Source organism: Apodemus sylvaticus, chromosome 8, assembly GCF_947179515.1.
Source record: "Apodemus sylvaticus chromosome 8, mApoSyl1.1, whole genome shotgun sequence".
In the NCBI taxonomy this organism is placed as follows: Eukaryota; Metazoa; Chordata; class Mammalia; order Rodentia; family Muridae; genus Apodemus; species Apodemus sylvaticus.
This window is the reverse complement of record NC_067479.1, coordinates 8,386,458-8,530,636: the sequence shown is the minus strand read 5'-3', so window position 1 is coordinate 8,530,636 and position 144,179 is coordinate 8,386,458. Positions and strand designations below refer to the sequence as shown.

Below are 144,179 nucleotides of genomic sequence, written 5' to 3'. Positions count from 1 at the left end.
AAAAATTCCACAGAAGAGGGTTTGAGTGGTGTCACAGTGATTAAGGCTACTTGTTACTCTTGCAGGCAAGCCATGTTTGGATTCCAGAATCTGCACGGTGGCTCAAAACACCTGTAGTTCCAGTTCCAGTGAATCTCAAACTTCATTCTGACTTCCAAAGGCATGGGTGTGCTGCACATACATAAATCCAAGGAAAGGCTCATGCACAGAGAGTAAAATAAATAAATAAATCTACTTTTCAAAATCATAAATGTTCACAGAAGATACCACAGGAGATCTTAGAATTTCTCTCCACTAAATTGTTAAAGATAGCCATATTTAGGAAAAGGATAGAAACAATAACCAGAGAGAAATAACTTTTTTCAAGCTTCAAGTTAAAGTGGTAATTTTTAAAAGTTGCTGTTGTTGAAAAGGTAGAGCAAAAGTTTGAAGAACCATGTGAAAATGAGGAAGCCAGGTGCATAGGGAATATACTTAATTACAGCAAACTTCCCTACCAGACAGCTGTGCAAATACATCTTTCTCCCCAAATGTCAGACACTATATGTATATTTCTACTCACTTTCAGATGACATAATGTATTAGAAATGGCATGGTAAATAAAAAAGGACCACACAAACACAGCATATTAGTGTAATTACTCACATTCATCAGACTTGACTGAGACAGAATTTAATAAATACAGAAAAGAATATGTGAAGGAAGTTATGTGAAAATTAGATCAAACTAAGAAATATTTGACTCTAGAAGGATTTTAAGACCATGGACTAGGTTGCTTGAATCAGTTAATATACTTCAACAGCCAACTCTAGCTAAGATTCTAAATGTCTAAAATATGTCAGCTGCACCCAACATGTCTAACCCTGAAGGAGGAACAATATGTCCCAACCAGTATGCCCAGAGCTCCCAGGGACTAATCCACCAACCAAAGAGTACCCATGGTTCCAGCTACATATGTAGCAAAAGATGACCATTTCAGACATCATTGAGAGGAGAGACCATGGGTGCTCTGAAGGTTTGGGTCCCCAGAATAGGGGAACGCAAATCAGGAAATTGGAGGAGGGGATAGTGAGCAGGGGAAGGGGAGATGGGATATTCTCGGAGGGGTAATGCAGAATGGGGATTACGATTTGAAATGTAAATAAGGAAAATATCTAATAATAAATAAAAAATTACTAAAAATAATAAAATAAATACTTAAAAGAAAGAAAGAAAGAAAAACTTCCATGAAGATGTGGCAAATCTGCTTACCTAACAGCATCAGAGAAAGGTGAAGGAAATCTCATGGTCATTCTATCTCATTGCATTTTTTATTCTTGTGTTTTCTCATCAATCTTTGAAAACAGCATTTGCATTATCAACAGCTTACAATTTGTCCATTGGATTTCTATGTCCTCTTCTCCCTCTCTGCAGTCCAGAGCTTACTGTCTATTCTAGTCAAGAATGGCTCTTTCTCACCTATCCAAAGCACTATCTACTCCAGGGGAAAGCCACATTCTCCATATTCAGTTTTCTGGTAGATATTGTTCAAAACTGGCCACAACCCAATTTTCTCTCAGCCCACACTTCAGACTACACTTCTGATTATGTCTTCCTCTAGAGCTGCTCCTAAGAAGTTAGCATTTTAACACTGACTGCTCTCCCAACTCCAAGAAGACATTTCTATATTTGTTGACTTCTCTTCATCTGAAGCCTATAGTCTTGGTTACCTAGAATGTGGGCTTTTTAGGGTACAATCTGTAGAGTCTTCAACTAAGAAGATCTTGAAGCAGTGCTACCAGGTTGACAAGGAGTAGCAGAGGAGAACGAGCACAAAGAAAGGCCACCCTTGTTTCTTGACACTATTGCTTTTGTCCAATATTTTGTTTTATGAATCGATAGAATTAAAATAAATGTCTTACTTTTGAATATAATTAATAATGCTTCTTGAAAACAAATACCTTATATATGTATGATACAAATACATATCCAAGAATAAAGCCTACATTTCATATAAACATTCTACACTGCCATTCATCTTATAGAAAAATAGTCTGATTATTATTACACACAATCTGTTATATTTTTAGGGAATGACTCTGAAAAAAGGAATGGTATTTTGCTAGTATTTTGCTTGTGGAATATTTTTAATTTAGTTTTTTTCCCAATCAATGCAGATAATTTCAAAGTATTTTTAACGCACTAAGAAAACTCAGATAATCTGTATAATTTAGGCATATGGCTATGCCTTAGGCAATAAAAGAACCTTCGGAGGAAAGGTTGAAGTCCTGCTATGATCCCTGTGAGCATATGCACAATCTTCCTAGCCAGTCTCCAACTAGGATCACTGCCTGGGCTCTGTTCTTTTCTGCGGCTCCTGTGAATCCGTAGAACACTAAGAATGAAGGACTCCGGAAAATATTCCATAAATTATGATTCATATCAGCTCATATTTACTCTTCAAATACACCAATAGTAGTCCTAGGATATTTAATAAGAGAAATCAATATCAACATGAGGGGCATACAGAGATGCACACTGACGTAGGACGCGATGCCAATCCCCTACCAAAATCCACAGTACGTAGGGAGCTTCTCAGGTTTCCTCACTAAATATGCTTAGCCCATTCTAAATCTCCATTTAACAACACAGTCCTCTGTGAGATCAGACTTCTCCCACAGTTACCTCATGCCTGTCTAAGAGCTGCAGCTAGCAGACCACCCAGAATCACAAGAGAAAATCCTAGTGTAACACATTACCTACAAAAAGACCAAAATTCAAACTGTGAGGTAAATATTCTGCTGGAAGCATACTGCTTTCACAGAAACCATGTAGCAAACTAAAAAACACTAACCTAAACACTAACCTAAATATTCAAAAATTAAAACCCAACTACAATCTGCATGTTAATGAAAACAAACCCAAGCCCTGTGAAGCAAGTTTGAAAATACAAATAACACTACCTAATTCAATACATATTATAGGCAATATACATTCATTTTTATGACTCTTACTGGCATTTCCCAGAGTATCAAATAGCATAATAACTTTGTAGTACATTAAATATGTATTATATGAAAAATATAGAATATGAATTACATAGTATTTAGGATATTATATGTAGATATTAGTTGTGCATATGGAGTATAAAGTGCTTCCCCAAGTATTTATATGTGATCAATCAAATTAACTATTCAATTTATTTTGTACATGTGTGTGTATATGTGTCTGTGTGTGTGCACGCATGTGTATGTTGGAAATCAAACAAGATGCCTCATGTTTACTGGGAAAGTGCTCTCCTATTAATCTACCCCATCTATCTTTATATTACTCTAATTCTCTCCCCCTTGATACTTCTCACTAAATCTAAATTTTACACATGGTTGTGAGTAGTTTTAAATTTAAAAGGGCCTTTATGGTTTACAATTATTTACTTTCAAGACTTTTTCTTAGTGTTGTAAATCTATAGTATGTGTGCTTCTGCAAAGGCATGAAATACATTGATTCCAAATATTATTTTTTCTTTGAAACACTTTTCTTATTTCTTACCCTTTCATTCTGCAGTCATAGGCCTCAAGTGTACTCTCCATATCTTGTCATAAGGATGTTCCAATGAGTATTCTTGGGAAAGGATCTAATCTAAGACAGTGGAAATTACCATGTTTGTGTGTAATTTCGTTTTGTTGCGAATAAGTATGGATTATGAGCATGCCAGGAATCCACTCCTGTGTTTATACTGTACTATGTGGCACAAACATAGAAATTTTGCATACATAGTTATGGGCCCAAGTCAATTTGGTTTTAGTTAATCAGTAGGGAAATTATATTGTAAATGTATAGTTTGCGAGAAATAATTTTCCTAGTAAAGAACACATAATTTATTATCAAATACCAAATGGATAGTCCTGAAAACATATGCAGTAAGGAACTTTATACAGATTGAATAGGTTGAAAATAAATATTTAGAAGCACATGAATACACAGGTGTATGTATAATTAATCTAACTACTAAGAAATGAAGTTGAATATTCTAATATTCTTGCTAACATTCAAAATTTTATAAGACCAGAATAAATTATGAAAATGGGTAATTGATGTCCCCTGGTTCTTTAATTCCTACCTTAGAGACTTCAGTTTGAATGTATGATAATGCCCTAACCATCTTGAATTTCTTCTATGCACTGTAAATATTCTTCTTTATTTTACCACAAGGTCTGCTGTATTTTAATGTTGTTTTTAAACATATTTTAATTTTAGACATATTTTCATCATCATTAGTATTTGATATTTTGATATGTTTTCATTACCTCCTGACTAATAACACTTCCAAGCTGACATGTTGGAATAAATTGATACTTTTTAATGTGATAAAATAATTTCATATTTTTCTTCAAAATTTGGACACTATTATTTAGGAAATGTAGCTTGCCATTTAACTGTAAGCTTGAATCTTGAGTCTCATCTGTCTTAAAACATGTACCAAAGACAAGCAGTGTGCCCGTGAACAGAAGTAGAAATGAACAGGCAAAGACATTTGACCTTCTATCTCTCACCTTCATACCTAACTGTGTCTACAGACTTCAGTCTTTTAAACCATCACAAGTGACACAGAAAATAGAGCCTGTCTTAGTCAGAGTTTCTATTCCTGCAAAAATATCATGACTAAGAAGCAAGTTGGGGAAGAAAGGGTTTATGCAACTTACACTTCCACACTGCTGTTCATCAACAAAGGAAGTTGGGACTGGAACTCACACAGATCAAGAAGCAGGAGCTGATGCAAAGGCCATGGAGGGATGATCTTTACTCTTTTGCTTTCCCTGACTTGCTCAGCTTGCTCTCTTATAGGACCCAGGAGTACCAGCCCAGGTACTGGCATCACCCACAGTGGGTGCTCCCCCCTTGATCACCAACTGAGAAAATGCCCCACAGCTGGATCTCATGGAGGCACTTCCCCTGAAGCTCCTTTCTCTGTGATAACTCCAGCTTGTGTCAAGCTTACACAAAACCAGCCAGTACAGAGCCTCACATCTATATCAATAGATAATCCTGAATGATGAGAATTCTTCCTGGTGTAGAAAGAAGCCTATGCAACTCCTAACCCACAGCAGCTTAAGGACTGCGGTGAGTTTGAGCCTAGCCTAGACTACATAGTAAGACCTTGTTTCAGAATAAAACAAATTCAAGGCACCAGGACAGTGAGATGGTTTGTTGACTTGAAACTCTTTGTTTCGCAAGGGTGAACATCTTAGTTTGATTCTGCAGAACACACTGTAAGAAGCAAACTAATCCCTGAAAATTGTCGTCAGATACACCCACAAGTGCAGTAACTATGCATGCCTGTGCTCACACGATCTTTGTGTCCTATAATTTAATATAATTCTAAAATTTAAGAAACCCTTCAAAAAAACACATGAAACATCCACCTCTATAAACATGTTGTTTAAGCAGAGGATGCCATCTCATAAAAAATAAGCTCACAGCTTTCTAATTTGGTGAATATTGGAGGATTAAGTGATGTGGAAATAGGCAAATGTTTATACAGTTCCGAGTTACAAGGAAAAGACATAGATATTTTAATATATTAATAATGAGGTAAGAGGAGGAGTCCAGGTCCGCTTAGAATACTAGACTACAGAAAGCCAGTGTTCTGTGTCTTCACTAGTACCAGCTGCAGTTCCTGCAGGAGGACCAAGGCACCACAGTCAGAGAGGGAAATATCTTTATCGTGGGGATTTAGGTTACTTGGCAATGGAGCTGGGGCTAAAGTAGCTAAGAATAATTTAGAAGTCCAGGGAGGCTAGGCGCCATTTACAATCTACAGAGCAGGCCTCTTTGGCCAAACTACATGAAAGACAGAAATAGACAAGAGTCAGCTGGGGATAACATGAACCCAAGCCTGAGAGGTCCAGTTCTATTAACAATATCCAGTTAGAACAGAAATAAGAAACATAAATGGAATGGCAGAGACACAATGTCTGATGACTTCAGTTCCTGCCACCTCTGGCTTATGTCACTCCCCTGCATCTGTACATACAAATCCTATGGACCAAAGTTAGAAAGGATCTCATATGAAGACTAAATACTCTTATCCAAAGGAAATTGACAACCTTCCGACTCAACTGAGAAAATTAAATAGGAACCCTCTCCCCCCATGTTTCTTCCCAACTCACATCTTGAGGCTCAAAGAATTCTGGGTCTACTGAGACAAAGTGAAGAAGTTGCTGGGTTTCTCCCCTCATTTGCATGACAGTGAGACGTAGATATTTCACCATGTATTGAGTCGGTAGAAGCACACTCAGGAATGGTGTACACTAGTGTGAACCACATCTTTGGCTTTATTTAGCATAAATTAGCTATTCATATCACACCAATGTCTTTTTTCGGGATGTCAGTTAACATAATACTTGGGATTTCCAGATGTTTCATCCTATATTGGCATGTTTGCCAACTGTATGTAAAACATCTGGCTGGCTGTCTATATTTCACACTTTCCCAGTGTATGTTTGATGTGATACAAATACAGCTAAATGCTTTGAAACATCACAATATAATTCAGTGCAGCTGTAAGTCACTTAATGCCACTTTGAATCCCCCGGCCATCCATTTGTCTTGTGACTCTAGTTGGTGGAGCATGACCATCCACCCATGACAACTCAATTCAGTGTAATGTTAGAAGGCTCTCCCTTGCACCAGCTGACACTTTGTAAAAGTGAGCTGTGTGTTCCCCCCACACACCATCCACTCAAACTTGCAAGTACAGGTATAAATTACAAACACCCTAGGGGGACATTCATCATGGCAGTTGTAATCTATAGGGTCAGCTCCCAGTACAGGTCAAGGAATGTAAGTGAGCCACAGAAATAAATGCAATATATAACTAGGTGAAGCAGAGGCCTTGCTTAGGCGCTGTCATTGCTGTGCATTTCCAGCATCTTTGTGCAGGGAATCAATGTAGGATGAGATAGTTTTGGGAAATGCGAAGAATATCGCATAGGCGTTTGATGTGAAGAATGCAAGAGGATAAGTTTGTTTGGCCATAAAAAATCATCATGAAGACTCCATGTCACACACATCGTAAACTGTTGTCTCAAATAATGACATTTTTTTTCAAAGAGAGTGACTCTTGCTTACACTATTGCAAATTGGTTGAATGTGCACATAGAGCAGAATTTCTACTTCATTTTTATACCTTGTTTGCCCAGAGCTCAGTTTATGTTGAACAAAATGCATGTATCCCTGAGAGGTCTTATTTTATAGAGGTTGAAATAGAACCTAGTCTTCAGTAGAGAAATTTTGAATTTCATGGTAGTTTTAGGCACTTTTAGACATAGAACTACATACATGCTTTTGAGAAATTGATTCCAATATAAAATGCAATCAAACATGGGCTCATCTGTAAGACATTTCAACATTTTAGTGTTCATTTTCCACTGGATATTAGTTATTATCTCATTAGAACAAAGTCTTTACTAACTTCATATCTTAATTTTTTAAAGAAATAGAATAAAGATAAAAACTATTACAAGAAGATAATTAAATGATCATTAAGTAATATTTTTACTTCTAGATTGTTGAGATCATAAAGCATAAAATCTTATCTGATTGATTTTTAAGCCATTATTTTTGTGGCCTGCTTCTAATACAAATCAATATTTTGGCTCAGCCAAATGTATCAAGCATAAGAGCTATTTGGGTAGCAATAAGTGTTGAAGTTAACATCCAAAAGTGGTCAAGAAAATTCAAACTGACGCTTTCATGACCTCATAAGGAGAAGAGCAGCCATTGTTTCTCTGTGAATATACAAGGACCCTGCATCCTTGATTAATGGTGTGTGGTCATGGAAATGTCCTTGGCAAGGTCAAAATTTTTAGTTTACATTTTAAATCAGATTAACCATTTTCCATGTTCCTTATTTTCCATGTTTCATTTCTGGGTTATAACTGCTTTTTACAAGCCAAAACCAAATTGAAATAGGATGTGTTGGAAATGTTTGATACATGTCCTTGGATTCTATAAAATATGTTTCTTTGTATCTTTTTATATTTGCAAATTTATTCTTCTTTGGGAGATGTTAAAGGTCTGATTCACATAGCATCTAGTCCAAAGCTCACATGTCAAGTTATATTCTGAACTACTATGGTCCAGAAGATAAAGACTTTTCAAAGCAATGTTCATTAAAGCAGAAACAAAAGTGTACTGCCTCCCAACCTCTTTTATATCCAAAATAATAATGGAAATAAACTACATTCAGAAATCTAAGCTTGTATCTAAATGCATGCTCATAGCACCTCTATTTAAAACTGGAATACTATCACACATGTTAAAAGACTGAGTATTTTATAGAAAATCTACCAGGAAGCTTGATGTATGCTGACTTAAACAAACCACTCTACTAATTTGTTTTTAACCTCTCTTGGCATCTGATCAATTGAAAAAAATTAAAGGTAGACAGTACGCAGTTTTTTTTTTAATTTATTGATATATTTATTTACATTTCAAATGATTTCCCCTTTTCTGGACCCCCACTCCCCAAAAGTCCCATCAGTCCCCTTCCCTCCCCCTGTTTTCCCACCCAACCCTTCCCACTTCCCTGTTCTGATTTTGCTCTATACTGCTTCACTGAGTCTTTTCAGAACAAGGGGCCACTCCTCCGTTCTTCTTGTACCTCATTTGATATGTGGATTATGTTTTGGGCATTCCAGTTTTCTAGGTTAATATCCACTTATTAGTGAGTTCATACCATGATTCATCTTTTGAGTCTGGGTTACCTCACTTAGTATGATATTCTCCAGCTCCATCCATTTGCCTAAGAATTTCATGAATTCATTGTTTCTAATGGCTGAATAGTACTCCATTGTGTAGATATACCACATTTTTTGCATCCACTCTTCTGTTGAGGGATACCTGGGTTCTTTCCAACTTATGGCAATTATAAATAGGGCTGCCATGAACATAGTGGAACATGTATCCTTATTACATGCTGGGGAATCTTTTGGGTATATGCCCAGGAGTGGTATAGCAGGATCTTCTGGAAGTGAGGTGCCCAGTTTTCTGAGGAACCGCCAGACTGATTTCCAGAGTGGTTGTACCAATTTGCAACCCCACCAGCAGTGGAGGAGTGTTCCTCTTTCTCCACATCCTCTCCAACACCTGCTGTCTCCTGAATTTTTAATCTTAGCCATTCTGACTGGTGTAAGGTGAAATCCCAGGGTTGTTTTGATTTGCATTTCCCTAATGACTAATGAATTTGAGCATTTTTTAAGGTGTTTCTCTGCCATCCGAAGTTCTTCAGGTGAGAATTCTTTAGATCTTCACCAATCCTACATCAGATAGAGGGCTAATATCCAATATATATAAAGAACTCAAGAAGTTAGACTCCAGAAAACCAAACAACCCTATTAAAAAATGGGGGACAGTACGCAGTTTTAAAGTATGAAATAACACAAGCTGGTAAGATGGCTCAGCAGGTAAGGACACTTGGGCTTGATGAAGCTGCATGGAGGAAGAAGAGAGCCAATTCCTCCAAGTTGTTCTCTGATATCCAGACTTGTCCTGTGATCCCTGCCTTTCTAATGCATGGATACATACATACATACATAACATACACATAAACATACAATTACAAAGTTAAAAATATAATAAATAATGAAATGTTTTGAATTCTGAAATATCAATGAAAAGTCAAAGAGAGATGGTCTGTTTTAGAGTAAATTTTTAAAGAAGTCTGTCAGAAAAAATACAACATATTTGTCTTGGAGAGAGAAAAACTGCCTTTTTATTTTTAAATAAGAGTTTTCTGTTTCAGAGCAGTAGTACTTGGCTCTGCTAATGTAGATCTGTTTGATTACAAATCCAAAGAAAATGTTCTGAGAACAGTAAGCTGTTTGCTCTGGTTTTAGAACTTGATGTAAGCATCACCAGCTTGGTGGACAGTCTCACAAAGATTTCGTGTTAGCAAATAACACCAGGAAATGATCCCACTGAGAAAAATCAAACAACGTTGTATTCACGGCAAAGGTGGCTGGAGTCAATGAAGTGATTTTTAAAGGCAAACACTGTTACTGGGTTTTTTTGGGGGGGTGGGGTGGGGTTCCTTCAGATTCTAATTGCTTGAAATTAGAGGAAGTCACTGTTCTTGCAGTTGCAGTGACCAACCCTAATCAGTCATGAAACTTTGCATGCCACCTTACAACATACTTTAATTTAGAACACCTACATCATTTTGTGATGATTTATTTCAAACACATGTGTTTGCATTTGCCTCTGGTATCAAAATACTCTGACTTTATTGCTTCCGTCTCAAGGCAATGAATACCACTAGCTCAAAATAGTCCTTATATATTATATTCAAGAAAATGATTCTCATGACTGGGAAGTTTTAGACCAAGTGGATTTACTAGCACTCTTTGTATGGAGAAGTCATAGAACAACGGAGAGAAAGAGGGTAATAGTTACATAGGTTTGAGAAGCAAATAACAGGAAAACAGAACTGGCTCAAGTCAACATTGTGCGCATTCCAGGTAGGTGAATGTACAGTGCAAGCATGTGATATAGCTCCATCAGGGAACTTTGGCAATGCCATCTGTGTGTCCTCTCTATTCAAAAATAGGATTCTTCTTTGTAAGTTATTCTCTTTCCCATTATAGGAGATACTATCGTGTAGCTGGAAAAGGCAGATGAAAACAGCTTTAATTAAAATATTGCATACATTATAGCCTCCAAGCAATCCCAGTGACCTTTTAATATCTGAATGATTGTTTTCAAAACTATTCTTTTTAACTGCACATGAAATATAAAGTAATCTACAAATCAATCATTGTACAGATAGGTAGACTAGCTAAACATGTGGGTATTTTGTTGACTGAATCTTCAATGAGAAGAAATAAGTCAGAGAATATGTAGCTTAAAGCAAGTATCGTTGGGCAAGTTAATGGCATAATTAGATAATTCTGAAAGAGCTTTAATGTGGTGCTTGATAATAAATCAGTTAAAATGAAACTGTTGTAGAGAAAATGCACCACGTATTTACACCGTGCATGTTTTTTTAAAGCATGAATATATTCAAGCACCCAGTTCAGTATGACTGTAAATTAGTAAAATTGGCATTTCCCTGCATGAATTGCCTAAGAAACTCTTCTTTTGGGGAATTTATTTCAGCATCAGGAACATTGTTAGAGATAAAATCAAGGACAGATGTTGTCAGCTGAGAGGATTTATTTTATAGCTAGAAATATATAATGAATTTGTTGAGAATCACAGAAGTAAAATTATTGTAATTCTATTACCATTTTACTTGTTATTTGTTGCTAACTTTCAACGTTGCTGTCTTGTTCTTTGAATAAAGGCGCCATTTAGTCTTCTAATTTGCTAATTTTCACCTTGAGGTCATATTTAATTTTACAGATTTTCATCTGTGCTCATGACCCCCTGGTGCTCACAACTCCATCTACTCCTTTACCAAATTTTCTAAAATCCTAATTTGCTAATTTTGGGAGATTTAAGGTGGGTCCCAGATATCCATGACAAAACTTTATAGCACAAGTTGAAAATAAAATAACAAAAGTAAAATAAATCAGATGTTTGGGTGAATGTAGCAGAGTTCTGTAAGCCCTTCAGTCTTTGAAGAACATCAGAGATAAATTTGATTTTTAACTTTTGAGAAACAGAGAGAGAGAGATAAGGTCCCTGACATCTATGGTTTACAACATTTATTTAAAGAAAAGCAAACCAATTACTGAGGAATAACATTGCTGCAACTGCTCCCTAATCCAAGGGGAATCACTATAAAAATGTTCTTGACTAATGTCAGAGAGGAAACAGCATCTTTTAGAAACAGAATAACATGGAAGGGAACAACCTGACAGCTAGAATGATTTTAGAAAATAGCATTCATATAAAAATTATCCACAATCCAGTTGGGTCATTTAATATTACAACAGGTTTTGGAACTTTAGAAAATTATAACGTATTTCTTTTTTACTTAATCATTAACTGACTTACTCCCCAGTGACATTTTTCTTTATCCAAAAGGCAGAAAGAGTGCTTCTTCTGTCTTGACCGTGCATGGTGGGGCTGTGAAGGATATAATTTAGTTACTTCATAATAACACATATTATGAAAATATAATGTATTATTAGATAGATATGAAAAAATGATAAACCCATTAAGATTTAAGATGGCATCACCAGAAGTTAAGGAAAGGGGATAACAGAGAGCAGACCAAAAGTATTCAAAACACAGGGATAACATGTTTGTGAAGACATGAATTTATTTGAGAGAAATACAGTGTAGCTGTAGTACAATTGCAGTAGCAAGAGTGAAGTCAAACAGAAGACTGAACCCCAGCTTTGATGTCATAAGCTGAAGTTGATTGCATCCAACAACTGACTGACTCCCCTGATTTATGTTACATAGCAGACAACATGAGTTGAATTCTTGCAGCATTAGCTCAGAAGTCAGGAAAACATCAATAAAGTACTGATAGAGGGAAAGGCAGGACTGAAGATGTGAAGTGTGTTTGAGACAGAAACTAAAATGGCTAAAACTCTATTTGTAGAGACAGAACAAGAAGTTAATAAATGAAGAGGAATTTGTTAAAACAAACCTGAGTTGTTAAAATCACATTTTATTTACTTAGAAGATAATCATTGTATTTTATTTTCTATTCAAATATTATATGTAGAAACTAAAATGTTTTCCCCAAATGATACTTTGAAATTTTAAAGGGGTATTAAATTATATCATCCTGTTTCATACTGTTGATGTTACATGAACTCATCTAAGTACTGCATCTTCTCACAGTGACTTGGATCTGTGTAGAAATTTAAGACTCATTAAAATAACTACTCTCCAAGAAATCCAAAGGACAAGGTTACATTCAAAAGAAACCATCAATCCCTTTCCTAACAGACTGCCATACATGATGGCAAGGAACACTGAAGGATGAATAGAATAATTTTTCTAACAGCTGCTCACCATCCCTCCCTTTAAAGACTGATTTCAGAGATCGCAAAATGCAGATTTTAAGAAGTGAAAAATAAAATCTTTTGCACTAAATAACTGATACTAATTGGAAACACCAGGTAGCACTAAAGACATATTGATATGGGGCCAGGCTATTCTGCTAGTTACTAAGCTATAACTTGGACTGTGAGAATATCTATTGAAGATCAATGACTACGAATCTTTTTTGCGTGACACTATCCAATAGTCTCAGATATTTTTATCAGCTATATTGATAACTCAGGACCAAACCAGAGAAAAATAGAAAATCCAGACCTCATCAATTTCTTGGATGATGAGCTTGGTTTTAAAACTCAGAAAAAATATTATAGTGCTAAACCAGCTTTCTGTATCTACATTTTATTAATAACATTAATATCACAGATAATGCATGACATCATTTGCCTTTATTATTTTACTTAGCAACAAATTTAGACAGTGGTATATTAGCAATTCATTTCAAAGCCTGATTTATATTATTTAAGGTGAATTCTATAGATATACATCAATACAATTTTATATTAGTCTATGAGGATATAGTTGATTTTTCTATATTCTAATTTTAATATTTCTGTTTGATTAGGATATTTATATGTTTATTTTATTCATTTTCTCCACTGATGGGAAATTTTTCCGGTTTTTCCATTTTCAAATACTAATATACAAAGCCGACAACAGTAGTTGTCTTGTGTTTTAAAATTTTAAACATGTACTCCTTTTTTATTAATTTTCTTAGTCAACAGCTTAAGGACATCTCCCAGTTTGACCTATTTCACCCTTATGAACTGTAATGTTTAAATGGTACTCTACAATGATATAATGACATTTATCTCAGCTTTCACTAACTTAATATCTACTTCAATTTTGTGGTTCTTCATGGTAGGAGTCGGGGCTAAAAGTTGTCCCTTCATCAAATTTAGTAACACATATGTTTGGAAACATGTCTTTAGTTTTGCTACTTAAATATTTATTTATAAATTTTAAGAATATATATATATATATTTCTTTTTTGTAGTTGTTTTATTTATTTACATTCCAAATGTTGTCCCCTCTCTAAGAGTTCTTCACCCAATCCCCTCTCTCCATTTTGCCTCTGAGAGGGTGCTCCCCCTTTACTACACCCCCTCATGGCCAGCTCTCACCCACCCACCCATCCTGTACACATACACACACACACACACACACACACACTTACACACACACACACACACACACATACACACACACACACCTGCCCGCATCCTCCTTCCCTGGAGCATCAAGTCTCTACAGGTTTAGGCACATCCTCCCCCATTGAGGCCAGACAAGGCAGTTTTCCGCTACATATGTGCTAGAGACCATGGACCAGACCATGTATGCTTTTTTTTTTTAATATTCTTTGTTTACATTCCAAATGCTTTCCCCTTTCCTGGTTCCCCCCTCCCCATAAGTCCCATAAGCCCTCTTCCCCCCGCCCATTCCTCAATCAACCCCCTCCCACTTCTCTGTCCGGGTAATCCCCTACATTGCTGTATCAAGCCTTTCCAGGACCAGGGCCCTCTCCTTCCTTCTTCATGGGAATCATTTGATATACTAATTGTGTCTTGAGTATTCAGAGCTTCTGGGCTAATATCCACTTATCAGTGACTGCATTCCATGTGTGTTCTTTTGTGACTGGGCTACCTCACTTAGGATGCCATGTATGTTTTTTGATTGGAGGCATAGTCTCTGTGAGCAATCCGGGCTCTGGGTTAGTTGATATTGTTGTTCTTTTTTTATTATTATTTGATATATAGCACTTATTTACATTTCAAATTATTTCCCCTTTTCTGGCTCCCCACTCCCCGAAAGTCCCATAAGCCCTCTTCCCTCTCTTTGTTGCCCCATCCACCCCTTCCCACTTCCCTCAGGGAAATGCAAATCAAAACAACCCTGAGATTTCACCTTATACCAGGCAGAATGGCTAAAATTAAAAATTCAGGAGACAGCAGGTGTTGGCGAGAATGTGAAGAAAGAGGAACACTACTCCTCTGCTGGTGGGGTTGCAAATTGGTACAACCACTCTGGAAATCAGTCTGGCGGTTCCTCATAAAACTGGGCACGTCACTTCCGGAGGACCCTGCTATAGGACTCCTGGGCATATACCCAGAAGGTTCCCCAGCATATAATAAGGATACATGCTCCACTATGTTCATAGCAGCCCTATTTATAAGAGCCAGAAGCTGGAAAGAACCCAGGTGTCCCTCAATGGAGGAATGGATACAAAAAATGTAGTATACACAATGAAGTACTATTCAGCCATTAGAAACAATGAATTTATGAAATTCTTAATGGATGGAGCTCAAGAACATCATACCAAGTGAGGTAACCCAGTCTCAAAAGATCAATCATGGTATGCACTCACTGATAAGTGGATATTAGCCTAGAAACTTGGAATTCCCAAGACATAATCCACATATCAAATGATGTCCAAGAAGAACTGAGGAGTAGCCCCTGGTTCTGGAAAGGCCTAGTGCAGCAGCGTAGGTCAATACTGTTTTCTTCCTATGAGGATACCATCCCCTTCAGCTCCTTGAATCCTTCCTCTGACTCTTCTATAGGGGTGCCTAGCCTCAGTCCAATGATTGGCTGTAAGTGTCTGCATTTGCCTCAGTCAGCTGCTGGCAGAGCTTCTCAGGGGACAGCCATGTTAGGTTCTTGTCTGTAAGCAGAACATGGCATCAGGAATAATGTCAGGTTTTGGTGACCACCCAAGGGATGAATCCCAAGTTTGACTGGTCACTTGATGGCCTTTCCTTCAATCTCTGATTTATTTTTGTCTCTGTATTTCTTTTGGACAGGAACAATTCTGGATCAAAAATATTGAAGGTAGTTTGGTGTCCCCAGCCCCTCTACTCAGGGCCCTATCTATCTAATGGAGGTAGATAATTCAAAATACATTAATTCTAAATAACTATATTCATTTGTATTAAATATGTATACTTCAGATGATTTATTTTATATATCAATTTTATTTTTATTTATTTATAAAACCCACATATGTATCTTATTACATCATTTTAATAATATGTATATATGCCCAATGAGGTAATTATCTCTTTTACAAAAAATATAGTTTTAAGGTATAGATGTTTTGTTTGCTCTTTAAATATCCATGCAATTACTCTTCTGTGTAATATTCCCACATATATTAACTAATATTGCCCAAGAATAATTTAATACTGAAAACATAATACAAGGTTCATTTTTAATTGAAAAATATTTTTCATGAAGTATATTCTTATTACGATTTCCCATTACCAAACTCCTTCCCGATTCTCCCCTCTTCCCCACTCACCCAAATCTTCACCCATGATTTCATGCTCTCATTAAAATACAGACAGGCATCTAAAAAATAATGGGATAAAATAAAAAAATTAGAATAGGACAAAACAAGAAGAAAAAAGATCTAAAGAAAAATCACAAAAATACATACAGCTGTGGAAGCACAGGCACACAGAGAGAAATTCCTTAAAACAGAAAGCCGGAAGGCATAATAATATATTTTCAAAGAACCATAAAGTCAAAAAATCAAATGGTTTTCACAACTAATTTTTACTAAAGGACTTCCGAGATGCCAGTTAGTTCCCATTGTATTGGTGTCTACAGCTGGGCATGGAGCTTGATCTTAAGAATGGTTTGTTATGAAACTACATTGGGAGAAACTAATTGTTCACCTGCAAGCAGTGATCAAATGGACATAGCATGTGGGATAGGGATGGAGGTTTCTGGGTTTGGGATGGGGGCTTTTGTCAACTTTCCACTCAATGCACACACCCCACCTGCCACAGGCTTGCTCAGGCCCTGTGTATGCTGTCACAGTTCCTGTGCGTTTATATATACATTGGCCCAGTGGGTTTTAGATGCCCTTCTTTTCTTGGTGTCCTCAGTCCCTCTGGCTCTTATAAATTTTCCATCTTTTCCTCCAAAGATTCCCTGGGCCCTCAGGGTATGGAATTGATGGAGAAGTACTATTTAGTACTGAGTTTTCTAAGGTTTCCTGCTTGCACACTGGCCAGTTATGGGTATTTCTCTGTGTTCTCATCTATTTTCTTCTGTATGCTTCTCTGATAATGACTGAACTAGACATCGGTCTGTGAGACAGCAGAGTATTATCAGTAGTCATTTTGTTGTTATGTTCTTTTAAGAGAACATAACACAGCTTCATGTATTTGTGTTGTTTTTGTCTACGTCAGTGACTTATCTAGTCTTATCTATTGGCAACTGGATTGGTTTTATCTCAAGGGATGGGCATTACATTTAATCAAATATTGGTTGATCACTTCCAGAATGTTTGTGCCACAACTGCACTAGCACATCTTGCAAGCAAGTCAGTATTTGTAGGTTTTCATTTGTAAGTTTTCAAACTCACCATTGAAAGGATTGTAATTGGACTGGTGTTTTCCTTTCTCATTTGGTAGCAGGCAGAGTACCTTTGAGTATCATGAACACTATTCAGTAGGTGTTAAAGAGTCAGGTAGGCTTGACTTCTCCACGTTCAATGAGCTATTTAGGTATTGTCTTCAGCAATAGGATCTTACCATCAGTTTGTGGAGAGCAGCAAATAGCCTTGGTAATAGTCTAGGTTTGAAGTGGGGAGGGTCCAAGAGGTAAATTTGGCCAAAGTCGAAATTGTATATAACCCAATCCCAGAACTAGAAGGTTTGTTTTATTCTTTGATGATGTGAGATGTCTAGTTGGGCATCTCTCTCCCTTGTCATTTAGTGGTTCCAATCAGATCACCTTCATATATATATATATATAACTTAAAACCCTTCTCTGGTTTTAGGTTTTCATATGACCTACAAATGATCCTATGTTGTAGCTGTTTCTCCCTGTATTCCCTGTCCCACACTCATAAACATCTACTTATTCTATTTTACATGTGTATGGAGATCTAGCCATCTCCCATAGTCTATCTGAATACTTATAACATCTGCCAACTTGACAGCTTTAGAATGCCTCTAAGTGACCTATGTACTCAAGTAATATTTCAATGTGATATGAGCACTTGATTATGATAATAATTAAAAATAGGAGTTGTGGAGATAATTCAATAGGACCATTCACAGACAAGTAATATTATGTTCAAAAAGAAATAAAGTAATAAATGAAGAATTAATTGAACATAAAAAACAAAATAGAGGAGTTTTCTTGAGAATTATAAAAGATATGAAGGTCCAAAAATAGAGTTGGCAGAAAGAATTTTCTGAAGAAGCCTGATATCAATGCTAAGAAGAAACGTTTATAAGCTTCCAGACTAAAGGGCAACACTACTTTCAGGAGAAATATAATTAGTTGGGCCGGCCTCAAGGTTTTATCTGTGAACTGCAAGTTAGAAGATAATAAGATGCAGATTACAAAGACATAAACTGTAAGGCACCCTCAGACAAGATAATAAAGGTGGGAGTTATCAGTTAGAAAGAGCCTCCTCTTCCCTGTGGGATGGTACTGTAAATAGCATAATACTACCACTTGAAAAATATCAAATTTCTGTATCCATTCCTCTACTGAGGGACATCTGGGTTGTTGCCAGCTTCTGACTATTATAAATAAGGCTACTATGAACACAGTGGAGCATGTGCCCTTGTTATATCTTGGAGCATCTTCTGGTTATATGCCCAGGAGTGGTATAGCTGGGTCCTCAGGGAGTACTATGTCCAGTTTTCTGAGGAACTGCCAGACTGATTTCCAGAGTGGTTGTACCAGTTTGCAACCCCACCAGCAATGGAGGAGTGTTCCTCTTTCTCCACATCTTTGTATCTGCTGTCACCTGAGTTTTTGATCTTAGCCATTCTGCCTGGTGTGAGGTAGAATCTCAGGGTCGTTTTGATTTGCATTTCCCTGATAACTAAGGATGTTGAACACTTTTTTAAGTGTTTCTTAGCCATTCAGTATTCCTCCGCTGAAAATTCTGTTTAACTCTGTATTCCATTTTAATAGGGTTATTTTGTTCTCTGGAGTCTAACTTCTTGAATTTTCTGTACATTTTGGATATTAGCCTTCAATAGGGTTGTTAAAGATCTTTTCCCAATATGTTGTTAGCCGTTTTGTCCCATTGACAGTGTCCTTTGCCTTACAGAAGCTTTGCAATTTTATGAAGTCCCATTTGTCTATTGTTGATCTTAGAGCAAAAGCCATTCATATTCTGTTCAGGAAATTTTTTCCTGTGCCCATGTGTTTGAGGCTATTCCCCACTTTCTCTTCTATTAGATTCAGTGTGTCTGGTTTTACATGGATGTATTTGATCCACTTTTACTTGAGCTTTGTACAGGGAGATAAGAATGGATCAATTTGTATTCTTCTGTATATTTACACAATGCAGTACTAAATCAGCTACTAAAAACAATGACTTCATGAAGTTAGCAGGCAAATGGAAGGAACTTGAAAATATCATCCTGAGTGAGGTAACCCAATCACAAAAGAACACACATGGTATGTACCCACTGATAAGTGCATATTAGCCCCAAAGCTCAGAATACCCAAGATACAAATCACAGACCACATAAAACTCCAGAAGAAGGAAGACAAAAGTGTGGATGACTTAGTGCTTCTTAGAAGGGGCAACAAAATTCTCACAGGAGGAAATATGGAGATAAAGTGTGGAGCAGAGATGTAAGGAAAGGAAAACCAGAGGCTGTCACACCTGGGGATCGATCCCATAAACAGTCATCAAACCTGAAATCCTACTGAGGATGCCAAAAAGTACTTGCTGACAGGAGCCTTGTATGGCTGTCTCCTGAGAGGCTCTGCCAGAGTCTGACAAATACAGAGGAGGATGCTCACAGCCAACCATTGGACTAAGTATGAGGTGCCCAATGGAGGAGTTGGAGGAGGGACTGAAGGGACTGAAGGGGTTTGCAGCCCAATGTGGGGAGTAAGAGTGTCAACTGGCCAGATCCCCCCAGAGCTCCCGAGGACTTGACCACCAATCAAAGGGTATACATGAAGGGACCCATGGCTCAGGCTGTGTATGTAGCAGAGGATGCCTTGCCTGGCATCAGTAGGAGGAGAGGCCCTTGGTCCTGTGAAGGTTCGATTCCCCAATGTAGGGGAATGTTGTGACAATGGTGTGGGAGTGGGTGGGTAGAAGGGGGAGCATCCTCATAGAAGCAGGGGGAGGGAGGATAGGATGGAGGTTTCTGGAGAGGAAAACGGGAAAGGGTATATATAACATTTGAAATATAAATACATAAAATATCCAAACTTTTAAAAACATATCAGATAATGTATGGGTGGTTTTCATAGGCAAAAATAAATAAATAAATAAATAAATAAATAAATAAATAAATAATAAAAAAATTAAAAAAAAAACCTGAATAGATCTGCAAAAAGACTGAAGAACAACACTAAAAGTTCACATTTTTAAAAAAGAACACAATGGAACCCACTGATGATCTTTGCATACAGACCGTCTAATGGGTGCCTCAGAATAACCATGATTAACGTGTCTGAGTGTAAAGACTGGAGAAAATTCACAATCAACACAATAAGGAAGTGCAGAGAAATGTGTCTGTATATAAAATTTTGAATTGCACAACTATACATATGGTATCAGAAGATAAGAATTCAGTCACTCATAAATCTTGTGGAAAAATTTTAAAAAAAGAATTCCTGAAAATGAAGAGAATACAAGGTGCTTCAAAGCTTAGATCTTAAATTCAACACGGTTGTCATTCTTGGCAGCTTATCACCTTCATTCCCAACTATCTGCATCATTATAGTCATAATCCTCACTAAATGTATTGCAAATCTATTCACTGTAACAAGAATTATAGAATGGGAGAACATTGGCGGTCAGTTATACAATCCACTCGGTAAGTCTCAGTTAGCCCAGGGTAAGATGTCATGGGACTCCATCATCCAATGCCCAAACACACTGATGTCTGCAATATGTGTATATATGACGATGTATAAGAAAAAATTATATGGATTGCAACATTAAATGCTGAAATTATGTATATGTGCAGTACAGAAAAGATGTTTCTGAAACAGAAATCCTTGTCGTGGCTCAAATTTTTGGTAATTGTGGTCAGTCTATCCACTGACTGGTGAACTTGTAGGAGAAATCCTTCTAAATATTCTTAGTAATTTTTCTTTTTATGTATTCCTTACAAATGCCTTTTTAAAAAAACACATAATGCACATGTTCCTACAATTACTTTGTTTCAAACTATAGTAGTTTGAGTTTACATTATAAACGTGTCTCTATAACATTGATCTTATAAGTCTCAATTCCTATTAGAACAATGTTCCTTTTCCTCCTCTCCTAGGCCAATTATTGCCTTTGTTCTGCGCTCTATTTAAATTATCTTGAGTACCTTAAATAAGGCTTAAACATGGAATCACACAGAGGGGGTTGGAGATTGTTGTGGTAGTCATTTGTTGTGCTTTTGTTTTATTTATTCTTACTAGTTGGCATACTTTGATTAGTATAATATCTTTGATTTTATGGGAAGTTATATGAACTCTGACAAAATTTCATTTCAATGGAAAACTTAATGGTTTATATTTTATTATATACTAGAGTGTACAACTTACTCCTTCATCATAATACTTCTCCTGTGATCAGGAATGTCAATCTGCTTCTTGAGATCCATTATCTAGTCATGTAAAGTGTCCAGAAGGAAGACTGTGAAATCATATGGTTTAAATATCTTTAAATATTATTTGGTTTAAATATCTTTACAATTTTTAAAGAATATCCATATCATTTTATGCAGTGATTGCAACACTTTACAATTTTACCAATATAGTACAAGAGTTCAACTTTATCACAGGCCCCATCAACACTTAGTATTTTTTTTTACTATGATAGAAGCTATACTGTAGCATGTGCAGTAATGTTTCCTCAAAGTTTTGATTTTTATTTCTTTTATGCTAGTGATATAGTGCATCTGCTTCATTGCTGAGTTGTGCCTTGTTTTTTAGAGAGAAAAATCTAGTGACCTCTCTTTTATCAGCCGCTTGATAATTGGCTATTGGATTGCTTCTTTATATCATTTACATTCTTTTTTATTAATCTCAGATATATAATCCACAAATTTCTTCCTCAAGTATAACATGACCTTTCATGCTATTGATACACAATATTTTCTAAGTCATATAAAATTCAGGGCTCTGTTAGCTCCCTCTGCTTTAAATTACTGCCAAGAAATCATATCTTGAAGATTTTTTTGCTACATATTTCTTTTGGGATTATTATACTTTGAGTTCTTAGATGTAGGGACATAATCCATTATAAGATTTTTTGTTAATATTTAAGATGGACCACCTTTCTTTTTACATATGGATATTCTGCTTTTTATACCCTTTATTGAAGATATTATGTTTACACTATTGGGTGATTTTGACATAATTATTAAATATGAATTGATCTTATTCTCTCAAAAGTTTATATCTAAGTCCTTAACGAAGACCTTGATGATTAGTTTGTACTTGTGCACATTTCACACTATTTTGGAATTTTTATAGCAATTGCATTATGTTTGTATTTTCTCTCAATTGATAATAATGAATATTTTAGCAATATAATCTTTCCCAATTGGCAAGCATAGGATGCTTTCCCACTATCTCAGTCTTTTCACTGTCTACATTAATTATCACTAAGTTATTATTTGTTTGTTTGTTTGTTTTTATTCTTGTCACTTATGATATTGTTAGAGGAAGTATGTTTTAAATTTCATTTCTCAGATTTTTCTCTCTTAGTATGCAGGAACTTAACCAAAAACACATCCTGCTTTTTCTGTATCAATATATCATTTCTAAGAAGTTTTCTTTTGATTTTGAATATATGGATTCTGCAGAGGGATCATTTTGCTTGTTTTCCAACTTGTATGCCTTCTCCATCTTCTCATACCTAATTTTCTCTGCCTTCTTAACAGTGGATAGTGTGAACCATTTGTTTTTGTTCTGTATTTCATTTATATTGTTATGTGTGTTAATTATACTAATAATCTCATTAGGCAAAACATTGGATTAATGAAGTCTATTTTGGTCAATAAATCTAGTTTTATATTCAATATGGTAGATGATGCAAAGGAAAGCATTTTGGCTGGATCTTAAGTGTTCCTTTCCAAGCCATATACCAAAGATTTGGTCACCAGCCTCTGGAGTCATTAAAGGAAATGGAAAGATCATTTGGGGTAACAGAATGAAGTAGTGTTATCAGAATTGTGCCTTTGAGAAGGATACTGGAACACTAGTCTCCTTCTTTCCTTGCTAAAGTAACCTAACCATCCTTTTCTACTATCATGTTCCTGTCCTAAAGTAACCTAACCAACAGCGATGGACTAAAACCTCTGAAACCAGGAGCCAAATTGACCCTTTCCCCGAGTCAACTGATTACTTAGAGTCCTGTGTCACATAAATTGAAAACTGCTTTCCAAGGGAGTAACTGTTTTATTCTCTTTTTTTAAAAAAAAAATATACTACTTAAAGTTATATACTATATATTTGATATAATTATTTGTTGTCTCAAATTTTTGAAATTATGTTATGTTATTATTAGGATGCTGTGATGGCTGGTACCTGTAATCTCATCACTCATCACTCAGGAGACTAGAGCAAGGAAATTAAGAATTTGAGGCTACTCTAGGTTACACTGGAACAAAAATAACAGTTTATTGTGTTTAGCACAAAATGTATAGAAACGTTTAAAAACTCTATAATTAACTTTAATGTACTGATTACTAGTTATAAAGGATGAGTAGTTTCTGGCCAATCCCATTTAACATTTATACTTAAACATGTCTCTTAATATCTAGATTATTTGACACTATGTTATTCCATTCAACAATATTTCAAAGAAGATATAAGGGATGACATTTGTTAAATCACCATCAATAAAATAAAACATTAAGTATTCATTCAATTCTATAAATCATTCAGACATTTTACCTAGCTGTTAAAGTGAAAACCAAAAGAATATTTCAATTACAATTAGTTATTAGATTTCTTATGTATTTTACTATGTATAAATTTATCATTTATCTCTATTTATCTAATTAATATATAATTACAACTTTCCCCAATTCTTCTTCACTAATACCCATGTCTACCCATATTCCTCCATTGCTATATAGCCTAGAGGGAGAGAACCTTCCAACATAGAAATGATACATTGTTTTTCATTTTTTGTGTATTTGGTTTTTTTCATATTGACAGTGAAAATATTAGGAAAAAATGCATGTTACAAAACTATGTAGATATTGGAGCCAGTACAGGATCATTACAAGAGGGACCTGAAACAGAACCCCAACAAGACATCACAGATGGACACAAGGGAGATTGTCTTTGACTAGAACTTTAATGTAGGAGAACTGGAAAGTTTTAAGGATGTGCATGAATCAAATGTGATTTAGCATCTCAAATAACATTACCAGTATAACCCAGGAGCCCCCATGGTGATTCCTCTGCATTAAGCAGAAACAAACAAAGTAATTCTAGAGAACCACTCCCTCTGTTTCATGCCACAGAATTATTCACACTGGATTCCCAAGGCATATGAGAACATCTATGGAAATTATCAAAAATACAAAGGAATGATGTATCCTATACAAAAGACCAGAGACTCAACTAGAATTCCTATAAATACAATCATCAGATTGTGAAAAAATGCTCAAATGCAGAAGGGTAGGAAATAAACAACAATGAGAATAAATTTTTATAAAAATCTTAAATTTCTCATGAAAAGAAGATATATGCTAAATTGATATATCAAATAATGGAATAGATTTCAACCAAATAGGACAGTTCAAATTAAACTAGACAAAGTGCCCTAAGAGACAATAATAATAACAACAACAACAATAATAATAATATCTCAAATGTCAATTCATAAAGAAGAAGCAGATCATTTGACACAAACTTCGGGGATGAGAAAAGAATAGAAATGTCCAACATTTGTTATAAAAATGACCCAGGATAAAAAAAAATGCACTGCAAACAAAATCAAAGATCAATAAGATTTAACCAAGATTCATACTTATAAAGCCCAAATTAAAATAAATAAAAGCCTAAAAATATCATAGTTACCTTAAGAAAATGTATTAGAAATAGTAAAGTGAGATGACTCAACAGATAAAGTCTTGTGTTTGATGATAAACACCAAATTTGAAAACCCAAGTGTCTAATAATCATCTTGTGGGAGAGAATCCATACCTACAATTTGACTTCTACATGTGTAAAGGTTGTAGCATGCATTAGCACACACACACACACACACACACACACACACACACACATACACATACACCAAAATTAAACAATGTTTGAAATAGTAACTAAAAGATAAACATAGAATAAAAGTTGCATTATATGTGATAGAGCTGCAGTTAGAAACATAAAAGAACTATCTGCAATAGTGAAAATGGAAACCAGAAAATAATTAATTCATTTTCAAATAGCTGAGTTAAAATAAATATTAAATATGATTTTTACATAATAATTTATCATTTAAAACTGCTATAAACAAGTAACCACATTTTTTGTATTTTGTTACTTCAGAGTAGGGGTATACAAAGAAAATTAAACCTAATGGAATGACATAGAACTATTAACTTCTTTAGCTATGTTCCAGGAAATTTCTCTTACCTTTAGAATTATAATGCTCCAAGAAGCAATGGTAGGTATTAATTTTAGTATTTGAAATTGAAACTCATTGTAAAATTATATTATAATATACATTATTCTCATAATTTACCTCTTTTCATAGCGTAGTTCCAAACTGTATCCTTTCTTTCTACCTTTGCTCCACTGCCTACCTTGGACTCTTATCAATCATAAACTTGAAGATTCCTGTTGAATGGCCTTCTTTGTTATGAAGTCCTAAAATTCCTCTTTATCTCATATAGGCTTAGGCGACTAAGGTTACTGTTTTTATCTTCCCAGAATTCTGTGAACACTTCCTAAACTGTGCTTATGCATGCCCAGCTGTGTGATTAAGCGCCACTGAATACACCTATGTCTATGCTGAATCAATGCCAACCTTAAGATCAGTAAAACAGCAAGAACAGCAAATACTGTAACTTGGCACATGGAAGACAGACAAAGGCCTTTTCCAAGCTAAGCACCATCCCTCCACACTTTTGGTATTCTTAGAGAGAATCCTGGATGGGACAGCACTAATAAAAATAGATTGTACCTGAAGGGTTAGTTTACAAAGAGCAAACAGATCAAAAGCAAGATGTGTCTCTGCATTTATGATATCTAGAGCAAGAAAGTCCTCTTAGTTTATTAACCATCTATCACTTATCGCTTCCAAACAGTACACCTCTGGGACACCATCTTTGTCAAAAACAAACAAACAAACAAACAAACAAACAAACCACTATAATTTGGCTAAATCTTTCACCAATGTTGCTAAGTGACAGGCAAAAAGATTATACAATTCAAGTAAAAATGACATTTAGCCATCTTTTTGTTACTTATATTTCCAGATGAACCATCCAAATTTGTCTTTCTTTGAGGAAGAAGGTATCTGAGGACTGGCTGAAGGGCTTTACTTACCCAGACTCCCTGATGTTTGGGCAGCCAGGTACTCAGAATCACAGGGCAGGGTGCTGGAGCTAGAAGATGGGTGTGATATCTGCTCAGAAAACCTCGTTTTGTACATTAGGAAACTGTGAACAAGTCAAGAGAATCAGAATGGCTTGACTTGTGACTGTTAGCCCTGCCCTTTGCTGTGAACTTTGCTTAATATTAGCAACTCCTTTGCCTGTTGATGCTTACAAATAATTTACAGCGAAAGAGAATTGTTTCCTTATCAGGACCTGGGGAATGCACTAAGAGATAGACTTCTGTTTCTAGAAAGTTGATCCTTCTGTACAATATGATAAATTCTCTAATGATCTACTAACCCTAATTCAACATGCAGAGCAAAGATTAAACCTGGACCCACCCTTCCAGGTGTTATTGCCCAAGAAGGGACACATCAGAAAATTTTCAGAGACTTAACTAGTTCTAAACATAAGAGAAATTCAAAGATTAATAGGTTTCCTTATACATTTCTATCACATTAACAAGAACAACTTGTGTGGAGAACATTGCATGTGTTGTGGGGCGGGGGGGCTATACATTTGTATGTTGTCCAACCACTAGTTCTATGCACTTAGACAAATTTTTATTCTGTCTTCATGCCATAGTCTGGCATTAAACAAAGGAAGCTTATAACACTAAACATTAAGTCAATAGCATTTTTCTTTTACTTTTCTGTTAATCATGTCTCTTGTCATCATGACAAAAATACACAATAGAGTCGGCCTAATGGAAGAAGATTTATGTTGGCTTACAGATTCAGAAAAAAAAAACTAATCTATCCAAGCAGGAAAGGATGCAATAGAAATTCCCAGTGTGTGCGTGTTTGCAGGACTCCACAGATGGTGGCTGGATGAGGACACAGAAAGAATGTGAGGATAATTTACCCCCAGGGATCTGCCCCTACTGACCCACTTCCTCCAGCAAGGTCCAACCTGCTAAAGGTCTACAACCTCCCACAACTGCCCTATTAGCTGGGGATGAAGTATTCAAATAAATGGGCCTGTGGAGAGACATTTCAGGCATCCACCATAACATTCCATCTCTGGTTCCCACAGGTTCAGGCCATTTCACACTGTAAAATATATCCAGTGTAGGGTACTGATATATCCAGTATCAGGTACTGATAAGCTTATGGGTATTATTTAGCAGTATGGGTATTATTTAAAAGTCTAACACCTCTGAGATTCAGGACAACTTATAGCCTCACACTCCTGTAAACTAAATTAAAGTTAATTAAATTAAATTTTCATACTTCATATATATAAAGGCACAAAGTAAATGTTTCTATTCCAAATGAGAGGAACTAGAAAACAATACAGAGATCTTTACCAATAAAAGACTGAAACTCAGCCGGCTGACATCGATAGGCTGTGGTAATATCATCTGATCTCAGGCCCATTGCTCAGTTCACATGGTTTCTTTCTGGGGTGAACCTCATTTGATGACTGCAGATTCCTTTGGGAGACATCCCACCATTCTGGCAACTTCAATATCCAGGGTCACCACAACAACTGTTCTGTTCTGTTCCAGTGTCTGATAGATCTCTTGTGCTATGGAATATGCAGACACAGACTTAATGCCTGCATTCTTGGGGCACTCTGTTCTTCTGCATATTCTGTTAAGCTCTTTTCACCACCTTGGCGATGTTGACTGAGTCAAGCTCAGAACTTTTCAAAATTTCAAAAAATTAAGAAATCTTCTTACCAAAAGAAGTAAGAATACATGTTTTCTAAACTTTAGAGGATAATAAAAGTTTTTTGATTTTTTTTTAAATCTGTGATTATATATAGACTACAAAGCATGCTAATGGAAAAAACAAGTTAAGTTGTTACATTTACCCCTGTGCACACTAGGGCATATCAAACTGAACAACAACTGGCGACATAAGAATAACACAGAACAGTATCTTAAAGAAATTATCTTAAAGAAATTTGTTGTTTTGACTATTGAATGGCCAGGCAGCTTTATAATTTTTTTCTTGATATTGATGCAATTGAACAAATTGTATTTATTTGGTGTTTCCAAAATTGAGAATTAGAATATAGGTCATTTTAAAATTGGTCTATTTTCTACAGTTAAAGACTTCTACAACAATATCGCCAGAACCTACTTAACTGATATGACACAGGCTAGATGGTCACCCCATTTTTTCCCCTTCGGGGAGTAGATTTCAATTGAGATAACATACTCTGCCTGAAACAGTGTAATTGTGTTTCACTTATTACATAGAAGTACCAGGAAGTACCTCACTTGGATTGGAGGCTTTTAATTTTAAATTACCCATATTAAAAAAAAAACATAAAAAGAGCAAAATAAAGGATTCAATTTGATTCAAAGTAGATTGTCAGATAATTCACCTTGAAATGGCATGTTTCTTGTGGTTATAATTAGTAATTACATCTGTTAAAAAATCTCAATGTCAATATTTTTATATCTAGCAGATATATGTACAAATGTTCTAAAAAAAAACTACAAGTCTAATATTAAAGTTCTTATCTAAAATCTCTGGATATGTAGTTTAAAAGGAATTGTTCTGTTATTTAGGAAGAACGATCAGCTATTAAATGTCAACAGTGTGAAGGATTCTGTTGAGTCATCTGAACTCTACATAATTAATATCCTTCAGCGAGTGAAGCAGGAAGTGTTGTACAACTTTTTGGTGTGATATGAGACTTTCATTACATTCAAATGCTATGGCAGTAGCTTCTATACATTCAGGAAAGAATTAATACTGATAAAAGCAAACATAAAGCTTATTTCCTGTTATAACAGCTTATCTACAAAATCTAAATATGACATTAATTTTTAGTGTTTATATGCTGCCATAATATATATATATATATATATATATATATATATATATATATATCTTAGTATTTTAAGACATAATGATATAATAAAATTATATCAAGCTAAGTATGAAGAGCCACCATATTATATTTAGCATAACAAAAAATATTAAAAAAGAAAAAGAAAAAATATTTGTAACAAAAGTCTTAAGGAACTAAAACAAAATTACTCTATATCCTGTCATGCATGACATTTGGAGAATCAGATTCTAATCTCCAATTATACTTATTCTCATCCATATTGCCACCACATTCCTAGATAAGATGGCCATTAGAAGGGACCCTGCCTCTTAAATCTGATATGTCCCCTTAATCAACAAAAACATAACTCAACTAGAACATTTTATAAGTCTTCATTTGCCTGTTGTACACCTTAATGGTAGTGCCACCTTTACCTCTGTTTAGAGAAGATGCCTTATACAACTTAAGTTGCCAGCTAATTTGAAAATGAGCTTCATCTCTATGGATTCCTGACAGGGCAGGGTTTCAGTGGGGTAACTAAATGATCCTTCACATTACAATAACCACAACTGTAATGTCAAGTCATACTGCTTCTTGCTTTGGTTTTGGTTTATTTTAGCTCTAATCATAAAAATGCACACAGTCTTACTTCTTTATGTGCAGCAAACATTGTAATCAGAATCCATTTTGTACACTGGGAAGGTCAGGGTTCTTTTCATTTGAGGTGCCTCTAAATTTTACAGATAACATTGGCACTACATTGCATAGAAAGACATGTCCCAAGACGATAATTTAGTAAAGTGCACACTTTGAGGTATGAGTTTAATATTGACTGTGGGATTTGTTTCCTTCTTCCTTTAATTGAATCTCATAGCTATAATGATTTCTGTGATCCTACCCAGCTCTGTTCACACACCTCACGGAGCCAGGAATAGAATATTAACATGCCAGATCTTGTCAGCTTGTGTCGCAGAGCTCTTGGGCCATAAACACGCGAATACTGGTGAGGCTGTTATGTGAGACCTTTATCATATGCATAATGTGGGCCATCTGCTTCAACTGCTTTAACTTGACAATAAAGTCGCTTTGCCTAATATTTAGATCACCCTCCAACCTTTATCTGTACACACTACGTGAACTTCACTTCACCTAAGCAAACAAGTTTCAAAGAACAAAAGCAGATAGTCGGGTTTTTCTTTTTCAAGCACATCTACTATAGCTAGTTACTTAGAAGCCAAAGAAAATATGCACCTAATTTCTTTTAAGGTACATCTCCCAGTTTTTGTCTAATGGTGTATCGACTAAAGTTATATGTGTGTAATCATATTTACCCCTACATGTATCAGAATGAAGGTATTTTGAACTCCGGTTGCCCTCACCCACATTCCATTGCCGTAGCATCCTCCAACCCCACATTCACAGATGCCATTTTTCCTCTGGCTTGCATATGCCGGAACTGGATTTCCTCCCCTCTGTCTGTGTTGAAACTGCTCCTACCTCAGAGCATGGTCAGTTTCTAATTTCAAAGCAAACATTTGAAACAGAAAATTTTCTGTTTTGTGAAGGAAATGAAAATCAGAGCATTATAGTCCATGAATAAACTGCATGAAAATCCATGTGCTGTAAATTTCCTGGAAGAGTCTTATAAGAAGGTGTCATGATCAAATATGTTGACTTCATGGTTGTTTTCTATAATGTTGCTGTTTATTTGGCATGGGTCTTATGTAATGTGTTTATTCCTTATGTACCAAGGGACGGTTATTTCAGGCTGTCTTCCCATGTGTATTTGCTGAACTTTGAAGTGCTAAGTGCTTATAGACATAAGAAGTTGTATATGTTTGTTTTAGCAATTCTTTAATAGCAGCAATAATTCTAGTTTCTAGTTTCCTGTTTATGTTTTCTAGCATTTGAGTAGCTATGGTGTGCAAGCTTTGTTCCCAGCAGTGAGTCCCCGCCCCCAGCACACCTAGGCTAGGACAGGAGGCTCTCGTCTCCATACAGGCTCTGTCAGTGTTACCTGAGTGAACCTCTCTTCTTGGTTCCCTGCTGGCCTTAGCCTTTCATAGTCTTACAATATGCATATTTTACTTGCGTAACATATTGCAGCATATTTTCTCACCTTTATACTTTCATGTAATTTCCACACCTATCCTAAGAGAAGGTCTTAATATGGATCTCAGTGATGAAGGACTTCCAGACTTCTAAAGCATTTCTGCAGCTCCGCTCTTCTGTAATCTATTGTCTTCCAACATTAATTCTAGGAGATTAGCCGGGCGGTGGTGGTGCATGCCTGTAATCCCAGCACTCTGGGAGGCAGAGGCAGGCAGACTTCTAAGTTCGAGGCCAGCATGGTCTACAGAGTGAGTTCCAGGACAGCCAGGGCTATACAGAGAAACCCTGTGTGGAAAAAAAAAAAAAACAAATCCAATTCGAGAAGATTTTTTATAGCAGTAAATTTAAAAAGGAAGAGGTAACTGCTTATTCATACATCATGTTTATTTCTAGACCTGGGTGTGTAGCTTAACAAATGTATGGAATGTGACCCTAGGTTCCACCTCACCACAGTAAGAAATACAGATAAATAAATAAAAAGATAAATCCTGCCTTCCAGCCTCACTACTAAATATCTGCTACTATGAATAGCTACATGATAGCCCAAAAAATATATAACAGAGATATATCTATCCACAACTTTGAAGGCTTTAAAATTAAATAAACGAGGTCAATATACAAACCCATGTGTAAGAAACCAAAAAAAAAAAAATGTGACAAGAAAAACTCATACACATCTAGGTTAACAAATAATCAGGACTTATAGTGAGAAAATGTGTAGAAACATGGAGAAAAGAACAGTCATGACTGTTATTAAGCATGCCTAACCCAAAACTTAACAGGAGGTAGGAAGAGATAGGTTTACTTGGGAACAAATCCAGAGGCCACATGAATTATACGTTTGACAGGCAATGTGTATCAATACTGCTTATTCCCAGAGATAAGGCAGAACAATAGATAATCTTCCATACTGGATCAGACGAGGTGCTCTTAATATGTTCAACATATACATGATTTTTATGCTTGCATTTTGAAGATTTTTCTGGCCTTCCACTTTGTGCCTGGTGTTTTTATGCCTCTCCATTCAAAGAAGATTGTACGTATGCATAGAAAACAGGTGATCAATATATCATTAATTAAAGAGACAAGAAATTCCCATAGTCATATTAGAATATGAGCCTGGAATGAGACCATCACCTGAGAGCAACCTCCATGCTTGCTCCCGGTGGTTTAAGTTTCTGAGCATGACATGCCCTGGTGTAGGGGAATGCCAGGACAGGGAAGCAGGAATGGGTGGGTTGGGGAGCAGGGGGAGAGGGGATGCGCTAGGGGGGTTTCAGAGAGGAAACCAGGAAAGCGAATAACATTTGAAATGTAAATAAAGAAAATATATAATACTGTAACAATGTTTATTTGTATTTAGGAAAATTATTGTATTGAATAAAAATATTCTTTATAAATAGTTATAGCTGTATATTATATATAGTTATATTTCTTTGTGATACATCTAAATAGGTTATGCAAACTAAGATAATTCATTTCTTCTTAATAAATGTAATAAGCTTCTGTAGTCTCTCGTGACGAACATTCTTAGAGAGCTTGACAACTTTTAGGCTGTAAGGATTAATCACTCAGTATTCTTCATTTACTAAGACAGAAGTAATTTTGAATGAAGTTAGTTTTCATCTTCATTCCAGAGGAAACTTGGTTTTTTAACCAGTGTCCCCATCGTACTTGTTGCAGCAACTTTGGAGCGAATACTTGAAAAGTGATGATGTTATACATTTAATTCATTCTTCATCTAGTATCTGAAATAACATATATATCACACATATTATGATATATTTAACATATATATCATATATACACACAAAATATGCATTATTATTTAAGCATGCATATATATAAAACAGATATATACACATACACACACACACACACACACACACGCGCGCGCGCGCGCGCACGTGTGATATAAATCAGGACAGCCAGGCAAACTACTCAGTCAGTAAAGCTCTTGACATACAAAAGTGAGGACCTGAGATCAGTCCTTAGCACCCATGAATAAAGCAGGACATGCTTACAACCAGTGTCACATGTAGTCCTAGTGACATGGAGATCCACATAAGTGAATGCCGGTGTCCTCTGGCCAATCACCCTAGTCTACTCAATGATCCTCAGTGTCACTGAGTACGAGACAGCAGTGAGAGGCCCTACATCTTCTTTGCTTTTCACTGGTGCTATAAAATAATCTAACCAAAGACGTTTCAGAGACGATACGTTTACTTTGGCTTGCACGTCTGAATGATACACTCCACCGTAGAAGGGACGGTAGGGCAGAGAGCAGGGAGGACACGGTAGCAGAGAAGAAATCTGCCATCTTTGTTGCCTCAGGATTCAGAAAGCAGAGAGTGAACAGGAAGTAGAGCCAGGCTACAGAGCCTCAAAGCCTCAGGGACCCAATTCTGTCAGCAAGGCTCCATCTGGAATTTCCACAACCTTCCTTCCCTAATAGTGCCATCAGCTAGAACCAAATAGTCAAACAGGTATGCCTGGGAGGGTATGTCATATTCCACCCACAGCACTGTCTCACAAAGGAAGGTCCACCGCTCCTGAGGAAAGGCATAGAGGATGATCGCTGAGTTCCAGCTTCAGATATGTGCATGTGCGCATGTGTGCACTCACCTGCAGAGAGAGAGAGAGAGAGAGAGAGAGAGAGAGAGAGAGAGAGAGAGAGAGAATGGCTCAAAGTATAATGATCCCAATCCTTCCTTTTAAAGCTCTCTAGTGATACTTTCTTTGAGCTTTCCAAGTATGTGGCAAGCATACAGGGGTGTAAGGTGATGCAGAACTTAACAGAACGAGTCATCTCATCTTCATACATATTTATACATTCTTTTCTAAAACAGCTGGATGATTTGCATCATGTATTATTAATTAGTGAAGATGCTAGTGAAGGAAACTAAGATTCCAGAAAAAAAAAATGAAACATTGCTCAGTATTTGTACTGAAAAACGCTCACATAGCAAATGATTCCCAAAAAATAATTAGCATATAACACAGGCGAACTGGTCACTCAGAAAAGGCACTAAAGTAAGCTGTGCCTGTATCCAACAGATGAATTCCTGCCCAGAGATTTAGACAGAGCCTCAGGGACTGGATACTGGAAACATTGCCATCAAGATGACAGATTGATCAGACACATTTAATTTTATTCCCTCCCACAACCTACTAAAATACACTATAGATCTTTTCCCTCCAAAAAAAAAAAAAAAAAAAAAAAAAACTAAATTTACTGAATGCAGAGGAAACAGAAGAGGAACTATCAGTAAATGGAATCTAGAAAGCAGATGGGACGCGGGGACGTAACACGGAATGCAGAAGGATAAGTCCTTCGAATTACTGAGAGACTCAGCATCCCAAGCCAATTTGCTTCATGGAATCCTCCAAAGACAGACGTGTGACTGGGAAGTCACCTCTAGGAATGCGTGATTCAGAGGCGTTTTTAGCATGCAGTTATTGTTGCCTCCACTACAGGCAAGGCACCGGTTTCTCCAGGGTAGCGTGATATAAAGGAAGGGGCATACAGGAAAAGACGTCTGAACTGTGGAATTCCAGGCATAGTCACGGGTGGAGAGAGGTGTTATTATGAAGACGAATAAGCATGCCTGTGTCTGCGTATCTAGTGAATAAGTGCTGCTAACCTGCCTCGCCTACTTAGTTTGCAGAATTCCTGAAACCTGGGAAATCGCTCTCAGGCAAAATGTCTGAATGGTCACCTCTGAAATTCTGCCCTGTTTAAGAGAAAGTGAACACACGCTGTGGCGTGAGACGGGTTTTCCTTCTGATTGGCCATCATTCCTAGTCTCCTCCTTCCGTCTCAGACTGTTGGCCGGACTCTTATCTGATGTGACATAGTTGCCTTCTGACTTGGCCTTGGGGTTTTCTTCCTCTTCTCCAGTCTCCTCTTCCTCTTCCTTTTGCATTTCCTCTCTTACACTAGCCTATTATTTAAGAAAACCTTCAATGAGGAGAAGGCTAGGAGAAAGCATGAGATTCTGGTCACATTTGTCTACTAACCTCGGGACAGCATTCACAGAGTGCCAATCAGATTTTCAGTCTCAGTCTTTGAAGCACATAATCAAGTCGTCTTTCATCTATGAATGACTTGCACTAAACAGACTCTTCAGAAGGAAGAAAGTAATTTAAGTTATAGTAGCATAGTTATGTGACCCGAATACATTGAAACAAACAAAAACTGAATCAAATGATCAATTTACAGAAAAAAAATAATGTAATGCTTGAATTATGAAAATGTCAGTAAAAACGCTGAAGAAGTGAGTCAGAAAATAAACCAGAAAAATAAAGTATAATCTGGAAGAACTCTGAGAACACTTGCAGAATAAGTGAATCAAATAATGAAAATGGTGGATACAATTAAACAAAAATTCGGGAGTAATTCGATTGAAAATATTTAGAAACTTAGATGGAGGACCACCAAATCTCCAGAATGGAAGTACAATGGCTCCTCCCCATTCAAAGGTTGTCACCATAAAACTTTAGAATCCAGAGAGAGATTCATGGCCTGTGCTGGAATTTGCTTGTCTTTTAATTTGTTTTGGTTTTCCACTATCTAGATTCGTTTTGGGTTCACAGATGCAATTGTCTTTAGAAAACCTGGTTCTTCTTTAGTTTTTATTTTTAATTTATTGTTCTGTGACACCAAATTGTGTATTCTTGTGGGAAATCAGTTGCTACTTGTTGATACTTACATGGACGTTCATGTGTGGCCTTTTTGGTAAATGCTTTAGCTGGGATTTAGCTGGAATGCCCACATATTAAGCTTCAGAAACGTATACAAGTATCCATATTAACACAGACACACACAAAAAGATTCATAGAAACACACGCACACAGGCATTGAGTTGAATATGAACATGAAAATTGTTGTGGTGGATTAAATTTTTAAGTATCTTCCATAGGCTCAGGTGTTTAAATGTAGAATGGTGTATACTGTTTGGTGAGGTCATGGAGTCTTTAGGTAGTGTAGCCTTGCTAGAAGAAATGCATCACTAGGCTTTGTGTGTTTAGTGCCTTGATCCACTTTCAGTTAATTCTGCTTTTTGCTTTTGGCTGTGGATGTGGTCTCTTGGCTCCATGCACCTAATACACTACTTTTCTCAATCTTACGGACTCCTTTACTGGAATCTCACGCCAAACTAAATGCTTTCTTTTTGGTCATGGCATTTTATCTCACTAATAAGAACTAAAAATTTAGTATTCTATGGACTCGTGTGTTTTGACTCTTGGTTCCCAACTAACCATGCTGCCTTGGAAGAATATAGACCCTTAAGAGTTATGCTCCACGGAAAGAAGTAGGTCCCTGGCATGAGCCTGGAAGCTTTACCGACCAGATCTGTTTCCTGTCTGTTATCTACCTCCTGGTCTACCACAACCTAAACAAGCAGTCACATTTTGCTGCCACCACAGCCATGAGCTGTTTCTACCATTATGTCTTCCCTACCATCAACCACTGCACCCTCTAAATAAGGAAAGAAAGAAAGAAAGAAAGAAAGAAAGAAAGAAAGAAAGAAAGAAAGAAAGAAAGAAAGAAAGGCTTCCTGCTTCTAAAGGCGTTTCCCTACTTGCTCACAGCAATGATAAAAGTAACCAGTAGGACCAGTAGGATATACACGAGTTAGAAACTGGCAATTTTATCTGTAGGCTTACTAGCTATGTTCCACCTAAGTGTGTTTATTTGTTTAGTAGATTAAAAACACTCTGGCTGTTAATTTTAGAACAGGTGCATTGAGGATCATTCATTCACAAGTATCAGGAGGTTATAATTTTAAAAATACCAGTTAGTTTACTGTTGATGCAATCTAGTATTTCATATAACCATTGTCATTAACTTACAAGCATAGTTTTTCAATTGGAAAAGATTTCCCTAGGCAGTTATTCTATACTTGCTACAATGTAAACACTGTCTTCATTATGGGCAGGTGTGGTAAGTTTCTCTTTTAACTAACAATACCCTTGACTCTCCTGAGACAAGAAACTCAATGAATTATTTCCAGTATCAGAGTTACCTGTTGGCATGTTTGAGGAGGGCGTCAGGTGCTTTAATTTGATGTACAGAGACCAGCACACTATGGACAGCCTAGCATAGGCAGGGTATTCTGGATAATAAAAATGTGGGAAGGGTGGTAAACACACTAAATAATCATGTATTTATTTTCCTGTGTTTCTGATTTCTAAATAACATGTTTGTCCTTTGAAGTGTATATACTTCTCTCAATATATTGATTATATCCATCCACTACTTCTGTCTTTGTCAGGGTTTTATTATTGTGATAATACACCAAGACCAAGGCAACTATTACAAGAGAAAACATTTAATTAGGGCTGCTTACAGTGTCAAAGGTTCAGTCCATTATCTTCACACTGGGAAGCACAGATACTTGCCAGCAGACATGGTGCTGGAGGAGCTGAGAGTTCTCTGTCTTGATCTGAAGGCAGCCAGAAGGAAGCTATCTTCTGCAGGTAACCAGGAGAAGACTGGAATTCTACACTGGGCAGGACTAAAGCAGGCTGGGCAGGCAGTCACCAGCTCCCTCCATGGCCTTTGCATTACCTCTTGCCTCACGTTTCTGCCCCGTTTAAGTTCATGTCCTGACTTCATACAGTGACAGAAGTATATGGTATAGAAGTATAAGCCAAATCTTTTTTTTCCAGCTTGATTATTGGTTATGGTGTTTCATAATAGTAATAGTAACCTTAAAGTAGTCTATTAGTATCTTAAAATAGAGAGTAGATCTTACCATGTAGTTTGGTGGTGAACTGACAGCCATAAAAATACCCTATGTTTATTGAGGTCCCTCTGGAGTCTCTTTGAATAGCAACTCTTAGGAATATATTACACCTGGCAGAGGATTCTTATATAATAGAGCATGTCTTCTGAAGCAGAATTATCAATCCATATAGAATACCTTCATTTAAATTCTTTTAAATGTATTTTTAAATTAGTTTACAAACCAGGGGATTTTCACAAGGTTTCTTCATGTGTCTTTAATTTCCGTGTGTCTACCCATTCCATTGGACCGTCCCATCTTCCCAATCTCATGGTCTCCTCTTAAACATTTAACCTTGAATAATTGGGACCCCCTTGCCTTATTCTGCTGATAGCTGGGATTATAGAAATGTATTGTGTTTACTAGGATCTCTTTTAATTTTGCAGTAATCGGTAGCCCCTTTTTTGACAAGTTATGCTAGAATTGTTGAAATATCTCCATTTTGAAAAGTCCATCTAATGTTTTGTAAAAAGTCAGCATAGGTTTGAATGGCAAGCCAAAAAATATTTATATGGAGTATAATACGATATCTTTGAGAGATGTGGGGAATTATACTTAATTTATCATTACATAAAATAAATTACTGTTAATGTTTACATATTTAACAATTAGTGCAATTTGTTTCTTGATAGAACTTGGAAAGGATCTTGTCGTTTGTATGTTGTATTAATTGCTTTTTGCTGCTGCAATAAAACACCATGACCAAAAGTGACTTATGGAAGAGTAACTTTGGCTCAGGGGCCTAGATGGAAAGTGTATCATGGCATAGAAGGCATGGCCCCCTGCAGCCTGCCTGGAAGGAAAGAAACAACATCCTCAAACGCAAACCAACATGAGACAGTGAACTGAATGTGCATAAGGATATGCACCCTCAAAATCCAGCCTCAACAATACTCATCGCTGTCGGAGTTCTACCTCCTAAAGGTCCCATGGCCTCCTTAAAGGTCATCATCCACAGGGGAACAAGAGTTCAAACAAGCGAGGTCTGGGGACATTTATCATTCAATCCAGTAGAGGACTTCCCTGTTCCTGGTTCATTTCACTATGCAGTATCGGTCCATCCAATTCTTTACTTTTGTTTTATTGCTGATTAAGGATCTTATCAGAAAAAGCAAACATTCATCTGATCTGAAAAGTACTTAATTAAAATAATTACAAGGATGCTTCTTTTATAAATAGTTTTCTTGTGGAATTTCTTCTGGAATGAATTTTCAAGTAGAATCTTATAGAAGTCATGTTTGTATAGCTGCTAATTAATAAAACATATTAAAATATATTCATCACCATTCTTAAACTGGATGTAGTTGTGGAAATTTATACATGACAGAACTATTCTTATTCATGATGGTGAAACTTATTTTTTAAGGTACAGGTTAATATAATATTACTAGTTATGTTAATAAAATTATAAAAAATATTTGTACTGCCTCATTTACATTGGTGACAATATTGATTTAAAACAGTATTACAAATTAAAATACTAAAATTTCGCTATTTAAGCACAGTATAGTGGATTTTTGTGTTAACCAAGATAAACTTTTTAATGCAGCCTGGGAAGAACCTGATTGCTCTTATAAGAAAAAGACATTAATTTTACAATGCAATCATTGAAGGTAAAATACACAGATAAATTTATTCTATATCCCAGAGCAGAAAAATGCAGTCACTGGTTACTCTGAAATTTTAAACTCAGCAGATGGTATAAAGATGTTTTAGGAAAAATGGTCAGTGTTTTTACCATTTCTCACTTCATTTTAAATTAATTACTAAAGAACATACTTAACAGGAGGCACAACCTGAAAGAACGGGAAGATTATATTGCTGACTGTCATTGTCAATTTTCTATTGGTAGGAAGAGACACCATGATCAAGGTAACTAATAAAAGAAAGTGTTTGGCTGAGGCCTTGTTTATGGTGTCAGAGGGTCCATGACTGCCGTGGCAAGAAGGATGACAGCAGGCAAGTAGCAACGCTGCTGGCACGGCAGCTAAGAACTGAGATCGTATCCACAAACTGTAGGCAGAGAGAGAGAGAGCAAGAGACCGGGTCTGGTGTAGACTTTTGAAAGCCCACAGTCCACCCCCATTGACACACCTCATCTAGGAAGGCCACACCTCATGACACTTTCCAAACAGTTCCACCAGCTGGGAAGCAAGGTTTCAAATGTATGAACCTGTAGATGTCATTCTCATTCAGACTACCACACTAACCATACAAGCAGCTATGTTTGAGTGTCTGTTGACACATAACAATTAGTAAATTAGGAATTTAATACCAGTTGTGTCTTTGCCAGGGTTACTATTATTATGACATACACCATGACCAAAACAACTTGGGAAGGACAAGGTTTATTTGGCTTACACTTCCACACTGCTCATCATCACCAAAACAAGTCAGGACAGGAGCTCACATGGGGCAGGAGGCAGGAGCTGAGGGAGAGGCCACAGAGGGATGTTACTTAGTGCCTTGCTTTCCCTGGCTTGCTCAGCTTGCTTTCTTATAGAACCCAATCCCAGGGATGACACCACCCACAGCTTCACCATTGGTAACTAATTGAGAAAATGCCTTATAGCTGGATCTCTTGGAGGCATTTCCTCATCTGAAGCTCCTTTCTCTGTAATAACTCCAGCTTGTGTAAAGTTGACATACAGAACCAGCCAGTGCGAGTTGTAATTAGAGTGGCTGAAAATTATTATTAAGGTATCTAACGTGTGGGCTTATGAGAAGGCCTGGTGGGTAGGAGCACTTGCTATGCAAGTTCGAGGGTCTGAGTTCAGATCCACAGCACCCTCATGAAAAACACGATGCAAGGCACATCTGTTACCCCATAAGTGAGGTAAGGGTGTTGAGGGCAGACAGGATCACTAGGTTCCAGGGGCCAGCTACCTATCTGAAAAGCAGCCAGCTTCCTGTTCAATAAGAGACAAGTCTCAAGGGAATAGGCAAAGGAATGATACAAGACATTGTCTGCTATCTTGATTTAGCCTCTACATGTATATAAAACAGATATGTGAGCCCCCTACATACATACATAAAACACAAATATTCTTTTTTTTTACTTACAGTCACATCTCTATATTTTATTTGAAAAGCATTTAATTTAAAATATAAGGGTATGCGTTTAAAAATAACTTTGAATTAAAACAAAATCAGAAGGGCCAAAAAAAAAAAAGATTGATAATTTGACAATATAAAATTTCAAGACCTCCATTATTTAGATACATTCAAATGGATAACCAAAAAAAGTTGACCTGGTATTTTATAGTGAATTAATTTACATAAATGTAAGAGCACATACAAGTCAAAATGACCAACAAGTAATTCAAATTGACAAAATATGTGAATAGGCAAGTTGATGACATATATATAAAATATCTATCCAGCTTCACTCATTACAGAGATAAAGTGAGTCAATATACCCATCTTTTTGTCTTGTCAAGTCAATACAAATATGTGTAGTAGTCTTGGCAAGTTAAAAATTACCTCCTCATGCTGACTAGTTTTATGTCAACTTGACCCAGAATAGACATCAGAAAAAGGGGAGCTTAAACTGAGAAAACCCCTATCTAAGATTGGTCTATAGGCTTATAGGATACCGTTTTATTTTTGATAGTTTGTTTTTTTAATTAGTGATTGATGTGAGATGACCCAGTTCATTGTGGGTATGTTCATCTCTGGCATGATGGTCCTGCTTCTGTAAAAACGCAGGCTGAACCAGACAAGGCACTTCTTCCTGGCCTCCGCATTGGCTTCCACTCCACCATTCCAGGTTCCTGCCTGTTTGAGTTTCTGTCCTGATGTCCTTCAATGATGAGCAGAAAACACAAATATTCCAATGTATCTCCATGGTATAAAAAGAAGTGAAAATTTTCAATAAACTTCTACATATTTGCAGCTATGTATTTTAATGAATATTAAAAATTCAAAGCAAAGCACTTAAGGAATTAATATAGAATGCATCCATTATATATACATATATTAAATATATATACATATATTTAAAAACAGAGGATTAATGAAACACAAAAGAAATACAGCCAAGTGGAAATCAAGACAGAATAAGCAAAAAGATCTGTTAAACTGAAAACACAATCAGATATCAAAATAACTCAGTGATCTGAAAGTGAAATTAAATTTATCAAAATAATAAATGTATTTCATGGTTTCTGGATGTAGTAACACACCAAAATATAATAATATAGTGAAGATTGGAGGCTTGGAAAAATGGCCTTTGAGCAAAAGGATGTTAAAGATAACAGATGTCATTATAATAATAAAGTACAATACGGATTACAATGCTGAAAAAGATAATGGTGATCATTATAGGTGAGAAAGTATTCATTGTAGAGATGGCAATTCTGAGTCTAGGGATTGTTCGATGCTCTCAAAATGAAGATATGCGTAGTTAGTGTTGGATTTAAACAAAAGCTGCCCCATAACTGATTCCTTAAAGTAATGAAAATTAGTAACATCCTATGTGGACGGCTAGCCTGGTTCCCTGTAGGGATTCAGGAGGAAGAGGCTGCAGACATCTTCTTGACATGTTCAACTCTGCCTTGTGCACTCCTTATCAAGGAGGAAGACAGGATACCCTGGTTAGTAGCTTTTCTAGTAAGAACCCAACACACCCACCTTAGTTATATCTCATCCACTTTTGAATTTTCCTGCTCTAGTTTAATTTAATTTGTTGTAATAAAACACCCTGACAAAAGTCATTTAGAAGAGAAAATATCTATTTTAATTTATAACTCCATATATTGAAAATTAAATTATAGGTCCTTTATAGTTCATGACTATAAGTCATTTTGGCAGGAAATTGACACAGCTATCACCTCACAACAACAAGAAAAGTTACATGAAAAGGATATTTGGAAACCCACAGTCTTCTACCACAAGAAAAAAATCAATTGGAGGGATTAGGAGAACATAGTAGACATAAATATTCAAGGCTAAATGTTTAAATGGAGACAGTGGGGACCCACTTATTACAGGACCAAAAACAGAGGCTATGGAGATGAATCTAGTAAGCACACTTTCTGTAGTAGCATAAGTATATTTGTTTATGCAGGGAAATCGCTAGATATGGCCATAAGAGCCTGCTTCCCAAATGTTGGGAAGGTGATGCAGAGACAAGAGGATCACTGGGATTTCCTAGGCTAAAATTTATTGATTTCCACATTTAAGAGGTATCTTCTTTCAAGGAAGTAAAATACAGACAAGTAGAAGACATTCCCTTGTCTTAGCACAAGTTACCTCTGCACATGCATAGACACTATGCATTATGTACTATATACATAGATAGATTTACCCACATATACACCATACATAGGCACACACACACACACATACACACACACACACACACACACACACCTACACAGTGTGTAGTCTTGTTCCACAGAACATGGTAGACAATTCCACCCGAACAGTTGCTTGATTGGTTATACTTTCTGCATATCAAATAGTATATGCCTAGGCTGAATATTAATTAGGCATGTTCAAGATGCTACAGCATTACCAGGTTCCTGTACATCTTGCCACATTGGTCATGGGAATCTATAGAATAGCCTATGGCAAACTAAAAGGTGACTCAATATTGTACAGTATATTGTACATCTAGCATATAAGCAATTCTCTTGTCATGTCATTAAGGAAAGGGTTCTTGTCAACTTACTTTCATAGGAAGAGGATCTAATTGGAAGTCTATAGCAACTTTATTTTGAAAATTTGTGTCAATATTTTCAATAATGCGTTTTTAATACTATATCATGACTTCTTAGTTCATATCTAATATCCATTTTTATTTTACATTCAATGTTGAGTCAATATAATCTTGGTCTTTATAATGAAAGAAATATTGGCTTGAGGAAACATTTTTTGTAGTTTTAAATTTTTCTGCCTTGGGTTATATTTCTCAATTTATTAATTCACAAAATTGTTGCTAAGGGCTTACTGTGTCAATACAAAAATTAATGAGAGAATTCCTCCTTTCATAGCAACATGGTGATATTTGATTGGGCGAAAAGAGCCTTAAAGATATTGCTTGCATGTTTATAAATTCCACCAAAAACCGCAAAGGGCAGTTCATCTGCCAGCCCGCCATCCTGGGGCCTGTGTCCTGCATGGAGAAAAGCAGAGAGAGAGACTCCCTGCGGCCCTGTTTGCTGCCTGCCAGGGCAGGAAAGCATAACTAGGTACTGTATTATCCCAAGCTTAGGATCGCTGGGGGTGCAAACTGCCAGGGATCTGCCTGTGCCCAGGACCTGAGCACAAAAGCGGTTCATCTGCCAGCAGGACTGTCCTGGGGCCTGTGTCCTACGTGAGAATCAACAGAGGGAGTGACCCCACCCCCACCCTGCCACCATCTTCACTCCATGACAGAGCAGTCCGGGAACACCTGGTTCACCATGACAAACCAAGTATAACTTTGCTTGAGGCAAGACTGAGCAGGGCTCCAAAGACACAAAGAGGAAGTCAGCATATCAGCAATCTGTGCCAGAGGAAACCCAGTCATCCAGTGTCTCGGAAATAGCCTTAAAGGTCCACAGTAGGTTGAAGAACCAGCCAGTGACAATAAGACCACGTAACACCATTGAGAACTAGATGGCTAAAGCCAAACGTAGGAACGTTACTAACAAAAACCAAGGCATTATGGTAGCATCTGAACCCAATTTTCCAACAAGTCCTGGATACTCCAACATGCCTGAAAAGCAAGAGTTGGATTTAAAATCAATGGTAAGGACGCTGTTAGAGGAACACATGAAGGACATAAATAAATCTCTTAAAGAAATTCAGGAGAAAAATGATCAAAAGCTAGAAGCCCTTACAAGTAAAACACAAGAGTCCCTTAAAGAAATTCAGGAGAATATGGGTCAGAAGTTAGAAGCCAATAAGGAGGAAATGCAAAAATCACTTAAAGAAATACAGGAGAACTTTGATCAATGGCAGAAGTCATGAAAGAGGAAACACAAAAATCTCTCAAAGAATTACAGGAAAACACAAACAAGCAAGTGAAGGAACTGAGCAAAAACATCCAGGATCTAAAAACAGAAGTAGAAACAACTATAAAAGCACAATGGGAAAAAACTTTGGAGATAGAAAACCTTGGGAAGAAATCAGGGGCCATAGATGCAAATATCAACAACAGAATACAAGAGATAGAAGAATCTCAAATGACGATGATACCATAGAAACCATGGACTCAACAGTCAAAGAAAATGAAAAATGCAAAAAGCTTGTAACCCAAAACATCCAGGAAATCCAGGACACAATGATAAAGCCAAACCTAAGGATTATAGGCATTGATGAGAGTGAAGATTTACAATTTAAAGGGTCAGCAAATATCTTCAACAAAATTATGGAAGAAAACTTCCCTAACCTAAAGAGATGCCCATGAATATACAAGAAGCCCACAGAACTCCAAACAGACTGGACCAGAACAGAAATATCTCCTGTCACATAATAATCAAAACCCCGAGTATAGTAAACAAAGAAAGAATACTTAGGGCAGTAAGAGAAAAGGGGCAGGTAACATATAAAGGAAGACCTATCAGAATTACACCAGACTTCTCACCACAGACCATGAAAGCTAGAAAATCCTGGGCAGAGCTCATGCAGACTCTAAGAGAACACAAATGCCAGCCAAGACTACTATACTCACCAAAACTCTCAATCACTATAGATGGAGAAACCAAGATATTCCATGACAAAATGAAATTTACACAATATCTTTCCACAAGCCAAGCCCTACAAAGGATAATAGGGGGAAAACACCATTACAATGAGGGAAACTATACCCTGGAAAAAGCAGGATATTAAACTTCTTTCATCAAACCCAAAAGAAGATAACCACACAAGTATAAAATTAACATCAAAAATGATAGAAAGCAGCACAGCTAGCTCCGGCGGCGCTGAGTTTAGGTTCCAGTCCTGAGGGCTCTGGCAGGAGCCTTCAGATCTCCACTTCGGGATCCAGAACAGCCTGGGCTGCAATGCCACATCTCCAGGTCCTGCAAGAGGCAAGAACGGCATCCAGGAGTCCAGCTGGGAGGAGTCAGTGTGCTCTGGTGAGTCCAGCAGGCCCCTGCAGGAGCCTTCAGGTGTCTGCTTCCGGATCTGAACAGCCTGGGCCACAGCACTCGGTCTCCAGGAAATGCAAGAGACCGGGTGTGCACCCAGAAGCAGACTGGGAACACACAGCTTGCTCAAGCATGGAGCTTAGGTTCCAGTCCTGAGCCCACTGGCAGGAGCCTTCAGATCTCCACTTCGGGATCCAGAACAGCCTGGGCTGCAATGCCACATCTCCATGTCCTGCAAGAGGCAAGAGAGGCATCCAGGAGGCCGGCTGGGAGGAGTCAGTGTGTTCTGGTGAGTCCAGCAGGCCCCTGCAGGAGCCTTCAGGTGTCTGCTTCAGGATCTGACCCGCCTGGGCCACAGCACCCTGTCTCCATGCAGTGCAGGAGGTCAGCTGGGAAGAGGCAGCTTGCACTGGTGAGTCCAGCTTTGACAAGACTAACTAACACCAGTAAGAACTAGATGGCAAAAGACAAATGCAGGAACGTCATTAACAGAAATCAAGGCAATATGGCAGTATCTGAACCCAATTCTCCTTTAAAAGCATGTCCTGGATACCCCATCACACCAGTAAAACAAGATTTGGATTTAAAATCACTGCTCATGATGCTGGTACAGGAACACATGAAGGACTTAATTAAAGAAATTCAGGAGAAAATGAATCAAAAGTTAGAAGCCCTTACAAGGGAAACACAAACATCATTGAAAGAAATTCAGGAGAATACAAAAGCCAATAAGGAGGAAACGCAAAAACCGCTTAAAGAAATACAGGAGAACTTTGGTCAACAGGCTGAGGTCATGAAAGAGGAAACACAAAAATCTCTTAAAGAATTACAGGAAAGCACAAACAAGCAAGTGAAGGAGCTAAGCAAAACCATCCAGGATCTAAAATCAGAAGTAGAAACAACTAAGAAAACTCAAAGAGAGACAACTTTGGAGATAGAAAGCCTTGGGAAGAAATCAGGGGGCATAGATGCAAATATCAACAACAGAATACAAGAGATAGAAGAAAGAATCTCAGATGCTGAAGATACCACAGAAACCATGGGCTCAACAGTTAAAGAAAATGCAAAATGCAAAAAGCTTATAGCCCAAAATATCCAGGAAATCCAGGACACAATGAAAAGACCAAACCTAAGGATTATAGGCATAGATGAGAGTGAAGATTTACAACTTAAAGGGCCAGCAAATATCTTCAATAAAATTATGGAAGAAAACTTCCCTAACCTAAAGAGAGAGATGCCCATGAATATACAAGAAGCCTACAGAACTCCAAACAGAATGGACCAGAACAAAAATACCTCCAGTCACATAATAATCAAAACACCAAATGTACTAAACAAAGAAAGAATATTAAAGGCAGTAAGAGAAAAAGGCCAAGTAACATATAAAGGAAGACCTATCAGAATCACAGCAGACTTTTCACCTGAGACTATGAAAGCTAGAAGATCCTGGGCAGATCTCATGCAGACTCTAAGAGAACACAAATGCCAGCCCAAACTACTATACCCAGCAAAACTCTCAATCACCATAGATGGAGAAACTAAGATATTCCATGACAAAACCAAGTTTACACAATATCTATCCACAAACCCAGCCCTAGAAAGGATAATAGGAAGAAAACAACAATATAAGGAGGGAAACTTCACCCTGGAAAAAGCAAGATAGTAACCTTCTCTCATCAAACCCAAAAGAAGTTAACCAATCAAATTTAAAAACTAACATCAAAAATGACTAGAAGTAATAATCACTATTCCTTAATATCTCTTAATATCAATGGACTCAATGCCCCAATAAAAAGACATAGACTAACCAACTGGGTACATAAACAGGACCCTACATTTTGCTGCATACAGGAAACACACCTCAGGGTCAAAGACAAACACTACCTTAGAGTAAAAGGCTGGAAGAAAAATTTACAAGCAAATGGTCTCAGGAAACAAGCTGAAGTAGCCATTCTAATATCAGATAAAATTGACTTTCAACCCAAAGTCATCAAAAGAGACTCTGAGGGACACTTCTTGCTGGTCAAAGGAAAAATACAACAAGAAGAACTCTCAATCCTAAACATCTATGCTCCAAATTCAAGGGCACCCTCATTCATAAAAGAAACTTTATTAAAGCTCAAAGCACACATTGCACCTAACACAATAATTGTGGGTGACTTCAACACTGCACTTTCCTCAGTGGACTGATCAGGAAAACAGAAACTGAACAGGGACACAATGAAAGTAATTGAAGCTTTGGACGAATTAGATTTAACAGATATATATATAGAGAACATTCTATCCTACAGCAAAAGAATAAACCGTTTTCTCAGCACCTCATGGAACCTTCTCCAAAATCGACCATATAATTGGTCACAAGACAGACCTCAACAAATATAAGAAGATCGAACTAATCCCATGCCTCTTATCAGATCATTATGGAGTTAAAGTGGTCTTCAATAGCAACAAAAACAACAGAAAACCCACATACATGTGGAAAATGAACAATATTCTACTCAATGATACCTTGGTCAAGGAAGAAATAAAGAAAGAAATTAAAGACTTTTTAGAACTTAATGAAAACGAAGATACAACATACCCAAATCTATGGGACACAATGAAAGCAGTGCTAAGTGAGGTAACCCAGTCACAAAAGAATACACATGGAATGCAATCTCTGATAAGTGGATATTAATTAGCCCAGAAGCCCTGAATGCCCAAGGCACAAATCGCATAACAAATGACTCCCATGAAGAAGTATGGAGAAGGTCCTGATCCTGGAAAGGATTGATCCAGCATTACAGGAGAATATAAGGACAGAGAAAAAAAGGAGGGAGGTGATTGGAGAATGGATGGAGAGAAGAAGTTTTATGGGACATATGGGGAGGGGGGATCCGGGAAAGGGGAAATCATTTGGAATGTAAACAAAGAATATAGAAAATAAAAATATTAAAAAAGATGATAGGAAGCAATAACCACTACTCCTTAATATCTCTTAACGTCAATGGACTCAATTCCCCAATAAAAAGACATAGACTAATGGACTGGTTAAGTAAACAGGACCATACATTTTACTGCATACAAGAAACACACCTCAGTGTCAAAGACAAAAACTATCTTAGAGTAAAAGGCTGGAAGACAATTTTACAAACAAATGATCTCAGGAAACTAGCTGGAGTTGCCATTCTAATATCAGATAAAATTGACTTTCAACCTAATGTCATCAAAAGAGACATGGAAGGACACTACTTGCTGGTCAAAGGAAAAACCCAACAAGAAGAACTCTCAATTCTGAACATCTATGCTCCAAATACAAGGGCGCCTTCATTTATAAAAGAAACTTTACTAAAGCTCAAAGCACACATTGCACCTAACACAATAATTGTGGGTGACTTCAACACTCAACTCTTATCAATGGACTGATCAGAAAAACAGAAACTAAACAGGGACACAGTGAAACTAATTGAAGCTTTGGACCAACTGGATTTAACAGATATATATAGAACGATTTATCCCAAAGCAAAAGAATATACCTTTTTCTCAGCACCTCATGGTACCTTATCCAAAATCGATCATGTAGTTGGTAACAAGACAGACCTCAACAAATATAAGAAGATCGAACTAATCCCATGCCTCCTATCAGATCACTGTGGAGTGAAAGTGGTCTTTAATAACAATAAAAACAACAGAAAGCCCACATACACATGGAAACTGAACAATACTCTACTCAATGATACCTTGGTCAAGGAAGAAATAAAGAAAAAATTCAAAGATTTTTTTAGAATTTAACGAAAATGAAGGCACAACATACCCAAATCTATGGGACACAATGAAAGCAGTGCTAAGAGGAAAACTCATAGCTTTGAGTGCCACCAAAAAGAAATTGGAGAGAGAATACACTAGAAGATTAATGGACCAACTGAAAGCACTGGAACAAAAAGAAGCTAATTCACCCAGAAGGAGAAGAAGACAGGAAATCATCAAACTCAGGGCTGAAATCAATCAAGTAGAAACTAAGAGATCCATACAAAGAATCAACAAAACCAGGAGCTGGTTCTTTGAAAAAATCAACAAGATAGATAAACCCTTAGCCATACTAACCAAAGGGCACAGAGACAGTATCCAAATTAACAAAATTAGAAATGGAAAGGGAGATACTACAACAGAAACCAAGGAAATTCAAAAATCATCAGATCTGATTACAAAAGCCTGTACTCAACACAACTGGAGAATCTGGAGGAAATGGGAAATTTCTTAGATACCAAATACCAAAATTAAATCAGGATCAAATACATCATCTAAACAGACCCATAACCCCTAAAGAAATAGAAGGAGTCATAGATAGGCTTCCGACCAAAAAAAGCACAGGACCAGATGGTTTTAGTGCAGAATTCTATCAGACCTTCAAAGAAGACTTAACACCAATACTCTTCAAACTATTCCACTAAATATAAACAGAAGAAGCACTACCCAACTCCTTCTACGATGCCACAATTATGCTGATACCAAAACCACACAAACATCCAACTAAGAAAGAGAATTTCAGGCCAATTTCCCTTATGAATATCGATGCAAAAATACTCAATAAAATTCTTGCCTACAGAATCCAAGAACATATCAAAATGATCATCCACCATGATCAAGTAGGCTTCATCCCAGAGATACAGGGATGGTTCAATATACGGAAATCCATCAATACTATACACTACAATAACAAACTCAAAGAAAAAACCACATGATCATTTCATCAGATGCTGAAAAAGCATTTGACAAAATTCAGCATCCTTTCATGGTAAAAGACTTGGAAAGGACAGGAATTCAAGGCCAATAATCTAAACATAGTAAAAGCAATACACAGCCAACCAGTAGACAACATCAAACTAAATGGAGAGAATCTTGAAGCAATCCCACTAAAATCAGGGACTAGACAAGGCTGCCCCCTCTCTCCATATCTTTTCAATATAGTTCTTGAAGTCCTAGCTAGAGCAATTAGACAACATAAAGAGTTCAAAAGGATACAAATTGGAAAGGAAGAAGGCAAACTATCACTATTTGCAAATGATATGATAGTATAATTAAGTGACCCAAAAAACTCTACTAGAGAACTCCTACAGCTGATAAACAACTTCAGCAAAGTGGCTGGCTACAAAATTAACTCAAGCAAATCAGTAGCCTTTATATACTCAAAGGATAAGCAGACTGAGAAAGAAATTAGGGAAATGACACCCTTCACAATAGCCACAAACAGCATAAAGTATCTTGGGGTGACTCTAACCAAACAAGTGAAAGACCTATAAGACAAGAACTTCAGATCTCTAAAGAAAGAAATCGAAGAAGATCTCAGAAAATGGAAAAATCTTCCATGCTCATGGATTGGCAGGATTAATATAGTTAAAATTGCCATCTTGCCAAAGGCAATCTACAGATTCAATGCAATCCCCATCAAAATCCCAAGTCAGTTCCTCATAGAGCTAGAAAGAGCAATTCTCAAATTCATCTGGAATAACAAAAAACCCAGGATAACTAAAACTATTCTCAACAGTAAAAGAACTTCTGGGGGATTCAGTATCCCAGACCTCAAACTTTACTACAGAGCAATAGTGATAAAAACTGCATGGTATTGGTACAATGTTAGGCAAGCGGATCAATGGAATAGGATTGAAGACCCAGGAATGAACCCAAACACCTATGGTCACTTGATCTTTGACAAAGGAGCTGAAAGCATCCAGTGGATAAAAAGATAGCCTTTTCAACGAATGGTTCTGGTTCAATTGGAGGTCAGCATGCAGAAGAATGTGAATCGATCCATTCTTATCTCCTTGTACTAAGCTCAACTCCAAATGGATCAAGGACCTCCACATAAAACCTGACACACTGAAACTAATAGAAAAGACACTGGGGAAGACCCTTGAGGACATGGGCACAAGGGAAAAGTTCCTGAATAGAACACCAATAGCTTATGCTCTAAGATCAAGAATTGACAAATGGAACCTCATAAAACTACAAAGTTTCTGTAAGGCAAAGGACACTGTCAAAAGGACAAAATGTCAACTAACAGATTTGGAAAGGATCTTCACCAACCCTAAATCTGACAGAATGCTAATATCTAATATATACAAAGAACTCAAGAAGGTAGAACCCAGAGAACGAAATATCCCCATTAAAAAGTGGGGTACCGAGCTAAACAAAGAATTTTCACATGAAGAACTTTGGAGGGCTAAGAAGCACCTTAAGAAATGTTCAACATCATTAATCATTAGGGAAATGCAAATCAAAACAACCCTGAGATTTCACCTCACACCAGTCAGAATGGCTAAGGTCAAAAAATCAGGAGACAGCAGATGTTGGCAAGGATGTGGAGAAAGAGGAACACTCCTTCACTGTTGGTGGGATTGCAAGATGGTGCAACCACTTTGGAAATCAGTCTGGCAGTTCCCCAGAAATCTGGGCATGACACTTCCGGACAACCCTGCTATATCACTCCTGGTCATATACCTAGAGGATTCCCTGGCATGCAATAAGGACACATGTTCCACTATGTTCATAGCAGCCCTATTTGTAGTAGCCAGAAGCTGGAAAGAACCCAGGTGTCCTTCAATGGAGGAATGGATACAAAAAATGTGTTATATTTACACAATGGAGTACTATTCAGCCATTAGAAACAATGAATTCATGAAATTCTTAAACAAATGGATGGAGCTGAAGAACATCATACTAAGTGGCGTAACTCAGTCTCAAAAGATTAATCATGGTATGTACTCACTGATAAGTGGATATTAGCCTAGAAGCTTGGAATACCTAAGACATAATCCACATATTAAATGATGACCAAGAAGAACAGAGGAGTGACCCCTGGTTCTGGAAAGACTCAGTGAAGCAGTATAGGGGAATACCAGAACAGTGAAGTGGGAAGGGGTGGATTGGGGAACAGGGGGAAGGAAGTGGGGTTATGGGAATTTTGGGAGTGGGTAGCCAGAAAAGGGGAAATCATTTGCAATGTAAATAAAGAATATATCGAATAAAAAAAATTCCACCAAAATCCATTTACCAGGACAAATACACAGTCATTTTTGAATAGTTTTTAATAAATAAATGCATCTTATGCTTTAACATGATTTCATATTTCATATGATACCATTTAGGCACATAATGGCCAATAATTTTCACTAGCATATACATTTTCTAAACAATTTTATGCACATTTTCCTAATTATTCCCACAGACCAGCTTTATAAAAGTGGAATTACTGTGACTGGGTAAATGTACATTTTGAACAGTTTTGATATATATTGGCAATTTTCCCTAAAATAGGTAGTTTTCTTATTAATATACTTTGCTGTCTATGAACTGAGCAAAATTAGAACACCTCTTTGTATAAAAATTTATATTTATCTGTTTTCCAATAACTTACTAGTCTTTCTTTAGATCACTTTTTCACATAATTGCCATTGATTTTCTTTTACCATTATTTTATCAAAACATGTGTGGGTTTTGTATAGAATGCTACAATTTTATTTTAAAGACACTATTCACTCAGTGGGCTATGTGGTCGCCTTTTCTCCAGTATGCAATGTATCCTTTGTTCTTCAGTTATTTATGTCATGTAGAAATTATTCATTTTTTTAGAGTCAAAGCTATAAATATTTGCTTCGTATATTTAGCCTTAGCAGTCTATAGGATTTTCATCTATAAATAAATAAAAATATAAATTTGTTCTTTTTTTACATTTTCATTGTTATATTTTAATTTGTGTCCCATAAAGATGCTTTAATATATTATCTTTTCTAACCAAAAGTACTCTCCTTTCAAAGCTCTTAAAATTCTGTGGTCTTACAGAACAGCTAAAGTTAATTTGCTTATATATCTTTGCTCTGGCCCACCAAAACTTGCCTGTGAGGTCGATGCTTTGGATGGGCATTCCCATGAGTGTGGTGCTGGAGTCAATGGGTGACTCACACTGATGTTCATCCATGGCCAAGAGACTTTAGTAAAAAGTTATTAATAAATCTATTCCTAATGTTTACACGGGAAGGGGTTAATTAAGTCAAATACATTCTGGTGTGGGAAGGAACTTCATTATTCAATTACTATTTAGCAATACTCATTTAAGCCATGGTTTGCAACAGATATAAGGAGTCATGATTATGTGTTCTATTATTAGTAAAACCAAATTATCTTGATGCCAACATGATGCTAGTGTTGATTTCAAATAGGGTTCTGTAGACATATTTTCCATATTTTCAACATTTAAACCTTCCCTTCCTTTTCAGAATTTTGAAAATGGTTTCTAATGTTCAAGTTTTGTTTTAGATTAGTTTTGTTTTTGCTTTTGTTTTTTTATATTCACTGAACAGTGATATCACGTTCATTGCATGCTATGTACTGAGAGTCTAGTACAGTCTCTGAAACAGTGTCTAGATCTTGAAATCAGTAAACAACTTGACCACTCAAGATAATTTACCTTGTTTAAAATTATTTATTATGAGGCACGTTGTTCATGACTTAGTGAAAGTTGGAGAAATTTTATAGTATATAAATAGATGAAAATGGGGATGTATATAGAAAAAAATCTTATACCCTCTTACCTCAGTGAAAATGCCAAAGTATTCATGACAAAAAATTCCTCCAAACCTCAAGTCATTGATCTACCTTCACCTCAAGCTCGAAATATTTCATGTTGTTTGGCTAACAGAAAATTTGCACATAATCAGCCATTCCAAATATCAATGAAGAAGAGAACAAAACTGAATCTGTTTTCAACATAAATGTTGATGCTAGTGTCTTATAAAGTGCAGAAGTCTATGCCATGGGAAATCTGAACACATACGAGGTTCACATTTTAAAGTTTGAAGTCCATCTTTACTACTTCTAGATCCTCTACTTCATCAATACAAATTGGTATAATTTGCATACTCTATGAGAATTAACTGAGTCAATGTATATGAACTTCTTAGCAAATGTATTGCAGATATCTCTAGGTAAGTTGACACACTTCACCATCTCCTTAACAGTGACTTCCCGGAACGTAGTTCATTGCTTACATGGTCTTTATAGCACCAGCTGTCAGATAAGTGTCAAGGTTCAAGGTTCTATTTAACTTTCTAATACCTTTGTCATTCCCCAACTAGATTTACAACCACTAGAGGAAAAACTATGGATTTATCAGTACATTTGCATATTGCTATTATGTACTAAAAAGGTTATTCAAATTTTACTGTGTGTTTATCTAATATATTAATGTAATATGTTCTAAAACATTTTTTTCTTTTATGAGTCTTTGGCTAACTTTAACATAATTTCCAAACTTAATTAAATTTCTTTAAGAAAACATTTATAGTACTGTTTGCTTTTTCAGCAAAATATGTGACTTATAGAAAGCAAGGCCAGGCTGTGACTGGATTGATTCCTAACTATAGCTGTATTTAGCATGTTCACATTCTACTTTAAGGACATAAACCTTAAGATTCTTACGTTAATTAGTGGCACACCTACCTTAGATATTAAAACATGGGTTTGGGTTTAAAGCAGTGCAGACCTTGTCTGACTTGAGGCATCAAGTCAAAACCATTCTTCTCACATGCTAGTCAATGGCTGTCAGGCATTTAGGACCTTATTACCAGACAGGCATGTTACCAGTAAGGTTGAGTGAGCACAAACCATGGGAATCTCAGTACTGAGAATAGGAATGGATCCAGTCCCTGCCTACCTCTGTTTGCTTTGGAACAGATAACTAAGACTTGTGACCATGTGACCATAACTAAGACAAGAAGACCATGAACACCAGGTCAAGTAGCAAAACATTTGGGGTTCTATAGGGCAAGTAGAGCCATGCCACCACATAGAATAACCTGTAATGTCAAAGCAATTTTAAAAACCCTGGTAAATCTCATAATTCAGAATGGTTGGTGTTAGAATTAGCTCCAGGACAGACTACTTACCCTGAAACACATGACCATGACACCCCACCAAGAGTCACATAGCATAAAAACCTAGAATTCTCCATGCTAGTGAGGTATCTAGATTGGCCCCGAGTATTTATTTAGTCAATGAGCTTCCTTTCCTGGGCATCTTTGCCTGCAAAAGATATTTAATCTGATTCACCCTGAGTAAGATGTATGCATTCACATCCACCATGAAGAAAAGAGTTTGAACAAGCAAATACTGTCTCCTTCATCAAGAATTTCTGTGGGTGAGGCCTTAGTCCTAAAGAGCCTTGCCTACATCTCCAGATGAAGGCCTCTCTTCCAGATTCTCCATACATTTGGTACTCACTCAGAGCCAAGCCATATTCTACCCTAGTCTCTGGCTCAGTGCATGCCTGCAGCCTCCCATTCTCAACTCCACATGGTCCCCAGTGGCGCCTGGGGTCACAGAAGTTCGAGAACTCTGTCCCAGAACTTATCATAGATCTTGCTATTTCTTGCAGGAAGAACATGGACTGGAACCCCTATTGTAGGCTACATTCTGCCTTTCCTGAGTGGCATGTTGGCATCCCAGCCTCCCAGTGGTGAGGTTAAAATGCAGACTGACAGAGTTCTACATAATAATGATGTATCTGCATAGCACCTTAGAATTCATCCAATGAGCTTCCTTTCCTGGACATTCCTTCCCATATTTAACCCCTGGTTCACATTCACATCTATCATCAAATAAAGCAGAATGAACAAGGAAGAATCATTTCTTCATCAAGGATTGCTGCAGGTGGTAGAGGTAAGGGGTGTCTATAAAAAGCCCAGGGTACATTGCCCAGAAGGAGGGCATCTTCCAAACTACTAGAGTCCTCTTAGCTCCCGGTTAAGCTCTAGCTCAGCAAGAGGTTTAAAACCATGACTAAAATATTCACATTTGACTTCCGTCCCTATAAAAAATGAATTGCTAGTTTATTCATCTTGCCTAATGACACAGAAGGGCAAAACAAGTACCCAAACAATGAATAATAAGGCTTGGTCTCAGGCAAAATCAATACATCAGATCCGCAGAGCTTGCTTGGTCTTAATGCTCTCATCCCTGAATGCAGTAGGACTTACCTTCTGAATTATATATGTGTATTGACCTAATTACATAAATATTGAATTTTCCTCATATGAGGACCTTTTTCCATTCTCAGTGTAATTATGATGTCAATATTTGTGGCTGTACTAACACGGAGTTGAATTCTCTTCATTGTGATGGATAGCAGTATGTCATGAGATAACTCAGAGTCGAATGGCCTTAGAACATTGTCGACACTAGATAATGAGGGACAAACCAGCAATTCCCTGGGTGCATCACACTACCACCACCTGAAGAAAACAATTGGTTCATTGTAAATCATTATGGACCGTTCTCTTCCCAGCCTGTCAGAGTCCATAATACAGAGGAATAGCAATTTAAAAGTAAGCAGAAGGGCTGGAGAGATGGCTCAACAGTTAAAAGCACTGACTTTTCCAGGGGTCCTTAGTTCAATTCTCAACAAGCATATGGTGGTTCACAACCATCTGTAATGATATCTAATGGCCTTTTCTTGTATGAATGAAGACAGCATACTCATATACATAAAAATGGGTTAATTCATCTGCCTTTGTTTCTTTATATTTAAATTAAGTGCTTCATCTCTATCCTCATTGGCAGTTTTCCTATTGACAAGTTCTCTAATATACTGGCAGATAACTATATTGCCTTCTTCATGCCTCTATGTGCGCATAATGGCTACACAATTCATAGATTTACAGATATTATTACAATAGTGTCCTGTGTCCACTCTCATATGTGAAATCTAAGCATTTGTACTCAAAAAGTCAGAGTGCAGAATTCTGCTTTCCAGGGCTTTCTATGGCTTCTAGGTTTCCAGCTGCAGAAGAAGAAGTGATGGTTGTCAAACAGGACCATGTTTCATTAAGGAAGTAGAAAACTCAGGCAGAAGACAAGCGTTTTTGGCATAATGCAAAGGATTAAGTGTAGCTCATAATACTGTATTATACATTATATTTGAAAATGTTAAGAATGAAAATTTTAAAGCCTCAATACAAAACTGATAATTTATTTCACATTGTACTATATCATAACACTTTGTACTGAATGCATGTATTTAATAATAAAATTTATTGAAAAATGAAAATAAGTATGCAAAAACCCTATGCTTACTTTGTTCTGATATGAAGTAATATCTGGAAGTTCAACTTTATTTTCTTTAATTTTTATTTTATCTTTTTTTTAACACTCCAGACTTTATCACCTTCCCAGTCCTCCCTCTGACACACATCCTATACCTCCTCCCTCTCATCCCCCTGTTGAATTAAAGTCCAACTTTAAACAGTCTTATTTAATTATTTCCTCTTACCTGGTTGCATTCTCATGAGAGAACTTGTTGCCAGTTCTATAGTGACACAATGGGAAAAGCAGTAATGGGATACCTCTGATATTTTATTTCACTAAATTTCTTTGTTTCTTTACCAATCAGTGACATTACAGAAATATTCTCTAAGAATTTTCTTGGTCAAAAAAGATTTTGCTTTGCTCCTACAACATTTCTGAGGATATAAAGATATTGTTTCTACAACGTGCGCAGGGCGTGACTAATTGTGAAGCACAGGGCTTGGACTGTGGGTGAGAACAGAGAAGTCACTAAAAGCAAGAAGACTGCGCATGCGTTTATCAGGTTTAAGAACTAGCAGAGGATGGACTTGTTGGACATCAAAGGGAGGAGAGGCCCTGGGTCCTGAGAAAGCTTGATGCCCCAGTGTCGGGGAATGACAGTGTGGGTTGATGAGAAAGGGGAGGCAGGATGGGATAGGGGCTTTTTGGAGGGGAAACCAGGAAATACCATTTGAAAGGTAAATAAAGAAAATGTCTAATAAAACAAAAGAACTATCCGAGGTTTTCATGCCCCATATCATTCTGTGCTTTCTTATTTGTCCTCCAGGGATGCCAGACAGCATGAACTTCAGTGATGTCAAGCAAGTCCATCGAGCAGACCATGGAAGTACTCTGGATACAACTGGTGCCGGATGTGCATCAGGAACTGAGTCTATGACAGTCCCTCTAATGGGGATGCTGATGTTTCTTCCCTGGCTTTGGTAATGAAGCTCTCCCTCAAGACATACCTTACTGGAGTCTTGATTTCTCCCCTATCTCCTTACACCTGGAACAGAAGAACTCTTTTAAAACGGTTGAAATTAGGGAAAGGTATATTATTCTAACTTCGTAGAAGCCAACTGGAACGTTCACACAGTACCTATCAATCAAGATTCTGATAGTCTATTTCAAACTATGTCTTCTTGGCATCTAACTTAAAACTTTTTAAATTCTAACATTAAATCTAAACTGTGAAAACTCAGAAGCGACTTTTAATATGGACGCTTTACTGTATCTGTAATTCTATTCTGCTTAATCAAACCCTTTACTTTTAAAATTGTGAATTTTGGCATTTGAGGGTGTGTTTGCCAAGCACGGAACACAATAAGTAGTATTTCTTAAAGTACTGGGAATAAAAATAACATTAAGTCAAAGCACACAGTGGCAAGTAATATTGCATGCATTTTAGGGGATTCTTTCATTTTTTCGATTTAAATAAAATAGTTACTACAAGTCTGTGAGTTATAGAGTAGATTAGCAGGGCAATTTCACATAAATTCACTGAAGGAACTTGATAAACTTTTCCCACTAAACCTCCTCTACTGAGCTTAGTAACTTAGGGATGCCCATGTGATGGCCCTTAACATTTGAAATGCATTGTAGTACTATGGCCCTGTTCCTCTTTTGTCTTTATCTGAAACATCTAGCTATGTCAGAAACCATACTTGTATACGCCAATAAAGTTGTTGATTATTTGGTGAGAAAAGTGAAAGAATATTATGGTCATTTTTCCTAAGAAGAGTTTATTTCTGATTCGGTCATTTTAGAAAATGTTATTTTCTGCTTTGTAAAGAAAGCATCCTACAGAGCAAGCAGTTGGCTATCCATGCGTAAGGTCTGATGAATATCTTCCTGTGAGTAATAACAGAACAGGCAGTATGCAAGGCTTTAGTTTTCATCCTGTGTTCTCAGCAGGAAGGTTCCTAATCCAGCATCCCTAAGTTCTCAGTTATGATAAGTTGCCTCAGCAGATACTGATAGGATACTTCCAAATCTGCACTTAAAGAGGAAGAGATTAGTCAGCTTTTATTAAGAAGTATCATATCCAGCTATGTCCAGGAAATATAATGAATACAAAGCAAAGGAAGAGGAAAAGGAAATGCTGATCTTCTTAGGCAAATACTACAAAAGGATTTAAAATGACCTCTGTCAAGGCTTACAAAAGGCTGAATTCAACAGCCACCACGACATACGCAGAATTAATTTTCCCTAATCAGGAAAAAATACATGATAAACCTTGGCTCTCTAAGGATCTCAATCAGGCATTTGGAGAGTTGTCCCTTTAAATTACAATGTTTTTAACTGTTCAAGTCAGTTTTAGTGTCTATTCAAACATGCTTTAAAACTCAAAACGGCGAAGATCTTTTCCCAATTTGTTGGTTGCCGATTTGTCCTCTTGATGGTGTCCTTTGCCTTACAGAAATGGATGGAGCTAGAGAACATCATACTAAGTGAGGTAACCCAGACTCAAAAGATGAATCATGGTATGCACTCACTAATAAGTGGATATTAACCTAGAAACCTGGATTACCCCAAACATAATCTACACATCAAATGAGGTACAAGAAGAAAGGAAGAGTGGCCCCTTGTTCTGGAAAGACTCAATGAAGCAGTATTCAGCAAAACCAGAACGGGGAAGTGGGAAGGGGTGGGTGGGAGGACAGGGGGAGAGAAGGGGGCTTACGGGACTTTTTGGGAGTGGGGGGGCTAGGAGAGGGGAAATTATTTGAAATGTAAATAAAAATATACCGAATAAAAAAATTAAAAAAAAAAAAAAACTCGAAACGGCATTTCACTGCTGGTTCTCTGAGTGGTTTTCTTAGGGAACTGTTTCAGGAAGAGATGGTTAGTTCTTGACCCTTCTTCTGCACTCAGCTTACCACACTCCACAAATTACAAAGTTGAGCCTATTTGTTCCATGATTTTGTATCCAATCTCAGCCCTTTACTCAGGTCACTGTCTCAGGAAAGAAAAATAATATTTAATCACTCATGTACTCTTGCTCCTATTGAAATTAGTTTTCCAGAGAAAAATGTCTGGGTCCCCAAATGATGGGAAATTAATTTTGAAAACCAACAAACTGAAGAGCATAGCTCAGGAGTTTTGGATGTATATTGACAAAAGTGCTTGGTTGAAGATAATTTGGAACATTAAGGGAAATGGATAAGAGCAGGGAAGTAACACAATCAATAGAACCAGTGGGTAGATTTTAGAGACTACATTTCGTGTTCTCAAGTGTGGAGTGTCTACCTCCAGCTATGCACTTTGGAGACTACATCAGTCCTAACACTGCCGTGAGGACTCAGAGCCCTAGGATGTTTTCAGAATTTCTTTCAGAGCCTCGGGCATCACTTTTAGTATTCTTGGTGAGGATGCCCACCCTTTAATAGCTCACTTGGTGACATTTTATACTTATATAGCATTTCATGGTGTACAAAGTTCTTTCAGATAAAAGAAAGCATCTCACATGAACTGTATTACTCCCAAAGATGACTTGATTCTCATACAAAAAAACAAAAAAAACAAACAAACAAAAAAAAACACTGACTTTTCGTTAATAAGGTACCAAATTGCATCTGAGTGTTCTCTATACATGGTATCTAAGAGGGTTAAACCAATGGTTTAAGTATACATCTCATTTCCATGATAATTTAAATGATATTTAAAAAATATCAAAATATTGCATTTTATATTCATGTTCTATATTGAATAATTTTTACAAAGCCCTGATTTAATCTGATCCCTGAGCAATTTTTTAGACACATGGAAGTGATCACAAAGTTCAATGCAGGATTGGGAAGTGTAGCTCAGTACAATATACATGAGGCTCTGAATTCATTCCCCAACACCAGAAATTGCTAAAATCTATATATAAAGTGGGTGTTTGTGTGTGTATGTGTGTGTGTGTGTGTGTGAGTGAGAGAGAGAGAGAGAGAGAGAGAGAGAGAGAGAGAGAGAGAGAAACTAAGAAAAAGAGAGAGACTAAGAAGGAGAGATTAAAAAAGAAAAGTAAATAAAAGCCAATAAAGAGAAGCCTTAGTCTTTAGCTGGGTGTTCCACACCTCCAGAGGAGTCAGTCAGGAATCATAGATAACCATTACTTGGCCATTATTTTGCACAGGCACCTTGATAAATGAGTTTATTGAATTTATGAACATTCTCGAAATTCCAATAACATTATCATCTGTATATTACTAATGAGAGGAGATAGGTTTAGGGACAATACGAAATTTGTCTGATGCCATGCAACTAATGATTGTATAATTAGATTGGTAAGTTTGATGTCTTTGTAAAAGCTATTTCTAGCTCAGAAGCAATATTGTTCCACAGCAATAGAGAAAAATCATGGGTGTTTAACATAAAAACACTCTAAGATTGTTTAAGTCTTGAAGGAAGTGTTTTAAAATCAAACTATGATTGACTCCAGAAATCATCATTGTCAAAATTCATGTCCGTCTAGAAGCATATAGAAAAGAAACAATGCATGCATGACCTCCTTGTTCAAAAAGTTTCTCATCTCTTGCATGCTGAGATTCTCCACATAACAATTCTCCACAAGCACAAATTTGCTACAAGTAAAAGAAAAAAGCATTATGTTTTTAACTGTCATGGAACCAAGAAATTACTTTTTTGTTTGTTTGTTCCTGTGATAGGAATAATTTCTTCATGAGTAGAATACAGGAAAAATTAAAGAAGAAATTTAAAAAATAAAAAAAGAGGTTTCAAGGGAGGAGTGAAGAAATTGAGGGAGGGAAGGCTGGGGAAAGAAGGAAAGGGAAGGAGGAAGGGGAGAATGGTAGCAAGGAGAGGTGATCTTCCTTTATAATCTGGATCAGCGTTTAATCCACAGTTTGTTCACGAGCATCTTATCTCGCGCATGTGTTGTCGCTGGCTTGGTTTTTCTCCTCACTAAAGGGCAGAAGTTAATAAGATATTTTCCCCAAATATTTGGGTTTTCTGAAGTGTTCACTAAAGACACTTCAGGAAGGACTAAATTAGGTTATTGTTTTCAGACACTCAAGTTACTATTTTATCTCCAGACTCTTCAAGTACAATAAAAATATTTCCTTCTTACAACATGAACTTACCCTGGACTTCTGCTACTTGGAAAGAAATTCACAGTATGGAATGAAGTCAGTATTTCCCCAGATTGCCAACTGTGCATTCATACACAATTACATGGATTATATTAAAGAATAATATTTAATATTATTATGTATGTCTTTGGGGTTTAAATGCTTATTATCATATGTAATGCATATCTAACTAAAATATTGATAAGCACAATTTGTTGATTGAAAGATTTTTTTTATTTTCTAAACAGTAAGTGATGTTTTTGCTGTTACTATTATTTTTAAAACTAAGATTTAATCATTTGGAATGTAAACAAAGAATATAGAAAATAAAAATATTAAAAAAAAGAAATACCATTTCTAAAACTTTATCTACAAAAGAATTAACATTTTCACATAATATAATTAATGTACTCATATCTGTGAAACAATAACTTATTTGGAACATAGAGAGCTGCAAATATTAGTACATATATTTGCAATGTGTTAGTCAATATTTTTCCAATTTTTTATGGGATATTTCTTTATTTACATTTCAAATGTTATCCCCTTTCCTGGTTTCCCCACCTCCTGGAAACCCTCATCCCATCCTTCCTGTCCCTGCTTCTATGAGCATGTTCCTCTACCCACCCCACTCCCACCTCCCTGACTTTTATTTCCCTATATTGGCATCTATCAAACTTTCATAGGACTAAGTACCATTCCTCCCATTGATGCCTAACAAGTCAATCCTCTGCTACATATGCAGCTGGAGCCATGTGTACTCTTTAATTGATGACTTAGTCCCTGGAAGCTCTGGGGGTAGGGGATCTGGTTGGTTGATATTGTTGTTCTTCCTATGAGGTTGTGGTTGCAACCCCCTTCAGCTCCTTCATTCCTTTCTCAAACTCCTCCATTGGGGGCCCCGTGCTCAGTCCAATGGTTGGCTTTGAGCCTCCACCTCTGTATTTGTCAGGCTCTGGCAGGGTCTCTCAGGAGACAGCTATATCAGGCTCCTGTCAGCAAGCATTTCTTAGCATCCGCAACAGTGTTAAGAGTTTGGTTACTGTATATGGGATGAATCCCCATGTGGGACAGTCTCTGGATGGCCTTTCCTTCAGTCTCTGCTCTACACTTTATCTCCATATTTGCTCTTGTGACTATTTTGTCTCCCTTCTCAGAAGAATCGACGCACCCACACTTTGGTCTTCCTTCTTCTTGAGCTTCATGTGGTCTGTGTATTGTATCTTGGTACTCCAAGCTTCTAGGCTAATATCCACTTATCAGTGAGTGCATACCATGAGTGTTCTTTTGTGATTGGGTTACCTCACTCAAGATGATATTCTCTAGTTCCATCCATTGCCTAAGAATTTCCTGAATTCACAGTTAATAGCTGAGCAGTACTCCATTATGTAAAGATACCACATTTCTGCATCCATTTTGTCTTCCACCTTATACCACTGGAATATGTTTTGTCAAGAAAAATTTAGGAGATTACACATTGTGCCTTTCCAATAAAGTTTTACCTTGACTGTAACAAAGTTCAAGGAGAAAGAAATATTGCCATTTGAAACAGAGAATTAAAAACAACACAGAGGATCTGCAAGAGTCAGAACTCCTGGAAAGAGAATGAAGGGGTGAACCATGAGGATAACTCTAATAATTTGGCAAGCAAAATTTGACTTTTGTGTGCTTTCATTTGTACTGTGTAAACCAGTGGTCAAGGAGCATTGAAGAGTGGTGAGAAAAAGAAGTCTTCAGATGTTCTCAAGATGACCCAACTACGAGTAGCATGAAACAGAAAAAAAATAGAATGATGTATGTAAGTAAATACAGACAACTTTGCAAAATAAATGCAAGAAAATTTTGCTAAAAGTATCACATTTTCTAAAACAGCCAGTTCCACAGTTGTGGTCAAGGAGTTCCAAGAGCCACTTAGCAAAGTCAATGTAAGCTGCATCTCTCTTGTGTCTGCACATTTCACTCTTATAATGATTTTCTTTCATTTGTTTCATTGGGGTTATGTCTTCTCTCCTGCAAAAACAGAGGCAAACTACTTCAGTTCCTTGAAATGACTTAGAGGAGAGGTTAATGGACCCTTTATTAGGGACCCACCTGTCTCCTGAGGAGCAGAGATTAGTGTACCTCTTCCATGGCACCTTCTGCTACAATGAATACATTTCTGAGATGGTATTATTTCCTTCTGCACCCAACCTGCCTGTTGACAGCTGTTGATGTGAAAAGTAGAATGTGAAGAGAAGGGTATGAGAGCATTTGAATAGGGACTGGAAAGGGAAGAAACTGGACAAGTGTCTAACTACAAGGCTTATTCTGGGAGAGTTCTCTATTTTTAGTGTATATAATATATTCGCTCTGTCTCAAGGTCTACATATAAATTGTTTTTCTCATATGATAGATTAGAATTCTGTTGGAAGGTCATTTTGACTGGCATATGCCGACAGTACTATTCATCTGGGTTTACCAATGGGCAAAGCATAACCACAGTGGTGTGAGAACATACACTGACTCCTAACTATTTCACACTAAAGTTATTCTCACATGGATATTTCTAAGTAACAAATGATTTCTGGTTTCAGTGATGACTTCCTATTTTAGTGCCAGGGAAATGTTAGTATTCTCCTCAAAAAACAGAGAGGAGCCTATCTGATGCAACTCATAGCAGAGTCTTTATTGTATTCAAGCTACCTGGGGGAGGGGGAAATTCACCACCATCATGCAGGATGGTTTTGGTGGTGGGGAAGCCCTGGATGTCTGTAGGGGCAAGGCTTTATAGTAAGCAATAAGCAGAGAGTATTGTGAGCAAGCATCTAATTGGAAAGCTACTGTGGCCTTTTACATAATTGGCTTGTACTAGGATTCATATCATAAACCTAACTTCTGCTCCTTTCTGCATTGGTCATCATTAGGCGGGGGTGGGCTTATAGCCTCGATGTGCAGATTTGCTGGGGAAGTAACCTGGGGACACTGGTCTTGTTAAAGGTGTAACCTGGAAATGCTGGTCTTGTTGAGCATTAGCCTAGAAACTGCAGCTAAGCTTGGGTTTTGTTAGGGGGCAACTTAAAACTAATGTTAGGTACCAGCCTGTTGGTTTTTACCTAGGTTCTCTAAAATGGAGTCTAAACTTAAAAGATTTGACATCTCACTATTGTTAAGCAAGCATCCAAAGGCAGCTGGCTTTAACCCCTTTCTTTTGTTGCATATCTCAGGGTCCCGCCTAGGTATAGAAAAATCTTTGACCAGGATTATTTAACTTGGATATATGCAGGGGTTTTTCCCTCAGGGAATTCAAGTATTTTCTTGTTCTTCTTCCTTCTCATTTGTCTTTCTTTCATACTAAATTTAGTTCTAACAACAAGACGTAGCACCCTGAGGAGAATCCGTATACCAGATATCCTACTGTAGCCATCCGATCGGCAGTCAGCACCATCATTGACTTACAACATAGATATTTTCAGTAGAAAGCAGACGTATTACAGATATTTTGGAGCCAATTTTCTGTCTGACCCTGAGCAAGTCCTGTGACTATGAGAACTGCAGCCACCTTTCATAAAGTTCTGTCCTCAAGGCAAACAATCCCTCAATATCTTCCTAGATTTCTAGATCTCAAAGATAAAACATGGAACTTTACTGAAACAGTTATAAGTTTTGCTCACTTGATGGTTTATATTACAACCTAGCATTATTTATTCCATAAAATAATAATTTTAGTTACAACTAAATTAGGCACTAATGATTTTAGTTACAACTTCCTGCATATGTTTAAAATTGCGAGTTCTTTATCACTTGTATGGACATGACTTTTCTGAGTAGGACTGAGTATTATAATCTTTTCTTTTCTTTTTGATGGCCAGGAAACATTTCCTGAATCTATCAAAGAAATGAGCATTTAAGTAGGTAAGAGCATTCAGGTTTCAATTACTAAGAGCTCATCAGTTGATAATCAAAAGAAGTTCCATGTAAACAAAGGAAGGGATGGGAAAAATAGCAAGCAAACCACCTAAAAGAGAAAATTTTTCACACTAGGATATGAATATTATGCATATTAAAAGTACACTGTAATTATTTTACAATCTTTTCATGTGCAAAATTAAAAATAGATAGTGAAAATGTACAGTTTTTATTCTATGGGACAGACAATATAGTATCCTATCATTAAATAGTTAGTCAATAATGATTTGGTATTAAATAGTTTTCACAAATTAATATCTATGCTCTTCCACATTCAGCAATGGCCCATCATGATATTCACTAATGATCTGATTGGCTGCTCTGAAAGAGTAAAAGCCAAAGGCGTGGAAGTCAAGGATACAGTTACACCAGCTGCTTTGATAGTGTTCTCTCTTCTCATAGAGTTCCACAAGAGACACTTTGAAATATGCATAAACAAGTGTTGCCGCCCTGGAAATTGATTGCAGAACAGGAACAGAACAGAGGAGCTGATTTTCTGGGCTTCTGTAGTTCAGGGGCTAATTCAGAAAAGGAAGGAGGAGCACAGGGCAGCACTGGAACCAAATACTCACATCAATCAGCAAATGTGCAGATGGAGGACTGAGGCACGAAGCACACTGGGTAGTTTGTGAACATGGGTAATGTGCTTGAGTCATAGCTCACACCAAAGTATAGTTGACAAAAATGGATCCTGTATAATTTTAGTATTTCGCTTTCCCAGTTTATACATTCTTTTTCAAGAATATCTGATACTTTCATCAAATGTGGTAATGTAAAATTACATGTAAATAATACTTGACACACAAACACAGAAGGTTAATTGGATTTCTTCTATTCAGGAAATAATGCTCTTCCTAGAAACCATAATATGTCAACTAAAAATTCCAGTGTCAGGTGTGGGATACCTTCACACATTTGCTGGGGACCCACAAAAGCCAACTCTGGCTACTCACATTTGTTGTGGCTTAAATTAGGATGCATCCTCCATAGGCTCAGGTATCTGAACATTCAGGCCCCAGCACTGTTTGGAGACATATGGAACATTTAGAAGATGAAGTTGCCCAAGAAAATTTGGTATCGTGCAATTAATTTGATGGTTTATATAGAAGACAGAAAGGGAGAAAAGGATTTCAAGCTCATGTGTTTGCATAACTATTCAAATGTGAGGTGATTCTGCATTTATTGTTTAACCCATATACATCATTTTGTAATATATCTTTGATATTTTCTAGATCCATAAATCAATTTTAAAAATAATTGTAATTGATGTATAAAACTTCTCCTGTGAAGTTTACATAGTTTATTGAGTCAATCTCCCACTGAGAGACATTAAATATTTAATAATCTGCCATAAATAATATTGTCATGAAAGTCTTTATAAATTAGGTTCTACTCTCCATTGATATGTTGCTAAATTAGTTTTCCCTTAAAGGAAACAAAGAAGAGAAGTCTCTTATTCTAAGTGGACCATAGTAACCAATGAAAAGAAACCAAGTAAGTAACAATAATTCGGACAAGGGAACTATTTGTTATTGTTAGGGTTTGTCCTGTTTCAGTCTTTTAATAATTAGTGTGTTCATTGTTGTGACTTAAATGACATGTCCCTCTTAATCTCAAAGGTTTGAATACTTGGTCCCCAGTTAGTGACAATATTTGGAAAGATTTAAGAAGTGTGACCTTTTTGGAGGAAGTTTGTCACTGGAGGCCTACTTCGAGAGTCTAAAGACTCGGAGTTACTTCCTACTTCCTGTTTGTTTCCTCAGCTTCCTGCTCCTGATGCCAAACCTGCCAGCTCTCCCCTGAAGCCTATTGATATGCTTCCCTACCATTCTGGACTTGAAACCTCTGGAACCTTAAGCTCAAATAAACACTCTCTTCTGTACACTGCCTCCATCCTTTTATCCCTGCAACTGTAAAGTGACAAAAGTCCCTCACTCAGCTTCTTTGATTCCACTAATTGGAAGAAAGTTTTTCTGTAACACAAATTTCTATAACCGTGTTTTGAATATTTTTATTCCCTAAATAGATCAAAAGTTGCACAAGCTATTTGAATCCCTTCTTGTGACAATGGCATTTAAATTAGTAAAAGTCCAAATAATTATTTTCCATCTAAACCAGTTATTATAACAAAGAAAAATCCTGCAGATTTTTTTAATTTGGAATTTGAATACAAAGAGGAAAAAGGTAAAGGTAAGTTTACAACTACAGGTAAAATCAGCAGAAAGACTTGACACTGAAACCTTGTCCTAAATCCCAGCCGTCAAACAAGATTGTCACCTCCTGTCTTCACTGGAAATCTTGAAAAGTTAAGAGCAACCAACCCAGCACAAGATAAGCCATTCTCTTTATTGATATAGCTCCTATTGTAAACCTGTCAATACTCTTCTCTGTCCCACAGGTTTAATAGATTATCAGTGTAGCTGGGATGTTTTCCTTCTGCATCAGTAAGAAATACTATCAGCCCTGATCTGATGGAAATAGCCTGCTGCTTCCTGGAGCTACTGGTAGTGATCAGATGAATACGTCACAAAAATGTACAATCCTTTGTCTACTATCTAGGAACTCAATAAATCCTTTTATTTCAGAGATGCACAGGGTATTATGTTTGATTTTAGCAAAAGCTGGACTCCAAGTGTTTTATTTTAAGCATGCTGTTTTGCCATATTTATTTCAATTAATATTTCGTATAAATTTTTCATCTCAAAGTTTCCTTAAAATATTACCTTAGTTCCACCAATGACAAAGGAAGTTGGAATGAAAATGGAATGTGTCATTATATACAGAAACTATTTGCAGAAAATATTTGTCCTTTAATTTTATTTCCAGATGCTACAAAAATTACCCTGACAAAAGTACCTTAAAGGAAAAATTTTTCCTTGGGACACAAGCCTAAGTTACAGTCCATCATTGTAGAGAAGTCAAGACACTAGCAATTTGGAGCAGCTAATCATAGCATACCCATAATCAGGAACAGACAGCAATCAATCAATGCATACATGACAGGATTCACTTTTCCCTCTCTATTTAAACAGCCCAGAATGTCCTGCTCAGAGTGTTGAAGGTCATGCAAGAGGAACAACAAACAGGTTTAGAACTCACGGAATGTGGGCCACTGTTAGCACAGCCATGACGGGTGTGCCTCAGAGCGGCTCAGCCCCAGGGCTATGTGTGCTGGCGACTTCCTGCTGTGTGGGGCATCTCTCCACTGGTTGTTCTCATGGCCCTCCCACCCTTCCTAGTCTATGTCATCTATGAAAACTCTGAGGGGGTTTCCAGAGCCCCACTGGGCAGGATCACTGAAATGGACAATAATAGTGATTGACTTTTTCCAAGGATTGATGATTCAATCACCACCACTGAAAAATGATTTAGAAAGGTTGATTGTTAGCAATGACCATCATCCTTAGAAAGAATTTGTAGATAGAGATTGGAAGTAAAGTTAGGTTAAGATGTGGGTGTCCCTGGCTCTGATACGGAAAAATCTTAGAAAATAATTTGAGGTTTAGAAAGGCACACTCTTAGCAATTGAGCTAGAAATGATTTTTATTTTAGGTCGTGGAACAAAAACAATGGCAGCCCAACGGATACCAGCTGCCATGCTTCTCTCGCTGAAGCTGGGCTGGTGGTCAAGGTAATGATTCAGTTCTCATACCTGTTTGCCCTCAGTTCCTTATGACTTAATAACAAGTTGTTAATGAGCAAATGTGTGTTTTAAGGATTTAAAGTAGAAATGACTGATTGTTTCTAATATGAAGGTTTAGATATGCGATTCTTTTAAGATTCTTATAAGATTACATTTTAAGATAAACAATAAAAGAATCCTTTCTTTGTAACTGCAACTTTCAGCCTGCCAGTAAAAGAAGCTGGTTGGCAAAAATTACCTTGCTTGCTTATGCTTTGTTAATATGTAACATGTTGCTTAGTTAGGAATGTGAATGGGTACTTGGGAATAATTTGGTTTATTTTATGAATAATTTGAAAATGTTTATACATGTGAGGGTTTAGGTATCATATTTTTTTCTCCACATACTCAATGAAATCATTTACTAAAAGAAAAATAGAATGTAATCACATTGTAATGCTTATGTCCCTTGATTTTCTTGGGATATATAGGTGGTGGAATAAAAAATGATGTTGTTGGTACCTGTTTGTTGAAGGTTTGCTCCTCCCACCAAACATGTTTACACAAGTAAGTAAAGTGATTGGAGAGTTGTTCCATACATCCACCAAATGCTAGATTGGAGACCACAGAGCTTAGAATATTTTTTAAATCAGAGAAAAGAATCACATGAGAAAAAATGATTCCACTAACACACGAGGAATTAGAATGGCAGCCCATAGAGATACAATATTCTGAGTTTAGAATCCAGATTCTGCTTAATGATACTACCTCAGAGCGATATCATACAATAGATTATGTGTTTTGTTTTGTAGAGTGTGAAGCATTAAAGTATGTACATATGAATGTGTCATACAGTAAATCCATACTCAGCATTTCAATATGCTTTTACATTAAGTTTTAAAAAGACTGATTCTAAGATTTCACATTTATTAGACATGATGGCTTTCTTAGAAATCATTTACAGTTTGAGGCTGACAACATTTGTATTCATTAGAATAGAACATTTTATAGAAATCATGATGAAAAACCTGTTATAAATATATCATAAAATCCTACAGGTCAAACAATTGCAAAAAGATTTAACAGAACTTTAAAGGAAATAATCATAGAACAGAAGGGGTATATGAACCTCCCAGAAATTGATTAAATAATGCTTTATTGACTTTATTTTTTAAAAAGTAAAATGTCAATGAGATAGAAAATCCAACCACTGGGAGACATTAGATTTTGGGGAAAATGGCCAAATTAAATCAATCTGCCTATATTAAGGATGTTCTAACCTCAAAATGGAAGAAAGAATGTTACTTTTGGGGAAATGGGTTTACATTTGTTTCCATAGGAAAAAAAACTGAACTGTGGCTTCTTTCTAAATAGAGAAAATTCAGATTTGACGGTGGGAGACCCCCTGAAAATCTTGACTGCCGAAAGAAAGAAATCATCAAGTCCAAAAACCAGGTAATTTATTGCTGATCTTTCTGTGTGGGAACAGCTCTGAGAGTGGCTGAGACATGAAACTATCTCCAGCCTTCTGCTAAACTTAGCCAATAAATCTTGTTAGATACAAAATCCTCAGGACTTATGCCACCCTTTCAAATGGCATAGAAATTATATGACAGTTTGGTTTTACTGTCCTAACTAACTTATAAAGAAAGACAGATGCCTTACTCTCTCCAACAGAAAGCAAAGAATCATCTTTAACCAAACTGTACACATTGTACAGTCCATACATATATTATTGCAGAAATATATATTACTTGTGAGAGTTATATGTTTACAGGCATCAATGTAGTCAATGTCTCCCTGACAAGATTTTTCTGGGATACTGAGATGCTGACTATACCTATTCCAACAACCTACTTAAACATACCTCAGACTGCCTCAATGCTGTTTCCTTACAAATCTGCATCCAGGACAATTTCAAAATGGCTAGTTAGAACATCCAGAGTCATAGAATGTTCCAGTCAGGACTCCAGTTAAACCCTGAGCTTTTTTGGCTTGCAGAAACCGGATAGCAAATGCAACAGCTAGCTCTCTTAAGATTAACATATATTCCAATTTTATGGGGCTTCCAAAAGAAACACAATGCACCAAATCAGCAGGAGCCAAGAGTTAGGTTTTGGTCTTTCGATGGACGATGGATATTTTTGTTGTTATTTAATCAAGATAGTTACAACTTGTTATGGTCTTGGACAGAGAAGAAACAAAATAAGGGAGGTTAAATTTGGGGTTTACTTTTGACTTCTACTTTTCCTCTATCCTTCTTTCTCTCCTATATAGGACAATGAAGGAAGGAAGGAGAGGACAGTATAAAAATAATGGCACAAAGAGTAGATTATCGAATCTCCCTTCAAACTATTAGTGCTACTACTAGCCAAAATCTTTCATTGTTATACAAAATTATATATTACAAAAATATTGATTGATATTGGTATATTGATACAAAATTAAAGTAATATTTGGTTAAAACATTACTATGTCCTAAGTCAGTTTCAGGTACTGAACCTATACAATTCTTAAAAAAAACAACATTAATTTTTTAGTCCTATTGAAAGCTGCTATTACAAATTGTTTAGGATAATTAAGAAACACTAGTTAATAAATAGTCAGACAATCAACTTTATGGTCATGTTAGTTACTAGTTTAGTTAAAGAAATATTTTTCTAAAGTTAAACAGAAACAAGCAATGTTTCCCTATTCAGATATATTATAGATAGATGGTCTTTAAAACCGTGGAGTTCTACGTTTTTTTCTAAAGTTGAACAGAGAGTATATAGGTAGAAACAAGCAGTGTTTCCCTATTCAGATATATTATAGATAGATGGTTTTTGAAACTGTGGAGATTTATTCCAATTAAAGATGTTTTACAAATAAAAAAAACTTTTATGACAGTGAGGCATGTTATCTCTTGGCAGCAATCCATTCTTCTTCAAAGAAGATGATGAGCATGGAAGAGATTCCATGGAATTTACTTCAAATATGGCTAGCTAGCCACTGGGCAAGAAACTGTCCTTGCTTCAAATGTGCACAATATGCTGTCCGAAGTGGACAATGAAGATGCAGGGAAATGGGCGGAAAAGCTTTGCCCACACAAGCTAAGCATCCTTCATTTTTCCTGTTTCATAAAAAGGCCTGTCAGATAATCGGGTCCAGAAGGTTGAAGATGGTGCTCCAAAGTCACAGACGAATTTGGGTGACTTTCCAGGAAGCCAATTTTCTCTGTCATTTCTATAATTTTGGAATTATACTTCATACATACTCAGGTAATATTTATTCTTTTTTAGGTCTCTGATGGGGTTGATGACTAGAGAGTTATAGTCTTACAATTAAGTTTAAGCTGTTTAGGATTTAAGAAAATGTTCTTATGCCTAAGAAGATGTTTTAGGTTGTTAATGCAAGCTATGATAAACATTAATTTGGGAAGAACTCTGAACTCCTCAAGATAGAATAGATAGTAGAGAGCTTTCTCCAAAGTTGCTAATGCTGCTAAATGTATATGGACTGAATATTATGAATGTACCCTTATCTGATAGTCTTCATAATTATTATTACTCTATATAGTTTATTATTGTAAGAGAAAGACCATTTCATTGGACTAAAAGGGAAAATTGTAGAGAGTCTCTTGTGTAATGTATGGAAGCATCACCTGTCAATTAAAATGCTGTTGACCTATTAGCTTATCACCAAATAGGGAGGTGGAACTTCCAGTGCAGAGAGAGGAATTCTGGGATAAAGTCAAGTGAGGAGTGATTTGGCCCATCACTGAAGGAGGTGGTCTCATGAAACTGAGGAGAAGAAACCATGTGCCATGACTTAGAACAGAATAAGCGGGTAGGAATTAAGTTATGAGCTACTCAAGGAACAAGCCAAAGTGTTTCACCTAAACATTTGTTCATGAAATATTAAGTCTCACGGTCATTATTTCAGTGAACATAGGTGCAGGTGGAAAAGCCCACAATTACAGCTTTCTTTTTTTTCCTTTTTCTCTGGCCACCCAGGGAATATTTTTCTGGCCCCAGTCAATTGCCACTTCCATACCCCACCTCACTTTGTCAAAGCCTACAGTTACGACGGATCTTCTCATATCAATCAACTCAATAAAGACAAGTCCTCATAGATAATCCCAGAAGCTAACCTTAATCTAGAAAATCCATTGCAGGGATGCATGGAGGTATCTAGATACCTCTGAGGTATCTAGTTGTCATTTAACACTAACCACCACAATTTGAAAGTGAAAAATATTGAATACATATTATCATAGTATTAACTTTACAGCCAATTTTCTTTTTTATCTGGGTCTATACATTTGTGAGTGTTCCACATCTGAAGCAGTCTCAGATGAACTGCAACCTGAGAGCCATGAAGTTTTGAAAATGACTGTAATAAGAAGCAGCTTGCTAGACTTGCTGTGCTTGGCAAGCTTTAGTCTCTTCAGAGGAGCACTGATATATCATCCCCTCCCATTCACAACTTATGGGGGTGGGGCAATCCAGGTCAGCACTGTCCACTAGGAACGCCATGTGAGCACAGATAGTAGTCACAAAGTTCCAGTAGAAGGCGTTCCAAAGAGAGTGAAAATACATAGTCAGAAAATGCTCTTTTCATATATTAGCAAAGTTTGTCCAGAGAACCTCTAGTAATGGCAAATTGCAGGCAAAGTACAGAAACGGGAAGATTCCAGAGTATTGCATTAAATATACAGGACATCTTTATCATGGAAAGATAATTATAAGTGTGGTCAAAATTAGTAAAATCTTGTTAAATTTCTCAATACACTACCAACAAAATCTAAGATTTTGTTAAATTTCTTAGATTTTGGACTAAAAGGGAAAATTGTAGAGAGACTCTCTTGTGTAATATATGGAAGCATCACCTGTCAATTAAAATGCTGTTAAATCTAAGATTTCTTAGATTTATCAAAATCTAAGAAAGCTTAGGTGTATGTGAAGCAACACCACTGGATTATATACATCTCCCTCAGTTCAGCATGGAAGAAAATATCTCCAGAGAACTCCATGCCTGAGCAGCAGCTCTTACAATGCCAAGACCACTAGGATAGAAGAACAAATTCAGATATATTAAGCAATTGGCTGATATTGTCATACTACATTTGAAATATTGTTCCAAATGCAGAGAAGACAATAGTAGCTAGAGGAATGACCTCCAGTCAAAGATTAGTCAAACAAACAGCAACAACAACAACAAAAAATATACCAGTTAGCCTTGAAAAGAAATCTATGTTCAGGTATGCTGTGATAAAGAAAGCTACCTTGGTCTAAAGAACACACATACACACACACACACACACACACACACACACATATGCATACACATACATATGCTCACATATAAGCATACAGATACATAAACACAAAACGCATATAGGCAGTCATGTCGTATCATATCTGATTGTTAATTATTATGGCTTAAAGTGTCCAGGGAAGCAAAGGTAGCATCTATGCTGCTATTAAATATTGCAGTAGAGATTCTCATAATTAAGAAAGGAAGACTAAAATGGGCATCTTGGCAGCATGATGAAACAAAAGGCTTTACAATTTAAAAGACTAAAACAATACTATCTGATACTGCATATAAGATGGATTTATATGTATATAAAAAGGACAAAATAATAAAACTAAGAAATGCCCTCCAAAAATTGTTTCCCACTATAAGATTAGAACTAAAACCCCTGGAAATGGTTAAAAAAGACATCTTGTTGGTGTTCTCATATCAGTCAGGGCAGACATTGTGAGGATCCAATCTAAGCTGACACTGAGAGCCACATCTGAGTGTATGGCTATGGCTAGGAAAGGGGCAGGGGTTGGTGCCAACATGTGTGGTTCATATAACCACTAAAGAACATGGAAATGGACCTGGCTGGGGCAGATACCTAGGACCACTCGAATGTCCAGGGATCAGGCATAACTGGCCCTGCCCCTCAGTGGATGCAATGCCTGTCTCTGACAGCTTGCAGCACTTGGGTGAGTGGGCTCTGTTCCTCACCTAGGCAACACAGTGGAGCTGTCTCTGATGGTGAGCGTGTGGGTGAGCCTTCTCAAATGACATGCATTTGGGAGAGCTGAACCCACCACTCATCTGCTGTGAGGTGTGCACAGGGAAAATGGAGATATGCTCCATGACCCCTGACCACAGTCAGCAGCAGTCAAGAGAGCTGCCCATGGGGTCAGGAACTCCGGACAGCTATCCCTGCTCTTCACCAGCTGCAGCACCTGCAAGAGGTGGCTCTGGGGTCAGAAGAGTTTGGTGAGCTGGACCCCATCCCTTGTTAGCTGTAGTACTTGGGAGAGAGGGTCCTGTTCCATGCCTAGGCAACATAGAGCTGTAGGGGACACGGGTGTGCTATCTCTTGGGGCTTACAAATGATAGAATCAGGAATTGGTATGCGTGTGGAAGTGATACCCTCCTGTTCGCCACCTGTGGTAGTAGGGAGAGCTGGCCCCAAGGACATGAGAAAGGGAGAACTAGTCCTGCCCTCTCACTGGCTATAGCACTCTTGGAAACAGGACCTGCACTTCACTAGGGTAAAGTCCAGCCCCTCACAGGCTACATCGCTGGGAGTAGACACTGCTCCTTGACTGAGCAGCACAATGAGGCTGGCTCTGAAGGTATGGGGGTGGGTGAGCTGGCCCTGTGGGCAGGAGAGTTGATCTTGTTCCTGCTGATGGTGACATCGGGTGGCCTAGCAAGGGTATACTGAAGAGCTTGTACTGGTGATTAGGATAAGGGAGAGCAGTAGGCTAACCAGCTCTGCTATCACCTTGGGCCAGATTTAGGGCTTTTAGAGGGCTGTTGGGACCCAGGAAAAGGCCAGTCCTGCTGTTTCCAAGTTTCCAGATCTCCACCACACGGGGCCAAAACAGAACAATCTGGAGGAGTCCCGATGAAGATCCAACATTGATGGTGACAGAATCCAGAGATCAGGAACCAGGACAGTGACTCATTGCAATGAGCAGCTGAATGTAAAAATAGATGGATAGAGGGACAGACTGTGGAGCACACGGTGGCATGGGACACCTTCCACTATGGGATGTATTCTGTGCTTTTGCACTTGTTACTGTTTATTTGCTCTTGAGTCATTTTATTTGGGGGGGGGGATAATTTAAGGAAAAAGAGAGAATATGAGATCTCGGGTGCATGATGTGAAACAAAAAAGAATCAACAAGAAGTTTAAAAAAAATTAGATCTCTGTTTAAGAATAAAAGACAATTATAACCTCATATACTAGTAATGGACCATGTAAAGGGGAAATTAAGAAAATAAAAACTCATTTACAATACACCAGAAAGAACAAAATAAGTTTAATAAAGGACCAAAACTCCCACATAAAAAAACCTTAAATACACAACATTATTTTAAAAACTAAAGACAACTTAAATAAATGGAGAGAAATCTCATATCTTTGCATCAGAAGAGTTAATGATGTTTAAATGGCAATCATCTTTGAATTCATCTACATATCCAATGTATTCTCTATCAAAATCCCAGCTGGCATTTTTGGAGAAAATAACAAGAGAGTCTTAAAATTCATATGCAAATACAAGAGACTCAGAATAAACAAACGGTCTCAAAAAGAGAACAAATTTGGAAGATTCTCTCTACTGGATGTTAAGATTTACAGCAGAGGCAAACGAAGACACTGCTGTAATCGTGTAAGAACGCATGACAGATGGGGTCCCAGCAATGAGGGAGAAGTAGATACAGGGTCTCAACCCAAAATGTAAAATAATTTGCAATTGACCCTTGCCTACAAAGGGAAACCATTTCTCTCCAACGGCATGTCACTGGACATATCAACCACACTCCAGGGCTGGCACCATTCCCAGGAATAGTTGGAATGCACAGCCCCCAACTCACTCTCCTCTCTCGGTCTCTGTCTCTGTCTCTGTCTCTGTCTCTGTCTCTCTCTCTCTCCCTCTCTCTCTCTCTCTCTCTCTCTCTGTCTCTCTGTCTGTATCTCTCTCTCTCTCTCTCTCTCTCTCTCTCTCTCTCTGGGGGGGGGAGTTATGTGGGGGTATATGTGGGTATGTGCTTCTTCTTTTATTGTGTACTGACTTTGTCTTATTTGTCTTTTGCTTGTTTGTTTTGATTTTCAGTTTCTGGTGACATTGTGTATTCCTTTTTTAAGAAAGAGAGAGAAAGACCATAAAGTTGCAACTGTAGGGAGATGGAGAGGATCTAAGATTTGTTGGAGCAGGGTAAGAACTTGACCAAAACATTTTATTACTAACAAAAGGGCACAGAGAGAGTATCCAAATTAACAAAATTAAAAATGAAAAGGGAGATATAACAACAGAAACTGAGGAAATTCAAAAAATTATCAGATCCTACTACAAAAGCCTGTGCTCAACACAACTGGAGAATCTGGAGGAAATGGACAATTTCTTAGACAGATACCAAATACCAAAATTAAATCAGGATCGAATAGATCATCTAAACAGACCCATAACTCCTAAAGAAATAGAAGGGGTCAGAGAAAGCCTTCCAACCAAAAAAAGCACAGGACCAGATGGTTTTAGTGCAGAATTCTATCAGACCTTCAAAGAAGACTTAACACCAATACTCTTCAAACTATTCCACCAAGTAGAAACAAAAGGAGCACTACCCAACTCCTTCTAAAAAGCCACAATTAAACTGATACCAAAGCCACACAAAGATCCAACTAAGAAAGAGAATTTCAGGCCAATATCCCTTATGAATATCAATGCAAAAATAATCAATATAATTCTTGCCCACCAAATCCAAGAACACATCAAAATGATCATCCACCGTGATCAAGTAGGCTTCATCCCAGGGATACAGGGTTGGTCCAATATACGGAAATCCATCAATGCTATCCACTACATAAACAAACGCAATAAAAAAAACCATATGATCATTTTATTAAATGCCTAAAAAGCATTTGACAAAATTCAGCATCCTTTCATGCTAAAAGTCTTGGAAAGAACAGGAATTCAAGGCCATATCTAAACATAATAAAAGCAATATATAGCAAACCTGTAGCCAACATCAAACTAAATGGAGAGAAACTTGAAACAATCCCACTAAAATTAGGGACTAGACAAGCTGCCCCTTCTCTCAATATCTTTTCAATATAGTTCTTGAGGTCCTAGCTAGAACAATTAGACAACTTAAGGAGGTCAAAGTGATACAAACTGTAAAGGAAGAAGTCAAACTATCACTATGTGCAGATGATATGATAGTATACTTAAGTGACCCTAAAAAACTCTACCAGAGAGCTCCTACAGCTGATAAACAACTTCGGCAAAGTGGCTGGTTACAAAATCAACTCAAGTAAATCAGTAGCCTTTCTATTCTCAAAGGATAAGCAGACTGAGAAAGAAATTAGGGAAAGGACACCCTTCACAATAGCCACAAACAGCATAAAGTATCTTGGGGTGACTCTAACCAAACAAGTGAAAGACCTATACAACAAGAACTTCAGATCTCTGAAGAAGGAAATGGAAAAGACCTCAGAAAATGGAAAAATCTTCCATGCTCATTGATTGGCAGGATTAATATAGTTAAAATGGCCATCTTGTCAAAAGCAATATAAAGATTCAATGCAATCCCCATCAAAATCCCAACTCAGTTCTTCATAGAATTACAAAGAGCAATTCTCAAATTCATCTGGAATAACAAAAAACCCAGGATAGCTAAAACTATTCTCAACAGTAAAAGAACTTCTGAGAGAATCAGTATCCCAGACCTCAAACATTACTACAGATGAATAGTGATAAAAACTGCATGGTATTGGTACAATGTCAGGCAAGTGGATCAATGGAATAGGATTGAAGATCCACACACCTATGGTCACTTAATCTTCGACAAAGGAGCTGAAAACATCCAGTGGAAAAAAGATAGCCTTTTCAACAAATGGTGCTGGTTCAACTGGAGGTCAGCATGCAGAAGAATGAGAATTGATCCATCCTTATCTCCTTGTACTAAGCTCAACTTCACATGGATCAAGGACCTTCACATAAAGCCAGACCCACTGAAGCTAATAGAAAAGAAACTGGGGAAGACCCTTGAGGACATTGGTACAGGAGGAAAGTTCCTGAACAGAATACCAATAGCTTATGCTCTAAGATCAAGAATTGACAAATGGGACCTCATAAAATTACAAAGTTTCTATAAGGCAAAGGACACCATCAAAAGGACAAATCTGCAACCAACAAATTGTATAAAGATCTTCACCAGCCTTACATCCCACAGAGGGCTAATATCCAGTGTATACAAAGAACTCAAGAATGTATACATTAGAAAACCAAATAACCCTATTAAAAATGGAGTACAGAGCTAAACAAAGAATTCTCACATGAAGAACTTCGGATGGCTGATAAGCATCTTAAAAAATACTCAACATCATTAGTCACTAGGGAAATGCAAATCAAAACAACCCTGAGATTTCACCTTACACCAGTCAGAATGGCTAAGATTAAAAACTCAGGAGACTCGAGGTGTTGGGGAGGATGTGAAGAAAGAGGAACACTCCTCCACTGCTGGTGGGATTGCAAGATGGTACAGGCACTTTGGAAATCAGTCTGGCAGTTTCTCAGAAATTTGGGCATGACACTTTCTGAGGACCCTGCTATTCCACTCCTGAGCATATACCCAGAGGATTCCCTGGCATGCAATAAGGACACATGCTCCACTATGTTCATAGCAGCCCTGTTTGTAATAGCCAGAAACTGGAAAGATCCCAGGTGTCCCTCAATGGAGGAATGGATACAAAAAAAATGTGATATATTTACACAATGGAGTACTATTCAGCCATCAGAAAGAATGAATTCATGAAATTCTTAGACAAATGGATGGAGCTGGAGAACATCATACTAAGTGAGGCAACCCAGTCTCAAAAGATCAATCATGGTATGTACTCACTGATAAGTGGATATCAGCCTAGAAACTTGGACCCAAGACATAATCCACATGTTAAATGATGCCCAAGAAGAACGGAGGAGTGGCCCCTGGTTCTGGAAAGACTCAGTGTAGCAGTATAGGGGAATACCAGAACAGGGAAGTGGGAAGGGGTGGATGGGGCAATAGAGGGAAGGAAGAGGGCTTATGGGACTTTCAGGGAGTGGGGAGCCAGAAAAAGGGAAATCATTTGAAATGTAAATAAAAAAATATATCGAATAAATTAAAAAAAGATATTAAGAACTGCAAAAAAAGAAAAGTAGAATAAAGTAGCAGGTCCACAATCAATAGATTAGAATTCTAAAACAAGAAAAGTATCCCTAACTCATACCACTTACAACAATTAACTGCAGACAGACTATGGTCCTAAACAAAATAGATTCAGCTATAACATTTTCGTAGGCAAGAATAATCAGCCTTCATAAATTTTCATTTTTCAGTAATGGTTTCTTGCACAAAACCAAAAGCATGAGATAAAAATATGAGTGATTAAAAGGATTTTACTAGAAGTCAAACATTTTGTGTTTCAAAAGACAAGGAGACCCCTGGTAAATGTACAGCAGAGAGCTGCCTTGTCTGGCCTCAGTGGGAGAGGATACACCTAATCCCCCTCAGGCGTAACTCTACCCTATCAGAGGTAAAGAGAAGGGGGATGGGGTGAAGTTCTGGAGGGGGTTCTAGGAGAGGGGGCATCGTTTGGCATGTAAATTAATTAACTACTTTTTTAAAAAGACAATGTACAGAGAGTAAATAATGGATGAACATTTGTTATTAGCATATTTAATGAAATATGAATTTCATATTTATGAAATGTTTAATGAAATGTATGCATTTAGACCATTTTCTCTTATATATATCAATAAGGCATATATAAACAAACAACGATATGGACAGATGATCTGCATAATTTTCTCCAAATGATGCAAAGGAATGCAGATTCAGAAGAGCCACTGGCAAGAGCCTCAGCAGCCTCCACTGTGAGGCATTAGGGAAGAGTGAGAGAGACACCACATTAGTCAGGGAAAAGGTCGAAACAACAGATGTTGGCAACCATGGGGAAAAGTTAGGGCCATCAAATTCTTATACTGAGAATGGGAAATGGCATGTCCTCTTGAGAAGGCAGAGTGCTATGGTTGTTAAGCTACATGGCATGACAATTCCATTCCTGGGTATAGGCTCAAGGAAAACACATTCATAATAATCAAAAATTCATAGCAATCCAAATGCCCATCTCAATATACTGTCGTCTTAGTCAGGGTTTCTATTCCTGCACTAACAGCATGACCAAGAAGCAAGTTGGGAAGGAAAGGGCTTATTCAGTTTACATTTTCTGCATTGCTGTTCACCACCAAAGGAAGTCAGGACTGGAACTCAAGCAGGTCAGGAAGCAGGAGCTGATGCAGAGGCATGGAGGGATGTTCCTTACTGGCTTGCTTCCCCTGGCTTGCTCAGCCTGCTCTCTAAAAGAACCCAAGACTACCAGTCCAGGGATGGCACCACTCACAAAGGGCCCTCCCCCCTTGATCACTAATTGAGACAATGCCCCACAACTGGATCTCATGGAGGCACTTCCCCAACTGAAACTCCTTTCTCTGTGAAAACTCCAGCCTGTGTCAAGTTGACACACACAACCAGGCAGTACAAATGGATTGATACTTTTGACAATGGAAAGTATTGAAGTATTAACACATGCTAGACTGTAGGTGAGCACTGAATGACGATGCCAAATGAGTCATTTAAAAATGGTCATGAGTTGTGTGATTTCATCTTTAAGGAATGTCCAGAATGAGTAAATCCCTATATACCAAAAGTGTGTTAAATGTTGGCAGGACCTTGAAAAACATTGTTAATAGTTTTTGTTGTTGTTAATATTGTTTTTTTTTTTTGAGACAGGGTCTTACCATGTAGTCTTCATTGAACTCAAAAGCAATGGGATCTGCCTGCCTCTGCCTCTGCCCCTGCCCCTGCCCCTGCCCCTGTCCCTGCCCCTGCCCCTGTCCCTGTCCCTGTCCCTGCCCCTGCCCCTGCCCCTGTCCCTGCCACTGCCCCTGCCCCTGTCCCTGTCCCTGTCCCTGTCCCTGTCCCTGTCCCTGTCCCTGCCCATGCTCCTGCCCCTGCCTCTGCCTCTGCCTCTGCCTCTGCCCCTGCCTCTGCCCCTGCCCCTGCCCCTGCCCCTGCCCCTGCCCCTGCCCCTGTCCCTGCCCCTGCCTCTGCCCCTGCCTCTGACTCTGCCTCCTGAGTGCAAAGAAAACCTTTGTGCCACCACAGCGAGCCCAAATTTCTGCTGATAGGTATGAGAGGTGTGTGCTTGGTTTTTCTTTGCCTCCCTTTGAGGTCAATGAAAGATCATAACACTATTACATGCATTACAATGTAATGTTGCAAAACTCTATGACTGTACCGAAAACCTTATATACACAAAATAAGTGACATTCATATTTTATAAAATCATTTCCTATTAAAGATGGTTCATTAAAAAGCAGGGTGACTTGAATCATTCCTTCCTGACTCACAAAGAAGGCCAGGCAGATCCTAGGCTACTGTCAGCACTGCAAAACCACTCCATCCACAGAGTGCTTCCCAAGGGCAAACAAGGACTCGAAGGACAGATGGAATGTGTGAGTCGCTAAAGCTCTGGGTTAACAATTTCTGGAAGACCCTGTGGAGAAGTGTCAGTAAATGGGCTGAAAACTGAAAGATTCAATCTGTCACAATACCTTTTTCTGGGCTAGTCCTGGTGAGAGATGATCCTCCCTGTAGAGACTACAATGGCAAAATAAAGTCTGGACCACTCCCTGACATAAAAGAAACAGAGATTTATTGCATATGTACCATTGGACTCTGCCCTTGGAAATTATATCTTGGGTTCACAGGAACATTTCTTTATTGCAGATGTATTTCCTTGCCATAGATGATGGTTTTCAATATCTTGTGAGACTCAAAAGACATGACATCATTAAAATCCTTTAGTGAAGAAAGACCTGAGGGAGGATTGGATTCTCAGTAAGAGACCAATTCTTGTAGACAAAAGAAAGCCTGTATTGACTTGTTTCCTGCTACTTTGTTGAAATTCCATGGACACTGGACTGGTGAAATCTTTTCCCAGTCTGTGGGCTACCTATAGACAGTATCCTTTACCTTAAAGAAGCTTCTCCGCTTCCTGAGTTCCTGTTTATTATTTGTTGATCTTAGTGCCCATGCTATTGGTGGTCTGTTCAGGAAGTTGTTTCCTGTGTCAATTTTTTCATGAGGGATGATATCCAAAATATATAAAGAACACAAGAATGTAGGCATCAGCAAACCAAATAATCCAGTTTACAAAATGGACTACAGACCCAAACAGACAGTTTTCAACAGAGGACTCTCAAATGGCCAAGAAGCATTGAAGAAAGTTTAAATATCCTTAGCCTCAGGGGAAAGCATATCAAAATGACTTTGAGATTTCATCTTACAGCCATCAGAATGGCTAAGATCAACCCTCAATCAACAGCTCATGCTGATGAGGATGTTGAGCAAGGGAAACACTCCTCCATTGCTGGTGGAAGTGTAACCTGTACAGACACTTTCTCAGTAAATTGGGAATTAATCTACCTCAAGACCCAATGATACCACCCTTAGGAATATACCCAAAAGATGCCCCATCCTTTCATGAGGACACTTACTCAACCATATTTATAGCTGCTTTATTTATAACAATCAGAAATTCAAAACAACCCAGATGCCCCTCACCTGAAAGAGAGAGAAAATGTGGTCCAGTTACACAATAGAGTATTACTCAGCTGTTAAATGGATGTTAGCTGTAAAGTAAGAGACAATGCTAAAGTCCACAAACACAGAGAAGCTAAGCAACAAGGAGTGTTTAAGAGGCATCTTCCTGGGAAAGGGAAATAGAGTAGGGGGTATCCTGGAAGTGGGTAGTGCTGAGAACAAGACGGATCAGGTTGAGGGGAGAAAGAAAAATATTGAGAGAAATGTTGGAATTGGGTGACATTTTGAGAATGAGGTGGAAACCTAATTCAGTAGAAACTCCATGAATTCTAAGAGAATAAGCCTGGCAAAGACTCCTACTTTTGGGAGACATGAACTAACCATCTTTTATAACCAGGCAAGACTGCCAGTAGAGGGATTGGAACAAGATCCCAGCCACAAAACTTTTAACCTAGAGTTTCTCCTGCCTGCTGATTGTTCTGGGACCAGAGCCTAACAGAATAGTCATCAAAGAGACCAGAGAGACTTCCTCCAGGAACTGATAAGTAGGTGTATAGTGCCACAGCCAAACATAAGGGGAAGCTCTAGAAGTATTGGGAGAAAGCCCCTCAGAATAATTGGGGTCAGTAATGCACTAGGAGAACACAATTCACAGAATAGACTGACCTTGGCTCCTGAGGGTTCCCGGAGATCAGGAAATATGTAGGGGTCTCGCACATAGTATGAATACATAGTATGTCTAAGTAGCTTGGTTTTTTCTGGCAGTTGTAAGAGTGAAAACAGGAAGCTCTCCCTGACTCTTTTGCCTGCTGGTGAGACCATTTTCCCCTGCTGTGTTACCTCTTATAGTCTTGATGTAATGGTATGTGCCAGATCTTACTGTAGCTTGTTATGCAATGTTTGATTGTCTGAGGGGAGTCAGTGATGATTGAATCTCAGGGAAAGGGGTTTGGGACAGAAAAACTGAAATGAAAGGAGAGAGGAGAAACTGCAGTTGAGAGGTAATATATAAAAGAAGAATAAAAATAAAAACAAAGAAAGAAATACTGTAAAAGTATTTTGTCAAAGAAGTAAATTCTCTCTTTTTAAGCTTATTCCAGATACTGGAAAACACTCAACTCAAAAGTTAAATGGTACGAATAGTTGGAAGAGAGAGGAGTACACAGCTCACAAATCCATCCACATACATGTGGATTTTAATGTAGAATGGTACTGATAATGGGATTCGTACCACGGCCTGAGCCATCTGCCCTACTTATATGATCCATGTCTTTACACCTAAGCTGGACCATGGATCCCAGGCATTACCACCCTAGTCCTACAACATGTTCCCTCCAATTTTTCATCAGCACAGCATACCCCCTTGCCTCCCCTCATGCCTATTAATGTGATGTAGGCCTCTGTGTCCCATTCTGCTGTTTTCTTTGTGGGATGTCTGCCTCCTAGACAGGCTGTTCCCAGGCAGGAATCTCCCCACACTAATTCACACTAATTCACAATTCACCACTGCTTCCCAGGAAGTTAGATTTTCTTATCTAAGGACAGCTTATGGCTGTAATTAGTAAGACTTCAGAGTACTGACTGAAATGCCAGCAGAAACCATGTCTTATCAAATATCCATTAATTAATTTGGTAGAAGAATTCTGCCCACCACAATCTATACTTTCACATCTAATCATTCTTTCAAATTAAGATATACTAAACAAGTTATTCCTTACATTCTGAAGGAGCCCAGGTATCTTCAGCAGTAAAGACTTACATCTCATCCCTAGGTAGCCACCAAGGACAATAGCAATTTAGTAATAGCCTATAATGCTCTGAGAGTCAGCCCTAACCACAGAGGGATTTTTATGTATGGTTTTAGTTTTTTTGCTAGTTACATATGCATGCATAAACACACACACACACACATAAAATCAACAATTAAAACAAAAGAGGCCACACTATTACATGTGAGTGGGGCCAGGACACATGTACACAGGAAGTGTCAGAGAGAAGGAAAGTAAAGGGGGAATAATGCAATTGTATCTAAGCTCAAAAATATTTTTAAAAGACCCTCATAGGTGTGTCACAAGCACATTCACTCAAAATTTAATCTAGTCATTCTGAATTTTAGGATTTACCTCTCTGTCCTATGTATCTAAGAGACACAGATGCAATTCGAACTCAAAGTGGGTCAAATATTGAGATTTCTTGATGTACTATGACTGTATGGTTGACACTGGAGTCTTGAAAAATGGTTCCACTATTCAAAGATAATTTAATAATAAAAAGATCTATTACAGAATTTTCTCAAATTCTCTCACTTGTAGTCCCTTTTCACAAATATCAGAAAATCCACTTGAGCACTATTGTATCTCATTCAAAGTTAGCTTTCCTGATAATGTTCTGGAAAGTGTGTGAGTGTAAGGCGTTAGAAACAATATTGCCAAGCAGCAAGGAATAATTTGTAAGGCTTTATCTTTTTAAATAGCTCCCTATGTAGAATTTACAAATGCTTCCTTTTTGTCTTTTACTAATCAACTTCTTTCACTATGCTGAAAATTACATATAGTCTCTAAAATGAGGAGGAGGTAGAAGACCCTTTATCCAAGGTCTTTCATAAGTCTCTTTCATTCATTCTCTTATTGATTCATACACTTGAGAAACCACTGAAAGTCATACAATATTACAATGTTCACTCCTTACTAGTTTTAGTACCTTATGAATAACTAACTGACAGTTATCAGGCAAGATGTGGTGTTTTTAAATCTTTGCAGATGAAAGTACTCAAAAGGATAAGAGTAAGAAAGAGCCTATCTTGAAGTACTGGCACGGATATAAATAGTAGATGAACTTCATGGTGTTCCAATGAACTATCTCATAAAGAACACTCTCTTTTAATAGAATTCTAGTCAAATTTCTTGCATCAAATTTCAACCTAACAACACAGACAAATCTGTTTCTTTGCATAAGTTAAATTGCACATTCTTTATTGAGTTCACAATTTTATATTTAATTCAAGGATCTTTTTTCCTTAATACAAAATCCAATGATTAAATATTTACTATCATTATACTGTTTTCAATAAAATACATTGCAAGCAATCATTGTTACACAATTTAGACACAAAATATCTCTTCAAGGACCATTTATGAGTAAAAGACATGGTGGCCAGCCCTAGGGAAATGACCAGATGATGAGCACTGGATTAGCCCAATTTTGGATGCTTACCTGAATAGACTACTGAAGAATAAATAGTTTGTATTAATTAGTGAAAACAAACCTCTAAGACAGGTAGATCTTACCTCTGGTACTTTCTCTTCTTCTCCCCTGTAGTAAAGCAGAAATCATTGCAGAGAGAGTATAAAATCAAATATGAAGGAATAAAGCAGAGGAATATATCCAAAGACTATGAAAAAAGATTGAATATTAAGATATGTGAAGAAGATGTGGAAGGCAATATCCAATATATAATGCCAAGTAAAGAAGTTAGCAGGTAAAACAGCTCTGTGCCCAAGAAAGAGACAGAAATTCTGGATATCTATTTTCATCAGTGGAGAGATTTTATTTCTAGGAGACGGGGATGAAAAAGGACAACATCATAGCTTTAGACTATGTGCCCTCAAATTCTCCAATTCCATTCTTCTTTTATTCACCAAAGACTCTCTAGTTACTAAAGTACATTTCCATAGCTTACATTATTTATCCTTGAAAGGCAACAGAATAAAAACGTTGTAAGCATAGAAAGAAAACTACAAATTTCACATTATGAATTCCTGTTTGTATACAAGTGCCTTTTAAATTTGCAGACTTTGGGTCAACCTACTCTATTAAATTTAATCCAGGTGTCCTGGCTGAAAGCAATCTAGTGTGTGGGCTACTCTGACCCCTGCTTATACCGTGAAGAAAATCTATCCTTGGCAATGTTATTGAAATGAGAGGGTGCATATTCATCTCATTACTCAAAATAAAAAACGTTCTGCATTTCTATGCTGTCATTCTGTGTCCCTTCTAATCTTAGACGTGAAAACATTGGGTCCAAAACTCTGCGCATTTGGAACCCATTTGATTTGCTTTACCAAGTTGCTGAAAAGATTTGTTTTTCTTCCTATGCCTAAAATGCTCAAGTTAAGCCAGTTGCTTTCCCTGCACACAAGCAAATCACTGTCCAGGTGGATAAAAAGATGTGTACAGAGATGAACTAGCCCCCAACACCCACTCACTGTGCCTTTCTTTGTTTGGTGAAAGAACACATCTCATGCACTGTTCTCCCTGTGTTACTTATAGGTAACTGAGACCATTATTAAGTGTGACCAGTGACATATAAGCCCAACTGTTGGGAGATAGTTTCCAGATACTTTCTGGGAAAGAATGTTGGAGATAGCTATCTTTCCTAGAACTCCTGAAACAGAATGTGGATCAAGTCTCTGAGAGGCCCACTTGACCTGTATGACTGACCGGGCAGAAAGCTGTATTTACAAGCTCTGCTGGATTTACATGCTCCATACCACAAGCATCAAACTATTCCAGAACTGTCAACCCAAGTCAGAGAAGATGGATTTGTTTGTTTTTAAAAGAAACCAGTTTACAGTCCTGATTCTGCCCATAACAGAAGCAGGAACATGCAATAAATATTAAGCAACAATATGAAAGATGTGCTAATAACTAAAGGTACTTTTTTGTTTACTTTTGTGATTATATTTTAATTACATTTCTCCCTTCCCTTTCTACCCTCCAAACCTTTTTATATAACCCTCTCCACTCTACTTCAAACTTATGACCTCTTTTTTCATCAATTGTTATTGGATGAATATATGTATTTTTATATGTATAGATACCCAAATATACCCTACTGAATCCATATAATGTTATTTATATGGTTTCAAGGCTGACCATTTGACACCAAAGACTAACTGCTGTGTTCTTCCCAGAAGAGGACCACCTGTCCTGCTCCCAGCATTCCTCGGTTGCTTATCATTCTTTGTCTAGGGTTGCGGATATGTTGTTGACTATCCTCAGGAAGTTTGGTGTGTTTGTTGGTATCTTCCACTTAGCTTATGTTTGAGCAGTCATGTTTCTTTTGAACCATTATCAATAGGTTTATTAACTACAGATATGGTGTCCTAGAGACATCAGATCTACGTTCTCACCTCTCACTGTCTTTATTATCAAAGAGCTTTGTTTAGTCATGTGCTTAAAGCACTAGAAAGCCATAAGAAGGCAATGCTGTGAGTATCATCATTAGATTGTCTTCTGAAGGTATCCCCTGTGCTATTTATTTCCAGAAGAAATGATAGACAAGCAATAGGGAGAAACTTTATCTAATAGGAACAAATAAAGCTAAGAAGATATCCAAACCAGGACTCAAGAAATGCATCCTTTGGTATGGAGAGTTAATTTTAAGTTACAGGAAATTAAACAAACACCAACCTTGGGTTCAGCTAATGAGGTTGGGTTTCTTTTATGGAATATCAGAGACTGATAGGAAAACTACAGAAATGGTAGAGTCACAACAATTTCTGGACTTTTATGGATCTTTGGAACAAACTGAAGACTTAAGCAATCGAGAAAATTGTCTAATATTATTCAAATATAAATTGTAAAAATAAGTCTGGCAGCCAGTCTATGGTTCCAAAGTCCACCACTTTATACTTTACCACACAAACACTGTAAAATGACATGAGAAATGTGGAGTTGACAGAATACACACACTGAAGGTTTTAAATACTATCCTACTAACAGCATAGTTATGAGAACACATGGCTATCTTGGCTGAATTCCTTCTAAAAATACAAGATAGCTTGTTGAGTTGAATTTTTTCTTATGGATACTTTATTCATTGGATCCTGATTTTTAACACAAAAGCATTATGCTATAAAAAATATGAAGAATAAAAGGAGATTTAAACCAAATAAGAATAATCAATGCTTATTAAATATTCTATGTCCAACATCATAAATCTCAAAGCCATTTTAAAAGTAATTTCCACATTACAGAGAGGCTGTGGATTTGAAGTGTAAAGTGCTGAGAAATTTGCTTTGAATCCTCTCTCTCCCTACGCAGAGGTAGTGCTGGATGTTTAGCTAAAATTAAAATGGAAAACCCAAAATGCTGATTCAACACTCTAAGGACAACGGCTTCCTTCAGCCTGCATTGCATGAATAAGCCCTTGCCATGCTTAGAGCAGAGCTCTTCTATGAATGAAGCTGGAGGGATTTCAACAAGGCAATCAACTATTTTAAGCTATGACATCACTCATATCTAGTGAATTTGCTGGTGCTGAACAAACATAAATAACTGAGAATGTCAATGAGCTCATTGAGTGAGCGTGATTTAAAGTAATGAAGTAATCCTCGATTATAATATTGATTATAAACAAAATTTGTAATGTATGTTAGCAAGGAGGATTTACTTCAGAATATTTGTTCTTGCCCTCATATAAACAGAATTTGGCTTTTGCCTGAACCATTTTACCTTTTACTTAAAACAAACAAACAAACAAGCAAACACCTCTATATAACATGCTATTTACATTTGCATCTGGTAAGCATGAGTTTAGATTCCTGCTTTCCACTGAACTTCACAGTGCCTGAACAGTTCATAAAAGGATTTCCCTTTTGTCAAGGATGGAGATTATAGTACAAATTAAAAGAAAAGTTCTATAGGTTAAAAGAATCCTATAGATCTGAAGCTAGAATGAGTGCAGTTAAGTCAGAGGATAGCATGTTGCATATTAAAATAACACCCTGCAGGCTGGAGAGATTGTTCTTCAGGAGTATCTGAGGTCACTTCCCAGCATTGTTCTCATAGCTCACAACCATCTAAGACTGCAGTTCTACAGAACCCAACAGCCTTGCTAGCCTCTGAGGATGACCAGCATACACATGGTATACAGATGTACGTGCAAGCAAAACACCCATGCACCCAATTGAAAACAAAGACATCTTTGACAAAATAATATTTTCACATTTGTAACTTTAGTTAATGAAATCAAACTGGAGTGCTCTCTGTAAGTTGGCATGTCTAGCACTCACTAATATTTATGTCAAGTACCTGGATAGAGAAAAACTAGAAAAGATCTTGCAAACATCCTCTACCTTACCAGTAAATGATCACACACTTGGGTGGGCTATGTGCACTTTCCACTTACTCTTACAACTTTGTTGTAACTTTTATGGCATTACGGATTACATAAAAGATCCACTCCTCTCCTTTTATACACCAGGGCCTATGCTAAGTGGATCAACTCAATCTTTAGGACATGGATTTTATTTTTCTATCTACCCTGTTTTACACTTGAAAAAAAAAGTTCTGTAATTTGTCACAGTCCAGTGCTGTGTGAGGCCATCCTTAGGGCTCAGGATCCTATGCCTTCTGTCAATATTTCATTATTCAGTCTTTACAGGTAACTTGGTGACTCTGGCAGAAAGTACCAATGATCATAAGTACGCATAGTCAGGGTGTGGATAGTCCAGGGAGTGTGAAAGTAGTGCATGGGTTCAGATGTTTACGCTGTTGGTATCAGCATGAGTGTGCGAAAGTTGTCTTTTCCTAAACTTGTATTTCTCCTTCAAAGTCATAAGATGTGTGTACTAGAATATAAAGACAACATGTATTTTAGCTGTTAAAAATGTCTTCATTGCTTTCTGGATGCAAAGTAGCATTAAAATCACTAAAGTATAAAAAACAACTTGCTTAAGAAATGAAGTTTCAGTAGCTTCTCTTTTAATGATTTGTCATTATATTAAATAGAAATATATATATGACTAGCAAAGGTAACATATAACTCTCCAGAATTTAAAATTGAGCTTGTAGTCTTCTGTCTGAAGACTAAACCTCAGTTAATTTCCCTTATTCTGATCTTATGCCCCATAACTACAGAAAAATTACAAATTCTAACCACATATTTGCCCTCTAGTTGCCAAGGACATGGATTTTATTTTTCCCAGTAAGCAAACATAAAATATTTAAAATAGCTCTATCATCAAGATGCAAAACAAAGATGGCAATATTTTTTCTTCTTGCCCTTTATTTGTGAAACTATGAACACAGTCTATGTATGTCTATAGCTTCTGAAATGTTTGTTGGTTGTCTACCAGAAATTCATTTCAAGAAAAAAAATGTAACTCCTTCAGACCATAGTCAGTCCTTCCGCTTTTCTGCAGGACCCCTGTTTGAGTCTGATCAGGCCACTGGAGTTTTAGAACATCGTACTGACTAGATAAGGCACCTGACAGATGCTTATGGCCTAACACGGTTCCTAGTGGATTTCATTTGGCAGCTGCCATTCTGCAGTGATGTCACAAGGTACCCAGTAGCCAGTGACCTGCAGAAACATGGTTGTACTAACAGCTTTGCCCCTTTGAACCCAGAGAAATGTGGTCTTCCCAGTCTGTTCAACATAGAAAACCTGGAAGAAATAAAACTGGTTCAGAACAACTGTTTTGTGCATTTCCCGGAAAAAAAAAATTGTTAACTTTTGAAAATGTTTCTTGGCAGAGAGAATGGTGAGAAGAAACCTTTAGGCACTGAATAACTGTGCCCATAGCAGGGACCTACTATGGGACTTTAAAAAAAATTGTTCATGAATATTAATATGGTTTCTTTATATATAAAAGTTCATTTCTAAAAAGGCAAGTTAGGTTTCTTGGCCCAGATTGACCCTAGAATAAAACTATAGAAGAAATATAAGGCACAGATTTTCAAATTCCAAAGAAAAACTGGTTGTAGAAATCCCTTAACATTGCAATTCATGAGGACATTTACAAGGACATGTAGGCTGTGTCTCTTACTTCCTTTTCTCAGGAATACTGATGCTATATGATCATACATAATGTTTCCTAACTTCCAGGGAACTAATACTAGAAGCTTGATTGACTGCCTGAAGAGACTCAGTTATACTTTCCCATCTCTCATTGTTGCAAAAAAGTCTACACCCAACCATTCCATCAGCTACTGGAGATGAAACAGTTTCACTCAACATTTATCTGTTCAAAATCTCTACTTGATACCCCACCACCAAAAAGCACTCTAGTATTAATGATAGACACAAACACACTTTAGCCAAATTCTTTTCCATGTAAAATTTATCAGTCTACAATTAATTATCCATCAATAAAAAAATTGCCAGTGGGCAGGGGGGTGGAGACAAACATATTAGTAATATTTAAAGATTTCAAGAATTTCAAGGGATGAATACTAATACACAATAAGCATCTAAGTGGAAAGGCAAAATCTAATTGCAAAATTTCCAAGTGAGTTGTTTCATAGTTGCTTTAGGGAGAGAAGAGTTAATAGCTTGTCAACTTGAAACCATAGCATCTCTTCTGCAAATATCACCTCAGAAATATCAGCGATGCTCAAAGGCTAAACAAGTATGTGTCTACATGACTTCTATCAGAAACTCTGTATTTATAGTTGAAATCACCCTAGCTACAGACTAAAAAAATTCCATTTTGAAATGTTAATGAGAAACTCTTCAGTGACTTGAACAGCATGCATTATCTAATACCATCATACTTCTGTGACTCTTTCTATGACATGTATTCAATTTAATAATATTATCTAAAAATTAATCAAACATTTTAGCAAGAAATTAAAATATTAAATATCATTTACCCATATAATTACCTCATAACTATTAAATTTCATCTTTGTAATATAGCACAGAAATAAAGATAAGCAATTAGCTAGTTATCACTTAATATGATTCTTAGTTGGTGCTGCCTGCACTGAATAAATGAAGTAATATTATCCTTCAAAAGGAGATACCACATATTTAAAAGCATAAACACCATTAGCTTAATTCTATTTTTAATTGAAAATACCTTTAATTCAGAAAAAACATGAAGAATTTATGATATAAATATAATATAAAACACCATGCATTTAAAATATTTACTTATTTAATGTGCATGTGTGTGTGTGGCTGCGTTTAAGTATGTGTAATGTGTGTGTAAAGAAGCCTGGGAGGTGAGAAGAGGCGTTGAGTCCCCTAGAACTGGAGTTTACAAGGTTGTGAGCCACAGTGAGGGGCTGGGAACTGAACCTGGGTCCTCTGTATGAACAGTAAGTGCTCTTAGCCACTGAGTCACCACTTCACACCCAGTAGCATTCTTTTATTTGAGAAGTTTAAGAATCAATGGTTGATAGGTCAGGCATGAGTATTTTCCTTGTTCGACTCTACCAAGAAAAATGATATTTCTCTTGTAACTACAATACAATCATCTGCGTTAGACATTGCACAGCTACATGCTATGTGTTTGCATTCTGTGGGTTCCACGGTGGAGTCACCAACTGTTCCACACAGAGTCTGCAAATGAGTGATCTGAACATGGTTTTAGGTTTTAGGCATTTCCCCCATGTTTTCCTATAAATCCAGTCTATCCCTGACAGTCAAAGCATTGACATTTTGAACTCGACTTGCTGCTGACTGTTTTAGTGTACTGCTGGTTGTTTCTGCTGGATGCTCTATCTAGAATTCAGACTTTCTCGTTTGAATAGAATTATCACAAAGGGAGGAGTACTGTTCTCAAAGCTTTGCTTTTAATACTCACTCACTGAATTTATCTTTGAAAGATTTATTTTGACATTCCTTTTTAATAAGAGCAGTGCCAGGACACAGGGATTGGAACAGTTATCTCCCCCCCCCAAAAAAAGAAAAAACTGATAATGAGGTGAGGATATATAGGATTTTTTTTCATTTTGTTTATTCAGAAAATGTGTTTATATCATTAAGTTGAAAAGATTGTTAATATACGTATTTCACAATGACTATACTAAATAGATTTGAAATATTGACAGAATTATCTTGTATGCTAATGAAAAGGATGCAGAAGTGGGTGCACGAATCATTCCAACAGAAGCCTTTGTGTGCAGAGGGCGTCATGGTTTACTCAAGAAAAGCAGTTCTCACGCAGCTATCTTCAACAGGAAGGAAAAAATATTTTTCACTCACTGGTATTCTAAACATCATACACGATGCTGCTTTTCCATTTACTTGAATAATAGCTTTGAAAAGCATTGCAAATCCCCTAGTTTGTATTTCCTACACAAACTGTCTTAATCACAGGCAGGAGCTCTGTGGACTAACGTGGTAGATCTCAGCCCTTCCTTCTCCTTCTCACTACCCACCCCACTCACAACGTCTAGAGATTTCTCTAAACAGGAGGGATAATGGAGGCCCCCTCTCTGATTGAAAACATATTGAGGTATAATGGACTACAAGGACACATATCATGGGTGACATTGGTGAAAAATCTTGCAGCAAGCGCTCCTTTCCCACGGGAGTCATCGGTGTCTGTGGGAGGGCTGGTCATCTCTCTTCAATTCGTTTCCTCAGCAGGGCTGTGCTGAGTGGAAGAGCCAAGCTGCCATATGGCATATTAAAGATCTCGCCTAATAAATCTAGCTAAGCAGGCCATGCCTTCAAGCTGCCTCTGTCCGATGTATGTACAGTTTATTGGTTGTTACCAACATCTGGGCTGCGTACTGAGGACAGTGCGCATCCCACACTGAGGCTGTTGGTTCTCCACTATCTGCATCATTGACTTTGAATGTTAGAAGTATATTTTCCTGATGATGAATTGCTGCCTTTATGCGGTGCTGTAGAAATACAATGTACAATGAAATATGATGCTGATAGAAATGGGGGGGGGCATTTAACCTCCTTTTATTGTATTCTTACATATTCTTATATGGTTGAAAAATATATGTTGTACACTCAGAGTTGAAGATGGAGAGACAAGTATGGTCTCTAGCACGAACTTAAAATAATATCCTTTCAGCACAGCAAGGCTTGCTCCTGTAGTTGTCTAACACTGTGGCACACTTTTATGTGATTTCAGAAAATGAGTTTATTCATTTCAAATGCTTCGCCAGGTCATTTCTGTCAATACAAAAAAGAAGACAAAGGGATGTAGTTGAACCACCCCGTGCAGAATGAAGACTAACTAAACCTTTCCCAAGATGGCACTTTGTCACAAAAGGAGAGGGACACAGACAAAGTTATTGCTATAACTAAAAAGAAAAACTGTCATCTGAGACATGATTTTCCATGATGTTTCTGCAGCTATGGAAACAGAAAATTGCCCAGGAAAGAAGAACATGAATTGCTGATTAGCTTCATGCTGCTTCTGTGAGCACTCTGCCGTTGCCTTGGGCAGCTCTGAGAGGTGACAACCATGATACGCACTTTGTTAATCTATTACTGATTTTTTAAAGCACATGATCTCTTATTTCTCTATTTGATCTCCTTGTTACAAAGATAAACCAGATAGACCATAGTTGATATATACTCGTTTGTTTATTTTTCTGTTGGCTCTTATGTTTTTATCTCCCTTAATGTCATGCGGCAGCCATGGCTGGCTCCATGTTGGAAGTTAGAAACATTATTTTCTTTTTATCTTTAGCATCCAAAAGAATTTACTTCTGATGCTCCATGACACAATTATCATCGTAAGGAATAGATTTATTCATATATTTTGTGTCAAAGCAATCTTGGAAGCCACAGATCTGAATAATGGTCTTAAAGAATTTACAGCCAAGTCTACAGGGCAATCAAGATATATTCAGAGGAATAAAGCCTGTCTCTGAATGTGCTGCATTATACAAAACCGTGAGTTTAGAGCTTTTGTAAAATAGTTCTCCAGTTCTACAAAGAAAGGAAAGAAGGAAGGAAAAAGGAAGGAAGGAAGGAAGCAAGGAAGGAAGGAGAGAGATGATGTCATTACAAGTACAGAAATGGATAAAGAAATTATTTCAGAGTAAAAATTTATATACTACTTATCATGTAAAGTCACCTGTTACTGGATAACCCTTCTGATTCCAAGAACCAGTAAGATCACGTGAGTTTTCCATCCTTGGCAGTGTCAATCACCTACAGAGGCTAACTCACTTTAACCACCAGGTGGCAATGACTCACTACCATTTAGGATGTATACGTTGGCATGGCCATACTCTAGGCTATTTCCTAGAAACCTTCTGCACACTAGTGTGATCTTGGCCACTACTGAGTGAAACATGTCCTAACCAGAGAAGTGTGGCTACAGTCTAGCAGTCACTGTAGTGGCTTCTTCTAGATTCCAATGCTGAAAGTCATGTTGTGTGTGTGTGTGTGTGTGTGTGTGTGTGTTTTCTAGCCAGATAGATGTTCCAAAGCATTACTTAGTAGCAGCATTCACTGAGAAGAAAGCATGTGAGAACCTTCACTTCTCTTTGCTGACAGTGTTCCAGAGAGCTGCCAGAAGCCTTCTTCACATCTATAATGTACTGCTTCACGTTGATGCTCGTGAATTCAGAATGGAGGACTCAAGGCTAGCTTTGCAAAGGCTTGAGAACAAGGAGTCTTTAGAAGGAGAAGAAAGGAGAATGTGAAGATCAAAGAGAAAGAAAGGTACTGTCCAAATAGCAGTATAAGGTACGGATGTGGAGAGATTCTGTACTCTGGCTTGCTGAGATCACATCTGTTCTTACAGTCACAGTTCGTGGGTAAGAGAGTGAAGTCCCTCTGCTCTAATCCTTTTCATGTCTTCCACAGAGGCCTTGGGGTTTAAATAAACTACTGTCTCAATCACTTTGAACTAAAATGTGTACTTACGTACTTATGAAAACAAAAACCCAGGTAAATCACCATGTTAAGTCTGCCAAATACTCCTTTTTCAAAAGCTTTATTTTATTTTATACTTACATATGTGTATTGTGTGCATCTCTGTGTGAGTATGTGCAGAGGAGATCACATGTCCTGGGAGGCTGGAGATGTCAGGATCCCCCTCTAGCTGGGGTTCAGGCAGTTGTGAGTCCATTCCCGGGAACTCAGCTCAGTCCTCACCACAGCAGTGTGTGCCCTCCGTGGCTGAGCCGTGACTCCAGCCCTGCCGCCTGTTTCTCAGTCCTTGTTTCTCAAACCTTGAATGTCTCACCTAATTGCCTGTCATAAACAAGAAGGTTGAGAGGACCTGGAGAAAGTTAAGCCCCCTTCCACTGACTGTGCTTATTTTGAGTCACTGTGGTAAATAATTATGGAAATACATACAAATTCAGTAAATAGACAACCTCAACTGAATATTTGGATACCTATCTAGGGAGAAAACTACGAAATGTCATCAACTCAAACCATACTTCCAAGGCTCATTTAAATAGATGAGGCAGCTCTCTATACCTTCTAATATTTTCCATGCCAAGCAGTTGTTTAAATGAAGGGATTTTTTGTTGTTGTTGTTGTTATTCTGTTTTTTGGTGGATTTTTTTTGTTGTTGTTGTTGTTTGTTTTTTTTTTTGTTTTTGTTTTTGTTTTTTACAAAATTGCTGGGAAATGTGACCTTGCAGCATGACTGACAATCCTGACAATCCTCAGCCTCCCCCCATCTGATTGTTTATGGTCCTCTCTAGACTCTCCTCATTCCCCCTTATTATGAGCCAGTGAGCTGACACTGCCGTCCTGGAGAGAGATCTGGTAAACATTTTATGAGACAGGCAAAGCTTTTAGAATTCCTTTTGAGCTTTGTTAAATTGAACGTGTGAAAATAAAGTTGTCCAGTGTGAAGGAGAGAAAGCATTTTTTAGCCTGCTTGGAGAGATGAAATCACGCAGGCGGCGTAGCTGGCAGGCCTGATTTAGTCACCACCAAGCCCATCAGCATTATTCATTCTGATTGATTAAAGAAAACATTCCGTTTATTTTCATAGAGAGATACAGCTACATCTGGTGAGCTGTTGTATCCCATTGCAATTCATGTGGGGTGTTTTATTGTTATTTTGGAGAATGAAGATGACTCCTACACAAATAATAAGGCGATGATAAATAACTCAACAGTGTTTTTCCTTGTTTTGTTGTTGTTGTTGTTGTGTAGTGGTGGTGGTGTTCTTTTTTTTATTATCCTGCAAGAGCAAAAGAGACGTTAAAAAAAAACCCATAAAGAAAATGAAAGCTACCATGCCCCCCAATCTTGTAATTTTGGTGTAAGTTGTCTATATAATACACCACTGCAGTTATTATCAGGTTAATGATAAACTGTTCTGTCAAACTGTTCACAGTGGTTTGGTGAAGCTCTCATGCATATGTTTATAAGCTTGTGTCTCCCTAGATTAAAATATATTTTGTAATAAAAGGATTCTTTTGAGAATTATCACTTATATTAAACTCTCATGAGCTGTGATTCAGTGTATCTCAGACATAGATGTCATATGTTGTCCAAAGGATAAAAGGATGAAATTTTCTTGGTCTTTGAAATTTCACTTTGGTGTATGCTCTCCAGCCTCCTGATTTAAAATATAACTATGCCAAATGCTGAGCTGGGAGAGACAATGTCTGGCAATGACCTAATTGAGATATCTTCTACTTGATAAGGATTCCATGCACTCACTGAGGTAAAAATTCTTTGTAAGGTTTCAGGGCTCAACTGATTTTTTTTTTAAAGAGTTCCAGTTAGAAAATCCTCGTACCTCATCAAAGCAACACCTCATTTGCTGAGCTGTGAGTTTATAGAAAAAGTTTTCAAATAGTATTTCTTGACAGATTATGACATGCAAGCAGATGTGGAAGTCCAATCAAGTGTTCTATATATCACGAGAGAAGGGACCTTAAAATGAATCTTCTTGGGCGGCTGCCTGTGAGTGTTCAGTAAGTGTTCCCAACCAGTACCCACCTGAAAGTGTGAGGACCTGGACTAGGGAGAAAGCAGGCAAGATCGGTTCCATCCAGCTTGCACAGATAATACCATTGACATGTGTACTAAAAAAAAAAACCCACTATCCTACGAATTAGCAGAAACCCCACTGGGCAGCTGCAGGTGTGTTGAGTTAGCACACTTCCTACACTTATAAAACATCCCAGGACACCAGGGCTTGGAGCTGAGCACTGATTATTGTCATCACCTGGAGGGTTGCTCTTTTTACAGAGACTTACTCTGCATAGGGGTTCAAACTGGGTTATGATACATTTTTTTTCCAACTCTATGGCCAACCCAAATCACCTAGTTAAGCAACTCTTTATAAAGACCATCAAAATGGCAAAAAAAAAAAAAAAAGAACATGTGTATTTTAAAGCTTATCTGTGTTTACTTCTTTTTTTGTAATATTTTTATTTTCTATAGTCTTTGTTTACATTTCAAATGATTTCCCCTTTGCCAGATTCCCCTTCCCCATATGTCCCATAAACCTTCTTCTCTCCATCCCTTCTCCAATCACCTCCCTCCTTTTTCTCTGTCCTTATATTCCCTTCCAATGCTAGATCAATCCTTTCCAGGATCAGGACCCTCTCCATACTTCCTCGTGGGTGTCATTTGTTATACAATTTGTGCCTTGGGTATTGAGGGCTTCTGGGCTAATTAATATCCACTTATCAGAGATTGCATTCCATGTGTATTCTTTTGTGATTGGGTTACCTCACTTAGGATGATATTTTCCAGATCAAACCATTTGCCTAAAAATTTTGTGAATTCATTGTTTCTAATTGCTGAGTAGTATTCCATTGTGTAAATAAACCACATTTTCTGTATCCATTCCTCCTTTGAGGGGCATCTGGGTTCTTTCCAGCTTCTGGTTATTATAAATAAGGCTGCTATGAACATAATGGAGCATGTGTCTTTATTGCATGTCGGGGAATCCTTTGGGTATATGCCCAGGAGAGGTATAGTAGGGTCCTCCGGAAGTCTCATGTCCAGTTTTCTGAGGAACTTCCAGACTGATTTCCAAAGTGGTTGTACCATCTTACAGCCCCAAGAGCAGTGGAGGAGTGTTCCTCTTTCTCCACATCCTCACCAACACCTGCTGTCTCCTGAGTTTTTGACCTTAGCCATTCTAACTGGTGTAAGGTGAAATCTCAGGGTTGTTTTGATCTGCATTTCCCTAATGACTAATGATGTTGAGCACTTCTTAAGGTGCCTCTCGGCCATCCAAATTTCTTCAAGTGAAAATTCTTTGTTTAGATCTGTACCCCATTTTTTAGCAGGGTTATTTGGTTCCCTGGGGTCTAACTTCTTGAGTTCTTTGTATATATTGGATATTAGCCCTCTATCAGATGTGGGGTTGGTGAATATCCTTTCCCAATTTGATGGTTGCTGTTTTGTCCTTTTAACAGTGTCCTTTGCCTTACAGAAACTTTGTAATTTTATGAGGTCCCATTTGTCAATTCTTGATCTTAGAGCATAAGCTATTGGTGATCTGTTCAGGAAATTTTCCCCTGTGTCCATGTCCTCAAGGGCCTTCCCCAGTTTCTTTTCTATTAGTTTCAGTGTGTCTGGTTTTACATGGAGGCCCTTGATCCACTTGGAGTGAAGTTTAGTACATGGAGATAAGAATGGATCAATTCGCATTCTTCTGCATGATGACCTCCAATTGAACCAGCACCACTGGATGTTTTTGGCTACTTTGTCGAAGATCAAGTGACCATAGTTGTGTGGATTCATTTCTGGATCTTCAATTCTATTACATTGGTCCACTTGTCTGTCACTGTGCCAATACCATGCAGTTTTTAACACGATTGCTCTGTACGATTGCTTGACGTCAGGGATACTGATTCCCCCAGAATTTCTTCTGTTGTTGAGAATAGTTTTAGCTTTCCTGGGTTTTTTGTTATTCCAGATGAATTTGAGAATTGCTTTTTCTAACTCTGTGAAGAATTGAGTTGGGATTTTGATGGGGATCGCACTGAATCTGTAGATTGCTTTTGGCAAGATGGCCATTTTAACTATATTAATCCTGCCGATCCACGAACATGGCAGATTTTTCCATTTTCTGAGGTCTTCTTCAATTTCCTTCTTCAGAGACCTGAAGTTCTTGTCATATAGATCTTTCACTTGTTTGGTTAGAGTCACACCAAGATACTTTATATTGTTTGTGGCTATTTTGAAGGGTGTCATTTCCCTAACTTCTTTCTCAGCCTGCTTATCCTTTAAGTATATGAAGGCAACTGATTTGCTTGAGTTGATTTTATAACCAGCCACTTTGCTGAAGTTGTTTATCAGCTGTAGGAGTTCTCTGGAGGAGGTTTTTGGGTCACTTAAGTAGACTATCATGTCATCTGCAAATAGTGATAATTTGACTTCTTCCTTTCCAATTTGTATCCCCTTGACCTCCTTACATTGTCTAATTGCTCTAGCTAGAACTTCAAGTACTATATTGAAAAAATATGGAGAGAGAAGACAGCCTTGTCTAGTCCCTGATTTTAGTGGGATTGCTTCAAGTTTCTCTCCATTTAGTTTGATGTTGGCTACCGGTTTGCTATATATTGCTTTAACGATGTTTAGGTATGGGCCTTGAATTCCTGCTCTTTCCAAGACTTTTAGCATGAAAGAATGCTGGATTTTGTCAAATGCTTTTTCTGCATCTAATGAGATGATCATTTGGTTTTTTTCTTTGAGTTTGTTCATGTAGTGGATAGCATTGATGGATTTCCTTATATTGAACTTCTTTAAGAAAAGATTTTGCAGATTTATAGGATGCAAGAGTTCTAGTAGTCATACCACAGCCTTAACTCGAAACCTAGTTAATTTCAAGAATGGTTTAACTTTTGTCTTTCAATTTGTTGAATCAAAAAGGCTCATTTTCTTAAGGGCAAAATATCTAATATTGTAAATGTTATTCTAAAATAGTTTTGTATGTTTAACATTAAAATAAAATGACTTGTTCAGTAGACACACGCTGAACACAAAGTTAGGGAAATCTTACTGCCAAGTGGCATGACATGATTGATATTTTAATTAAATTAAGAAAGCAAACTCGACAACAATTTAGTGCTTTCTGATTATGGAATTATTTTCCATACTTGTATCCAAATGATATAGCTTTCCAAATATATGTACAAATACATAATGCAGTTACTAGATTTACACACATGCTTTCACATACACGTATATGTACAAAGCATAACTGGGGGCTGGGGAGATAGCCCGGCAGGCAAAGCACTTTCCTGACAAGCGTTTGCACCTGAGTTTAGATCTCCAGAGTCACTGCCACTTCAGGCACAGAGCAGCCTGTGTTTAGAATTCCAACACTCATATAGTTAGATGCGATTTATTTCATTTTATTTTTTAATGCTAATAAGTCTATGTTGCCTCCGCAGTTATTTATATACTTTTACTTTTTTCTTCCAGTTTTGGTCTTTTTCCTAATGAATCTCTTCTCTATATTTTTTCTTCCTGTTTTGTCTTCCTCTTCAGTGAAGTCTTAATACAATATTTATTTCCTACTTTATTAAAAAGTGTTAGAAATGTATTGCTAGGAACTGAAGAGATGGTTCAGAAGTTAAGATCACTTGCTATTCTGGTAGAGGATTTAAGTTCAGTTCTCAGCATACACCCTGAGCAACTTTACAACTCCAGTTGCAGGGGATCCAGTATACTCCTCTGGCCCCCATGATTATCTATGCACAAGCTGAATGCATATATGCACTCAGGCACAAATATGTACCCGTAGAATAAGTAAAATAAAACATTTTTAAAGGGAAATATACTTTTTCCCCGTTTTATATTAGATATTTGCTTTATTTACATTTCAAATGTTAACCCCTTTTCTCGTTACCCCTCCGAAAACCCCCTACTCATCCCCTCCCCATACAGGAAAATTCCCATACATATTTGAATCTTCCCAGCTATGATTGCCTGGATTGTTGTGCTTTTTTGCCAAGAATGACCCTGCATAGGGCTCAAACTGGTTTAGGATACATTTTTTTTTTTTACCAATCCTCAGACCACTCCAAATCAACTAGTCAAGCAATTCTTCTTAAAGACAGCCAAAGGGGCACACACCATGGCACAGACACAGTCTGGCACATACAGGGCTGGACAACAAAAAAAGTCCTGGTCTCTAACAAGGTGGACAATGAGAACGGACAGCTGAGATTGGCTGTCCATCCCAACACTCATACCTTGGCATATGTATACCAAAGTCACACAAGAACATCCACACACATCATATGCATAAACACACACACACACACACACACACACACACACAGAGAGAGAGAGAGAGAGAGAGAGAGAGAAACTGAACTGAAAGTATCCTGTGTTTTTTTTATGCTTTCAGATGGTATTTTGCTAAGTCTTTGAGAGTTTTAGACATTTTATTTTGATCAGAGACCGCCCTCCACAAAGTCTTCCCATGTCCAATTTGTGGTGACTAAATGTTCTTGGGAGTTTTGCCTGCCCTGACTGTGTGGTGGGTGAAACAGGGGCCACACTGTTAAAAAAAACTGACTTCCTTTCCAAGCATCTATAAAGTTCTAACCGTTTCTCTTCCAGGGAGGAGCTGACTGCTATAAGCAAGGAAAGGTATAAAGGATTATGAAATCATATCCACCTCCCGTTTTCAGGCTGAAAATGTCATCTGGCTTAGGACTGCTCAGGTCTGGTGCATATTGTCCCATCAGCTGTGAGTCCCCACATGCAATCACCCTGATGTGTCTGGAAAACACTATGTCATTGGAGCGTCTCTGACATCAGGCTCTTCCGATCTTTTCACTTCCTTTTCTTCAAAGAGCGTGGGAGGAGGAGGATTGTGAGAGAGACACCATTTAGGATTGAGTACTGTTCCGTTTCTGATTCTATTCAATATGATCAGTTGTGATATCTGTGAAGGTTCTCTGACGAGGGTTGAGAGCACACAGTTTTAGGGTATAGTAGAGATCATGAGAAATATGTTAAAATTGTGTCTATGTGGAAATTTCTATGAGAATGATCCCCATTGGCAGCTCAGATACTCAGGAGTATGGTTCCCAGTTGGTAGAGTGTTTAAGAAGGATTAGGACTCTCTCTATATATATCCCTCCCCCTCCCCGTCCTTCTCCCTTCCTCCTCCTCCCCCTCCCTCTCCCTTCCTCTTCCTCCCACTCCCTCTCCCTCTCCCCCTCTTCCTCTCTCCCTCCCTCTCCCCCTCCCCTTCCCTCTCCCCCTCCCCCTCCCTCTCCTTCTTCCCCTCTCCTTCCCTCTCCCTCTTCCCCTCCCCCTCCCCTTTCCCTCCCTCTCCCCTCCTCTTCCCCTCCCTCTCCCCTCTTCCTCCCCCTCCCTCTCCCTTCTTCCTCCTCCCCCTCCCTCTCCCTTCCTCCTCCTCCCCTTCCCTCTCCCCCTCCCTCTCCTCCTCCCCCTCCCTCTCCCTTCCTCCTCCTCCCCCTCCCTCTCCCCCTCCCTCTCCTCCTCCCCCTCCCTCTCCCTCTCCCCCTCCCTCTCCTCCTCCCCCTTCTTCTCCCTTTCCCCCTCCCTCTCCCTCTCCCCTCCCTCTCCTCCTCCCCCTCCCTCTCCCTCTCCCCTCCCCTTCCCTTCCCCCTCCCCTCTCCCTCTCCCCCTCCCCTTCCTTCTCCCTCTCCCCCTCCCTCTCCCTCTCCCCCTCCCCTCCCCTTCCCTCTTCCCTTCCTTTTCCCCTCCCCCTCCCCTCCCCCTCTCCTTATCTCTCCCTCCATTCCCCCTCCCCCTCCCTCTCCCCCTCCCCTTCCCTCTCCCCCTCCCCTTCCTCCTCCCCTTTCTCCCCTCCCTCTCGCCTTCCCTCTACCCCTCCCCTTCCCTCTCCCTCTCCCCTTCCTTTTCCCCTTCCCCTCCCCTCCCCCTCTCCTTATCTCTCCCCCATTCCCCCCTCCCCCTCCCTCTACCCCTCCCCTTCCCTCTCCCCCCTCCCCTTCCTCCTCCCTTTTCTCCCCTCCCTCTCCCCCTCCCTCTCCCCCTCCCCTTCCCTCTCCCCCTCCCCTTTCTCCCCTCCCTCTACCCCTCCCCCTCCCCTTCCTTCTCCCCTCCCCTCCCCCCTCCCCCTCTCTCCCCTTCCCTCCTCCCTCCTCCTCCCCTTCTCTCCCCTTCCCCTCCCTCCCCCTTCCTTCTCCCCTCCCCTTCCCCTCCCCCTCTCTCCCCTTCCCTCCTCCCTCCCCCTCCCCTTCTCTCCCCTTCCACTTCCTCCCCCCTCCCCCTCTTTCCCCTTCCTCCTCCCTCCCCCTCCCCCTCTCTCCCCTTCCCCTTCCCTTCTCCTCCCCCTCTCTCCCCTTCCCCTTCCCCTTCCCCTTCCCCACCCCTTCCCCCTCCCCTTCCCCTCCCCTTCCTTCTCCCCTCCTCCTCCCCTTTTCCACCCCTCCTCCCCTTTCCCCTCTCCCCTCCCTCCCTCTCCACCTCCCTCCCTCCATCTCCCCCTCCCTCTCTCTCTCTCTCTGTCTCTGTCTCTGTCTCTGAATCCTTTTGTGGATCAGATGTAAACTCTCAGGAAGTACTCTGGTGCCATGCACACTGTATCCTATCGTTTTTCTCACCATAATGGTCATGGACTCATCATCCTTTATAAGTTGCCTTGGTGTCTATTCACAGCAATAGAATAGTAACTAAGCCAGTGTACTTTGCCAAGTAAGTCTATGTTATAAATCGTCACTGATTGTGGTACCAGGTATAGGTAATATTTTTTGGAGCAAACTGTAAATCCAATCAGGAAGTACATGGTTACCATCAGGATGTTCAGATCACCACTATCAGACCATTTTTTATATAATGATGAATTCATCATAGCACATAGATCCTTTATATTCTTGCTGTCTTTGATTAGAGTCATTCTGCATTTGTTAAGTATTTCTAATTTAAATTTGTGTTTGTTTGGTATTATTTTTGTTTGTTTGATTTTCTTAGCACTAGATGGTTGAACTCATGAACACTAAGTTCAGTGTTCTATCACTGAACAATATCCCCAGTCTTTGTTTTTATGTTGTTGATGCATTCTCAGTATAATTTTCAGACTGGTCTGGAACTTGGAGAATAGTTCAGGCTGCCTTCCCAGCAAGTAATAAGGATACATGCTCCACTATGTTCATAGCAGCCCTATTTATAATAGCCAGAAGCTGGAAAGAACCCAGGTGTCCCTCAATGGAGGAATGGATACAAAAATGTGGTATATTTACACAATGGAGTACTATTCAGCCATTAGAAACAATGAATTCATGAAATTCTTAGACAAATGAATGGAGCTGGAGAACATCATCCTAACTGAAGTAACCCAGTCTCAAAAGATCACTCATGGGATGTACTCACTGTTAAGTGGATATTAACCTAGAAACTTGGAATACTGAAAACATAATCCACACATCAAAAGATGACCGAGAAAAAGGAAGGAGTGGCCCCTGGTTCTGGAAAGGCTCAGTACAGCAGTATAGGAGAATACCAGAACAGGGAAGTGGGAAGGGGTGGATGGGGGAACAGGGGGAGGGAAGGGGGCTTATGGGACTTTCAGGGAGTGGGAAGCCAGGAAAGGGGAAATCATTTAAATTGTAAATAAAGAATATATCTAATAAAAAATATAGGGAAAAAAACAACATTCCTCCTGCCTTTATTTTCCAGATGTTGATGTTTAGGTGAAAACTACTATCACAGGCTTCTGACCTGTGCTGTGAACTGGTGCATATATTGGATCAACAATGTGGTCAAACAAATTCATATGCCAATAAGTTTTCAGTACTTCACTTTAGCTTCTTTTACAATGTTCCAGGGATAACTTTAAATTACATTTTACCAATAAGAATGAATAATGATAGTTTGACTTCCTCCTTTCCAATTTGTATCCCTTTGACCTCCTTATGTTGTCGAATTGCCCGAGCTAGTACCTCAAGTACAATATTGAAAAGATAAGGAGAAAGCGGGCAGCCTTGTCTGGTCCCTGATTTCAGTGGGATTGCTTCAAGTTTCTCTCCGTTTAGTTTGATTCTGGCTACCGGTTTGCTGTATATTGCTTTTACTATGTTTAGTTATGGGCCTTGCATTCCTGTTCTCTCCAAGACTTTAAGCATGAAAGGATGCTGAATTTTGTCAAATGCTTTTTCAGCATCCAATGAAATGACCATGTGGTTTTGTTCTTTGAGTTTGTTTATGTAGTGGATTGTATTGATGGATTTCCGTATATTGAACCAACCCTGCATTCCCGGGATAAAGCCTACTTGATCATGGTGGATGATCGTTTTGATGTGTTCTTGGATTCGGTTGGCAAGAATTTTATTGAGTATTTTTGCATCGATGTTCATAAGGGAAATTGGTCTGAAGTTCTCTTTCTTTGTTGGATCTTTGTGTGGCTTTGGTATCAGCGTAATTGTGGCTTCGTAGAAGGAATTGGGTAGTGTTCCTTCTGTTTCTATTTTGTGGAATAGGAGGAAGTCAAACTATCATTATTTGCAGACGACATGATCGTCTACCTAAGTGACCCAAAGAACTCCACTAGAGAGCTCCTACAGCTGATAAACAACTTCAGCAAAGTGGCAGGTTACAAAATCAACTCAACCAAATCAGTGGCCTTCCTATACTCAAAGGATAAGCAGGCTGAAAAAGAAATTAGGGAAATGACCCCCTTCACAATAGCCACAAACAGTATAAAGTATCTTGGGGTGACTCTTACCAAACATGCGAAAGATCTGTATGACAAGAACTTCAAGACTCTGAAGAAGGAAATGGAAGAAGACCTCAAAAAATGGGAAAACCTCCCATGCTCATGGATCGGTAGAATCAATATAGTTAAAATGGCCATTTTGCCTAAAGCACTATACAGATTCAATGCAATACCCATCAAAATCCCAACTCAATTCTTCACAGAGTTAGAAAGAGCAATTATCAAATTCATCTGGAACAACAAAAAACCCAGGATAGCTAAAACTATTCTCAGCAACAAAAGAAATTCTGGAGGAATCAGTATCCCTGACCTCAAGCAATACTACAGAGCAATAGTGTTAAAAACTGCATGGTATTGGTACAGTGACAGGCAGGAGGATCAATGGAACAGGATTGAAGATCCAGAAATGAACCCACACACCTATGGCCACTTGATCCTCGACAAAGAGGCTGAAAACATCCAATGGAAAAAAGATAGCCTTTTCAACAAATGGTGCTGGTTCAACTGGAGGTCAGCATGCAGAAGAATGCGAATTGATCCATCCTTGTCTCCTTGTACTAAGCTCAAATCCAAATGGATCAAGGACCTCCACATAAAGCCAGACACTCTGAAGCTAATAGAAAAGAAACTGGGGAAGACCCTTGAGGACATCGGTACAGGGAGAAAGTTTCTGAACAGAACACCAATAGCGTATGCTCTAAGAGCAAGAATTGACAAATGGGACCTCATAAGGTTACAGAGTTTCTGTAAGGCAAAGGACACCATCAAGAGGACAGATCGGCAACCAACAAATTGGGAAAAGATCTTCACCAATCCTACATCAGATAGAGGGCTAATATCCAATATATATAAAGAACTCAAGAAGTTAGACTCCAGAAAACCGAACAACCCTATTAAAAAATGGGGTACAGAGTTAAACAAAGAATTCTCACCTGAAGAACTTCGGATGGCGGAGAAGCATCTTAAAAAATGCTCAACTTCATTAGTCATTAGGGAAATGCAAATCAAAACAACCCTAAGATTTCATCTTACACCAGTCAGAATGGCTAAGATTAAAAATTCAGGAGACAGCAGGTGTTGGAGAGGGTGCGAAGAAAGAGGAACACTCCTCCACTGCTGGTGGGGTTGCAAATTGGTACAACCACTCTGGAAAGCAGTCTGGCGGTTCCTCCGAAAACTGGGCACCTCACTTCCAGAAGATCCTGCTATACCACTCCTGGGCATATACCCAGAGGATTCCCCACCATGTAATAAGGATACATGCTCTACTATGTTCATAGCAGCCCTATTTATAATTGCCAGATGCTGGAAAGAACCCAGGTATCCCTCAACAGAAGAGTGGATACAAAAAATGTGGTATATCTACACAATGGAGTACTATTAAGCCATTAGAAACAATGAATTCATGAAATTCTTAGGCAAATGGATGGAGCTAGAGAACATCATACTAAGTGAGGTAACCCAGACTCAAAAGGTGAATCATGGTATGCACTCACTAATAAGTGGTTATTAACCTAGAAAACTGGAATACCCAAAACATAATCCACACATCAAATGAGATACAAGAAGAAAGCAGGAGTGGTCCCTGGTTCTGGAAAGACTCAGTGAAATAGTATTTGGCAAAACCAGAACGGGGAACTGGGAAGGGGTGGGAGGGAGGACAGGGGAAGAGAAGGGGGCTTACAGGACTTTCGGGGAGTGGGGGGGGGCTAGAAAAGGGGAAATCATTTGAAATGTAAATAAATTATATCGAATAAAAAAAAAGAAAAAAATAAATAAATAAATAAATAAAAATAAGAATGAATATATTTTGAAAGATAAGTAAACTTTGTCTTTCCAACTCTAGCTTCAGTAAAATATTAGAACTCACTATTTTGACTGTCTTGTAGCAGAGACTGTGTCTCAGATTTATTTCCAGTGATTTTTAAGAATTCCTGGAGCAAGTGAAAGAGGATGAAGGCGGGACACGGGCATACAAGCATTGGCCAGTGTCTCCAATTGGTTGCCCTCTGTCAACTGTTATCATACCCAAGTTTCCAATATTGATGTGGTATTTCAGACGGTATTTAATTCATAAAGTGTTTCCACATTATCGTTGTCCCCAAAGATTGGTGATGATGGTAGCTTCCCAGAACTCACTGAGAACCTAGATTCTCCCCTGTGCTGTCCTTGAGTTCTTCTGTGACCTACAAGCATCTATTGTTTTATGAGAAATCATAGCTAAATACACATAACTTTAGTGTCTTCAAATTTTAGTAAGATCAATCTGCTTTACTCTTACTTTACAAAAAAATTTCTACTTGAAAGAGAAGCCTTGGGTTTTGTCTATTTATTTGTTTATTTATTTATTTATTTATTTATTTATTTATTTATTTACACTGTGTATTTGGCAAGCAGTTCTACCTGCCTAGAGTACTAGTGTTTAATGATCTGTAAATCATAGAGAAGTCACATTACAGACAAGGCAGCATTAATAGATAAAACATGGTTTAGCAAACAGAGTTATTAACTTTTAAGAAATATATGAACTTTTATCCTCATGGTTTTTTTAAGGGAGTAGATGGGATCTTTCTGTGTAAGCAGGATGGTGGCTGTAATTTTCTGTTTCTCCAGTTGCCTAAAGAAATTACCTCAGAATTTTAAATGCTGAGATACAGTTCTGATTCACCATAGCTGGCCCTTAGGATTCTATCTTAGTCAGGGTTTCTATTCCTGCACAAACATCATGATCAAGAAGCAAGTTGGGGAGGAAAGGGTTTATTGAGCTTACACTTCCACATTGCAATTCATCACTAAAGGAAGTCAGGACTGGAACTCAAGCAGGTCAGGAAGCAGGAGCTGATGCAGAGACCATGGAGGGATGTTTCTTACTGGCTTGCTTCCCCTGGCTTGCTCAGCCTGCTCTCTTATAGAACCCAAGAGCACCAGCCCAAAGGTGGTACCACCCACAAGGGGCCATCCCCACTTGATCACTAATTGAGAAAATGGCCCACAGCTGGATCTCATGGAGGCACTTCCCCAACTAAAGCTCCTTTCTCTGTGATAACTCCAGCCTGTGTCAAGTTGACACACAAAACTAGCCAGTACAGGATTCTTTTTCTTTTCAAAACAAGGTAGTCATTTCTGTAGAAGTATCAGGAAATAAATCTGTAGGAAGACCATTCAGTTCATATCTCAAGAAAAAGTATTCACATGCATGGTTATGAACCTATAAATGACCTCAAGCTCACTTGGTTTAGAAATCAGCCAATTGGGAAATGGAGAAGATCTTCAATGTGGCAATGGATAGCTGTAAAAACTGATGGCTAAAATCACACTCAATGCTGATAAACCAGTTGGATCTCCTTGAAATGTAAAACAAGGTGAGAAAACTTCATTATGACTCATTACTCTACCAAAAGTTCCCAATGCAACATGACAAGAAAAGTAAATAAAGGTGTGTGTGTGTGTGTGTGTATGTATGTATGTATATATATATATATATATATATATATATATATATATCATGACAAAATATACAGAATCAACATGAGGAAAGCTGCTAAATTAAAGATAATTAGAGATGACCTCAATAAATGAAATGATAACTCATGTTCTTAAAAATGCTCTGCATTTTCTACACGATAGTCTCTCTTTTTAATAAACCTGTCTAAATTTGTAGTGAATTAAAAATGAAAAAGCGTGTGAAAGTCAACAACATATTTAACGGTGAGCCAATGACTGACAACTGATATTCTGAAATATGTAGCTTCTAGACGGCAATACTATTTTCCTTACATTTTTGTTTTACATTAAAAGTAAATATCTCATAAAATATTAATTTATAGTACATAAATAGCTACATTAATTTAAAATTTTCAATAATATACCAAATAGCTTTATTTCTCTGTATACTAGTTTGAAATATTTTACAATACTACATATCATTTATATTAACTCAAAGACTGTATTTTTGTTGCTTTTAGTATGTATTTTTTATTCGATATATTTTTTATTTACATTTCAAATGATTTCCCCTTTTCTGGCCCCCCACTCCCTGAAAGTTCCATAAGCCCTCTTCCTTCCCCCTGTTCTCCATCTACCCCTTCCCACTTCCCTGTTCTGGTTTTGCCCTATACTGCTACACTGAGTCTTTCCAGAACCCGGCCACTCCTCCGTTCTTCTTGGACATCATTTGATGTGTGGATTATGTTTTGGGTATTCCAATTTTCTATGCTAATATCCACTTATTAGTGAGTGCATACCATGATTGATATTTTGAGACTGGGTTACCTCACTTAGTATGATGTTCTCCAGCTCCATCCATTTGTCTAAGAGTTTCATGAATTCATTGTTTCTAATGGCTGACTAGTACTCCATTGTGTATATATACCACATTTTTTGCATCCATTCTTCCATTGAGGAATACCTGGGTTCTTTCCAGCTTCTGGCTCTTATAAATTGGGCTGCTATGAACATAGTGGATCACGTATCCTTATTACCTGCTAGGGAATCCTCTGGGTATATGCCCAGGAGTGGTATAGCAGGATCCTCCCGAAGTGACCTGTCCAGTTTTCTGAGGAACGGCCAGATTGATTTCCAGAGTGGTTGTACCAGTTTGCACTGGAAGTCAGCATGCAGAAGAATGTGAATTGATCCATCCTTATCTCCTTGTACTAAGCTCAACTCCAAATGGATCAAGGACCTCCACATAAAGCCAGACACTCTGAAGCTAATAGAAAAGACCTGGGGAAGACCCTTGAGGACATTGGTATAGGGGGAAAGTTCCTGAACAGAACACCAATAGCATATGTTCTAAGATCAAGAATAGACAAATGGGACCTCATAAAATCACAAAGTTTCTGCTAGGCAAAGGGCACCATCAAAAGGACAAATCAGTAACCAACAAATTGGGAAAAGATCTTCACCAACCCTACATCCGATAGAGGGCTTAATATCCAATATATACAAAGAACTCAAGAAGTTAGGCCCCAGAAAGCCAAATAACCCTATTAAAAAATGGGGTACAGAGCTAAACAAAGAATTTTCACCTGAAGAACTTCGGATTGCTGAGAATCATCTTAAAAAATGTTCAACTTCATTATTCATTAGGGAAATGCAAATCAAAACAACCCTGAGACTTCATCTTACACCAGTCAGAATGGCTAAGATTAAAAACCCAGGAGACAGCAGGTGTTGGCGAGGATGTGGAGAAAGAGGAACACTCCTCCACTGCTGGTGGGGTTGCAAATTGGTACAACCACTCTGGAAATCAGTCTGGCAGTTCCTCAGTATGTATTTTTACTACACTATATAGTAAAAAATAAACATTAAATCACAATAAATAATCATTTTTAAGCATATGAAGATATGCATGTCTTTACTCCCAAATTTTGAAAGCAAAACAGTAATAGGAAATATGCCATTCCTTACTTACAGAATTGGACATAAATTTAAATTATATTTGCATTTTCAAATATTAGTGAGAAACTCATATGTTATCATATAAATAATGATACACACTTTATTATATTTTATCAGTTGAAAATAGAAAATAATTTTACTATTAAGAAGAATTTGAAATTTTTCATCAATGATATAGAAGTATGGATCCTAAAGTAACCACAAAGAAAGAAGGAATTGATAACATTGTATCAACTGTGACATATTAGGTCATCTGAAAACACAGTCCAAAAAAAATGCCGTTGGAAAAAGGAAGGAATAAAGGAAGGGGTAATAGTATGAGATATATCATGTGAACAAAACATGTACTTTCTATAGAAAAATCATATTGAAGTTATCTCTCCATGACATTCAGTAATTTTAGAACATACTGTCTAATAAGATGCATCAAGAGAGAACAATGCACGTTTTAGGCTATTTACTGAAATTCTAAGGGGAAACAACACACAGGTTGTTCCTTGGAGTCCACTGAAGTTCCACTGTGAAAGAAAACTTCGCAAGGTTGAAATGTGGCTAGTACACTCATTCAACTGGAGATGCCCACATAGCTGCAACACACATGGGGCACTGGTAGACTCTCTCTCCAACTGTGGACTGAAAGTGAGTGTGCTTTGTTTCCTCCATCTCATACTGCTAGCCCAGGAATGACCAAGTTCAAGTGGCAAAATGTCCTTTTGCATCATGATAAAATAAAAATGTAATTTACAACCTAATCTGAGGATGACTTATTGTAACATCTGCAGTAACAAATGTAAAAAACCAAAATACTAAAAGACATTCCCCAAATAATAATTTTAAAAAGGCTGCATATACCATATGGATAATGGAGAGACACGTATGAAAAATACAAAGTTTATGATTTGGTTTTTATTAGTTTCCTAACAGTTGCTGTGATAAAATAACTTAACAAAAGCAACCTTAAGGGCAAAACAGTTGCTTAGGTTATAAGTCCAGGTTAATATCCACGATCATGGTGTGATCAAGGCAGGAACTTGAAGTATCTTGTCACATTTACAGGCAAAAGCATTGAAAAATAAACACTCAATTCTTTTTCAGATGAATTCTCTCACTCACATAGTTCAGGGCCTAGCTCAGGGAACAGTGTGACCAACATTCAGAGTGGGTCCGTCCACATAGATAAATATATTTTAATAACAGTCCATCACAGGCATTCCCTAAGGCCAACCTGACCAAGGATATCCCTCCCTGTGACTCCCTTCGTAGGTAACTCTACATTGTCTCAGCTTGATAATTAAGAGACACCACCACTGAAGAAAAAAATTGAAGACCTCAAAAGATGGAAAGATCTCCCATGCTCATAGACCAATGGGATTAACATAGCAGAAATGGGCATCTTACCAAAAGCAATCTACAGAGTCAATGCAATTCCCATTAAAATACCAACTCAATTCTTCACAGACATGGAAAGAGTAATTTTCAACTTCATCTGGAATAACAAAACAAAACAACAACAACAACAACAAAAACAGGATAGTGAAAACAATTCCCAACAATAAAAGAACTTCTGGGGGAATCACCATCTCTGAACTCAAGCTGTACTACAGAGCAATAGTAATAAAAACTGCATGGCATTAGTACAGAGACAGAGAGGTCAGTCAATAGAAATAAACTGATGACCCAGAAAAAAACTCGCACAGCTCTGGACACAAACAAGCCAAAGCCATACAGTGGACCAAAGAAAGCATCTTCAACAATGGTGCTGGTCTAACTTGTAATCTGCATTTAGAAAAATGCAAATTGATCCATATTTATCACCTTGTGAAAGCTCGGTCCTAGTGGCTCAAAAACCTCCTAATAAAACCAGATATACTGGATCTAATAGAAGAGAAAGTAGGAAACAGCCTGGAACTCATTGGCACAGGGGAAATTTTCCTGAACAGATCACCAATGGTTCAGGCTCTAAGATCAATTGACAAATGGAACCTCATGAAACTGAAAAGCTTCTGTAAGACCAAAAACTCTATCAATATGACAAAACAGGAACTTACAGATTGGAAAAAGATCTTTACTAACCCTACAGAGAGCTAATATCCAAAATATACAAAGAACTCAAGAAGGTAGACTCCAGAAAAAATAAATATCTCAAAAGAAAATGGAGTACACAGCTAAATAAAGAATGTTCAGTTACTACTATTACCAATTTTCTCAACAGAAGAATCTCAGCAGGCCTAGAAGCAGTTAAAGAATGTTCCACCATCTTAGTCATCAGGGAAATGTAAATAAAAAAGACCCTGAGGTTAAACCTTACAACAATCAGAATGGGTGAAATCAAAAACTCAAGTGACAGTACATGCTGGCAAGGATGTGGAGAACATTCTTCCATTGCTGATGAGATTGCAAACAGTACAACCACCCTGGAAATCAATATGGCAGTTCCTCTGAAATTTGGTAGTAGTTGTACATGAAGATCCAATAGTACCGCTCCAGAGAGTGTGCCCAAAAGAAGCTCCACCATATCACAAGAGCATGTGCTCCACAATGTTCATAAGCAGCCTTACTTATAATATCCAGAAGGTAGAATCAACCCAGATGTCCCCCAAATGAAAACTGGATACAGAAAATGTGGTTCATTTACACAATGGAATACTATTCAGCTATTATAAATGAATTTTGAATACAAATGGATTGAACTAGAAAATATCATCCTGAGTGAGGTAACCCAGACAAAAAAGAAAATGCATGGTATGTAATCATTGATAAGTAGATATTAGCCAAAAAATTAAGAATATCCATGATACAATTCACAGACGTAGGAAGCTTAACAAGAAGGAAGGCCCAAGTGTGGATACCTTAATTAGAAAGGAGAACAAAATAATCATGGCAGGCAGAGGGAGGGAGGGAGGAACCTGGATGGGAGAAAGGAAGGGGAAAATAAAAGGTGAGGAGGATGAGACATGAGGGCATACAGGTGAGAAGCCCAGAGGGTTAGAAGAATAAATACAAATATGCAGCTGTGTGAGAGGTAGGGGGAACCTCTAGAAAGTCCCAGATGTCAGGGAAGTAAGAGGCTCCCAGGACCCAATAGGGATGACCTTAGACAAAATGCCCAACCAACTCCAGTAGATAGACATGGCCCCCATTTCAGGCATGGGGCCACCTGCCCATCTTCAAACTTTTTGACCCAGAATTGTTTCTATCTACAGGAAATGGATGGAGCAAAATGGAGCAGAGACTAAAGGAGAGGCCATCTAGAGACTGGCCCAACATGGGATCCATCCCATAGACAGGCACTAAAACCCAACACTATTTCTAGTGACCTGTTGTGCTTGCAGAAAAGAGCCTAGCATGGTTGTCCTCTGAGAGGCTCTACCACCAGCTGACTGAGACAGATACAGATACTTACAGCTAACCATTGTACTGAAGTCAGGCACCCCTTTGGTTGATTTAGGGGATGGGCTGAGGGAGCTAAAGGGGATTGCAACCCCATGGAAAGAATATCAGTATCAACTAATTAGACCCCTCAGAGATCTCGAAGACTAAACCACCAACCAAAGAACTTACATGGGCTGTTCCATGGGCCCCACTACTTATATAGCAGAGGACTGCCTTGCCTGGCCTCAGTGGCAAAGAATGGGTTTAATTCTGTAGAACCTTGGTGCCCCAGGGAAGGGAGGCCCTATCAGAGTGATGTGGGAGTAGGTGGTGGGTGGGGAGCACTCTCTCAGAGGCAAAGGAGAGATGGGATGGGGTGAAGAACTCGTGGAAGAGGTCCAAGAAGGGGGAAAACCTTTAGAATGCAATCAAATATAGTTTTTTTTTTTTTTAAAAAGAGTCACATCCACAGGACCCTTTCAAATATCTTTGACATAAAAAATTATGTTATATGTATCACATATGTTAAACTTGAAAATTTTTTTATTGGAATCAGTATAACAGTATGACAAAATTAAAACTAAAATAAGATAAGCAAACCTAATTGGATATAAAACAAATTATCCCAAGAGAAAAAAGATTTAGAACTTACCATTGACAGCTCTAATTGAGCCTCCAGAGAAATACATTGCAAGCCAGAAAACAAAAAAAGACAGGGTCCTCTTAAATTATACTATAGTCCATTGCAGCTCTTAACTCTGGCTGGACATGAACATCATTGTCTTGAGTAAACAGAGGAGACTGAATTGATCCAATTAACATTTTTTTCAGAGGGCAATATGGGGCAGGGAGACTGAGATCTGCAGCTACCCCTATCTAAAGATAAACCAAGGGTAAATGTGGGACTTCCTGGGAGCAGTTACCCAGTAAATTCACTGGTGTGCCAAGCTGCACGTAGGACAGAACTCTATTTCTCATGACCACTCTTTCTCTCTGGAGTGAATAGACAAATTCTATGTCTTCAGAAAAAAAAAGGTGCTTGTCATACATAATACTAGATCATTGTAATTTATATTTATATCTAATCTACTATATCGAGATAAGGCAGGATTTTAAGTATTAGATGAGCTATGTTTAAAATAAAGTCGATGAAAATGAACAGATCCTTCACACATTTCCTTCATTTGGAAATATTGATATGTTTTCTTTCCTATAGGAAAGTGTTGACAGTTAAGTTACAGTCTATCTAGGAATACAGAACTGGTATTAAGGTATATTTAAAGTATTCTGTGTGAGATTGTCTGAGGAACTCATGGACATTCTGCAGGGTTGGCCTGAGCCCCTCCTCTCAGACAGGCAGAAATCTTCTCTCTTCTCTTCGGGGCATTTAGAAGTTCCAGTGTAAGACTTTACATCTTAATGACCATATGTCTATAACTATATCATGGTCCACAGAGAAAGTTAATTAATTAAATGCAGGAACAATGGGATAGAAGGCCAATAATCAGTCTTCACAGAAATAAGAAAATCCACATAAGTCCATCACAGTAAAAAGTTCTGTTTCTCTATCCGCGAAATAAAAAGATCAAATATGATCTCTAAGGTTTTAATGGTGGACTAGAGCAGTGGGTTAGTGATTAAGAGCACCCTGGCTGCTCTTGTAGACAATGCAGAACTCCCAGAACCCACATGGAATTTCACAACCATAAGTAACTCCAATACCAACACACTTTTCTGGCTTCCATGGGTATCAGACACACTCACACTGCACATATATACATGCAGGCAAACACTCATACACACTAGATAAAAATGAATATTAAAATGGTATGTAAATAGTTAATATTATTTGTTTTACATTACAGCAAGCGATCTAAAGAGGTTCTCGGAGATGCTTTAGCACTGAATGGTTTGTTTTTATTTCTGTATTTGGTTTCACTTTGTTTTATTAGGGTTTTGTCCTCAAATAACTCACTTTACAGTAATGGAAGAAACGCCATTTTTCTCAACATAAAAATATGCGCTATTATTTCATCTTAAATTATATGTAAGTTGACTGACAAAGCAGAGAACAATGTCACAACAATTTCTCTATCCAGTTAAATCCAGACAGTTTTTCTTTTTCCTTGTGATGTACACACTAGAGTTAAGAAATGCCTCTGCCCCACACTTGCAGCAAATAACCATTTTGAAGGTGCTAAAGGAATGTCGGCAGGAAGTGATCCTCACAGATTGCTCTTTTTTTTTTCCCACACCTCATTCTCTGTCAATACAGTCCCTGCTTGGCTTCTCTCAAACAATTTGTATTGTTGCATTTCTGACATCTGCCAAGAACCACATTCCACATTAAAGCCACATGACCAGAACAACTTTCATTTATCCCTGAGATCTTCACAGAAAGAGGAGAAATAATTACCCGGGTCAATCTGACTTAAGCATATCAGCATCGTTGGATGCCATCAAAGTCGCTTGCTCAACCAGGAGTCATTGGCCGTCACACTTTTATGTTCTGCAGAAGAACAAAACCAAATAAACAAACAAACAAAAAACGAAGCTTATATTCAAGAAAAATCTACATACTTTCCTTAGTGTTGATGAGTATTTTACGTTTTTCAAATCAACTAACCCTTCCCCTCTGTGATGAACCATTCCTTCTGTCAAGGCCAGAATGATCTTGTCACTTCTGCTATTTTGAAATCTGTCTGATGATGCTCATTAATCTACTTGTGACAACTATCATTTTAAGTGCAAAAGGGCAGTAGGTTGTCCTGATTTTAGAAATAAAAATAGTAAAGATAATTAATTCCCTGTACCAATGAACAATTCAGTACACTTTTCTTAAAACTTAATATCCTCCCTTCTAAGGAAACAAAACTCAACACACACACACACACACACACACACACACACACACACAAACCCTATGTAAACCCCAGGAGTACCTGAGGTGCAACGCCAATAAAGCAAGCTTTGCTATCAAAACGGGATGTTTGTCTGAACGTTAAGAGATTTCTGGGGGAAATTGCTTGCCTTTGTTCCATGCCCATTGAAAGAGAAGCGTCATGTATGTATTGCCCGTTGAGAGAGAAGCATCATGTATGTATTTGCCAGAGTCAGTGGCAGAAAAGGGAGAGAAGAATCCATCTGAACATAAAAATCCTCAGTTCGAGTTCAAGAACGAGAAAGGTTTCACAAAGCATTCCCGGACTCACCACTGCTCTGCTGCAAGTCAAGTCCCTCAGGAGCTAGGGTATGGCAAGAAAGCCAGGAAAACCAAGTCTGTCTACAGACAGGCAGCAAGGTGACTAGAGGAGATGCAGGCACGACGAGGTGTCCAATCAGAGAAGCCGGACACAGAAACCAGAGAGATCTTTCATCTGAAGCTTACCAGTGGAAGGCTGGATCTAATTTGGATTATGTTTATAGTAGTATGAAAGATAATAGAGAGAAGGGAGATGGGAGGGACAGGAAGACTTCCAATCTTGTGACAAAATAGACACAGACAGCATGTCTGGTAAGCACACAGGTGAGTGAGGTAATAAATCACACGCCTAGACTCCTCAGAATATAATGGAGCCTTGTGTGTGATTCTAGTCTGCAAAAAGCAGACTAGAGAGTCAGTCTCCAAGTTATTCATTCACTTCTTGTAAAGACCTAGGGCAAAACCTTAGTTATACCCAGTTACCTACAAATTAAACATGCAGATCAATGCAGGACTTTGGGTTTCTGTATCTCAGGAGAGTCCAGTGCTACTGGAAGAGAAAGGGGTTAAAGTGCTGGCAGCTGAAGTCACCTGTCTAATCACAGCCTAAACAAACATCACCTCTAAGTGACACATGGCAGGCAGAACTCTCCAGTTACACCATGAGTGACCACAAAAGTTCCTCACCATGTCCTGGGCCTGCTTTTTTACAATAAATCCTGTGGGATTTTTTTTAAATTTTATTCGATATATTTTTTATTTACATTTCAAATGATTTCCCCTTTTCTGGTTCCCCACTCCCCGAAAGTCACATAAGCCCCCTTCCCTCCCTCTGTTCTCCCACCCATCCCTTCCCACTTCCCTGTTCTGGTTTTGTCTTATACTGCTACACTGGGTCTTTCCAGAACTAGGGGCCACTCTTCCGTTCTTCTTGTACCTCATTTGAAGTGTGGATTATGTTTTGCATATTCCAGTTTTCCAAGCTAATATCCACTTATTAGTGAGTGCATACCATGATTGATCTTTTGAGACTGGGTTACCTCACTTAGTATGATGTTCTCCAGCTCCATCCATTTGCCTAAGAATTTCATGAATTCATTGTTTCTAATAGCTGAATAGTACTCCATTCTGTAGATATACCACATTTTTTGCATCCATTCTTCTGTTGAGGTATACCTGTGCTCTTTCCAGCTTCTGGCTATTATAAATAGGGCTGCTATGAACATAGTGGAACATATATCCTTATTACATGCTGGGGAATCCTCTGGGTATATGCCCAGGAATGGTATAGCAGGATCTTTCGGAAGTGACATGCCCAGTTTTCTGAGGGACTGCCAGATTGATTTCCAGAATGGTTGTACTAATTTGCAACCCCACCAGCAGTGGAGGAGTGTTCCTCTTTTCCTTGTAGCATGTTGTTTTATTTAGAAAAGCAGTTCTCATCATAGCAAGACAACAGATGAATTTACGCACCTTAAATAAGATTTATATTTTTCACAAATTTTATGGCATAGATAATCACTTTCATTCACATAAACTCTAAGCATTCATGCAAACACTAAACAAACAAAAAGACAAAACAAAGAATATAAGTGGCAGGACCAAACTGAACAACTAGATCAGTTTAGGAGAAACAAATGAACCTTTATCAGAAGCAGTCAATGTCTGTGCCCTGGATGCTGCTTCTCCTTATATAGGCTGGTTGTCAATAATATGCTCTGACCACTGGAACAACCAAGAGAACTCAGTTTCTACATTTTCCTGATAAAAGATTAGAGCTGTGGGCAGTGAACAGACTTTCATATGTGTGAAGCTATCTCCATGACCAACCTGCAAAAGCCCTTACATCACAGTCATTGAAGGTAATGCTGGCCTATGGGACAGGCTGGAGCAGCTAAGACTCTAAGCCCTTGAATTTTCAATTCTGAATACTCTGGGTTTAAATGAGGTAACCCAGTCACAAAAGAACATACACGGAACTCAGTCACTGATAGATATTAGCCCAGAAGCTCTGAATACTCAAGACACAATTCATATATCAAATGATGCACAAGAAGAAGGAAGGAGAGGACCCTGGTCCTAGAAAGGCTTGGTGCAGCAATGTAGGGGATTACCAGGATAGAGAAGTGGGAGAGGGGTTGATTGGGGAATGGGCAGAGGGAAGAGGGCTTATGGGACTTATGGGAGGGGGAAACCAGGAAAAGGAAAATCATTTGGAATGTAAACAAAGAATGTAGAAAAACAAACAAAAAACAACAACAAAAACCTTTGTCATCCTCTATTTGGGTCTTTATCACATTGTAAGAAAATACAAACAAATATCTTAACTACAGGAAAAACATTATAAAAAATATGGAGATGTGAAAGTTTTGATGTGTTGAGCTTGGAAAATAGGAAAGAGGGTGTGATTATTTATGTGTAGACAAAACACCTCTTCAGATGCAGCTCTATCCACTTTTGATAGACCATGCAGGTTTCTCTCTCTCTCTCTCTCTCTCTCTCTCTCTCTCTCTCTCTCTCTCTCATTGGCTCACTCACTCACCCACACAGAATACAGAGTTTCCCCCAACAGCCAGCTTCCTAGAAATAGCCCATGTATAGGGGAGTTTCTAACCAGCAATTAATGCACATGCTCTGCCATAGGCTGCGTAAATCTAAGAAAGTCTTCACAAACTGTTGGAGAATCTTTGAATCATGGGTCTCAATGTTACCTGTGCAATTTGTTCTATGTGTTAGCCACACATAGAGAAGCCAATAATCCACAGCACTAGCCCACAACAAAAACCCTAAAGTAGTTCCCACTTGGAGGTACCTGATTTACATTCTGCTCAAGCAAGAAGACAGCAGCAGCATAGAGCTGCACTGGAGGTGGTTCACTCAATAGAGGCATCTCTATTCTGGGGTACTGCCTGCTGCAGACAGTATTGGCCACAGCCTGATTTGTTCTGCTCAGAGTCAGGGAGAGGAATGAAAGGGAAAGCTGTAGATAATTGCTTTTATTTTAACTCATTCAGGATGGAATGCAGGGCAACTAATATAATGCACATGCATCAAAAAAAAAAAAGGATCATATGCTTGTGATAAAATGAGAACGGGTGGAAATAAAACAGGAGAAAGAAAATTTGTCTATCTGTAAATCAGACTCAAGTATAAAGGAAGGCCAAGGAAGAGCGGCAAACTCATTTTCTTTACTAAATCATTCCTAAAACATCTGAAATACCATGACTTTCACAGGACAAAATGGAACCACAGAGACCACCTTCCTTTATTCCCACCCTAAATTAGGCATCCAGCAGGAAATCTAAGAATGGGTTCAATGCTAAGGACCAAGTGTGGCAGCAGCCTGGCACGGATCTCACTGTGATTGAGATATTAACACTGTAGAAGTGTTTCCTTGATTCAAATAAAGTAAAAATTTAAAAAGAAAGATGGACTTCCCAAAATTTAATAGCTTGTCAATGTAATTCTGTGTCTACTGTGTAATTAAAACTGCTTCCAAGGATTTGAAGATGTAGGGATGAAATCACATAGTCTCATATGAAAGAACCTCTTGGAGAAAGTCCAATAGACAACTCCTCTTGCTAGATCAGGACAGTAAACAGCATTAAGATAGTATACATTTAGCTATTGGGTTATCTATATCATTTACCATGTAAATAACAAAAGACAAAGTCACCATCTTTTAAAAGGCTTAATCTGAAGATAATTGTGTTAGTAAGACTATGTAACTCAAATTGTATTACATAGACTATAAAGTTCCAGATTCAATTCTTGTGTAAAGTTCACAATAAAAGGTATAAAGTTGCACTTGTGAAGTATTCCATGCCTCTTACTATGGAGACTTTCACGCTTACATTCCATTGTTTTGTTGTTGTTGTTGTTTGTTTGTTTGTTTCCCAACAAGGTATCTGAATATGCTCATTACAGAAGCAGGTAGATAAGTTTTTATTCTGAGGACCAGTAAATTTAAGAACGTATCTAAAAAGATCAATTCTGAAAGTACCCAGAACTCAGCTTAGTTAGATATCTGGCATGATATTGGGGATTGTTTTTATCAATCTCACCAATTAAATATGATTTGTCAATATTTTTATTATAAAAGTGGAGACACAAAAACTTGAGGTCTGTGGGTCCTATCTTGATTTTATTTTGAACTTCCTGTGTAACAGTGAGATTGGCGATCATGACAAAACTGAATGAGAAAACCTCTAAAGTCCCTTCTGTTTCTGAATTTCCAACATTTATGTTTCCTTCCAAATGGTTCAGTGATTATTCACTGTCCAGGAATTCAGTGAGAGACAGTGTAGATGCCAATTTTACAAAGCACAGAAACGATTCAGTTTTATGATGAATCCTGTGTTTGAACACTTATTTCAATTAATCGCAACAACAAGCTTGTTGGAAACTAAGGATGGTTTGCAAGCCCAACCAGGCATGGAGTGATAGCTGGGAACACAATTTAAATGTAAATACTACCATATCTTTGTGATAGCCTCAGTCCTCAGCTCCACCATACATTAATATTCCACTGAAAAGGCGAAAATATGGTGATTGCTACTTTTGTTATTTAACTTTGTGGTCAAAGGAGAAGGTCAAGTGTGACATTCGTTTGAAGTCTCAAGTTCCTTTAAGACAATTCCTTGAATCAGCAGAGCCCTTGGTGGAATCTCACATGAGAAATTTCAATAAATGCTAATAGAATGAATAATGCATTAATTGCCTTAGAACTACAAGATAAATTAAGGACTTAAAAGATACCTAAAGATAAATGAGTTCTTCAGTGGCATATTTCTTTAATTTAATCTCTGATGAAATCAAATACTGTAAGTATTCCATTATTATTGAAGTTTTTCAAGACTTGTACCTCAATGGAGAAAATAACTTAATAGAATATTATTTAACTGTTTTTATATTTTGAGAGAGTTTTTCTATAGGACTCAAGACATCCTCTTTCCTGATCTATCTTAGTAATATAGTTCTACAGGTTTTCCCTACACGAATCCTACAGGCATACTTTATCAATTTCTGCAACAAGATTATATAACAGAAAATTCTAAACATGACACATTGCAATATTTAAATGGCATGAGTGTTTGGCCTATATGTTTGTATGTGGATAGCTTGTGTGCCTGGTGACTGAAGAAGTCAGGAGAGCATCTGATTCCCTGGAACTGGAGCTTCATGTAATTAGGAACGTCACTTGGCTGGATCCTCTGCATGAGCAACAAGTGCCCTCAACTGCTGAGCCAGCTCTCTAATTCCCCAGCACCCATTTTCTGTTTTATAATACTTAGGATTATCACTATTTAAGAAAAAAGACTTTAAAGTAATATACAGAAAGAAAATCTGATCTACATTTTTAAAAATTCCGATATCCATTTAAAGCTGTTTTCTTTTTTAAAAATATTTTTATTTTCTATATTCTTTGTTTACATTCCAAATGATTCCCCCTTTCCCAGATCCGCCCTCCCCATATGTCCCATAAACCTTCTTCTCTCCATCCATTCTCCAATCACCTCCCTCCTTTTTCTTTGTCTTTATATTCCCCTCCAATGTTGCAAAACTAAAGTGCACCTGCTTGGTAGCACTGCTCTGAGAAAGCCCAGCTACACAATACCTCCTCCCACTTGGAATCACTGCACTTTCATTTTCTCCTGCCATTATATACCTGACTCACAGTTCAGGTTATCCTCAAATTACTGTTCTTCAAGAAAATAGAGATACTAAGAAATTATTTGCAACAAGTTATAAAGAAAGTGATTTCTGTGAAACATGACTCAAATAGAATTTTAAAGCAATATTAAGAGAGATAAACAGATGTGCAACCTTTAAGATTTAAAAATAGCCTTGAAGAAATTAAAACAAAAGCCAGAAGCAACACTTAAGGGAATCTTCTAAAATTATAATGAAAAGAAAAACTCTAAAAGGGGGAAAAGAAGGAATCCCTGAGTTAAAACTGCCAGATCTGCTTTGGAAAAGCAAAACAGAAATTAAACTCTTGATTCAACACAAAGTATCAAAATTAACAAAAGGAAACAGGCTAACAGATGTTCAAAACAATACATCCAATAAGCCCACCGGAAGATAGAAACATGAATTTCCAGATTTAAAAAACAAAATAAAACAAAACAAAAAACCTCTTGCACACTTCCAGAAAATAACGAATAAGTATCTGTGTGTTCAAGAGACATGAATGAGTGAAAACTAACACTGGTCCTCTAAGCATCTCACCAGGGGCAGGGAAGGCTACAGGAGGATTAATACTAGATAAAATGAATGACGAACATATCAAGCTAAATCTTTGTTCAATAGTTTATTGACCAAAATCAAGAGCGCACTCTTAAAAGTCTTCTGATTAGATGTTATCAGGAACTTTAACAACTATACAATCTTTCTCAGAGTTACATGAGATCATAGAGAAAATAAACAGTGGGGAATTATCCAGGGAATACACCCTCTACCCACAGTCCATAGAACAAAGGACTACTACCACATCCGTGTAAATGAACTGGGGCCACAGCATGGCGGCTCCCTTTCAGTCTGACTGGAATCTTCATGACAGTTACCTGCAAGGAGAGATATTGACCAATTAAACCCTGATTCAAGCTTAAGTATGACAATATCATATTTAGTATATTATCTGGTAATGTAACTGGGCGATGAGTTCATTCATTGATTCATTTACTTTCATTATTGAGGCAGGTTCTCATTCTACAGCTCAGGCTACACTGGATCATTTATTCCCTGGCCTCAAGTGTAGAAATTATAAGAAGACTATAAAGTTTAGATTGATGCGAAGTTCATAGGATACCATGTTTTCTAAATCTAGATAATTATTTACCCTAGAGAAAATAAAAATTGTTTAATGGAATAAAAACAATGACATCCTTAGCTGAAATGCAAGCAAGAGATGTAAATAGAACATTTATCCCTCCCAAATTAAGATACAATAACATTTATCCCAAATTAAGATACAATAACATTTATCCCAAATTAAGATACAATAACATTTATCCCAAATTAAGATACAATAACATTTATCCCAAATTAAGATACAATACTAGTAGAAAGGGAGATGGAAGGGGAGTGACATTTGACCTGCATCAGCTTCCGCAGCTTGTGGTTGATACCGCATGCTTCAAACAGAGAGCAAAGACTAGAGCAGAAAAGTATGTTATTCAAAGATAAGGAGATGCAACTAAACCTAGCCTAACAGGGACTTGAAGAGTTGAGAAACAGCTGCTCTCTCTGAGAGGACAGGAGGTAAGGCTGAAGTGATGTGACCATGTGAATGGGTATTTCTGTTTTGCTTTGTTTTTAAAGATGTATTTATTTATTATATGTCAGTACACTGTAGCTGTCTTCATACACTCCAGAAGAGGGAGTCAGATCTTGTTATGGATGGTTGTGAGCCAACATATGGTCGCTTGGATTTGAACTCAGGACCTTTGGAAGAACAGTTGCTGCTCTTAACTGCTGAGCCATCTCTCCAGCCCGTGAAAGGGTAGTTGTAACTGTGAAACTTAACATCACCAAAAGAGAAATAAGTATAAGTTATCTTTCTGCAGTGACTATATTGATAAAGCTATTCTAAGGAATACATGCAGACATAGTTATCGGAAGGGTTGCCTGTATGCATATTACATATTGTCAAACAGTACAGTAGATTCTATGCTCGTGAGACTTGATATCTCCTCTATGTCTGAAAAAATATGACTTTATAGTAATGACTTAATCATCAAAGAATCGATTTTCAAATAACTAAAACATGAATGTGATCATCAGTTGATGCCTTAAAACTACTTCTAGGAGAGAAATTTGTCACACAAATACTATTTGTCTGTGTCCACTACTTTAATTTATACAAATTTTTAGATTCTTAAAAGTCTGAGAGGGGAAACAAGGCTACTTTTTAATAGGACAGATAACTTTAATACAGATTTAAGAAACAATTTCAGAATGATTCCTTATTACTTAATAACTGATAATTAATTCATCAGAAGGTTATTAGATTATATATGTTCAAGATGCAGCAAAACATATTTTCTGTGCTAGGAGGCACTTGAGCAAGAGTGAACTACAGTCTTCATCTTCTTAATTAAGTGCTGTTTTTCTCCAGATTTGATGACATCACAGAGCAGAAAAATAATGTATGAGGTTCACAATTAGAATTGCCTATACATCTTCTCTATGTTTTTATATAACTTTATATAAAATTTATGTTTCTTTATAATTTTTATTTCATTATATTCATTTTGTACTTGATAAATAAATAATAAATACGTTTTATTTATTTCGAGTGTTGTACGTGCTTCTACATGCCAGAGGCCATGTGCCACAGTGGATGTGTGGCAGCCCAAGACAACTAAAAGTAGTCTGTTGTCTTCTCCCATCATTACAGACTTGGGGATCAGATTTCGGTCCTCCAGGGTAGGAGCAAGTACCTTTATCCCTGAGCCAACCCTTAAGTATGTATTCTCTTTCCCCTTGTTACTGTCCTTTCTTGTGCCTTAGGCTTAACTCATGTTACATGTTTATGCCTAATTTGTGTTCCTACCAAGTGGGATGGCAGCAGACCAACATCAATATTGAGTTGAAAAATTATGCTAATAAACTCTTCTGCAAATTATACAGATGCAAAACCACACACTTCTCACACACACCCCCATCACTCACACTCAGACACAGACACACACACATACTTCACACACACCCTTCACACACACTCACACACAGGCACACAGACACACCTTTCATACACACACACACACACACACACACACACACACACACACACAGAGACACACTCCTTTCTCTGCTTAGAAGTATGGAATAGTTATGCTGAATTTGGGTTTCCAAGACCAACTCTTTGGTTCAGTCCTCAGTTCCACCATCCTTTTCTCTGTCTGCTTGTCTTTCCAAGTTTTTCAATTGAGATTATTATAGTCTCCCCCAAAATTGCCATGAGCATGAAATTAGATGATGTACTAAGTTCTTAGAGTAGCGTCCAAAGCACAGCTGAAACACTATAATAGTTTATTGCTGGCCTCAAGGAATAGAATTAGTCACTATATTCCTAGAACCAAAGGAGATGAGAAAGCTTTATATTAAAAAATACAGAATAATTTCTAACTGTGGAAAGAGTACACTGCACAAAGCACAGCCTTTATTTATGTAGTATTAAGTTCCTTATCTTTGAAGATACCTGTGACACAGTTCATTTAGAGTCTAAAAACATCACAATAATTCATATATATTTGCATTCTTAGTAAGAAAGTTTATAATAATGCTCTATTCAGTTCATTGAAATATTTTAAATATAATTTTTGCTTCTTAACTTCTAGGGTTAGATTGGACAGTGTAAAATATGTGTCTTTTTCAAATAACTACAACAGGAAGATATGGGAAAATAAAAGATGACACATTGAATTAGCATGCCAATTGCCTTGGCGTGGGCTCTTAAGGGAAGAGGCCAGTCTATTCACAGAATTATCTAGGAACTCTCATTGGAAAAACCAGAACAGTCTCCTAAAAACTCTATTTACCTCTGGTGTCTCTAAGTGTACCTTCCTAGAGAAGACTTTCGAATATAGTTGTAAAGACAGCTGTGTGTTACATAACTATCTTCAAACTTCCCCCCCACTCTCTATAGATAATAGATTTCTCTTGCAAAGTCTTATATCCAAGACACAGCACAATATGACACACAGTTTTGTTGAACGCAGACTGATGGTTTTCTTGAGTTTTCAAGAAATGAACCAAAGTATCTGACCTTTCTTCAATGTGACCTGTGGGCCAACACAAATCAACGTGGCTTACTCTGCTTCCACCGCTCCCTGGCCTTGTTGTGAGAAGTGACTTTTGTCATGCCAATGTCCAGCAGCAACATTTTATTTTAAGCCATAGGTCATGTATGCATAAGGGGTGTCTTTCACCCGCCAGGACCAAAATCTCATCTTCATAGTGCTCTGGTGGTATTTTAGAGCTATGGTTTAATGCTTCCCATAACCTGTTACATATCATCTGAGCTTGCATACTGTTATACGACAGGTCTGTGGAGAACAGAATCATTTCTTGTAACTGCTTTCTTTCAAAGACCATCCATGAAATTTACTCAAGTAGCATGGGTATAAATACTGTTTAATACTTATTAAGTTGATTATGTTGCCCATGAAAATGCTCGCTCAAACTATTGTTCTAAACTAGACAAAATGTTCAGATTTTCTCCCATTTTTATGATACAAGTATGATTGCTTTTCTTCAGTAAGTACATAGCAGGTGCAATTGTGTGGGTGTGGAAATTACCCCACCCCACACAGGCTCATGCTGTAGAACACTTTGTCCCCATACTGGTGATGCTAATTGGGGAGGCTGTGACACTTTCAAGACATGGAAACTAGCAGAAACAGGTGGAAGAGTGTTTTAAGTTACAGGCACAGTCCATTCTGCTTCCACATAACCTTTCCTGTGACTCAGATGAGAGCAAGTTCCTACCGCCAAGATGCAGGTGGCTCCCAACATCATGCATGTACAATCGCTTTGAACCTCATTCCCTAAAAACGTGAACCAAGATAAATCCTTCCACCCTTAAATTGCTCCTCTCAGGTATTTCAGTACAGTGATGCATCACAGCTTGACTTCTTCTGTGAATAATGGGGAAAGCACATGAGAGCACAGATAATTTGTTTAGGTAACAGAGCAGTGTGATTGTTGCATCATCATATCCCAGTCTTAATCCCTTGAAATATGCATCATCATATCCCAGTCTATCTTAATCCCTTGAAATATGATGCCTAAAATCAACATATGCAGAAACAGTAAAACTGATTTGTATTCTTCTTACACCACCGTGCTGATGGCCTAGTCTACATTATCCTACTTACAAGAACTCCTATGGTAACTTTACACCTTCCCCAATCTAGTGTAAACTTGAAACCCAAAGCTTGCCAGTGCAAATCTTAATTCTGTCTACATCTTCAACATTCTTTGCTGCATAGGCTACCAACATACAGATTTTAGGACTTGAGGCACGTGTACCTTTGATAGGACAGTATTCAGGCCACCAAAACTTGCATTAAGGTTTCCTAATAATTTAAGCAATGTACATAGGTATGAGATCAAAGTAAAACAGAGTTAATCCTGAGCACTCATGTATCTCTCTTCAATGTTTCCCGTTTTAAATGTGTATTCTGTCACCCATTCAGAGGAACAGGTGGTCTCTAAGTAAGGTGTACAAATTACTTTCTCAGCAAGTGATAAACATTTAAGTTATTAATCAACTGCATTTTATGATCATTAAGTCCAATCATTAAATGATCTACATGATATTCTGCAGGGAAACATCTTCATAAAACCATATATTAGATTTGCTTAGGATAAGTAACCAGGCACACCTTCATAAGAGCATTGCACTGCTGAGTACTTCCTAGCCATTATCATTAGTCATTTTATCAGGAGACTCATCATTATCTATGTGTTTACAAGTAAAGTTGATTTGATTATGGGTATTCTTTCCTTGGGAAGCTCGCTTCATAATGGGAAGAAATGAATCCTGAGCCAGCTGCTCCAAATGCTTTCCCTACAGTCACTGAGCTGGATTTGATGAGAAAAAGGACACGATCGAGTAAACAAAGACAAAGTTATGCTTGAAGAGGTCCAGGTATTACAGAAAGTTTATAGTGAATTGATAAAAGTAAGTGAGTATTCTATATTGTGCTAAACAAAGGGTATTTAAAGGAAAGATACACGGGGCTACATGGAAAGATCACTTAGTCAAATAGCACTAGGAAGGCAGCCTGTGAAGAGATAGAAAACATCACCAGTAAATGCCTTTCACTGAGGAGAGGTGACCAGTATCCAAAAGAAGATGCAGAGAACAGAAATCAATGAAAGAAGAAAATATAATGCATATTAAAATGTCACCTCTTATACTCACTGAAAGGTAATTGTCACGGATATTCTGTAGAGAAAGGAAAGAAAGAAAAAGAGAGAGAAAAGGAGAGAGAAAGAGACAAAGAAAGAGAAAGAGAGAAGAATAAACAGAAAATTAGAAGGATCAGGAAGAGATAGTGTTCGTAGTGGAGAAATATCTCAGGAACATATGTATAGAAAGCTATGACATATTTCATTGGATGCTGAAAAAGCATTTGACAAAATTCACCATCCCTTCATGCTTAAAGTCTTGGAGAGAACAGGAATTCAAGGCCCATACCTAAACATAGTAAAAGCAATATACAGCAAACCGGTAGCCAGCATCAAACTAAATGGAGAGAAACTTGAAGCAATCCCACTGAAATCAGGGACCAGACAAGGCTGCCCCCTTTCTCCTTATCTTTTCAATATTGTACTTGAGGTACTAGCTCGGGCAATTCGACAACATAAGGAGGTCAAAGGGATACAAATTGGAAAGGAAGAAGTCAAACTATCATTATTTGCAGACGACATGATCGTCTACCTAAGTGACCCAAAGAACTCCACTAGAGAGCTCCTACAGCTGATAAACAACTTCAGCAAAGTGGCAGGTTATAAAGTCAACTCAAGCAAATCAGTGGCCTTCCTATATTCAAAGGATAAGCAGGCTGAGAAAGAAATTAGGGAAATGACCTCCTTCACAATAGCCACAAACAGTATAAAGTATCTTGGGGTGACTCTTACCAAACATGTGAAAGATCTGTATGACAAGAACTTCAAGACTCTGAAGAAGGAAATGGAAGAAGACCTCAAAAAATGGGAAAACCTCCCATGCTCATGGATCGGCAGAATCAATATAGTTAAAATGGCCATTTTGCCTAAAGCACTATACAGATTCAATGCAATACCCATCAAAATCCCAACTCAATTCTTCACAGAGCTAGAAAGAGCAATTATCAAATTCATCTGGAACAACAAAAAACCCAGGATAGCTAAAACTATTCTCAGCAACAAAAGGAAATCTGGGGGAATCAGTATCCCTGACCTCAAGCAATACTACAGAGCAATAGTGTTAAAAACTGCATGGTATTGGTACAGTGACAGACAGGAGGATCAATGGAACAGGATTGAAGATCCAGAAATGAACCCACACACCTATGGCCACTTGATCCTCGACAAAGAGGCTGAAAACATCCAATGGAAAAAAGATAGCCTTTTCAACAAATGGTGCTGGTTCAACTGGAGGTCAGCATGCAGAAGAATGCGAATTGATCCATCCTTGTCTCCTTGTACTAAGCTCAAATCCAAATGGATCAAGGACCTCCACATAAAGCCAGACACTCTGAAGCTAATAGAAAAAAAACTGGGGAAGACCCTTGAGGACATCGGTACAGGGAGAAAGTTTCTGAACAGAACACCAATAGCGTATGCTCTAAGAGCAAGAATTGACAAATGGGACCTCATAAAATTACAAAGTTTCTGTAAGGCAAAGGACACCATCAAGAGGACAAATCGGCAACCAACAAATTGGGAAAAGATCTTCACCAATCCTACATCAGATAGAGGGCTAATATCCAATATATATAAAGAACTCAAGAAGTTAGACTCCAGAAAACCAAACAACCCTATTAAAAAATGGGGTACAGAGTTAAACAAAGAATTCTCACCTGAAGAACTTCGGATGGCGGAGAAGCATCTTAAAAAATGCTCAACTTCATTAGTCATTAGGGAAATGCAAATCAAAACAACCCTAAGATTTCATCTTACACCAGTCAGAATGGCTAAGATTAAAAATTCAGGAGACAGCAGGTGTTGGAGAGGGTGTGGAGAAAGAGGAACACTCCTCCACTGCTGGTGGGGTTGCAAATTGGTACAACCACTCTGGAAATCAGTCTGGCGGTTCCTCCGAAAACTGGGCACCTTACTTCCAGAAGATCCTGCTATACCACTCCTGGGCATATACCCAGAAGACTCCCCACCATGTAATAAGGATACATGTTCTACTATGTTCATAGCAGCCCTATTTGTAATTGCCAGATGCTGGAAAGAACCCAGGTATCCCTCAACAGAAGAGTGGATGCAAAAAATGTGGTATATCTACACAATGGAGTACTATTCAGCCATTAGAAACAATGAATTCATGAAATTCTTAGGCAAATGGATGGAGCTAGAGAATATCATACTAAGTGAGGTAACCCAGACTCAAAAGGTGAATCATGGTATGCACTCACTAATAAGTGGATATTAACCTAGAAAACTGGAATACCCAAAACATAATCCACACATCAAATGAGGTACAAGAAGAAAGGAGGAGTGGCCCCTGGTTCTGGAAAGACTCAGTGAAACAGTATTCAGCAAAACCAGAACGGGGAAGTGGGAAGGGGTGGGTGGGAGGACAGGGGAAGAGAAGGGGGCTTGCGGGACTTTCGGGGAGTGGGGGGGCTAGAAAAGGGGAAATCATTTGAAATGTAAATGAATTATATCGAATAATAAAAAAAAAAAAAAAAAAGAACGCAGTGAGTGGGGCTCGATATTACTTTTAGCTCTTCTCAAAGACTTGAGTAGGGTATTTGTGTCAGGAGAGAATCACTAAGTTTACATATAAATCATTTCAACAACTACCAGTATCCCCAGAATGGTGTAATTAAGACTAATTTCTGCATTAATATTATAGATTCTTTTTAAAGGAATTTTGTCAATTGTATGCATAGCCATCAGTAAGTAGAAAGATAATGTCAGGATGACCTTGTCGGGCACCAACAGGAGGAGAAGCTCTTGGTCCTGTGAAGACCGGATGCCCCAGTGTAGAGGAATGCCAAGGAGGGGAGGCGGGAGTGGGTGGGTGGGGGACCACCATCATAGAAGGGGGAGGGAGGATGGGATAGGGGGCTTCTGGAGGGGAAACCGAGAAAGGGGATAATATTTGAAATGTAAATAAAGAAAATCTTCAATAAAAGAAAAGAGAAAGAAAAAAAAAAAAAAAAAAAAAGAAAGCTATGACATCACCAAAGAAGGAAGTCAAGCAGAAAGGGAGCTGGAAGAGTTCAAACATGTAAAATTGACATCTGATATCAAACTCATGTGCAAGGTTTAACCACCACAAAACAGAAAGCAAGCTCACGCATGAACACACACACACACACACACACACACACAGAAAGAGAGAGGTAGAAGGAGACAGAGCCACAGAGAGAGACAGTTCTTTAAAGAATATAATTATACTTCACAAAAATTTAGCAACCAATAATAATAATAATAATAAAGATGCCTACAGAACTCCAAACAGACTAGACCAGAACAGAAATACATCTCATCACATAATAATCAAAACCCCAAATGTACTAAACAAAGAAAGAATACTTAGGCAGTAAGAGAAAAAGGGCAAATAACATATAAAGGAAGACTTATTAGAATTACACCAGATTTCTCACCAGAGACCATGAAAGCTAGAAGATCCATGCAGACTCTAAGAGAACACAAATGCCAGCTGAGACTACTATACCCAGCGAAACTCTCAATCACTATAGATGGAGAAACCAAGATATTCCATGACAAAACCAAATTTACACAATATCTTTCTACAAACCCAGCCCTACAAAGGATAATAGGAGGAAAACACCATAACAACAAGGGAAACTATACCCTGGAAAAAGCAGGATATTAAACTTCTTTCATCAAACCCAAAGAAGATAACCAAACACAAATAAAATTAAAATCAAAAATGATAGGAAGCAATAACCACTACTCCTTAATATCTCTTAACATCAATGGACTCAATTCCCCAATAAAAAGACATAGACTAACAGACTGGTTACATAAACAGGACCCTACATTTTGCTGCATAGAGGAAACACACCTCAGTATCAAAGGCAAAAACTACCTTAGAGTAAAAGGCTGGAGGACAGTTCTACAAGCAAATGATCCCAGGAAACAAGCTGGAGTTGCCATTCTAATATCAGATAAAATTGACTTTCAACCTAAAGTAATCAAAAGAGACATGGCTGGTCAAAGGAAAAATCCAACAAGAAGAACTCTCAATTCTGAACATCTATGCTCCAAATACAAGCGTGCCCTCATTCATAAAAGAAACTTTACTAAAGCTCAAAGCACACATTGCACCTAACACAATAATAGTGGGTGAATTCAACACTCCACTCTCACCAATGGACCGATCAGGAAAACAGAAACTAAACATGGAGACAGTGAAACTAATTGAAGCTTTGGACCATTTGGAGTTAACGGATATATATAGAACTTTTCATCCCAAAGCAAAAGAATATACCTTTTTCTCAGCACCTCATGGTACATTCTCCAAAACTGACCATATGGTTGGTCACAAGACAGACCTCAACAAATATAAGAAGATTGTAATAATCCCATGCCTCCTATCAGATCACTATGGAGTAAAAGTGGTTTTTAATAACAATAAAAACAACATAAAGTCCACATACACATGAAAACTGAACAGTACTCTACTCAATGATACTTTGGTCAAGGAAGAAATAAATAAAGAAATTAAAGATTTCTTAGAATTTAATGAAAATGAAGGCACAACATACACAAATCTATGGGACACAATGAAAGCAGTGCTAAGAGGAAAATTCATAGCTTTGAGTGTCTCCAAAAAGAAATTCTAGAGAGCATACACTAGAAGATTAACAGAACAACTGAAAACCCTGGAACAAAGAGAAGCTAATTCACCCAGGAGGAGAAGCAGACAGTAAATCATCAAACTCAGGGCTGAAATCAATCAAGTAGAAACCAAGAGAACCATACAAAGAATCAACAAAAACAAAAGCTGTTTCTTTGAAAAAATCAACAAAATAGATAAACCATTAGCCAGACTAACCAAAGGGCACAGAGAAAGTATCCAAATTAACAAAATTCAAAATGAAAACAGAGATATTACAACAGAAACCGAGGAAATTCAAAATATCATCAGATCCTACCTCAAAAACCTGTACTCAACACAACTGGAGAATCTGGAGGAAATGGACATTTTCTTAGACAGATACCAATTACCAAAATTAAACCAGGATCAAATAAACCAGCTAAACACACCCATAACCCCTAAAGAAATAGAAGGGGTCATAGATAGGCTTCCGACCAAAAAAAGCACAGGACCAGATGGTTTCAGTGCAGAATTCTATCAGACCTTCAAAGAAGACTTAACACCAATACTCTTCAAACTTTTCCACCAAATAGAAACAGAAGGAACACTACCCAACTCCTTCTTCGAAGCCACTATTACGCTGATACCAAAACCACACAAAGATCCAACTAAGAAAGAGAATTTCAGGCCAATTTCCCTTATGAATATTGATGCAAAAATACTAAATAAAATTCTTGCCCACCGAATCCAAGGACACATCAAAACGATCATCCACCATGATCAAGTAGGCTTCATCCCACGGATGCAGGGATGGTTCAATATAAGGAAATCCATAAATGCTATCCACTACATAAACAAACTCAAAGAAAAAACCACATGATCATTTCATTAGATGCTGAAAAAGCATTTGACAAAATTCAGCATCCTTTCATGCTAAAAGTCTTGGCAAGGACAGGAATTCAAGGCCCATATCTAAACATAGTAAAAGCAATATACAGCAAACCGGTAGCCAACATCAAACTAAATGGAGAGAAACTTGAAGCAATCTCACTAAAATCAGGGACTAGACAAGGCTGCCCCCTCTCTCCATATCTTTTCAATATAGTTCTTGAAGTCCTACCTAGAGCAATTATACAACAGAAGGAAGTCAAAGGGATACAAATTGGAAAGGAAGAAGTCAAACTATCACTATTTGCAGATGATATGATAGTATACTTAAGAGACCCTAAAAACTCTACTAGAGAACTCCTACATCTGATAAACAACTTCAGCAAAGTGGCTGGCTACAAAATCAACGCAAGCAAATCAGTAGCCTTTATATATTCAAAGGATAAGCAGACTGAGAAAGAAATTAGGGAAATGACTCCCTTCACAATGTCTACAAACAGCGTAAAGTATCTTGGGGTGACTCTAACCAAACAAGTGAAAGACCTATATGACAAGAACTTCAGATCTCTGAAGAAGGAAATTGAAGAAGATCTCAGAAAATGAAAACATCTTCCATGCTCGTGGATTGGCAGGATTAATATAGTTAAAATGGCCATCTTGCCAAAGGCAATCTACAGATTCAATGCTATCCCTATAAAAAAATCCCAACCCAGTTCTTCATAGAGCTAGAAAAAGCAATTCTCAAATTCATCTGGAATAACAAAAAATCCAGCATAGCTAAAACTATTCTCAACAGTAAAAGAACTTCAGGGGGATTCAGTATCCCAGACTTTAAACTTTACTTCAGAGCAATAGTGATTAAAAACTGCATGGTATTGGTACAATGTCAGGCATGCGGATCAATGGAATAGGATTGAAGACCCAGAAATGAACCAACACACCTATGGTCACTTGATCTTCGACACAGGAGCTGAAAGCATCTAGTGGAAAAAAGATAGTCTTTCCAACAAATGGTGCTGGTTCAATTGGTGGTCAGCATGCAAAAGAATGCGAATTGACCCATTCTTATCTCCTTGTACTAAGGTCAACTCCAAATGGATCAAGGACCTCCACATAAAACCTGACACACTGAAACTAATAGAAAAGAAACTGGGGAAGACCCTTGAGGACATGGGCACAGAGGAAAAGTTCCTGAATAGATCACCAATAGCTTATGCTCTATGTTCAAGAATTGACAAATGGGACCTCATAAAATTACAAAGTTTCTGAAAGGCAAAGGACACTGTCAAAAGGACAAAGCATCAACCAACAGATTGGGAAAGGATCTTCACCAACCCTAAATCCAACAGAATGCTAATATCTAATATATACAAAGAACTCAAGAAGGTAGAAGCCAGAGAACCAAATAACCCCATTAAAAAGTGGTGTATGGGACTAAACAAAGAATTTTCACATGAAGAACTTCTGAGGGCTGAGAAACACCTTAAGAAATGTTCAAAATCATTAATCATTAGGGAAATGCAAAAACAACCCTGAGATTTCACCTCACACCAGTCAGAATGGCTAAGGTCAAAAACTCAGGAGACAGCAGGTATTGGTGAGGATGTGGAGAAAGAGGAGCACTCCTCCACTGCTGGTGGGATTGCAAGATGGTGCAACCACTTTGGAAATCAGTTTGGCGTTTCCTCAGAAAACTGGGCATGACACTTCCTGAGGACCCTGTTATACCACTCCTGGGCATATACCCAGAGGATTCTTCAGCATGGAATAAGTATCCACTATGTTCATAGCAGCCCTATTTATAATAGCCAGAAGCTGGAAAGAACCCAGGTGTCCTTCAACGGAGGAATGGATACAAAAAATGTGGTATATTTACACAATGGAGTACTATTCAGCCATTTGAAACAATGAATTCATGAAATTCTTAGACAAATGGATGGAGCTGGAGAACATCATACTAAGTGAGATAACCCAGTTTCAAAAGATCAAACATGTTATGCACTCACTGATAAGTGGATATTAGGCTAGAAACTTTGAACACCTAAGACATAATCCACATACTAAATGATGTCCAAAAAGAATGGAGGAGTGGCCCCTGTTTCTGGAAAGACTCAGTGCAAGAGTATAGAGGAATTCCAGAACAGGGAAGTGGGAAGGGGTAGATGGAGGAACAGGGGCAGAGAAGAGGGCTTATGGGACTTGTGGGGAGTGGGGACCCAGAAAAGGGGAAATCATTTGAAATGTAAATAAAAAATATATCAATAAAATAATAATAATAATGATAAATGATGCTTACATACCAGGGGAGATACCATGATCTAAAAGTGGTTTTCCCAGGGCAAGGCTTATCCATTGCACTCTGGATAAGCCTGTGATTTCCCCAAATGAGGGGAACTTGACAGTATAATTTGTGGTAGTGGGGGAATGAATTTGTGCTCTCCCCTGAAAAAATTATAATATAATAATTATATGTGCATAATTATTACATACTATAATATAATAATATAAAATAATAATATTAATAATTATGGAATATAATCTATATACCATAAAAATTTTAGAAATGCAAGCACACCATTCAGCATAGGAACTTCTGAAGTACAAGTAGTTAATTAACTTCAAAATTGGGTGTTATTGACTACAGAAGGCATTCAAAATGCTGCATCATTTTTTAGAGTCTCAAGAGGTTTAGAATCTGTTTATAAAGGGCCTCTAATTTTTCATCACACATTGAAAAGTACTTGATAGGTTTTAGCTACTATCATTTATTTTTAATTATAAAATATTGGCACTGTTGAAACACTATTATTACTTTGAAAGATCATAATTCACTTACGTAAAATATTGTATTTAAAACCCAGCCACATACTTTATATCCCATAGGACCTGCTATAACAATTGCTATTGACACTAACATGCTCTAAAAATGTGAAGAATACATGAAAGTAAATTTTCCAGTGTTGCATGAAAAGACCCTTAACATGCTGAGAGGCAGCAGTGGCTAAAATCTGTATGGCCACCTCTCGGACAGAGAGCAGAGAGACTATAAAATAGGAAGTCAACCATGAGATGGTATCTTCTAGGGATATCAGGGAATCTACAACATCATACAACACTATGGCTGCTGAAATGAGATCTGAACAATGAGAACACCACTAGGCAGGCTAATGTGGAAGGGAGAAATCTCATTGAGTCTCACTAATGATTTCTAAGAGAGGGAGACTTAGTCTGCCCCAGAATGAGCCTATAATTGGTTCCATGTGTCAGCCCTGAAATTGTATCTACAAGCAAAACTGAAGAGACTCATCAATGCAAAGTGTGTGTATTTGATACATATATTCGTGTGTGTGTGTGTGTGTGTGTGAGTGTGTGTGTGTATACAAAAGAAAAAGTCCATATATTTGGGAGGATGTGAGAGATGGCAAGGAAGTGTTTATAGAAAGGGGTCATGGGAGGGGCTCTGATGAGGAAGGAAGAGGGGAAATAATGTAACTATATTTTAATTAGCATAAATAAAGAAATAAATGAAAATTCAGCTTTAAAAAAGATTTAACAATTTTAGTTGGGTGACAAAAAAAAGCCATAGACATTTTGCAGTTTTTGGATGACTCCTTTTTAGTACAAAAAGAAAACACCCTAATCTAAGAAAACATAACTAGCATGCTGTATGTTGAACATCCTTCATATTTCTAGCTCTTGTGGCCAGCCAAAATGGAGATAACTCAAAATATGTGGCACTTTTGATCAACAGAACATAGTAAACATTACTATCAAAATATTTTTAACTCTTCTGAATTGCAAGACATATTGCAATAATAGCTCAAGATGTTCAGAAACTTTCTCCCTGTACCGATGTCCTCAAGGGTCTTCCCCAGTTTCTTTTCTATTAGCTTCAGAGTATCTGGCTTTACCTAGAGGTCCTTGATCCATTTGGATTTGAGCTTAGTACAAGGAGACACAAGGATGGATCAATTCGCATTCTTCTGCATGCTGACCCCCAGTTGAACCAGCACCATTTGTTGAAAAGGCTATCTTTTTTCCATTGGATGTTTTCAGCCTCTTTGTCCAGGATCAAGTGGCCATAGGTATGTGGGTTCATTTCTGGATCTTCAATCCTGTTACATTGATCTGCCTGCCTGTCACTGTACCAATACCATGCACTTTTTAACACTATTGCTCTGTAGTATTGCTTGAGGTCAGGGATACTGATTCCCCCAGAATTTCTTTTGTTGCTGAGAATAGTTTTAGCTATCCTGGGTTTTTTGTTATTCCAGATGAATTTGAGAATTGCTCTTTCTAACTCTGTGAAGAATTGAGTTGGGATTTTGATGGGTATTGCATTGAATCTGTATATTGCTTTTGGCAAAATGGCCATTTTAACTATATTGATCCTGCCAATCCATGAGCATGGGAGGTTTTCCCATTTTTTGAGGTCTTCTTCCATTTCCTTCTTCAGGGTCTTGAAGTTCTTGTTATACAGATCTTTCACATGTTTGGTAAGAGTCACCCCAAGATACTTTATACTGTTTGTGGCTATTGTGAAGGGGGTCATTTCCCTAATTTCTTTCTCAGCCTGCTTATCCTTTGAGTAAACTGGGCACCTCACTTCCAGAAGATCCTGCTATACCACTCCTGGGCATATACCCAAAAGATTCCCCAGCATGTAATAAGGATACATGTCCCACTATGTTCATAGCAGCCCTATTTATAATTGCCAGAAGTTGGAAAGAACCCAGGTATCCCTCAACAGAAGAGTGGATGCAAAAAAATGTGG

General features: G+C 37.8%; 1 non-coding gene across 1 annotated transcript; it reads left to right on the top strand.

Moving 5' to 3' along the window:
* The first annotated feature begins 141,693 nt into the window (after positions 1–141,693).
* On the top strand, positions 141,694–141,850 carry LOC127691831 (U1 spliceosomal RNA). Its single transcript, XR_007979401.1, has one exon. It is a non-coding gene; the product is annotated as a U1 spliceosomal RNA (small nuclear RNA).
* Positions 141,851–144,179: the final 2,329 nt, after the last annotated feature.